The sequence below is a fragment of the Oncorhynchus nerka genome, linkage group LG25, assembly GCF_034236695.1.
Source record: "Oncorhynchus nerka isolate Pitt River linkage group LG25, Oner_Uvic_2.0, whole genome shotgun sequence".
NCBI classification, from domain to species: domain Eukaryota; kingdom Metazoa; phylum Chordata; class Actinopteri; order Salmoniformes; family Salmonidae; genus Oncorhynchus; species Oncorhynchus nerka.
Window position 1 is genome coordinate 22082347 of NC_088420.1, and position 114948 is coordinate 22197294.

Here is a 114948-nt window from a genome sequence, read left to right on the forward strand (position 1 = left end):
ACATTTCTCCAAAAAGTATGATCTTTGTCCCCATGTGCAGTTGCAAACCATAGTCTGTCTTTTTTTATGGCGGTTTTGGAACAGTGGCTTCTTCCTTGCTGAGCGGCCTTTCAGGTTATGTCGATATAGGACTCGTTTTATGGATATAGATACCTTTGTACCTGTTTCCTCCAGCATCTTCACAAGGTCCTTTGCTGTTGTTCTGGGATTGATTTGTACTTTCGCATCAAAGTACGTTCTTCTCTAGGAGACAGAATGCGTCTCCTTCCTGAGCGGTATGATGGGTGTGGTGTTTATTCTTGCATACTACTGTTTGTACAGATGAACGTGGTAGCTTCGGGCGTTTGGAAATTGCTCCCAAGGATGAACCAGACTTGTGAAGGTCTACAATTTTTTTTCTGAGGTCTTGGCTGATTTCTTTTGATTTTCCCATGATGTCAAGCAAAGAGGCACTGAGTTTGAAGGTAGGCCTTGAAATACATCCGCAGGTACACCTCCAATTGACTCAAATGATGTCAATTAGCCTATCAGAAGCTTCTAAAGACATGACATCATTTTCTGGAATTTTCATAGCTGTTTAAAGGCACAGTTAACTTAGTGTATGTAAACTTCTGACCCACTGGAATTGTGATACAGTGAATTATAAGTGAAATAATCCGTCTGTAAACAATTGTTGGAAAAATGAATTGTGTCATGCACAAAGTAGATGCCCTAACCGACTTGCCAAAACTATAGTTTGTTAACAAGAAATTTGTGGAGTGGTTGAAAAATTAGTTTTAATGACTCCGACCTAAGTGTATGTTAACTTCCGACTTCAACTGTATAAAGGGCAGGTAATCAAGGAGGTGATGGAGTCCAAGTGAGTGTCATTATGCTAGATGAGCATAACGCTGGTGACAGGTGTGCGCCATAACGAGCAGCCTGGTGACCTAGAGGCCGGAGAGGGAGCACACGTGACAGCACTTCTTTTAACTTATGGGTTTTTACTTCCCTTTATATAAGTCTGATGACAGTCTTTCAATCAGAATATCTTGACTTTTGTTCCATATTGCTCCACAAAATATAACACATTTTCTATTATAAAACATTCTCCAAATAGATCTAATTTGTGGGGGAAGTATGCTTAACGGCTAATCAGTCTGTCACTGTCTCCAAGGGGAGTTTCCAGCTAACATTATCTCATACAACTAGCCTAAATAAAGATAATGGTAACTTCTCACCCCAATTCGTGTTAGGGTGACTGTACCAACCACAATTGACTTTATGACCTTTATCATTACCTCTATGAAACAGTAACACCATTATTGTGAAACCACTTCCCTAATACACATTCGTCTTCACTAATTATATTTAAATAATACATACTCATTTGGTGGGTGCTTATATTTGTCCTATTTCACACATGTACAAGTGTGTGTTAATACGCATGTGTGAATTGGAAATGTATTTTTTTTGCATATATTTTTTGCATATATTTTACAGGACTCCCTAACAGTATAACAACAAGTCTGAATTTGCCTTGGACTGTGTGTTCCTATCTTCCAATGGTATGTCCTGGCATGAGCAGCTATCTAGTCACATTCCACAAGTGAGGAGACCACAGGTAAGCAGCGAGAGAGAGAGAGAGAGAGAGAGAGAGAGAGAGAGAGAGAGAGAGAGAGAAAGAAAGAAAGAAAGAAAGAAAGCACAGAAGACATCATGAATACACCCCAATACTGCCTTCTGATGTTGCTTATCTACTCGGGTGGACCCAATGCAGGTAGAATGGCTTTTATTTCCTGTGTGACACTTGACACCGTTGTTAGGTTATTTTTGAGGTGTGACAAGTCACACGATGCAGGGGGGTTCGGTGGCCTACCCTTAGCTTGGAACTATCAGACAAGACAGGGGATCTGCCTGAGCTTGTCCTCTGTGTAATGCAATGGCCAACAAACACATAGGACTACATTGCTACAAAGGCCTCCTGTCTTGTTGATGCTGTGTTTTGTTTGATTAGATATATGAGATCTTCTCTATGGAAGCTTTGTGTGAGTGTTATATGGACAGTGTGTGTAAGCCCCTGACTATCTGTTTGGCTTGTTCTTTGACAAAGGAGAAAAGAATGTAGCACGATAATGGGGAAGTTGTTGTTATGATGAAATTATGTCACTTTTATCTGCTGTCCTACTAGAAAGAGGGAAATGCCTGATATTTATAACACAATCTAAATCAATCTGAATGGCAAAGTTGAAATGGATGAGAAAATTAAAAAATGCCTGCCTCTACACAAAGTAAGCCTCAGTTCCATGCATCACTTCCCTGCAGTAGGTCATTTATCTATAGATATTGTTTGTTTTGTCCCTCTCAAACGTTGTTATATTATCAAATCAATCACATTTTTATTTGTCACATGCGCCAAAAACAACAGGTGTGAAATTCTTACTTACGAGATCTTAACCAACGATGCAGAGTTTTTAAAAAGTACGGAAAATGTACAAAAAAAACTCAAGGGAAAAACAGTAACACAATAAAATAACAATAACGAGGCTATATACAACGGGTAGCGGAGGGGTACGGGTTAGTGAATGTAGAGGGGTACGGGTTAGTCAATGTGGAGGGATACGGGTTAGTCAAGGTAATTGAGGCAACATGTACATGTATGTAGGGGTAAAGTGACTATGCATAGATAATAAACAGAGAGTAGCAGCATTGTATGTGAAGAGTGTGAAGGAATGTGAATGTATGTGTGTGTGTGTGTGTGTAGCGTCAATATGCATGTGCGTGTGAGTGTGAGTGTGAGGTTAGTCCAGTGACTGTACATCGAGCCTGTGCAAGCGAGTCAGTGCTAAACATAGTAATAGATAAGAATAAAGTAAGGGGTTCAATGTAAATAGTCTGGGTAGCCATTTGATGAGCTGTTCAGCTGTCCCATTCGTCATAACGAGGAGACCAAGACGCAGCGTGATTGGAATACATTCTTTTATTTAACGAAGAACACTTAAACAACTAACGTGCCGCTATAAACAACTCATGCTGATATGCAACTACACATAGACAATAACCCACAAAACCCAAATGGCAACCTAAATAGGATCCCCAATCAGAGACAACGATAAACAGCTGTCTCAGATTGGGAACCAATTCAGGCCACAATAGACCTACATATACCTAGACATACTAAAACCCCATAGATATACAAAAAACCCTAGACAGGACAAAAACACCTAGACAATACAAAAACTAAACTAACCACCCTTGTCACACCCTGACCTAACCAAAATAATAAAGAAAATAAAGATAACTAAGGTCAGGGCATGACATCAGCAGTCATATGGCTTGGGGGTAGAAGCTGTTAAGAAGTCTTTTAAGCATTGTTTGTGCAGTTATCTGGAAAATGTTTTTGATTACAAAGCAGGTTAACAAAGTTCTCACACCAGACAAGATAAAGCCACTGTATATTAACTTTCCTGTGTCATTTCTGTCAACTTCTCTAGGAGCTCTGAATGGTATTAGCCCGTTCATAAGGCATTACGAAGGCTTGTCTTATGATCGTGAGGCATTAGACAGGAGACACCGGCGCGCCAAACGAGAGACCCAGCCTCAGGACCAGACACTGCAGCTGGACTTCAGAGCTTTTCTCAGGTACTGGACACAAGCCCAGGAGCTTCTGTTTCATTGCCTTTCCGATTGAGTATATAATTGTCAAAACATCTTTCAATGTTTGCTTCACTCTTTGTGCTTTGTGTCACACGATTGTTTACTTTAGGACCTTCCGGTTGCGTTTGAGGCGAGACACGACGGGATTCACAGAGCCTTTTGAAGTCTTCTCTGAAAATATATCAAGTACTGCAGACCTCTCCCATCTATATTCTGGAGAACTTGAAGGTATATGACACTTCAGGGATTCGTGGCTTTATAATCCAACATATTGTAGCCTGCCTCCCCTCAATCTGCCTATCAGTCTCTCTCCCCCCTCCATCTCTCGCTAACTCCCACCTGTCTGTCTCTCACCAGATGAGAAGGGATCTTCCTGTCACGGCTCGGTCATCCAGGGCCAGTTTGAGGGTTCTGTCCTCACAGCCAATGGGACGTATTACATGGAGCCTGTACACAGATACACCAGCCAGCCCACACAACACCACTCCATCATCTACCATGAGGACGACATGGGTAAGAGAGGACTGTTGAACATCTAATGAATGTTCTTCTCAAGTGTATGTTAAAACAGTCAAATGCAGCCGTTTTTATCTCAATATCAAATCATCTCTGTGTAAAAATTAAGTACCTTACTGTGATTGTTTTCAACTAAAGCTGTCAAAAATAGTCTAATGGGAGAAATATGTAACACGAAAACTAGCTGTTATTGGCAGTGAAGTTTGAAACTCTCTTTGTTATCGGTCTATTAACTTATACCGCCTGGTGATGTCGCCAGGCAGGCCAAAACTCCACCCATGCAAAACAAGCTGAAATGTCAGGTGATCTTTCCAAACAGCTCTTACACTAAAATGGCATTATCACAATTTTCACAACTTTCATAGTATTATTCCAACCTCATATGGACATATATAAAACACAGGAAAATCAGTTTGACTGCACTGGGCCTTTAATGGCTATATTGCTTCCCCAAAATGATAATGGTCTATTTCAAACGATTCTCAAAATATCTCTCCTATTCCGTCACATGTGTGTATCCACCCTTCCTCATTTTTGGAATAAAGAAATCAATATTAACCTATAATCAGACTATGAACTCATTTACCAAAGGTTAGGATGACATACAGTGCATTCAGAAAGTTTTCAGACCACTTCACTTTTTCCACATTTTGTTATGTTACAGCCTTATTCTAATATTGCTGAAATGTTTTTTCCCCTCATCAATCTACACACAATACCCAATAATGACAGAGCAAAAACAGTTTTTTAGAAATTGGAAGGGGAACCCATCCCTGAGGACCTGTGTGCTCTGGAGCAGGTTTTCATCAAGGATCTCTCTGTACTTTGCTCTGTTCATCTTTCCCTCGATCCTGACTAGTCTCCCAGTCCCTGCCGCTGATGCTGCCACCACCTCGCTTCACCATAGGGATGGTGCCAGGTTTCCTCCAGGCATGACACTTGGCATTCAGGCCAAAGAGTTCAATCTTGGTTTCATCAGACAAGAGAATCTTGTTTCTCATGTTTTAGGTGCCCTTTTGGCAAACTCCAAGTGGGCTGTCATGTGCCTTTTACTGAGGAGTGGCTTCCGTCTGTCCACTCTACCATAAAGGCCTGATTGGTCGAGTGCTGCAGAGATGGTTGTACTTCTGGAAGGTTCTCCCAACAGAGGAACTCTGGAGCTCGGTCAGCGACCGTCCGGTTGTTGGTCACCTCCCTGACCAAGGCCCTTCTCCCCAGATTGCTCAGTTTGGCTGGGTGGCCAGCTCTGGGAAGAGTCTTGGTGGTTCCAAACTTCTTCCATTTAAGAATGATGGAGGCCACTGTGTTCTTTGGGACCTTCAATGCTGCAGACATTGGTACCCTTCCCCAGATCTGTGCCTCGACACAATCCTGTCTCAGAGCTTTACGGACAATTCCTTCGACCTCATGGCTTGGTTTTTTTCTCTGACATGCACTATCAACTGTGGGACCTTATATAGACAGGTGTGTGCCTTTCCAAATCATGTCCAATCAATTGAATTTACCACAGGTGGACTCCAATCAAGTTGTAGAAACATCTCAAGGATGACCAATGGAAACAGGATGCACCTGAGCTCAATTTAGAGTCTCATAGCAAAGTGTCTGAATAATTTATTTGCAATACATTTTCAAGCATGACTAAAAACCTGTTTTCCTTTTCTTATTGTAGGATATTGTGTGTAGATTGATGAGGGAAAAATGATTGAATCCATTATAGAATAAGGCTGTAACGTAACAAAATGTGGAAAAAGTGAGGGGGGTCTGAATACTTTTTGAATGCACTGTATTTTATGACATCATGTTCAGATGAAATGGACTAATGGTCAATGCCATGGCCTGATGCCTCTCTACTCCTTATCACACAAAACCAGGCCAGATCAGTAGAGAGGATCCTGCTCCAGGGCCAGACTAATGACTGTCAATGGTTCCCTATCTTTCCTTTTAGCCTAACCCAGTCTAAAGCATTAAACCAGTAGGCTGTGAGCCGGGGTTACATGGGTCAGTGATACAGTTGATCCCTGTGCTCTTTAGAGCAGAAAGGGTTAACGGGTTAACCGCAGAGTCCTCTTATGGAGCTCTGGGGGGTGGGAGGAGGTGGAGACTCACTCAGAGCTCCAGCCAAAGAGAAAAAAAAAACCTGAGCTGGTGTGAGGAAGGAGGAGGAGGAGTGTCAGGTGACCTGGCATCCTCCCAGGGCTGTGAACCCTTGGAGCTGGTTCCCATAGCGATATTATATTAGGACCCCATCTGAGAGGTTTGGCCAGGTGGCACTCATTGGAAAGCTGTCATCCTGTGTGTGTGTGTGTGTGTGTGTGTGTGTGTGTGTGTGTGTGTGTGTGTGTGTGTGTGTGTGTGTGTGTGTGTGTGTGTGTGTGTGTGTGTGTGTGTGTGTGTGTGTGTGTGCGCGTGCGCGTGTGTGCGTGTGTGTGTTAGATTAATTCCAGGAAAGAGGTGGAACAATATTACGCACACAAAGCCAAGACCCCTGCTTGTGATGGAGTCTTCTCAAGGTTTTTGTCTCCCCCTCCCCTAAAATTGCCCAAAGACAAACTATAGATTTTAGAGGTTTGCTGATGCTTGCCAATATACAGTATAAGCAGGAAGTTATATGGTATGTGATATTTCATTGAAACACAGTGTAACTGATTGAGACAGATGGAGTGTTATATCAGTAGGGGAGAGTGGGGTAACTTGAGCCAAAGGGTAACTTGAGCCATCTTTGTTTCTAGTAAACCATAGACACAATTAATCATTTGACCAAATATTTAGGAAGAGGTCTTCATTCCATTGAGTCTGAGAAGGAAGAAACCACACGGAGAAAGTGTTAGCAAGTTAGGTAAAATAATTTGATTTTCATCAAGCCAAATGATTTTGTTGTGTAAGAGGTTTCATGATGCTTGTATGTAAAACCAAAGTAGATCATTTTAGTTCTATACATAAGTTGGGGTCTCTATAAGCTTCGATATGAGGTCCAATATAAGGTCCTAAACTAGCATGAAAGTGCACCCATGTACCTTTGTGGACTAATATAGTCAAAATGTTTGCCTTGGGGTAAGTTGAGCCATGGCCATGGGATAAATTGAGCCAAAGGTTGAGCCAATGGCAAGTTGAGCAAATTGAAGTGTTTTCTTCGCAGGCCTAATGCAAGGCATTATCGCTGGGATATGTAACACTAGCGCCTGGCCTAAGTTAAAATTGTTCTAAAAAGGTACAAAGTGTATGTTAGGTGTTTGTGATAAAATATGCTTAAAATTATTAAAAGACAAAAATGTATTGTGATTGTGTTGCATTGTGTTTGGGAACTAAAGGTAGACATGGTTTAAAAAGGTAGTGGTAGTTTTTCATTAAGTACAGACATTTGTAGGCATTTTAACTTACCCTGTCCCGCGGCTCAACTTACCCCACACTTGGGTTAGGTTTAGCCCTTACCCTTTTTTTAAAAAGCGCTGTTTTCAAAACTTTAATGTTTACATGATATTTGATTATTTCCAGGGATACACAACATCCTGAAATATACTGTATGTCAATATCTTTGTTAGAAAGAATACTATATTTCGCTTCACGGAGTGATGCTGAATGTAAAAAATGACTCAACTTACCCCACAACTAGTGAGAGTGGGCCAGAGGTAATGTGGCCATTTTGTACAACAGTAACTGCCTGTGGTTGACATCTGAACTTGAGGTTGGATAAGGATGAAGGTCTCCTGGTCCCCAGACATGGGACGGCCCAGGTTTGTTTGTAAATAGGCCTTTAGAAACACATCCCTCCTGACAGACAGACAAACAGACAAACTGAAGGCCAAGATCATCACAAGCTAATAAAGAAGACACTATGGAGGAAGTTTTACCATCCATCCATGAAGTCATAAAGCATTGAGATTATCTCCAGTGGCTTGGATTAGAGTAGCCTTTTGAAGTGTGTGTGTGTGTGTGTGTGTGTGTGTGTGTGTGTGTGTGTGTGTGTGTGTGTGTGTGTGTGTGTGTGTGTGTGTGTGTGTGTGTGTGTGTGTGTGTGTGTGTGTGTGTGTGTGTGTGTGTGTGTGTGTGTGTGTGTGTGTGTGTGTGTGTGTGTGTGTGTGTGTGAGTGTGTGTGCCTGCCTGAGCGTGCCTGTGTGTATGAGTGCAGTGAGGAGATAGAGAGGTGGGGGCAGGCTAGTACTGACAAGTCCCCATGCTGTATGGAGTGCTGAAAGAGGAGAAGCAGACAACCCAAAGTAAAATAATACCAGAGAAAGGAGTGTCCGAGTGTGCCTGTTTGTGAGCCCTCTGTGGCTACCCCTAGTCATGTGACCTCTTGTTTGAAGTCACACCACCGTGGTGTGAGAGAGGGGTAACTATCGAGCATTTCCCATGCTCTCTGGGGCTCTGTCATCCACCCTGCTGGCGCTCCTTCTGCTCTGAGTGTGATTAGTTAAGAGGTTCACTCAGCCCACACCCTGCAAGCAAGCAGATGACAAAGTCTCTAGTTCTGATTGTAAGTGAATAATCACAGAAAAACAACAGTGAAGAAGAATATGTACTCCAGATGTGTCAAAGCATTTTTGTTTTAAGATCTATTCGAAACATGGGCAGTCCTCACACAGTGCTTTGAACGTTGTTCACCTTGTGTGTTGTAAAGGGACAGTCCTCTAGTTGAATTGCATCCGGACTCAGGCTGAATTCAGTCCCTTCAAGGAACTTCGCATGAAGAATCCGTGTTGGGAAATACCCAGAGACCACATTTCAGGTCTTGAACCCCCCCCAGTGTTATCTCCTGGCCATGCTTAATGACATGATTTGTAGCCCACCATGGAAGGATGTCTCAGGCAGACTACTTTTAGCAAATTACTCTGTGACAATGATAGAACCTTTCCATCAGCACATTCAGGGGATGTGGCCAAGTTCTCCTTTAAAAGTGGTTCCCAAACTTTTTATAGGTCCGTACCCCTTCAAACATTCAACCTCCAGCTGCGTACCCCCTCTAGCACCAGGGTCAGCTGCGTACCCCCTCTAGCACCAGGGTCAGCTGCGTACCCCCTCTAGCACCAGGGTCAAATGTTGTTTTTTGACATCATTGTAAGCCTGCCACACACACTATATGATACATTTATTAGACATAAGAATGAGTGTGAGTTTTTGTCACAACCCGGCTTGTGGGAAGTGACAAAGAGCTCTTATAGGACCAGGTCACAAATAATAATATAATAATAATCAATCATTTTGCTCTTTATTTAGCCATCTTTGTTCATCGAAAATAGTGAATAACTCACCACAGGTTAATGAGAAGGGTGTGCTTGAAAGGATGCACATAACTCTGCAATGTTGGGTTGTATTGGAGAGAGTCTCAGTCTTAAATCATTTTCCACACACAGTCTGTGCCTGTATTTCGTTTTCATGCTAGTAAGGGCCGAGAATCCACTCTCACATGGGTACGTGGTTGCAAAGGACATCAGTGTCTTAACAGCACGATTTGTCAAGGCAAGAAACTCTGAGCGCAGCCCTGTTCTGTTCGATGAGGCTCTCTTGTTCAGATATCGGTAAGTGGACTGGAGGCAGGGCATGAAAGGGATAACATCCAGTTGTTTGTGTTTCCGTTTCAGGAAAGTACCTGAGTAATTGCACACCCAGCTCATTCAGGTGCTTCGCTATATGATATTTGACATTGTCCGTAAACTTGAGTTAATTTGCACACAAAAAATCATACATTGATGGAAAGACCTGTGTGTTGTCCTTGTTAATGCAGATAGGAAAGAGTCCAATCACCCAGATAGGCCAGTCATGTGAGAAACTTGTCATCATGCAAGCGGTCAGACAAATGAAAATTATGGTCAGTAAAGTAAACTTTAAGCTCGTCTCTCAATTTTTAAAAGCGTGTCAATACTTTGCCCCTTGATAACCAGCACACTTCTGTATGTTGTAAAAGCATTACATGGTCGCTGCCCATATCATTGCATAATGCAAAAAATACACAAGATTTCAGGGGCCTCGCTTGAACAAAGTTAACCATTTTCACTGTAGTGTCCAAAACATCTTTCATGCTGTCAGGAATTCCCTTGGCAGCAAGAGCCTCTCGGTGGATGCTGCAGTGTACCCAAGTGGCGTCGGGAGCATCTGCTTGCACGAGCATTACCACTCCACTATGTCTCCCTGTCATGGCTTTTGCGCCGTCAGTACAGATACCAAATACCAACGCATCTTGACCACCAAAGTCCATTTGATGTCACAAAGCTGTCCAGTACTTTAAAAATATCCTCTCATGTTGTCCTGGTTTCCAGTGGTTTACAGAAGAGGATGTCCTCCTTAATTACCCCCCCCCCCCCTCGTAAACGTAACAGACATGTACCAGGAACTGTCCCAGGCCCGCCATGTCTGTTGACTCATCCAGCTGTAACGCATATAATTCACTGGCTTGTATGCGAAGCAGTAATTGTTTCAAAACATCTCCTGCCATGTTACTGATGCGTTGTGAAACAGTGTTGTTTGATGAAGACATTGTCTGTATAGTTTTTTGGGCCTTTTCCTCCAGCATTGTCCCAGCCATATCCGTGGCAGCAGGAAGAATTAAGTCTTACACAATAGTACGGGGCTTGCCTGTCCTAGCCACTCGGTAGCTCACCATATAAGACGCTTCTAGCCCCTTCTTATTAAAGGTACTGTATCTGTTGCTTTTATACATGCTTCATACTCGAAAGTCATCTTTATTCTCGCTCAAAAACCTCCCATGGCTTATTTTTTCAATTGTCATGTTTAATTTCTAAATGTCTGAGCAAGTGTGAAGGTTTCCCACGAGAGAGTAACGGTTAATGTGATTGGATGCTAATTATTTGACTCGGCTACCTGTATTTGACAAATAATCATTTTAAATCACATTTTTATTTGGCGTACCCCCGACGGTATTGTGCATACCCCAGTTTGGGAATACCTGTCCTATAGGATCAAAAAAATATGTCTGGTGACTGAGGGTTCTGGTCTACTCTGTAGCTGTAACGATTGTCCTCCTCCTCTTCTGACGAAGAGGAGTAGTAGGAAGGATCGGAGGACCAATGCACAGCGTGGTTACGTGTTCATATTGCTTACTTTTAATAGAACACTGAAAAGTACAAAATAACAAGAATAAATGAAACAAACGAAACAGTCCCGTGTGGAACAAACACTGACACGGAAAATAATCACCCACAACTCAAAAGTGAAACCAGACTACCTAAGTATGGTTCTCAATCAGGGACAGCGAATGACAGCTGCCTCTGATTGAGAACCATACCAGGCCAAACACAGAAATCCCAAATCATAGAAAAAGGAACATAGACAACCCACCCAACTCATGCCCTGACCATACTAAAACAAAGACATAACAAAAGAACTAAGGTCAGAACGTGACATTAGCTGAGCATAGCACCGTGTTTCAGTTTTATGAAATCATTCTTTAGCCCTGAATTGGTTTGATCTTCAGGTAAACCCACTCAGAGTTTTTTTTCTAGATTTAGAGCCATTATATGTTTAAACTGAAAATTTCACATAAAAAGTGTAGTAGTCAGTTTAAAATCCAGTGCCTTCAGAAAGCATTAAGACCCCTTGACTCATCCAAATTTTGTTTCGTTACAGCCTTATTCTAAAATGGATTAAATAAAATAAAATCCTCTGCAATCTACACACAAAACCCCATAATGATAAACCGAAAAACGATTTTTTGAATTTTTTGCAAATGTATTTTACACAAAAAACAGAAATACCTTTTTTACATAAGCATTCAGATCCTTTAATATGAGAATTGAACGGAAGCCGCTCCTCACTAAAAGGCAAATAACAGTCCACTTGGAGTTTGCCAAAAGGCACCCAAAGAGTCTCAGACCATGAGAAACAAGATTCTCTGGTCTGATGAAACCAAGATTGAACTCTTTCTGTGAGTGCCAAGCGTCACGTCTGGAGGAAACCTGGCACCATCCCTACAGTGAAGCATGGTAATGGCAGCATCATGCTGTGTGAGATGTTTTCAGCTGCAGGGACTGGGTGACTAAACAGGATCGAGTACAGAGAGATCCTTAAAGAAAACCTGTTCCAGAGCACTCAGATCCTCAGACTGGGGTGAAGGTTCACCTTCCAACAGGACAACAACCCTAAGCACGCAGCCAAGACAACACAGGAGTGGCTTCAGGACAAGTCTCCTGATGTCTTTGAGCGGCTCAGCCAGAGCCCGAACTTGAACCTGATTGAACATCTCTGGAGAGACCTGAAAATAGCTGTGCAGCAACGCTCCCCATCCAACCTGACAGATCTTGAGAGGATCTGCAGAGAAGAATGGAAGAAACTCGCCAAATACAGGTGTGCCAAGCTTGTAGCGTCATACCCAAGAAGACTTAAGGCTGTAAATGCTACAAAAGGTAGCTGCTCCAGTTTCAACTTCCACCTGACTGTGCTGCTGCTCCAGTTTCAACTGTTCTGCCTTATTATTATTCGACCATGCTGGTCATTTATGAACATTTGAACATCTTGGCCATGCTCTGTTATAATCTCCACCCGGCACAGCCAGAAGAGGACTGGCCACCCCACATAGCCTGGTTCCTCTCTAGGTTTCTTCCTAGGTTTTGGCCTTTCTAGGGAGTTTTTCCTAGCCACCGTGCTTCTACACCTGCATTGCTTGCTGTTTGGGGTTTTAGGCTGGGTTTATGTACAGCACTTTGAGATATCAGCTGATGTACGAAGGGCTATATAAATACATTTGATTTGATTTGATTTAACAAAGTACTGAGTAAATGGCCTGATACTTATGTAAATGTAATATTTCAGTTTTTTTATTTTTTATAAATTAGCACAAATGTCTAATTACCTGTTTTTGCTTTGTCATTATGGGGTATTGTGTTTAAATTGATGAGGGAAAAAAACAATTGAATCAATTTTAAAATAAGGCTGTACCATAACAACATTTGGAAAAGTTAAGGGGTCTGAATACTTTCCAAAGGTACTGTATGTATGGGGTATTTAAATGAACTCTACTGCAGTCAGACAGATCAGGTTTAGTTATTTAAGTTGGCAAATAACTTAACCCTTGTTTAAGAGTTTGGCTGCACGCTCTAGAAACTCTGCAGCTTATTTTTGTCTTCCCAGGCATGCATACTTAAGAGAGAGCCTAACTACCCCCCCCAAATCTAACACCCCCGCTGCTACCATCTATAGAGCTAAATGGCTGTTTCTCATTGGCCGTAAGTGCCTCAGCAGAATGGTGTGACCCAATCACGTGATGTCTCTCTGAGAGTTTGATCAAGACACGAGCTGCCTAGGTGGCAGCATGACCGCAGGGTTTTCTCTGCCCTCCCCAGTTCAACCATCAGCCCTCCAATCTGGGTTGTCAATTAGTCAAAGAAACACTACCTGATTGATTCAGTAACATGGCATATTTATTCCAGGAAATTACAAGTGAAAGTGATTATTGTTATGTCATGACATTATTATATAATATTTAATTTGACTTCAACAAGCCTAGTCTGAGCCAGAACAGCCCATAGGGCAGGAACCTATCTCCTGATTCTGTAGTGTGGGGCAGCTTGATATACAAGTACAACCCCTGGACAGGACGCTAGTCTATCGCAGGGCCTTAACCCCTATCCATCTCTATAATGCTGGGTGCCAAGAAGAGAAGCATCAGGTAAAAAATGTTTTGTCTTTGATATGACTCAACCCATTCTAATATCAGGGTGGACAATCTAGCTAGAGGCTCTTAAGGATCCGCCCAATTGTTGCTTAGAATTTACCCAAATCTAACTGCCTGTAGCTCAGGCCCTGAAGCCAATATATGTATATTCTTAGTACCATTTGAAAGGAAACACTTTTAAGTTTGTGGAAATGTGAAAGGAATGTTGTATAATATAACCCAATAGATCTGGTAAAAGATAATACAAAGAAAAAAACAACCATTCGTTTGTATTTTTTTTGTACCAATATCTTTGAAATGCAAGAGAAAGGCCATAATGTAATATTCCAGCCCATGTGTAATTTAGAGTTTGGCCACTAGATGGCAGCAGTGTACGTGCAAAGTTTTAGACTGATCCAGTGGACCATTGAATTTCTGTTCAAAATGTTCTATCAATACTGCCCAAATGTGCCTAATTTGTTTATTAATAACTTGTCATGTTCAAAATTATGCACTCTCAAACAATAGCATGGCATTCTTTCACTGTAATGGCTACTGTAAATTGGACAGTGCAGTTAGATTAACAAGATTTCTGCCAATATCAGATATATCTATGTCCTGGGAAATGTTCTTGTTACTTACAACCTCATGCTAATCTCATTAGCCTACATTAGCTCAACTGTCCTGTGGAAGGGACACCGATCCCAAAGAAGCTCTAGCCACAAGGCCACTGAGATGGTTCTATAATATTGAAGCTGATGCCAATGTGTACGCATTGATTTAATTGGAACAGTCAGTTCTCTCAAGCTAAAGTGGTTTTGTTCTCTCTGATGGGTTTAGGTGAGGTCATGGGGGTTTGCTATTGAATAATCCCCAAACTCTCGTTTGGCTGGGGGATGTACTGAGATTTATAGTTGGAGACAGAAGTCATAAAGCATGCATTGTTTTCCAGTGTTAGGCTATGTTATGAAATTACTTCATTGGCCATATGGTTTGATATTAGGTCATGATGGTCTGCACTGCCATTGAGGAATACCTTGTTGATAAGGTCAAGGAATACCTTGTTGATAAGGTCAAGGAATAGCAATGGCATTTTTGGGAATATCCACCAACATCTCCACAGCGTTTATGATGTCTGGTGAGTGGACATAAAGGTCTGTGGGAAGCTACAAGCCACCGTGTGCCACAGTGGATCCTATTGTGTGTAAATATTGTAGGACGATACAGTAGAATCACTTGAATATTTGCTCATGTGAACCTATGTCTATATTATTTTGGTTAATACATACAGTGCATTCTGAAGGTATTCAGATCCCTTGATATTTCCATATTTTGTTAAGTTATAGCTTTATTCTAAAATTGATTAAATTATTTGTTTTCCTCAACAATCTTCACACGATACTTCACACAAATGTATTACAAATAAAAAACAGATACCTTATTTACATAAGTATTCTGACCTTTTGCTATGAGACTCGAAATTGAGCTCAGGTGCATCCTGTTTCCATTGATTCTACAACTTGATTGGAGTCCACATGTGGTAATTTCAATTGATTGGACATGATTTGGAAAGGCACACACTATATGAAGTCCCACAGTTGACAGTACATGTCAGAGCAAAAACCAAGCCATGAGGTCGAAGGAATTGTCCGTAGAGCACTGAGACAGGATTATGTCAAGGAACAGATCTGGGGAAGTGTACCAAAACATTTCTGCAGAATTGAAGGTCCCCAACAGTGGCCTCCATCATTCTTAAATGAATGAAGTTTGGAACCACCAAGACTCTTCCTAGAGCTGGCTTGACCAAACTGAACAATCGGGGGAGAAGGGCCTTGGTCATGGAGGTGACCAACAACCCCCGATGGTCACTCTGACTGAGCTCCAGAGATCCTCTGTGGAGATGGGAGAACCTTCCAGAAGGACAACCATCTCTGCAGCACTCCACCAATTCAGGCCTTTATGGTAGAGTGACCAGACGGAAGACACTCCTCAGTAAAAGGCACATGACAGCCCACTTGGAGTTTGCCAAAAGGCACCTAAAGGAATATTCTCTGGTCTGATGAATCCAAGATTGAACTCTTTGGCCTGAATGCCAAGTATCACTTCTGGAGGAAACCTGGCACCATCCCTACAGTGAATCATGGTGGTGGCAGCATCATACTGTGGGAATGTTTTTCAGTGGCAGGGACTGGGGGACTATTCAGGATCGAGGGAAAGATGAATGGAGCAAGGTACAGAGAGATCCTTAATGAAAACCTGCTCCAGAGTGCTCAGGACCTCAGACTGGTGTGAAGGTTCACCTTCCAACCGGACAACGACCCTAAGCACTGTCATGACGTTGCCCTCTTTGGGTACAGAAAGCCCCATCCCCCTCTCTCTGCCTCCTACAACTAGGCTGCTGTAGTCAGAGAGGTCATAAATTCCTGGAGGAGATGATCTCCTCATGGCCACAGTATAGGGACAGAGTGAATTTTCATAGAGAACAAAGGAATTTCTTCCACCTCACAGAACTTGATGTCCGAACAACATTTATGTTCCGGAGAAGGTATAAAAGATCGGTGAAGAATCCAGCTACGAACTGGTCCATTTGTTACAACTTGGTGAAACTCATGGGAGTCAATAGGACCACATTACCATAATGCTGTTTATATAATAGCCTCAGATATGAGGTTTACATCTAATTGTTGTATAAGATGAATGAGTGAGGATGATACTGTGTGTAAAATTGTGAATATGTGATTGTGGACTGTTTAATGAAGGAAACTCCAATTCCCTTTTGAGTTTAACTAAATCAGAGGACCGCCCATGAGCCCAGTTAGGGTCGGGCATCCTGGGACAGGCCCTTTTCTGCAACTTCCGAATAAAACCCCAACCTTGAGAATTTCTCAACAGACCATGTTTCTCTTCATCACAAGAGGATAAAGGTTGCAGACCAGCTTACCTCGATAACGAGAGGGCCAAGGTTTGAGACCAGATTGCTGAATCTTTTAACCATCCCACGTGGTTAAACTTTTAGACTATCGATACTGACAGAATAAGAACAAGTCTTTGATATTAATTACTAGTCTGCAGCTAGGAATTCGGTATCATTGAACGCGAAGAACGACATCTGCCGAAACATCTATAACGAAATGAATGAATGTCACTCTGAATTATCCAACCACGACAGAGATAAATGATTTAAGACAATTGATGTATGGATGACTCACAGTGAAGACTGGGTTTGTGCAGATAACCAACTATTTACGACGTTTGGAATGAGACTAACGTGAGGTAAAGTAAATAATGCATTAATTCGAAGACTAATTGATCAGATATAAAATATCTGAAAAGTTATATTAGGAAATGTATAACTTTATAATCTGAATATTTTCCTTGGTGCCCTGAATTCCTAGTTAATTACAGTTACATGATTAATCAGTTTAATTGCGTAATACTAATTACAGAGAATCTTTGATAAAAACTAAAAGTCTTAATTTAATGATAGTAAAGACACGACAGCACACAGCCAAGACAACACAGGAGTAGTTTCGGGACAGGTCTCTGAATGTCCTTGAGTGGCCAGCCAGAGCCCGGACTTGAACCGGATCGAACATCTCTGGAGAGTTCTGAAAATAGCTGTGCAGTAATGCTCCCCATCCAACCTGACAGAGCTTGAGAGGATCTGCAGAGAAGAATGGCAGAAACTCCCCAAATACAGGTGTGCCAAGCTTGTAGCGTCATACCCAAGAAGACTCGAGGCTGTAATCACTGCCAAAGCTACTTAAACAAAGTACTGAGTAAAGGGTCTGATACTTATGTAAATGTGATATTAACTTTTTTTATTTGTATAAATTTGCAAAAACTTCTACAAACCTGTTTTTGCTTTGACATTATGGGGTATTGTGTGTAGATTAGTGAGGGGGGGAAACTATTTAATCAATTTTAGAATAAGGCTGTAACGAAACAAAATGTAGAAAATGTTGAGGGATCTGAATACTTTCCGAAAGCACTGTGCTTGCTGACTTATTCCAAATGTAGTTGTGTTACAGCCTGACTCAAAATGGACTACGTAGATTTATTTTCTTACCCATCTACACACAGTACCCCAGAATGACAAAGTGAAAGCATGTTTTTAGAAATGTTAGCTAAAAATTGAAAATGTAATACAGAAATATCAAATTGACAGTAGTATTAACACCCCTGAGTCAATACTTTGTAGAAATACCTTTGGCAGCATTACAGCTGTGAGTCTTCCTGGGAAAGTCTCTAAGAGTTTTCCACACCTGGATTGTGCAACATTTGCCCATTATTCTTTTCAAAATTCTTACAGCTCTGTCAAATTGGTTGTTGATCATTGCTAGACAACCATGTTCACATCTTGGGATAGATTTTCAAGTAGATTTAAGTTCAACCTGTAACTCGGCCACTAAGGAACATTCACTGTCTTCTTGGTAAGCAACTCCAGTGTAGATTTGGCCTTGCACTTTAGGTTATTGTCCTGCTGAAAGATGAATTAATCTCCCAGTGTCTCATGGAAAGCAGACTGAACCAGGCTTTCCTCTAGGATTTGGCCTGTGCTTTGCTCCATTCCATTTTTTTTATCCTGAAAAACTCCCCAGTCCTTAATGATTACAAGCATACCCATAACATGATGTAGCCACAACTATGCTTAAAAATATGGAGAGTGGTACTCAGTAATGTGTTACATTGGATTTTCCCCAAACATAACACTTTGTATTCAGGCCCAAAATGAATTGTTTTGCCACATTTTCTGCAGTATTACTTTAGTGTCTTGTTGCATGTTTTGGAATATTTTTATTCTGTACAGGCTTCCTTCTTTTCACTGTCAATTAGGTTAGTATTGTGGAGTAACTACAATGCTCTTGATCCATCCTCAGTTTTCTCCTATCACAGCCATTAAACTCTGTAACTGTTTTAAAGTCACGATTGGCGTGGCGAAATCCCTGAGTGGTTTCCTTCCTCTTCGGCAACTGCGTGAGGAATGACGTACAGTATATCTTTGTAGTGACTGGGTGTACTGATACACCATCCAAAGTGCAATTAATAACTTCACCATGCTCAAAGGGATATGCAATGTCTGTTTGTTTTTTACCCATCTACCAACAGGGGCCCTTCTTAGCAAAGCATTGGAAATCCTCCCGTGTCTTTGTGGTTGAATCTGTGAATTCGAAATTCACTGTTTAGAGGTATAGAGATGAGGTAGTCATTCAAAAATCATGTTAAACACTACTTTTGCAATTTATGACTTATTAAGCACATTTTTCCTGCTGAACGTATTTAGGCTTGCCATAACAAAGGGGTGGATTACTTATTGACCCAATACATTTCAGCTTTTTATTTTTAATTAATTTGTAAAAAATAATCCCCTTTGACATTATGGAGTATTGTGTGTAGAACAGTGACAAGAAAAGCTGAATTTAATCCATTTTAAATTCAGGCTGTAACAACAAAATTTGAAAAATTTCAAGGGTTGTGAATCATTTCTGAAAAAGCAATGATTTTCTTAAAATGTTATGTATTTTGTGTGTTTTGTTCAGGATTTCGTCCTCAGTCCTCCAAGTTCAAATACCTCATATGATAATCAGTTTTCAAAGTTTTCCTTACCAAAACATCCAATTTGATAAGAGTATGAGATTATTACACCACTGAGGTGCAAAAATACTAAAGCAGATTTACCTAACTCAAAATCAAATCAAATCAAATGTATTTATATAGCCCTTCGTACATCAGCTGATATCTCAAAGTGCTGTACAGAAACCCAGCCTAAAACCCCAAACAGCAAGCAATGCAGGTGTAAAAGCACGGTGGCTAGGAAAAACTCCCTAGAAAGGCCAAAACCTAGCAAGAAACCTAGAGAGGAACCAGGCTATGTGGGGTGGCCAGTCCTCTTCTGGCTGTGCCGGGTAGAGATTATAACAGAACATGGCCAAGATGTTCAAATGTTCATAAATGACCAGCATGGTCGAATAATAATAAGGCAGAACAGTTGAAACTGGAGCAGCTGAAACTGGAGCAGCAGCACACTCAGTGGAGATTGAAGGGATCTACAGAGCTAGCCATCACTGAGACCGGGTGAGGTAGCTCATACGTCTGTAGGTTCACAGTGAAGTAAGGTCCGGTGGAAGTTTGTGTAAAAGGGCTTTAAAAACAAAAATTGTGCAATGCATCAATCGACGAGACCTCATCGAGGGCCAGCCTACTTTCTGATACAGAATGCAGTGATGTGAACTGAACCTGACGCCTCTAATAAAGCATAGTGTGCTATGATAAACTGCGTCCAATGGCTTTAATACATTGTCAGCTGCATTCATATACACTACCGTTCAAAAGTTTGGGGTCACTTAGAAATGTCCTTGTTTTGATAGAAAAGCACATTTTTTTGTTCATTAAATTAACATCACATTGATCAGAAAACAGTGTAGACATTGTTAATGTTGTAAATGACTATTGTTGCTGGAAAAGGCTGATTTTTAATGGAATATAGGCGTACAGAGGCCCATTATCAGCAACCATCACTCCTGTGTTCCAATGGCACGTTGTGTTAGCTGATCCAAGTTTATCATTTTAAAAGGCTAATTGATCATTACAAATCCTTTTGTAATTATGTTAGCACAGCTGAAAACTGTTGTGATGATTAATTAAAGAAGCAATAAAACTGGCCTTCTTTGGACTAGTTGAGTATCTGGAGCATCAGCACTTGTGGGTTCAATGACAGAATCAAAATGGCCAGAAACTCATCAGTCTATTCTTGTTTCGAGAAATGAAGGAATTTCCTTGCGAGAAATTTGAACAGAAACTGAAGATCTCATTCAACGCTGTGTACTACTCCCTTCACAGAACATCGCAAACTGGCTCTAACCAGAATAGAAAGAGGAGTGGGAGGCCCCGGTGCACAACTGAGCAAGAGGACAAGTACAACACACAAAAATAAATAAATAGCATGGTTGGTTAAGAGCCGATAAGACGGCAGCCCTCCCCCCGGCACCATCTTGTTACTGTGTATTTGTGCATGTGTTTGTGTGTTTAGACAGTAGTTAGTATATGTTAACGTACAGTGCCTTTAGAAAGTTTTCATACCCCTTGACTTTTTCACATTTTGTTGTGTTACAGCCTGAATTCAAAATGGATTACATATATTTTTTTCTCACCCATCTAAACACAATACCCCATATTTTCTATAAATTTACATTTTTTTGAAAAGGAAATATAGAAATATATAGAATCACCTTTTTGCAGACCTGGATTGTACAATATTTGCCAATGATTATTTTCAAAATTCTTCAAGCTCTGTCAAATTGGTTGTTGATCGTTGCTAGACAACCATTTTCAAGTCTTGCCATAGATTTTAAAGCCGATTTAATTCAAAACTGTAACTTGTCCACTCAGGAACATTTACTGTCTTCTTGGTATGCAACTAAAGTGTAGATTTGGTCTTGTGGTTTTGGTTATTGTCCTGCTGAAAGGTGCATTCATCTCCCAGTGTCTGGTGGAGAGCAGACTGAACCAGGTTTTCCTCTAGGATTTTGCATGTACCGAGCACCATTCTGTTGATTTTTTATCCTGAAAAACTTCCCAGTCCTTAATGATTTCAAGCACACCCATAACATGATGCAGCCACCACTATGCTTGAAAATACAGTCCCCTCAGAAAGTATTCACACCTCTTGACTTTTTCCACATTTAGTGTTACATCCTGAAATTAAAATAGATTCAATTGAGTATTTTGACCACTTGCTTATACACAATACCCCATAATGTCAAAGTGGAATTATGTTTTTAGAGTTGAATACTTATTGACTCAAGACATTTTAGCTTCTATTTTTTTATATATATAAAAAAAGAATGATAATATACCCCTTTGACATTATGGGATATTGTGTGTAGGCCAGTGACACAAAAATCTAAATTGACTCCCTTTTACATTTCGGGCTGTAACAACAAAATTGGAAAAATTCAAGGGGTTTGAATACTTGCTGAGGACACTATGTGTGTGCTTTTCCAGTGTGTGTTTACATATATGTGTGTGTTTATCCCCATCCAGATGCTACTCCCATGGAAAGCAGACATGACGGGTTCTGTGGTGCAGAACGTCTGCAGCGCCTTGCCCAAAGCCTCAGACCCAATCAGGTAGTTCAGGCCAGACATATCATACACACACACACACACACACACACACACACACACACACACACACACACACACACACACACACACACACACACACACACACACACACACTAAGTACACCTGAAAAGAGACACCTCCCTGTCCTAATTTCTGTTTTTGCTTACCATTTTCTGATCTGTGAAACCATAATTGTAATTGGCTTCCGAACCCTTTGATAACCAGATCTAACCAACAAAACGTTTGACAGAACTCATTAGAAAAAGGTGTGTAATATAAAAGATAAGAGAACATATTTGATTCGTAGTATTGATGTGTTTGTTTTCCCTCTGTAGACGATCTACAGATACAATATCTATTGAAGATCATACAGTGAACAAAAATATAAAATGCAACACGTGAAGTCTTGGTTCCATGTATCATGAGCTGAAATAAAAGATCCCAGAAATGTTCCATTCACACAAAAAGCTTATTTCCCTCAAATGTTGTGCACAAATGTGTTTATATCCCTGTTAGTGAGCATTTCTCCTTTGCCAAGATAATCCATCCACCTGACAGGTGCTGATTAAACATCAACGATCATTACACAGGTGCACCATAAATGGCCACTCTATGTGACGCACTTAGGCGTAGTGGGTGTGGAGTCAGGCACAGAAGGTACAGAACAATGCTCTAATCTCCGGCACAGAGAAAATAGTACAAGCCAATACAGGGCGCACGTAAACGACCGGCCCAAAACCAGGACCAAAACAGTCTGGAGAAAAACCAAAACTGAGATGCACTACCACACACAAACACAGAGGGAAAAATAAGCCCGCACAAAGAACAGGCGGGCCTTACCGGCTTAAAAAGCCCAACTAAAAACCTAAACAAGAAACAGGTGAAACCAATAAGACAAACCAACAGAAAAGGGAAAAGGGATCGGTGGCAGCTGGTAGACCGGTGACGACAACCGCTGAGCGCCGCCCAAACAGGAAGAGGAGCCACCTTCGGTGGAAGTTGTGACACTAAAATGTTCACTTATGTCATACAACACAATGCCACAAATGTCTCAAGTTGAGGGAGTGTGCAATTGGGATGCTGACTGCAGGAATGTCCATCAGAGCTGTTGCCAGAGATTTTAATGTTCATTTTTCTACCATAAGCAACCGAAAACGTTGTTTTAGAGAATTTGGCAGTACGTCCTACCAGCCTCACTATCGCAGACACAGCGTCCATGTACAGCATCCTGTGGGCATGAGGTTTGCTAATGTCAACATTGTGAACAGAGTGCCACAGGGTGACAGTGGGGTTATGGTATGGGCAGGCATAAACTATGACCAACGAACACAATTGCATTTTATCGATGGCAATTTGAATGCACAGAACTACCGTGTCGAGATCCTGAGGTCCGTTGTGAGGCCCATTTCTTTTAAGGTACTGTATACAAATCTCTATTCCCAGTCATGTGAAATCCATAGATTAGGATTAATTTATTTCAATTGACTGATTTCCTCATATGAACTGTAATTCAGTAACATCTTAGAAATTGTTGCATGTTGCGTTTATATTTTTGTTGAGTATATATATTGTTCTTTAGCACCATAATAAGCTACCCTGTAAACTGATTCAATAAACAGCCTGCATGGCTTTGCGTGCCAGCTCCACGTATTTCCTCAATCTATTGTAGGCAGGCAGGCCATTGTCTCTGAGGCGTGAGGCTAATTGGTTTGTGGTCCCTACATCTTGATCAACAATGGATACAGGGACAATTGAACATGTACAGAACATCATGTATAGTTATTTATTTATAGCCACTTGTTTGGAAACATACAGAATTTCCTTTATTTTGAGATTAGCTATAAAATGTATTGAGCAGATGTTTTTGCGTGAGGAACTTTCCATCCTGCCGACCCTGTTCACCCTCCCTCAGACACTTTCCCACAGGTGACTGGCCCTGAGGTCATACTCTGTCTATGTGGTCATGCTAGAAAGGATGAAAATTGGATTTTAACCACAAACCTTAGCTTTACCCAACAGGGTGTGCATTATTGGTGAATAACCACACATTTGTGGTGGTGTGAAAATCAAAAGGCCGTAAAACAAAATAACTCATGTTCTTCCTAAATGGTTTTGACTAGCTTCCTATTTTGTCATTTTGATCATGTCTATCTCTAATGACTACTGTCTCATGTGACATTCACAGGACGTTCCAGTGTTCAGGTCGAAGAGAACATTGGACCAGTCTAAAACCAGCTGTCTACTCCACCTCCATGCTGACCACTTCTACTACAGGAAGTTCAAGAGTGTCGAGGCTGTTGTGGCTCAGGTGACTGGTCGTAAGAAAAAAGCCAAATAGATGGTCTGTATGATATTGGATGCCTTTTAAAATAAATTATCCATGTCTATGGGTATGTAAGGCGCCTTATTTTGCCTGTCCTTTCAGCCCAGTGGCCAAATACTACTTTCTGAAGTTTGTACCCCAAATTTCCATTTATAGAATGGAGAGTTTTATTGTATTTTTGGATTGATACAGTAACCAACCTCCGCCCTTTTCCGCATGCCATTTGTGAGTTCTTTCGATGGGAAGGGTCGGGGCCCGGGGTGTCTGCCAAAAATGACCTGTTCAATGTTTCAGGACCCAGAGAACGTGCAGTACTTTTGAAACCCTAGCATGCTATGTCAGAGATATGGTATGTCAGAGATAATGCATCAGGATATCCCTCAGTTACCTCAGTAATCCTGTCCGCTCTATTTACTAACTTTGTTCTCGGAAATCCCATTCAGAACTGGAGGTACTACTCAATATTGGACACATCTGGACAAAAGTTCACTGACTTGTTTTGCGTAATTTTCTCTTGCCGTTTAGTAATTTGGTTGAACCATTGTCCCTTTCCTAAATTATATATATAAAAAGTAACAAGAGCATAACAATAATGAGGTTATTTACAGGGGTTACCGGTACCGAGTCAGCGTGTGGGGGTACAGATTAGTTGAGGTAGTTTGTACATGTAGGTAAGGGGGATGTGACTATGCATAGATAATATACAGCGAGTAGCAGCAGTGTACAAAACAAATGGGGGGGTTCGGGGAGGGGGGGGGGGGGTAAATGCACCTACACCCAAACAAGGGCACTGCGTTCATCCACCTCTGGCCTGCTCGCCTCCCTACCACTGAGGAAGTACAGTTCCTGCGCAGCCCAGTCAAAACTGTTCGCTGCTCTGGCCCCCCAATGGTGGAACAAACTCCCTCACGACGCCAGGACAGCGGAGTCAATCACCACCTTCCGGAGACACCTGAAACCCCACCTCTTTCAGGAATACCTAGGATAGGATAAAGTAATCCTTCTCACCCCCTCCCCCCTTAAAAGATTTAGATGCACTATTGTAAAGTGGCTGTTCCACTGGATGTCTTAAGGTGAACGCACCAATTTGTAAGTCGCTCTGGATAAGAGCGTCTGCTAAATGACTTAAATGTAATGTAAATGTAAATGTAATAGTCAAGTGGCCATTTTCTTAATTGTTCAGCAGTCTTATGGCTTGCGGGTAGAAGCTGTTAAAGAGCCTTTTGGTCCTAGACTCGGCGCTCTGGTACCGCTTGCCGTGCGGTAGCTGAGAAAACAGTCTATGACTTGGGTGACTGGAGTCTGACAATTTGATGGGCTTTCCTCGGACACCGCCTATTATATAGATACTGGATGGCAGGAAGCTTGACCCCAGTGATGTACTGGGCTGTACACACTACCCTCTGTAGCACCTTACAGTCAGATGCCGAGCAGTTGCCGTACCAGGTGGTGATGCAACAGGTCAGGATGCTCTTGATGGTGGAGCTTCCTTAGCTCAGTGATGAGCCCTGAGCTGTAGTCAATGAACAGCATTCTCACATAGGTGTTCCTTTTGTCCATGTGGGAAAGGGCAGTGTGGAGTGCGATTGAGATTGCGTCATCTGTGGATCTGTTGGGGCGGTATGCGAATTGGAGTAGGTCTAGGGTAACCGGGAGGATGCTGTTAATGTGAGCCATGACCAGCCTTTCAAAGCACTTCATGGCTACCGATCTGCGTGATATGAGGCGGTAATCATTTAGACAGGTTACCTTCGTTTCCTTGGGCACAAGGACTATGGTGGTATGCTTGAAACGTAAGTATTACAGACTCAGAGGTTGAAAATGTCAGTGAAGACACTTGCCAGTTGGTCCGCGCATGCCTTGAGTACACGTCCTGGTAATCCATCTGGCCCTGTGGCTTTGTGAATGTTGACCTGTTTAAAGGTCTTGCTACCGAGAGCGTTATCACACAGTCATCTAGAACAGCTGGTGCTCTCGTATGCTCTCAATGCGATTTGATAGGAGAGATGCCAAATCCAAGCTGGCTTCCCTTGACACTTTTTTTGGTGTCCAGGACCATTCACAGTTGAGAAACACTTTTTATGCCAGCTGATTCATGATTTCGACTAGCTGAGAAATGCTGCCTGCCTGCCTGTCTGTCTACTCCCCACTCCCGATCCCTGTACATTCATTGCTACAGGACAGCTGGAGATTGCATTTGAATATTGAAACAATGTTGCAAATGTCAGAGAGACAGACAGAAAGGTTTATATAAATCACTGTTGTTGAAAACTAAATGTTAGTCTGAAATGTGAGATCATGTCTAAATGCTTTTATAGTGGAGATCAAGCCTGGCTCAGCTGATGAGACAGTGGATTGCGCAGTCAGATGGAGCAGAGTAAATAGGCATTTTAACTTCATAGATTTAGCCGGTAGTAATTTGCGGAATAGACACTGGCTGGAATGCACTTTTAACCAATCAGCATTCAGGATTAGACCCACCCATTGTATAATGAAGCGTTAGGATCTAGGTGCGAGAGGAATAGCCTCGGATTGGAAAGGAGGCAGAGCGTGTTAAGCTTTCCTTAATAAATGGGCCTGCCAGGAGCACGTGGCCAGATATGGGAGAATGATCTGCAACAGACGGTGCATCTCAGTAAAAATATAAATAAAATATAAGTAAAAAATACAGCCAGACTAGCATACTACTGTGCCTTTCTAGACCTTATAAACTGTAGAGTAGACCCACAACTGATCCAAATGGAATAAAACATTCAAATTGCCGTTATTGAAATTATATTTTCACTGCAACCTAGAGTAGAATTTTCTATTCACTTGAAAGCAATAATGCAATTATTCATTGCATTGTGGTGTTGTAGGCTAGTCTAGGTAGGATAATTGTATTGTCCCTAAACAAGATCATTAGGGAAGCTTTTTGAGCTGCATGCCTCATGTTTTCATTGTTCTTTCATGTTCATTATGAACCTGGCCTCTCTGCTGCCTATCAGCTATTTCAATTTGTTCTTGTGGATTCATTTTGAAAATTGATGCAGCTTTGAATGCTTTTATGTGTGGTACAGTATGATTGCTACATTTCCTATTGCAGATCTGGACAAACGATCCACCTACCTTTATTGTCACCATGAATTGTGGATAGAGGGCAGGACAGACAGTTAGACTGGTAGACTATATCGACCTGTGGTATAGTATTGGTTTACTGGTTTATTCAGGTCTCCGTTAGCTTTTGCCGAAGCAGCAGCTATTCTCTGTGAGGTCCACAAGAGACATAAAACATGACAAGTATCAAATCACTGATACACAAGGATAGTCACACAAATTTGAAATGATACACAAAACAACAAAAACAATAATAATAGTACAAACAATACAACAACAAAAAAGTTGTTTGTCTGTGTGTGTGTGTGTGTGTTTGTGGGTGTGTCCCCTCACAGTCCCCGCTGTTCCATTATATGATGTTTAATCTTTTTTCAAAAGGTAATTTTTCTGTTTACTTGAATATTTGGAGATGAAAGGGAGTTCAATGTGATCATGGTTCTGTATAATATTGTGCGTTGCCGTGAACTCGTTTTGGACTTTGAGACTGTGAAGAGACCCCTGCTGGCATGTCTAGTGGGGTATGTATGGGCGTCTGAGCTGAATTTATTTGATTATGCATACAATCTGGAATTTTTATGATAGTAATACTTTTCACTAGAAGAGAAGAGAAGCAGTTAATCTCCTGTCAACCCTCAACCAGGAAAGAATGGCATGTAATTGGTTGATGTTAGTTCTGTATGTGCAGTTAATGGCAAGGTGTGCTGCTCTGTTTTGAGCCAGCTGCAGCTTTGCTAGGTATTTCTTTGCTGCACCTGACCATATTGCTGAACAGTAATCAAGATGGGACAAGACCAGAGCCTGAACAACTAGTACAGTTGATTTGTGTCAAAAAGGCAGAGCATCTTTATATAACAGACATACCCCTCCCCATCTTCACAACAACTTTGTCAATATGACTTGACCATGATAATTAACCATATAACTAGGAGTTTAGCTTCCTCAACTTCCTCAATGGTTCACACCCTGTATAAACTATTTCAGATGAGGTTTATGTCTTAGAGAATGTTTTGAACCAAATACAATGCTTTTAGTTTTAGATGTATTTAAGACCAGTTTATTATTAATCACCCATTTTGATACCGACTAACTCCTTATTTCAGTGAGCTCACTGGCTTTGGGTGCTGACATGTAATGTGGGATCATACGCATACATAGTAATTCTAGCTTTGTGTAAGACCAGTGGCAAATCATTTGTAAAAATTGAGAAGAGTAACGGCTCAAGGCATCTTTTCTAAGGAACACCTGACTGTACATATCTGATGTTAGTATCACTTTTCAGGAGAAGACAGATGCAGACAGTGTCAAAGTAACAAAAGTTTATTACTAGAACAGAGGGCAGGAAAAACTACAGGTCAAGGGAAGGCAGAGGTCCGTAATCCAGATCAGAGTCCATAAGGTACAGAACGGCAGGCAGTCTCAGGGTCAGGGCAGGCAGAGGTCAATAATCCAGGGTGGTGTGACAAGGGTGGAAACCTTGGGCGGGTGAGTGAAATTGAACCTCCTCTCCTTCTTTCACTCCCGTAGTCACCCATCGATCCGAAAGGTCAAAACGATGAGCGAGTCGAGATAAGTCGGTAGTTCCGGGGCTGCAAGCTCGTCCTTTACTTCCTCTGATACTCCGTGCAGGTACATGTCGAACAGCGCATCCATGTTCCAGGTACTCTCAGCTGCCAACGTGCATAAATCCACTGCATAGTCTGCCACACTGCGAGAGTCTTGCCGAAGCTGGAGTAACTTCCGTGCTCTCCTGGACAATGGAGCATCAAAAACCTTCTTCACCTCCACCACGAACTCCTCCAGACTGAAGCATACGGCCGACTGTTGTTCCCATACTGCTGTAGCCATGGTGAGAGGCCTCCCGGACATCAGCGTGATGAGGTACGCTATCTAGCTGTCTGAGGGGAAGGAGGAGCGCTGCAGCTTGATGAGAGAACACTGAGCGAGAAACGCAGACAGGTGCCCGACTCACCCAACAAGTGTCCGACTCTCTTGACGAACAAAACAAACTGGGGATCATGGGGAAGATGGGCAACACCTGGAGAGGGGTGGAGACAAGCACAAAGACAGGTGAAACAGATCAGCGTGTGACTGTTAGAGAAGCTTCCATTGAAGAACACTATCTGCGTTCTATTGGATAATAACTAACCAACCATGTGATGGCATGTGATGTAAAGCCATAGCAAGTGAGTTTCTTCAATAACAATTTAAGATCAATAACATCAAAAAGTTAGAATAGGGGGGCGGAGCTAGCATGTTGGAGTGAACGACTGTGTGTGAGAGGCTCCTGCAACCTTTTCCAAATTAATCTAATTTAACCTACTTTATGGCACTTTTTACAACAAACGTTTCTTTCTAATACAAGATTGTAACTTTTTATGTGAAAAAGCTGAGTAATAAGCGACCAAAGGACAATAAATGCACAGCAGAGGCCTACTCCCCACTAAACAACGAGACAGACATTGCGGAAGGCACAGGCAACAACGTGACACTTACAGAACTTACCCGGGCTTTGGGGGAGCTACATGTTGCTATAGCTGCCAAAACGAGAGGCACAGCGATTCTGGTACGGACAGGAATTCCCTTTCTACATAAAACCACTATTGCGGATAAAGAGGGTCGTTATGTGATCGTAATAGGAGAAATCCACTCTACTTCAGTAACTCTACTAAATATCTATGGGCCAAACATTGATAACCCCTCTTTTTCAAAAGAGTCCTTGCCCTGATTCCAGATATCTCCCATACTGACCTGGTCATTCGAGGGGACCTTAATTGTGTGCTAGACCAATATTTTGATAGATCCTCTACCCGGCAAACCCCTACCTCCTATTCAAGCGAATTCTTGAATATCTACATAAAAAAAATTCTAACTTATTTGATATACATTTACATTTAAGTCATTTAGCAGACGCTCTTATCCAGAGCGACTTACAAATTGGTGCTTTCACCTTATGACATCCAGTGGAACAGCCACTTTACAATAGTGCATCTAGGTCTTTTAAGGGGGGGGGGTGAGAAGGATTACTTTATCCTATCCTAGGTATTCCTTAAAGAGGTGGGGTTTCAGGTGTCTCCGGAAGGTGGTGATTGACTCCGCTGTCCTGGCGTCGTGAGGGAGTTTGTTCCACCATTGGGGGGCCAGAGCAGCGAACAGTTTTGACTGGGCTGAGCGGGAACTGTACTTCCTCAGTGGTAGGGAGGCGAGCAGGCCAGAGGTGGATGAACGCAGTGCCCTTGTTTGGGTGTAGGGCCTGATCAGAGCCTGGAGGTAGTGAGGTGCCGTTCCCCTCACAGCTCCGTAGGCAAGCACCATGGTCTTGTAGCGGATGCGAGCTTCAACTGGAAGCCAGTGGAGAGAGCGGAGGAGCGGGGTGACGTGAGAGAACTTGGGAAGGTTGAACACCAGACGGGCTGCGGCGTTCTGGATGAGTTGTAGGGGTTTAATGGCACAGGCAGGGAGCCCAGCCAACAGCGAGTTGCAGTAATCCAGACGGAAGATGACAAGTGCCTGGATTAGGACCTGCGCCGCTTCCTGTGTGAGGCAGGGCCGTACTCTGCGGATGTTGTAGAGCATGAACCTACAGGAACGGGCCACCGCCTTGATGTTAGTTGAGAACGACAGGGTGTTGTCCAGGATCACGCCAAGGTTCTTAGCGCTCTGGGAGGAGGACACGATGGAGTTGTCAACCGTGATGGTGAGATCATGGAACGGGCAGTCCTTCCCCGGGAGGAAGAGCAGCTCCGTCTTGCCGAGGTTCAGCTTGAGGTGGTGATCCGTCATCCACACTGATATGTCTGCCAGACATGCAGAGATGCGATTCGCCACCTGGTCATCAGAGGGGGAAAGGAGAAGATTAATTGTGTGTCGTCTGCATAGCAATGATAGGAGAGACCATGTGAGGTTATGACAGAGCCAAGTGACTTGGTGTATAGCGAGAATAGGAGAGGGCCTAGAACAGAGCCCTGGGGACACCAGTGGTGAGAGCGCGTGGTGAGGAGACAGATTCTCGCCACGCCACCTGGTAGGAGCGACCTGTCAGGTAGGACGCAATCCAAGCATGGGCCGCGCCGGAGATGCCCAACTCGGAGAGGGTGGAGAGGAGGATCTGATGGTTCACAGTATCGAAGGCAGCCGATAGGTCTAGAAGGATGCGAGCAGAGGAGAGAGAGTTAGCTTTAGCAGTGCGGAGTGCCTCCGTGATACAGAGAAGAGCAGTCTCAGTTGAATGACTAGTCTTGAAACCTGACTGATTTGGATCAAGAAGGTCATTCTGAGAGAGATAGCGGGAGAGCTGGCCAAGGACGGCACGTTCAAGAGTTTTGGAGAGAAAAGAAAGAAGGGATACTGGTCTGTAGTTGTTGACATCGGAGGGATCGAGTGTAGGTTTTTTCAGAAGGGGTGCAACTCTCGCTCTCTTGAAGACGGGAGGGACGTAGCCAGCGGTCAGGGATGAGTTGATGAGCCAGGTGAGGTAAGGGAGAAGGTCACCGGAGATGGTCTGGAGAAGAGAGGGGATAGGGTCAAGCGGGCAGGTTGTTGGGCGGCCGGCCGTCACAAGACGCGAGATGTCATCTGGAGAGAGAGGGGAGAAAGAGGTCAGAGCACAGGGTAGGGCAGTGTGAGCAGAACCAGCGGTGTCGTTTGACTTAGCAAACGAGGATCGGATGTCGTCGACCTTCTTTTCAAAATGGTTGACGAAGTCATCTGCAGAGAGGGAGGAGGGGGAGGAGGATTCAAGAGGGAGGAGAAGGTGGCAAAGAGCTTCCTAGGGTTAGAGGCAGATGCTTGGAATTTAGAGTGGTAGAAAGTGGCTTTAGCAGCAGAGACAGAGGAGGAAAATGTAGAGAGGAGGGAGTGAAAGGATGCCAGGTCCGCAGGGAGGCGAGTTTTCCTCCATTTCCGCTCGGCTGCCCGGAGCCCTGTTCTGTGAGCTCGCAATGAGTCGTCGAGCCACGGAGCGGGAGGGGAGGACCGAGCCGGCCTGGAGGATAGGGGACATAGAGAGTCAAAGGATGCAGAAAGGGAGGAGAGGAGGGTTGAGGAGGCAGAATCAGGAGATAGGTTGGAGAAGGTTTGAGCAGAGGGAAGAGATGATAGGATGGAAGAGGAGAGAGTAGCGGGGGAGAGAGAGCGAAGGTTGGGACGGCGCGATACCATCCGAGTAGGGGCAGTGTGGGAAGTGTTGGATGAGAGCGAGAGGGAAAAGGATACAAGGTAGTGGTCGGAGACTTGGAGGGGAGTTGCAATGAGGTTAGTGGAAGAACAGCATCTAGTAAAGATGAGGTCGAGCGTATTGCCTGCCTTGTGAGTAGGGGGAAGGTGAGAGGGTGAGGTCAAAAGAGGAGAGGAGTGGAAAGAAGGAGGCAGAGAGGAATGAGTCAAAGGTAGACGTGGGGAGGTTAAAGTCGCCCAGAACTGTGAGAGGTGAGCCGTCCTCAGGAAAGGAGCTTATCAAGGCATCAAGCTCATTGATGAACTCTCCGAGGAACCTGGAGGGCGATAAATGATAAGGATGTTAAGCTTGAAAGGGCTGGTAACTGTGACAGCATGGAATTCAAAGGAGGCGATAGACAGATGGGTAAGGGGAGAAAGAGAGAATGACCACTTGGGAGAGATGAGGATCCCGGTGCCACCACCCCGCTGACCAGAAGCTCTCGGGTGTGCGAGAGCACGTGGGCGGACGAAGAGAGAGCAGTAGGAGTAGCGGTGTTGTCTGTGGTGATCCATGTTTCCGTCAGTGCCAAGAAGTCGAGGGACTGGAGGGAGGCATAGGCTGAGATGAACTCTGCCTTGTTGGCCGCAGATCGGCAGTTCCAGAGGCTACCGGAGACCTGGAACTCCACGTGGGTCGTGCGCGCTGGGACCACCAGATTAGGGTGGCCGCGGCCATGCGGTGTGGAGCGTTTGTATGGTCTGTGCAGAGAGGAGAGAACAGGGATAGACAGACACATAGTTGACAGTCTAGAGAAGAGGCTACGCTAATGCAGAGGAGATTGGAATGACAAGTGGACTACACGTCTCGAATGTTCAGAAAGTTAAGCTTACGTAGCAAGAATCTAATTGACTAAAATGATTAAAATGATACAGTACTGCTGAGGTAGGCTAGCTGCGTTGTTGACACTACCCTAATCAAGTCGTTCCGTTGAGTGTGAAGTTTCTACAATGCTGCTATTCGGGGGCTAGCTGGCTAGCTAGCAGTGTTGGTTACGTTACGTTGCGTTAGGAGAACGACAATAGCTGGCTAGCTAACCTAGAAAATCGCTCTAGACTACACAATTATCTTTGAAACAAAGACGGCTATGTAGCTAGCTATGTAGCTAGCTACGATCAAACAAATCACACCGTTGGGACTGTAATGAAATGAAATGAAAATGTGATACTACCTCTGGAGCGAAGCGGAATGCGACCGGAATGCGAAAGTTCTATTCAGTAGACGTTGGCTGGCTGTTGGCTAGCTAGGAGTGTCTCCTACGTTAAGGACGACAAAATAGCTGGCTAGCTAACCTCGGTAAATTAAGATAATCACTCTAAGACTACACACTCTAAACTACACAATTATCTTGGATACGAAGACAGCAAAGACAACTATGTAGGAGGATGGAGGATCGCTAACCCTACGGGTAGGGAATACTCATGTTCACAATGTTTACACTCGAATTGACTACTTTTTGGTGCATGCTAGACTACTCCTGTATACCTGTAATGTGAGGTATCATGATATTATAATCTCGGACCACAATCCACTCACCTTCTCCCTGAGATTGGGTGACATTGTACCAAACAAGAGGGTCTGGAGGTTGAATCCTCAGCTCCTCACAGAACCAACATTCTGTGAACATCTTAAAGACCAAATTACATTTTTCTTTGATACCAACGACAACAGAGACTTCCCCAGCATTATTGTGGGAAACACTGAAGTCTTATCTGAGAGGCTGTATCGTCTCCTTTCAGGCTGCCAGGAGTAGGCAAAACAGATGGATTAGTGAATTTACTGGATCGGGAGAATGCTAGCTATCCATCTATTGTGCAACCATAAAAAAATTAGACTCTAACTTCCTGAATAAGGAAATATCTCTTGATGAAATTTGAGTAACAATTAAATCTCTAAAGACTGGCAAGACCCTGGGCCCAGATGGATACCCTGGTGAATTCTATAAAACATTCAGCAACATGCTCTCTCCCTACCTGCACAAAATGTTGGTTCAGGCCAATGAGGATGGAGCTCTCCCATCTACTTTGGAAGAAGCATTGTTAACGTAATTTAATTATTTCCAATATGTTTTCATTAATTTAATTAACTTAGTCTATTTTATGAGAATTTGTAAGATTCGTATTTGCATAAAATAGACGGAGACCAGTCTTATCAAAAATGGATAATAGTATTTATTCTCGGAGCACGCTGCCATGTAACCACGAACAACTCCTCTTCTCGACTGAGACAAAGCAATTTTAAAAAGTTCATTCAAAGTTCATTCTGACCCACTAGCACACACACAGGACACACAACATAACTGAATTAACTCTTGACCCCTCACCATTATCGATCACCACTTAGCTGACAGTTCTAGTTAACAGAAAACCTAGGAATGCACTCACTGCCTTATCTAAAACACCCCAGAGCTAAGTTTTGTCGGTTCATCCATAGGTTAACGACCCTATCTGCTTACTTAACCCACAACCCATTCCTCCCCAGACTAGTAGGAATGGTATTCATTATGTTTAATTACTCCTTGTCCATGCCACATAATCCCTTCTTATGAACTCATATTGTTAATCGGATATAATAAAACAGAGTATAAGTTTACTTAGTTACAGTTCTATTTAAAATGAGGATATTGTTTAGTCATTTATTCATAAAATTCCTAACAAGCGTTCATTACAGTTATACATAAGAAGGGTAAAGATCCGGAAGAGGTAGGGTCATACAGACCAATATCTCTCCTTAATACAGACCAAACGATTTGAGCAAAACCTCTGGCTAACAGGCTTAGCACTTTAATTGGCAAATTGGTCCATCCGGACCAGACTGGCTTTATCCCTAACAGAAACTCATTCTTCCATCTCAGGCGCCTCTTCAACATTATGTATTCTCAGAGGTTACCCAACGTGGACCTTGCCGCTATATCTCTTGACGCCGAAAAAGCCTTTGACCAAGTTGAGTGGCCAAATCTATTCAAGGTCCTACAGAAATGTAATATTGGGGATGGGTTCATAAATTGGATCCAGCTTTTATATAAGAACCTCTGTGCGAGAATACTCACTAATCAATCAGTGTCTCCCCGATTTAACCTTTACTGAGGGACAAGGCAGGGTTGTGCGCTGTCGCCTATGCTCTTCACCCTAATTATCGAACCTCTCGCTCAGGCGATTAGATGTCATGCAGCAATACACGGCTATAATACTAAAGATACTCTAAATAAGATTTCCCTATATGCAGATGACATCCTCCTCTATGTAACAGAACCCCAGGCTAGTATTCCAGCTATTCTTGATGTGATCAATTTGTTTGGTACCTTCTCGGGATACAGAATAAATTGGAACAAGAGTGAATTAATGCACATACGGTTGCAAAACACCTCCTGGCTAGAACATCTCCCAGTTAAGGTATTTTCAGAAAAATGTACCTACCTAGGAATTGTAGTTACCAAACAATACTCCTTACTATTTAAAGAGAATTTCCCCTTTCTGATGCAAAAACTCAAGGCAAACATACCATTTTGGAGAACTCTCCCAATTTCTCTGCTCGGAAGAATTAATGCCATTAAAATGGTCTTCCTCCCACAACTGCTCTACCTATACCAGAGCATCCCAGTATTCATACCTAAATCCTTTCATAAACAACTGGACTCAATTATCAATCCTTTCATCTGGGATTATAAAACACACAGGATAGGTAAAAACACCTCTGTAAATCCAAGATGGAAGGAGGATTGTCTCTCCCAAATGTTATATTTTATTACTGGGCCGCTAACCTCCGCGCTGTTACGTTTCTGCTGGATGACGCACTTCTGTCATCCAGCTGGCTTAGTATGGAGCGTGAGGAGTGTCACCCTTTCTCTATTGGGGCTGTGATTTTGTCGCCTGTCAATCTGGAGATGTCACTTTATTGTAACAATCCTATTATACATGGCACAGTCCGAACCTGGAAGCAAATTAAAGTCCACTTTGAGCTTAGACCAATGTCCTTCATGCTCCCTGTCGCCAGGAATCCCTCCTTTGCTCCCTCTAACCTTGATAACACCTTTGAGCGATGGGGAGAGTTGGGGATAAGTACCATAGGGGATTTATTCATAGAAGGGACCTTTGCTTCCTTTGATTTGCTGAGGGAAACTTATAATCTTCCCAGAAGTAATTTTTCAGATACCTACAAATTAGAGACTACGTTAGAAAACACCTCCCAACATTTGGGAATGCTAAACCTTCCAAGTTTGACAGATGCATAAAAACATGCCCCACCTCAGACAAACTGATATCACGTCTATATGATGCTTTTCAATCTGTTAGCACACCTTCTACATATGCCATTAAGGCAAAATGGGACGAAGAACTAGGGACTGACATTTCGGTGGCAGACTGGGAAGAGAGCTTGGAGTATATCCACACATACTCCATTAATTCCAGACATAATCTCATACAATTCAAGGTATTACACTATTCCAAAACTAAACTGCATAGGATATTTCCTGATACATCCCCTGTGTGATAAATGTCAGGCTGTGCAGGGTACACTACTCCACTGCTTTGTCCTAATGCTCTAGCTTGCATGGTTATTGGTGTGGAATTTTTGGGATTCTCTCTGAAGTTTTGGAGACTTCAATAGACCCGGACCCGCTTCTGATAATCCTGGGAGTGTCTGAGTCCCTAAACGGATTAACCAACCCCCAAAAACAACTAATCTCTTACAGTCTCATTTCGGCAAAAAAACTAATCTTGTTGTTTTGGAAAAGGAGGGAAGCGCCCTCTACCAAATTATGGCTCAGTGAATTGGCAAACACTGTACACTTAGAAAGAATTAGATATATTCTGAACAATAAATGATCAACATTTGATCAAATCTGGCAGCCTTTCCTCTCCTACTTGGACAAGTCGGCACTATGAATTTGTACTTATTAACGCACTCTCATTTGTAATATCTAAATCTACCTTTGGGCAGCATGTGCGGTTCTGGCGGCTCCGGACTGACGGGCGGCTCTGGCGTCTCCGGACTGACGGGCGGCTCTGGCGTCTCCGGACTGACGGGCGGCTCTGGCTGCTCCGGACAGGAGGGCGGCTCTGGCAGCTCCGGACAGGAGGGAGACTTGGTTCAGGGAGCAGGCACAGGACTCATCAGGCTGGGGAGACATACAGGCGGCCTCCTCTTTGGCCGAGGCACCGGATACACAGCCCGTGGAGGCGCACTGGCGGTCTCAACCGCATAGCCCCCCCCCGTTCTGGCTGGATGCCAGCTTCCACCCAGCAAATGCGGGATGCTGGCACCGAGACACAGTGGCCGAGATTCGGCCGAGTCACAGTACGCATCACCCCATAGCACGGGGCCTGACCTGTCACCTGCTCTCCCCAGTAAGCACGGGGACTGGGCTCAGGTCTCCAACCTGACTCCGCTACACTCCCTGTGTTCCCCCCAAAAACTTTTTTTGGGGCTGCCTCTCGTGCTTCAGTGACCTGGTCTTGTCCTCTACCATTCTCTCCTCCCCGGTCCAACTCCTCCTACAGGTTGACGCACGCTGCTTGGTCTTCTTGTGGTTGGTAATTCTATCACGCTCGCTATTCTCAAACTCCCTGTCATAAATCGATCAAGGCGCAACGTGCATGTAGTTCCACATCTTTTAATGAAAGTGAAACCGAAACATCAAAAAACCAAATAGGTAAACAGAAAAGAACGTGACACAACCGAGGTGCACACAAACACACACGGAAAAATAATTACCCACAAAACACAGGTGGGAAAAGGCTACCTAAGTATGGTTCTCAATCAGAGACAACGACAGACAGCTGTCCCTGATTGAGAACCATACCTGGCCAAAAACAAAGAAATACAAAAACATAGAACAAAGAACCTAGAATGCCCACCCAGCCTCTCTATGGCCAGGGCGTGACAATCTCCACCCCATGGCAAAATGTGTAGAACTGAACAAACTTGCTTTAAAACTGCGAATAAGTATCTCTTCTCCATGGCAAAATGAGTAGAACTGCATGAAATATGTTATAAATTTGCTAAATTCTCTCCCCGCCCCCATGGCAAAATGTGTAGAACTGAGAATGTGCTTTAAAATGGCAACATTTCTTAAATGTAGGTGTTCCAAAAGGTTCACATTAGTGGTTTGTAGGCTATGCCTGGAAGCCTGGAGATGATAAATGTGTTAATGTTCATTAACAGTCAATTACAGCAGTTATTTGCATGACAGTTACTGGCTGACAAAATGTCATGACCATCAGGATGATTTAGATTTAATAAAATATAAATGTCAACAATAGTTCAATGCTGCTATTCAGTCAGATGACTGGATTAAACAGATTATTATGAGACAATTTGGAATTCCATTTGGTATGTACAATATGAGTTAATTAATTTGCTCTTTATGTTAAACTTTCGTAAAAGGCCAGAGTCATCGTATTTGGTGGAGGTTATGCAGTCAGTGCCTGCAGAAAACCACCTGCTCTATGCCAACTTTCAAGCCCTCTCCTCTCTTGACCACACAGCTGCTGTGGCATTACACTGGGAAGGATTAGGAGAGAGCTGTCAGGGTGACATAGGTGCCAAGAAGGTGTGCCAGTTGTAAGCTCTAACTACCCCACATGGCTAAATTAACCCAATGTTGATGGCATATCAACACAGGTTTAAGTGCCATTTGGATGCCTTCTATCTCTTCTGTGCCAGCTACACCCATCGGTATGTAGTAACACCATGGCCATGCCCAGCACTGTTACTATGGCAGCAGGGGCTGCCAAGATGGCTGCAGCCAAGTCTTTGACACCAGTAGTGAGTAGTGTGACTTTGGGCCTCCATGCACATGACACAGGCCCAGTCCCATAGACCTGTAGTGAACTCTGGCATAACTGGTGGACCGATTGGGTCAAAGGCTCATCGTGACCTCCTACCAACCAGCCTGCCTGTCCACCCGCTGCTTGCCTAACTTGCTGGGATGCTGTACACTATACTGTATGAAAAACTACTAGGCCTATGCGTAGTTTATCTTTGGAGTAAACTAGGTTTGCGAAAGTCTGACCACCTCTGCTATGAAGTCACACAGGACCATTCCAGTCCAGAGAAAACAGGACGTCCACTCAGCAGACCTGGGTTCAAATACTATTTCAGGCACTTCAATCACTATTCAATACATTTAAGAACAAGTATTCAGATAACCTTTATATGAAAACAAGTAGTTGAATATTGGAATGTATTTGGGAATGCACTTGGAAAGTATTGGAAAATGCAAAAATACACTGACTCAAATACACTCCCATGCATTTAACCCAGGTATTTGAAAATTGTATTTGAAATAGGTATTGGAAAATACTTGCAAATACAATTTAGTTGACCAAATAACCATTTAAACACTCAAATAAAAGTACTTGTTTTGGCTGTTTTTTTAGAATAATCAATTACACAGAACGTTGTATTTAAATAACAAATACTCAAATACTTTGAACCCACTCAGTAAGTGAATGTGATCTCCCTGCCAGCTTTAATGGCACATGGCAGCCACGCCATCTGCTCCTGTCTTCTCACCTCTCCTGACCTAGCCAGATTCTTTCCACTCGTGACGATTTATGTTTTCCATGGCGTTTGTTGTGGGCACTGGATGTCTTTATTTTTTAAACAAGCATTGTAAATGATGCACTGATGTCATCTGCGTGTAAATATGGCTCTTGTTGTCACTTGTGACCCCATTCTCACAGGACAGAGACAAGGCTGCTGTTTCCTCACTCCGAAGCATAAATATTTATGGAAAGTTCACCCTGTGCGTCGTTGTTGTTTGCAGAAGAAAAGGGATTCTATACTATGTTCTGTAGGAACTTTTTAAAATTATTTTAATTTCACCTTTATTTAACCAGGTAGGCTAGTTGAGAACAAGTTCTCATTTGCAACTGCGACCTGGCCAAGATAAAGCATAGCAGTGTGAACAGACAACACAGAGTTACACATGGAGTAAACAATTAACAAGTCAATAACACAGTAGAAAAAAAGGGAGTCTATATACATTGTGTGCAAAAGGCATGAGGAGGTAGGCGAATAATTACAATTTTGCAGATTAACACTGGAGTGATAAATGATCAGATGGTCATGTACAGGTAGAGATATTGGTGTGCAAAAGAGCAGAAAAGTAAATAAATAAAAACAGTATGGGGATGAGGTAGGTAAAAATGGGTGGGCTATTTACCGATAGACTATGTACAGCTGCAGCGATCGGTTAGCTGCTCAGATAGCAGGTGTTTGAAGTTGGTGAGGGAGATAAAAGTCTCCAACTTCAGCGATTTTTGCAATTCGTTCCAGTCACAGGCAGCAGAGAACTGGAACGAAAGGCGGCCAAATGAGGTGTTGGCTTTAGGGATGATCTGTGAGATACACCTGCTGGTGCGCGTGCTACGGGTGGGTGTTACCATGGTGACCAGTGAACTGAGATAAGGCGGAGCTTTACCTAGCATGGACTTGTAGATGACCTGGAGCCAGTGGGTCTGGCGACGAATATGTAGCGAGGGCCAGCCGACTAGAGCATACAGGTCGCAGTGGTGGGTGGTATAAGGTGCTTTAGTGACAAAAAGGATGGCACTGTGATAAACTGCATCCAGTTTGCTGAGTAGAGTGTTGGAAGCAATTTTGTAGATGACATCGCCGAAGTCGAGGATCGGTAGGATAGTCAGTTTTACTAGGGTAAGTTTGGCGGCGTGAGTGAAGGAGGCTTTGTTGCGGAATAGAAAGCCGATTCTAGATTTGATTTTCGATTGGAGATGTTTACATTTACATTTACATTTAAGTCATTTAGCAGACGCTCTTATCCAGAGCGACTTACAAATTGGTGCTTTCACCTTATGACATCCAGTGGAACAGCCACTTTACAATAGTGCATCTAGGTCTTTTAAGGGGGGAGGGGGAGAAGGATTACTTTATCCTATCCTAGGTATTCCTTAAAGAGGTGGGGTTTCAGGTGTCTCCGGAAGGTGGTGATTGACTCCGCTGTCCTGGCGTCGTGAGGGAGTTTGTTCCACCATTGGGGGGCCAGAGCAGCGAACAGTTTTGACTGGGCTGAGCGGGAACTGTACTTCCTCAGTGGTAGGGAGGCGAGCAGGCCAGAGGTGGATGAACGCAGTGCCCTTGTTTGGGTGTAGGGCCTGATCAGAGCCTGGAGGTAGTGAGGTGCCGTTCCCCTCACAGCTCCGTAGGCAAGCACCATGGTCTTGTAGCGGATGCGAGCTTCAACTGGAAGCCAGTGGAGAGAGCGGAGGAGCGGGGTGACGTGAGAGAACTTGGGAAGGTTGAACACCAGACGGGCTGCGGCGTTCTGGATGAGTTGTAGGGGTTTAATGGCACAGGCAGGGAGCCCAGCCAACAGCGAGTTGCAGTAATCCAGACGGGAGATGACAAGTGCCTGGATTAGGACCTGCGCCGCTTCCTGTGTGAGGCAGGGTCGTACTCTGCGGATGTTGTAGAGCATGAACCTACAGGAACGGGCCACCGCCTTGATGTTATTTGAGAACGACAGGGTGTTGTCCAGGATCACGCCAAGGTTCTTAGCGCTCTGGGACGAGGACACAATGAGTTGTCAACCGTGATGGCGAGATCATGGAACGGGCAGTCCTTCCCGGGAGGAAGAGCAGCTCCGTCTTGCCGAGGTTCAGCTTGAGGTGATGATCCGTCATCCACACTGATATGTCTGCCAGACATGCAGAGATGCGATTCGCCACCTGGTCGTCAGAAGGGGAAAGGAGAAGATTAATTGTGTGTCGTCTGCATAGCAATGATAGGAGAGACCATGTGAGGTTATGACAGAGCCAAGTGACTTGGTGTATAGCGAGAATAGGAGAGGGCCTAGAACAGAGCCCTGGGGACACCAGTGGTGAGAGCACGTGGTGAGGAGACGGATTCTCGCCACGCCACCTGGTAGGAGCGACCTGTCAGGTAGGACGCAATCCAAGCGTGGGCCGCGCCGGAGATGCCCAACTCGGAGAGGGTGGAGAGGAGGATCTGATGGTTCACAGTATCGAAGGCAGCCGATAGGTCTAGAAGGATGAGAGCAGAGGAGAGAGAGTTAGCTTTAGCAGTGCGGAGCGCCTCCGTGATACAGAGAAGAGCAGTCTCAGTTGAATGACTAGTCTTGAAACCTGACTGATTTGGATCAAGAAGGTCATTCTGAGAGAGATAGCGGGAGAGCTGGCCAAGGACGGCACGTTCAAGAGTTTTGGAGAGAAAAGAAAGAAGGGATACTGGTCTGTAGTTGTTGACATCGGAGGGATCGAGTGTAGGTTTTTTCAGAAGGGGTGCAACTCTCGCTCTCTTGAAGACGGGAGGGACGTAGCCAGCGGTCAGGGATGAGTTGATGAGCGAGGTGAGGTAAGGGAGAAGGTCACCGGAGATGGTCTGGAGAAGAGAGGAGGGGATAGGGTCAAGCGGGCAGGTTGTTGGGCGGCCGGCCGTCACAAGACGCGAGATGTCATCTGGAGAGAGAGGGGAGAAAGAGGTCAGAGCACAGGGTAGGGCAGTGTGAGCAGAACCAGCGGTGTCGTTTGACTTAGCAAACGAGGATCGGATGTCGTCGACCTTCTTTTCAAAATGGTTGACGAAGTCATCTGCAGAGAGGGAGGAGGGGGAGGGGGAGGAGGATTCAAGAGGGAGGAGAAGGTGGCAAAGAGCTTCCTAGGGTTAGAGGCAGATGCTTGGAATTTAGAGTGGTAGAAAGTGGCTTTAGCAGCAGAGACAGAGGAGGAAAATGTAGAGAGGAGGGAGTGAAAGGATGCCAGGTCTGCAGGGAGGCGAGTTTTCCTCCATTTCCGCTCGGCTGCCCGGAGCCCTGTTCTGTGAGCTCGCAATGAGTCGTCGAGCCACGGAGCGGGAGGGAGGACCGAGCCGGCCTGGAGGATAGGGGACATAGAGAGTCAAAGGATGCAGAAAGGGAGGAGAGGAGGGTTGAGGAGGCAGAATCAGGAGATAGGTTGGAGAAGGTTTGAGCAGAGGGAAGAGATGATAGGATGGAAGAGGAGAGAGTAGCGGGGGAGAGAGAGCGAAGGTTGGGACGGCCCGATACCATCCGAGTAGGGGCAGTGTGGGAAGTGTTGGATGAGAGCGAGAGGAAAAGGATACAAGGTAGTGGTCGGAGACTTGGAGGGGAGTTGCAATGAGGTTAGTGGAGGAACAGCATCTAGTAAAGATGAGGTCGAGCGTATTGCCTGCCTTGTGAGTAGGGGGAAGGTGAGAGGGTGAGGTCAAAAGAGGAGAGGAGTGGAAAGAAGGAGGCAGAGAGGAATGAGTCAAAGGTAGACGTGGGGAGGTTAAAGTCGCCCAGAACTGTGAGAGGTGAGCCGTCCTCAGGAAAGGAGCTTATCAAGGCATCAAGCTCATTGATGAACTCTCCGAGGGAACCTGGAGGGCGATAAATGATAAGGATGTTAAGCTTGAAAGGGCTGGTAACTGTGACAGCATGGAATTCAAAGGAGGCGATAGACAGATGGGTAAGGGGAGAAAGAGAGAATGACCACTTGGGAGAGATGAGGATCCCGGTGCCACCACCCCGCTGACCAGAAGCTCTCGGGGTGTGCGAGAGCACGTGGGCGGACGAAGAGAGAGCAGTAGGAGTAGCGGTGTTGTCTGTGGTGATCCATGTTTCCGTCAGAGCCAAGAAGTCGAGGGACTGGAGGGAGACATAGGCTGAGATGAACTCTGCCTTGTTGGCCGCAGATCGGCAGTTCCAGAGGCTACCGGAGACCTGGAACTCCACGTGGGTCGTGCGCGCTGGGACCACCAGATTAGGGTGGCTGCGGCCATGCGGTGTGGAGCGTTTGTATGGTCTGTGCAGAGAGGAGAGAACAGGGATAGACAGACACATAGTTGACAGGCTAGAGAAGAGGCTACGCTAATGCAGAGGAGATTGGAATGACAAGTGGACTACACGTCTCGAATGTTCAGAAAGTTAAGCAATTATCTTTGATACAACGACGACTATGTAGCTAGCTAAGAGGAAATTGCTAAGATTAGACAAATCAGACCGCAGACCGTTGTACTATAATGAAATGTAATGAAGTGTAATGAAAAAGTTATACAACCTGCAGACCGAAGCGCGGATGCGACCAGATCGCTCCAACCCGGAAGCTACCATGTTTGATATGAGTCTGGAAGGAGAGTTTACAGTCTAGCCAGACACCTACTTATAGATGTCCACATATAATGAAATGTAATGAAGTGTAATGAAAAAGTTATACAACCTGCAGACCGAAGCGCGGATGCGACCAGATCGCTCCAACCCGGAAGCTACCATGTTTGATATGAGTCTGGAAGGAGAGTTTACAGTCTAGCCAGACACCTACTTATAGATGTCCACATATTCAAGGTCAGAACCATCCAGGGTGGTGATGCTAGTCAGGCGTGCGGGTGCAGGCAGCGAACGGTTGAAAAGCATGAATTTGGTTTTACTAGCGTTTAAGAGCAGTTGGAGGCCACGGAAGGAGTGTTGTATGGCATTGAAGCTCGTTTGGAGGTTAGATAGCACAGTGTCCAAGGACGGGCCGGAAGTATATAGAATGGTGTCGTCTGCGTAGAGGTGGATCAGGGAATCGCCCGCAGCAAGAGCAACATCATTGATATATACAGAGAAAAGAGTAGGCCCGAGAATTGAACCCTGTGGCACCCCCATAGAGACTGCCAGAGGACCGGACAGCATGCCCTCCGATTTGACACACTGAACTCTGTCTGCAAAGTAGTTGGTGAACCAGGCAAGGCAGTCATCAGAAAAACCGAGGCTACTGAGTCTGCCGATAAGAATATGGTGATTGACAGAGTCTAAAGCCTTGGCAAGGTCGATGAAGACGGCTGCACAGTACTGTCTTTTATCGATGGCGGTTATGATATCGTTTAGTACCTTGAGCGTGGCTGAGGTGCACCCGTGACCGGCTCGGAAACCAGATTGCACAGCGGAGAAGGTACGTGGGATTCGAGATGGTCAGTGACCTGTTTGTTGACTTGGCCTTCGAAGACCTTAGATAGGCAAGGCAGGGCAGGATGGATATAGGTCTGTAACAGTTTGGGTCCAGGGTGTCTCCCCCTTTGAAGAGGGGGATGACTGCGGCAGCTTTCCAATCCTTGGGGATCTCAGACGATATGAAAGAGAGGTTGAACAGGCTGGTAATAGGGGTTGCGACAATGGCGGTGGATAGTTTCAGAAATAGAGGGTCCAGATTGTCGAGCCCAGCTGATTTGTACGGGTCCAGGTTTTGCAGCTCTTTCAGAACATCTGCTATCTGGATTTGGGTAAATGAGAACCTGGAGAGGCTTGGGCGAGTAGCTGCGGGGGGGGGGGGGGGGGAGCTGTTGGCCGAGGTTGGAGTAGCCAGGCGGAAGGCATGGCCAGCCATTGAGAAATGCTTGTTGAAGTTTTCGATAATCATGGATTTATCGGTGGTGACCGTGTTACCTAGCTTCAGTGCAGTGGGCAGCTGGGAGGAGGTGCTCTTGTTCTCCATGGACTTCACAGTGTCCCAGAACTTTTTGGAGTTGGAGCTACAGGATGCAAATTTCTGCCTGAAGAAGCTGGCCTTAGCTTTCCTGACTGACTGCGTGTATTGGTTCCTGACTTCCCTGAACTGGTTAGCAAGTGACTGGTTTGCATGTGTAAGGTATGCAGGGTACAATGTCACCAGTCTCCCACCCATGCTGAAAATACAGTGGATTAAATAGCTTTGTGGAGTAGATTATGAATTGTATTAATGCCATATTCACTGTTCTGCAATGACTCTCCATAAGCAGCGAAGTAGAATGTCCTCTATAGAGAAGCAGTGTATATAACACTGTGAGCTGTTTTATGAGAATCTTCTCCATCTTTTGTCTCTGTGTCCTCCTGTCCTAGGTTGCCTCCTACGTGAGAGCGGTGAATGATATTTATGACAAGGCCGACTTTGACGGTCTCAAGCTAATCAACTTCAAAGTGAAATCACTCAGTGTAAGAACTCCACTCATTCACAATGGCTGCAATGTTCTGTGTTTCAAGGCTTATCCACTTTAGATGTGCTGATACTACAGTATGATTACTCCTAAATTAATGAAGCTAAACTAGCAACTTGATATGTGCAATTGACAAACTAGTTATGTTTTCCCTTTCTTTCTCTCCTTCTTGGACTCAAAGGCTCCTTTATGAGTGATTTTGGGAAGAGCTATTATAGAAATATCCTCAGGTGCTGCCAATGTGTCTCCTATAGGTCATGAGAGAGGAGGATGAGACCAACCCCCTGAATCGGCCCTTCCTCGGCCCAGAAAAGCTGCTCAGTCTGTTCTCTGAGAGTAACTGGGGAAACTACTGTCTGTCCTACCTGTTGACCAACAGGGACTACAGTGGAGTGTTGGGGCTGGCATGGGAGGGCAAGACAGGTGAGAGGCAGGGTCTGGAAAGCAATAGAGACACACACATGGACACAAGCATAAAAACAGCCCTGCTGCCCTCCTAAACACTACCGCATTACACACATACAAACCCACACATTCCTGAATTTTGACTGCTCCTCAATCACAGCCGCATCTCCAATTAAAGTTGCATGTCCAATGTCTTCTCTAGAAGCCAAAACCTCATCTGACCTTTCCACATCTGATATGCGTCTTATTTGACCTAATTTAACCTGTTTATTGTTGTATGTGTGGAAGGGGGGACCTGTTCCCACAGGGGGTGGAGCACCTTGGGTGTTTCCATCACATCGTTAGCTGGGCCGCCTTTGATTGGCTGATCAGAGGGGCGTGAGAGAGAGACTTTCATGCATCCTATGCGACCTCCTCTCTCCCCCTCCCCCTTTATGGTGCTACAAACCCTGTGGAACCCGCTGAACCCTGAAGGGAGGGAGGGCACTATGAGCAAAGCAAAACACACAACCCAAGACACACACACACACATACACACATACACACACACACACACACACACACACACACACACACACACACACACACACACACACACACACACACACACACACACACACACACACACACACACACACACACACACACACACACTGCCTTGCATCAGACTGAAATCAGACTCATATCACTGTAGAAGGACTGTGTCCACAAGACACAGAACTCTGTGGCCTTTTGCAAACAGTAATTGTAGTTGCCTTCTCAAAACATAAATACATCAATCAAAACTATATTATACGGTAAAAAATGTGCTTGCAATAAGATTAACACAACCATACTTATCTCCAAGCAGACAAAACAGAAAGTGAGTCTGTCTTTTAAAAATCCCAGTAGATACATTTTGATCATCATGATTTAGTGACTGCAAGTAATTTTCTTTGCAGTCACTAAATCATCACATCAAATCAAATTGTATTAGTCACATGTGCCGAATACAATAAGAATAAGAAATAAAAGTAACACGTAATTAACGAGCAGCAGTAAAATAACAATAGCGAGACTATATACAAGGGGGTACCGGTACAGAGTCAATGTGCGGGGGCACCGGTTAGTCGAGGTAATATGTACATGTAGGTAGAGTTAGAGAAGCGGTCACTTTGTGGGGATCAAATCAGCGGAAATTTCAAGTGCGCCACGTATAGTTTTTGATAAAACTCAAACTTTCATTAAAATACACATACAAGGTACTGAATTAAAGCTACACTCGTTGTGAATCTAGCTACCGAGTCAGATTTGTAAAATGCTTTTCGGCGAAAGCATGAGAAGCTATTATCTGATAGCATGTACCCCCAAAATACTGCAACGTCACCTAACGACAGATTTTGCGATAGCCGGGGCTACCCAAAACGCAGAAATAAAATATAAAACATTCATTACCTTTGACGAGCTTCTTTCTTGGCACTCCTAGATGTCCCATAAACATAATTTTGGGTCTTTTTTCGATTAAATCGGTCCATATATAGCCTAGATATCGATCTATGAAGACTGTGTGAACAACGAAAAAAATAGCGTTTTCTAACGTAACGTCATTTTTTTAAATTAAAAAAGTCGACGATAAACTTTCACAAAACACTTCGAAATACTTTTGTAATGCAACTTTAGGTATTAGTAAACGTTAATAAGCGATCAAATTGATTACGAGGCGAAGTATATTCTATAGCTGTCCGTCTGGAAATAATGTCCGGGTAAATCTCAACCAAAATATCCGGTCGGATACCTGAAGAAATGGGCTGTCTCTTCTTCGTTTGACCAAGAAAAAAACCCTAGGCAAATGACAAGACTGTTGACATCGTGTGGAAGCTGTAGGTGTTGCAACCTCGGCCTCATTTAATCTGGGTCACCTTTAACAATTGGTTGAAGTCGTGCATGGATATATTTTTCCATTTTCAGTGATCAGATTTTCCTGCACTTTTCGATGAAACGCACGTTCTGTTATAGTCACAGCCGTGATTTAACCAGTTTTAGAAACGTCTGTGTGTTTTCTATCCACACATACTAATCATATGCATATACTATATTCCTGGCATGAGTAGCAGGGCGCTGAAATGTTGCGCGATTTTTAACAAAAAGCTGCGAAAATTCGCAGCTTCCTAAAGAGGTTTTAAAGATGATAACAACAGGTAGCAGCGGGGTGCAAATAGTCTGAGTAGCCATTTGATTAGATGTTCAGGAGTCTTATGGCTTGGGGGTAGAAGCTGTTTAGAAGCCTCCGGTACCGCTAGCCGTGCGGTAGCAGAGAGAACAGTCTATAATTAGGGTGGCTGGAGTCTTTGACAATTTTTAGGGCCTTCCTCTGACACCGCCTGGTACAGAGGTCCTGGGTGGCAGGAAGCTTTGCCCCAGTGATGTAATGGGCTGTACGCACTACCCACTGTAGCGCCTTGCAGTTGGAGGCCGAGCAGTTGCCATACCAGACAGTGATGCAACCAGTCAAGATGCTCTCGATGGTGCAGCTGTAGAACTTTTTGAGGATCTGTGGACCCATGCCAAATCTTTTCAGTCTCCTGAGGGGGAATAGGTTTTGTCGTGCCCTCTTCATGACTGTCTTGGTGTGATTGGACCATGTTAGTTTGTTGGTGATGTGGATACCAAGAAACTTGAAGCTCTCAACCTGCTCCACTACAGCCCCGTCGATGAGAATGGGGGCATGCCTGGTCCTCTTTTTCCTGTAGTCCACAATCATCTCCTTTGTCTTGATCATGTTGAACAAGAGGTTGTTGTTCCGGAACCACCTGGCCTGGTCTCTGACCTCCTTCCTATAGGCTGTTTCTTCGTTGTCGGTGATCAGGCCTACCACTGTTGTGTCATCGGTAAACTTAATGATGGTGTTGGAGTTGTGCCCTGGCCGTGCAGTCATGAGTGAACAGGGAGTACAGGAGGGGACAGAGCACACACCCCTGAGGAGCCCCTGTGTTGAGGATCAGTGTGGCAGGTGTGTTGTTACCTACCCTTACTACCTGGGGGCGGCCCGTCAGGAAGTCCAGGATCCAGTTGCAGAGGGAAGTGTTTAGTCAAAAATCAAATCAAATCAAATTTATTTATATAGCCCTTCGTACATCAGCTGATATCTCAAAGTGCTGTACAGAAACCCAGCCTAAAACCCCAAACAGCAAGCAATGCAGGTGTAGAAGCACGGTGGCTAGGAAAAACTCCCTAGAAAGGCTAAAACCTAGGAAGAAACCTAGAGAGGAACCAGGCTATAGGGGGTGGCCAGTCCTCTTCTGGCTGTGCCGGGTGGAGATTATAACAGAACATGGCCAAGATGTTCAAATGTTCATAAATGACCAGCATGGTCAAATAATAATAATCATAGGCAGAACAGTTGAAACTGGAGCAGCAGCACGGCCAGGTGGACTGGGGACAGCAAGGAGTCATCATGTCAGGTAGTCCTGAGGCATGGTCCTAGGGCTCAGGTCCTCCGAAAGAGAGAAAGAAAGAGAGAAAGAGAGAATTAGAGAGAGCATACTTAAATTCACACAGGACACCGGATAGGACAGGAGAAGTACTCCAGATGTAACAAACTGACCCTAGCCCCCCGACACAAACTACTGCAGCATAAATACTGGAGGCTGAGACAGGAGGGGTCAGGAGACACTGTGGCCCCATCCGATGATACCCCCGGACAGGGCCAAACAGGAAGGATATAACCCCACCCACTTTGCCAAAGCGCAGCCCCCACACCACTAGAGGGATATCTTCAACCACCAACTTACCATCCTGAGACAAGGCCGAGTATTGCCCACAAAGATCTCCGCCACGGCACAACCTGTTTGCCTGTTTGGTGGTTCGTCGGAGGGCATAGTTGTATTTCTTATAAGCTTCCGGGTTAGAGTCCCGCTCCTTGAAAGCGGCAGCTCTATCCTTCAGCTCAGTGTGGATGTTGCTTGTAATCCATCGCTTCTGGTTGGGGTATGTTCGTACGGTTACTGTGGGGACGGCGTCATCGATGCACTTATTGATGAAGCCAATAACTGATGTGGTGTACTCCTCAATGTCATTGGAGGAATCCCAGAACATATTCCAGTATGTGCTAGCAAAACAGTCCTGTAGCTTAGCATCTGCTTCATCTGACCACTTTTTTATTGATCGAGTCACTGCTTCCTTCTTTAATTTTTGCTTGTAAGCAGGAATCAGGAGGATAGAATTATGGTCAGATTTTCCAAATGGAGGGCGAGGGAGAGCTTTGCATGCGTCTCTGTGTGTGGAGTAAAGGGTTTTTTCCCCTCTGGTTGCACATTTAACATGCTGATAAAAAATTTGGTAAGACCGATTTAAGTTTCCCTGCATTAAAGTCCCCGGCCACTAGGAGTGTTGCCTTTATGTGAGTGTTTTCCTGTTTGCTTATGGCGGAATACATTGAGTGTTGTCTGAGTGCCAGCATCAGTCTGTGGTGGTATGTAGACAGCTACAAAAAATACAGATGAAAACTCTCTTGGTAGATAGATGGGTCTACAGCTTATCATGAGATACTCTACCTTGAGACTTCCTTCGATATCGTGCACCAGCTATTATTTACAAATATACATTGTTGACCGCCACTTGTCTTACGAGACGCCGCTGTTCTATTCTGCCGATACAGCGTATAACCAGCCAGCTGTATGTTGAAAATGTCGTCGTTCAGCCACGACTAGGTGAAGCATAAGATATTACAGTCTTGAATGTACCGTTGGTAGTTAAATCTTGCGCGTAGGTCATTGATTTAATTTTCCAAAAATTGCACGTTTGCTAGCAGAATGGAAGGCAGTAGGAGTTTATTCGATCTCCTACGAATTCTCAGAAGGCAGCCCGCCCTCCGAACCCTTTTTCTCCGCCTTTCTCCGCCTTCTCTTTGCGCAAATTATATGATGATCAAAATTGGAAGTACAACTGCAGAATTATGGGCAATTACTATACTTTTGTGCACCAAACAATTTCATACAATTTCAGAGTGATGGCTGGAACTGGGACCTTTCTGTTGCATTTCAAAGATGGTGGTAGAAAAAAACTGGTTGTTTTTTTCTTTGTATTTTCTTCTACCAGATCTATTGTGTTATATTATCCTACATTCAATTCACATTTACACGAACTTCAAAGTGTTTCCTTTCAAATGGTACCAAGAATATGCATGTCCTTGCTTCAGGGCTTGAGCTACAGGCAGTTCGATTTGGGTATGTCATTTTAGGCGAAAATTGAAAAAAGGGGGCTATCCCTAAGAATTAAAAACCCTTCTTTAACCTGTCTCCTCCGATTCACCCACACTTATTGAAGTGGATTTAACAGGTGACATCAATAAGGGATCATAGTTTTCACCTGGATTCACCTGGTCAGTCCATGTCATGGAAAGAGCAGGTGTTCCTAATGTTTTATACACTCAGTGTATATGACTATAATGGTAATGTAGTAGTAGTGTAGTAGTAGTAGTAGTAGTAGTGGGAGTTGTATTACTAGAAGTGGTTATATTGCCTGGGGAACAATAGAATTGGACATAAGTGTTGTCCTTTGCTCAATATAACCACCTCTAGCAAATATCATTTGCCTGTGGCAATAGTGGCTGTGCCCCTTTGCAAATATATCTAGTGCCTACTGTGAAGTTAGATAAAGGTTACATTTAAAAAATTAAAAAATTAAAAAAATAAAGCCAAGGTAAACTCCCAACTCCTATAGCCCATGTCAGTTCCATGACCAAAGCCTTTCTACGATCCACATACTGAAACAAAACGGGCCTCTCTGAAATGAGTGGTGGGCTAGCTGAAAGATGATGTCACAGTACTGCATTCTGTGAGGAAAAGGCCAGCTGTTTGTAATTGGTGGCCGGTGGGATCGCATGCAGTGCAGGAGCATTATATAAGCCAACAAGTTAAGGCAAGTCACCGATACACAGACCCATCTGGCCGTGAGGCTTTTATCTGCCACAGTGAGAACTTAGCCTGCCTTCTGGCCTGTCAAATCAAATCAAATGAATGTTTATTTGTCACGTGCGCTGACTACAACAGGTGTAGGCAGACCGTACAGTGAAATACTTACTTACAGGCTCTAACCAAGAGTGCAAAAAGGTATTAAGTGAACAACAGGTCAGTAAAGAAATAAAAACAACAATAAAAAGACAGTGAAAAACAGTAGCGAGGCTATAAAAGTAGCGAGGCTACATACAGACACCAGTTAGTCAGGCTGATTGAGGTAGTACGTACATGTAGATATGGTTAAAGTGACTATGCATATATGATGAACAGAGAGTAGCAGTAGCGTAAAGAGGGGTTGGCGGGTGGTGAGTGGTGGGTGGCGGGACTCAATGCAGATAGCCTGGTTAGCCAATGTGCGAGAGCACTGGTTGGTCGGGTCAATTGAGGTAGTATGTACATATGTACATGAATGTATAGTTAAAGTGACTGTGCATATATGATAAACATCCATACTGTCCATACTTTCATTGATTTTTATGGGGCTGGGGACAACCTCAATAAAACATAAATACGGGCCTGTGGTGTTAAAGAGAAAGGTCAAGGTCACATATGCAACCTATACTGTAAGCAATATAGTGAAGGGTGGACAGCCATAGCACAGCTATTACAGTAGAAATGGCACATTAGTAACAACTAACACGTTCATGACTTTAAGCAACCCAGTGCAGCTGAGGTTTCTCACGCTTTATTTCTACTGCGCTGAACATGTTGTCTACTGTACACATTCTGCCAAGGAAATTGCCCTTTCACCTAAATGATAGTATCAAGTCTAGACCCTATTCATACCTTATCTTTACTCTCCTTACTTTTCCCTTATATTTCAGGGAACTGGGGAGGGATTTGTTCGCGACACACTCTCATGCGGGATGGTAGCAACGCCAGTCTGAACACGGGCCTGATCACGCTGCAGAACTACGGCCAGTACCTGCCCCCCCAACACGTTCAGCTCACCCTGGCTCATGAACTGGGCCACAGCCTGGGCGCCCCTGTGAGTTCTGGACAGTATCAACCTTGGCTATCCTTAATGTTTTACCCCCATTGGAGTCCTAGCACTTTCCTTTACTTGTTATTTTACTGATATTTGGTGTTATTTTACTGATACATGTCATTTCATCACATTACCTTTTTTGTTGTACCGGTCATGATGCAGCTCTCTGCATTAATTCGTTGCAGGATTTGAACCCCTGTGTTCAAAGGCATTCTTATGTTTTGGAATTCAGACAGTATGTGAAATAGCTGTTTTCACATGTTGAGCTTAAGTTTTCACATGTGAGGAGAATAATATGTTTTCATGTTTTTGCAGTTTTACATGTTAAGATTTTCATATCTGAGAATCAGATTGGAATTGTAGGTTCACATGTGAAAATCAATCACATGTGAAAATATAATTTGCAGGTTCACATGTAAGAAACCTCCACATGTGAAAATCTCACTTTCACATGTGGAATTGCATGTTTTTCATGTATGAAACTGCAGATTAGATTTTTACATGTGAAATTCAAATCTGCAGTTTCACATGAAAGAAAACTCCACATTTACGCCAATGTTTGTAAACAAAGTAAATGTATACAAACATTGTATAGCCTTAAACCATGGTTAAAACTATAATTTTTATATCATGGATGACATCGTCTCCTTGCATCCATAGTGTAGTCTATTGATTTGAGATTGGTTGCATTTCTCCAGCCTCATCCCTCATTTCAGTGCTAGAGGCGTCACTACAGACGCCCTGGTTCGAATCCAGGTTGTATCATAACTAGCTGTGATTTTACAATGCAAGCGCAAATTAATTGTAAATGGATACCCAAAAAGAGTTTTCAGTGCTTTTTAAAAATGTTTATGATAGTATAATTAAATAAAACGCCTCCTTCTTTCCTGCAATTTTCCCTATCTTTGGTTATGTAACCCTGGCCTTTTTTTTCATTTGCAAGTTTTAGTGTATTCATTCCAGCAACATAGCACCCTATATCCTACTGCTGGTTTTCTTCTGAAGCTTAGCAGGGTAGGTCCTGGTCAGTCCCTGGATGGGAGAGCAGACATTTGTGAAAATAAACGTGAAGGAAAAACACGTCAAAAGTTAACGTGAAATTTCACACTTGTCCAAAAACCACGTTTTTTTTTTTTTTGTAAGGAAGACCTTCCTGCCCTGGCCTTTGGTAAAACGGGATTTGTTGTGAGTGTGTATATGTAGTATGATCCACTTCACTGCTGCCGATGTTATAAAAGTTGGTCTTTATTGACTAATGTATAGTTTTGAGCGATTAACCAAAATATGGGCATTTGTTTTGTTTTTAAACAACTAATTTACCTATGTAATTGACCTTATTATTATTTATTTTAATTATTTTAATTTAATTTAGTTCGTTTAAAAAAAATGTGAGCTCTATGCGCACATTGTGCAGTTTCTGTGGAGATAAATTAGCTCAAGCCCATACTGTGAAATGTAAAAGGGAGTTGTAATTGTCACTAACGTCGTAATGAGCGGACCAAGGCGCAGCGTGAGTATAGTTCCACATATTTTTCATCTCCATAAAACAAAACAATAAAGAAACAACGAACCGTGAAATCATGCCGTGTGCACACAGGCAACTACACATAAACAATATCCCACCCAACACAGGTGGGGAAATGGCTACCTAAATATGATCCCTAATCAGAGGCAACGATAAACAGCTGCCTCTAATTGGGAACCATATTAGCACCAACATAGAAATATACATACTAGAACACCCCCTAGTCACGCCCTGACCTACTACACCATAGAGAACCAAGGGCTCTCTATGGTCAGGGCGTGACAGTCATTTCCAAAAGGCCAATATTCTACATAGTTTAGAGCAGAAAACGTGGTAATTAATTACAATGACCATAATCCATTGCAAACCTACTTGTCCAGTCTGTGTGTTTCTTTTAACCTGCTACATAAAAGATACAGAAGGATGAGAGATGTAGAGGGATAGATGGACAGTGAGCAGTAGCTTCCCAAGGTACTGTATCTCTGCCTAAAAATAAATGACCTAAGTGATTGATGGTTGGTATTCAGCAGTCAAAAAACTTAGCCTTATTTGCTACTAAAATTGTGATTTTGTCAGACAGAATAAGCCGCAGACAGAATATACACAACAACTTAATACAAAAATGAAAGTAAAGTCATGTGAATAAATGATGGTTAACAAGTGATAAGCAGTAATGTTCAGTCACTACCATCATGGGACTTTTATTCATTGTTTTATTCTGTGTTGTTACAGCATTCAACCCACAGAATGCATAGTGCATTCAATGTATAAAAAAAACAAGAATCTAAACCGAAATCCGTGATTGATTTTTATTAATCGAACCTAACCGAACCAATCTCTAAAAGCACTAATCGCTCAGCATTACTAATGATTAGTGCATTTGGAAAGTATTTGTGTTACGTTATAGCCTAATTCTAAAATAGACTTAATAATAATTTCCCTCATCAATCTACACACAATACCCCACAATGACAAAGCTAAACCAGATTTTTTTTACATTTTTGCATGTCAGAACAAAAACCAAGCTATGAGGTCGAAGGAAATGTCGTAGAGCTCCGAGACAGGATTGTGTCAAGGCACAGATCTGGGGAACACAGTGGCTCCATCCTTCTAAAATGGAAGAAGTTTGGAACCAACAAGACTCTTCCCAGCCAATCTGAGCTATTGGGGGAGAAGGACCTTGGTCAGGGAGGTGACCAAAAACCAGATGGTCCAGAGTTCCTCTGTGGAGATGGGAGAACCTTCCAGAAGGACAACCATCTCTGCAGCACTCCACCAATCAGGCCTTTATGGTATAGTGCCCAGACGGAAGCCACTCCTTGGAGCCCGCTTGGAGTTTGCCAAAAGGCACCTAAAGAACTTGCCGACCATGAGAAACAAGATTCTCTGGTTGGATGAAACCAATATTGGACTTTTTAGCCTGAATGTCAAACGTCACGTCTGGAGGAAACCTGGCACCATCCCTACGGGGAAGGATGGTGGTGACAGCATCATGCTGTGGGGATGTTTTTCAGAGGCAGGGACTGGGAGACTAGTCAGGATCGAGGGAAAGATGAAATGATAGGCTACCTGCCACCCATTATTGGTACCCCTTACAGAAATCCCCCACACACCGACTTTCCCTCCATAACCACCAGCAGCACCATCTACGACCTTTCTCCCACTGCCTCAAATGCCAACATTCCACCCCCCTCCCTATACCCTGCTCCCACAGAGATGTTATTCACACTTCCATAGGCAGCAATGGATTCTTCCCAGGCGTTCCTGCACAGATTAGTTCTGCTACAGCATGTCGGTCTGTGGCCCTTTTATAAATCCAGCAGGTTCTTGGCTGAACGGTGCAGTACCCCGGGTCCACTGACAGGCATGCATCATTGTTTCCAGATGGAGGATGTGATAGGACACAGAGAGATCAGAGGGCCTGCTTCACCTGAGATGTATGATGAGGGGGAAGGGGGAGGTAAGGGGTCTGAGGGGAGAGAGGGGGCCAGGCCTTTGGCCTACTTTGGTAATGATAATCTCTCCCATAGTCCCATAGTGTCTGGAAACCCTCTTGCTATCCTTAATGTGACAGCATGGCCCTCCGAGAGATAGAGGAAAGAGAGAGGGAAGAGTGAGAGAAGAACCTAACAAAGGGGCCTCAGTCATTTGTCTACACATAGTTTATTTGCCCCTTAAACTGTTCTAAGTGATTACAATCCCAGTCCATATTAACATCTCAACAGCAGATTTAAACACATGAACGATCGGACCTCATCATTTGTTCTGGTAATCAGAGAAAGTTGGTATTGGAGAGATTCAGAGAAGGCTCAGGGCTGTATCTATATGTGCTGTCCTGGGTGTGTTGTTTGTTATGAGAACATTGTATTCCTCTTCCAGAACCATGGCCAACAGTGAGACAGCACTTTTGTCTCTCTCTTAAAATGACCTTCATTTAAGTTAACAAGCGTTTGTATCCAGCAATAAAGAGAGTCATTTTTAGTCTTAAGGCTGTGATCGAATCCCCGAGCTGACAAGGTAAAAATCTGTCTTTCTGCCCCTAAACAAGGCAGTTAACCCACTGTTCCTAGGCCGTCATTGTAAATAATAATTTGTTCTTAACTGACTTGCCAGGTTAAATAAGGATATATCTTGGGGGCTCCCGAGTGGCGCAGCTGTCAAAGGCACTGCATCTCAGTGCTAGAGGCATCACTACAGACCCTGGTTCGATATCAGGCTGTATCACAACCGGCCATAGTGTGGTGCACAATTGGCCCAGCGTCATCCAGGTTAGGGTTTGGCCACGGTAGGCCAAACCCTCATTGTAAATAATAATTTGTTCTTAATATTTTACAATTGTAACGATATTCGTCTTCCTCTGACGAGGAGTATGAAGGATCGGACCAATACGCAGCGTGGTACGTGTCCATGTAGATAATTCATTAACATTGAACACCAAAAACAAAATAACAAGGAGAACGAACGAAAACGAAACAGTTCTGTCTGGTGAAGACACAGAGACAGAAAACAAACACCCACGAAACACAAGTGGGAAAAGGCTACCTAAGTATGATTCTCAATCAGAGACAACTAACAACACCTACCTCTGATTGAGAACCATACCAGGCCAAACGCAAACACAACATAGAAAACGGAACATAGACAACCCCCCAAAAAAAAGGTGCGGACGCAAAACCTAAACCTATAGGGGAGGGTCTGAGTGGGTGTCTGTCCGCGGTGGAGGCTCTGGCGCGGGACGTGGACCCCACTCCACCATAGTCCTTCTCCGCCTCTTTACCCGCCTCCGTGGCCTCTAACGCGGCGACCCTCGCCGCCAACCTCGGACTGGGGACCCAAGCCACGGTTCCCGAATGGACGGGAGATTCCGGCAGCACCGGACAGGCGGGAGACTCCGGCAGCTCCAGAGGGAAGGGGGATTCTGGCAGTTCCTGGCTGACGGACGGCTCTGGCAGCCCCTGGCTGACGGACGGCTCTGGCAGCTCCTGGCTGACTGACGGCTCTGGCAGCTCCTGGCTGACTGACGGCTCTGGCAGCTCCTGGCTGACTGACGGCTCTGGCAGCTTCTGGCTGACTGACGGCTCTGGCAGCTCAGGACAGATGGGCGACTCTGGCAGCTCAGGACAGACGGGCAACTCTGGCAGCTCAGGACAGACGGGAGACTCTGACAGCTCAGGACAGACGGGAGACTCTGGCAGTGCTGGGCAGGAGGAAGGCTCTGGCAGCGCTGGACAGGCAGGAGCATCTGTAGGGAGGAGATGGAGAGACAGCCTGGTGCGGGGGGCTGCCACCGGAGGGCTGGTGCGTGGAGGTGGCACCAGATAGACCGGACCGTGAAGGCGCACTGAAGGTCTCGAGCACCGAGCCTGCCCAGCCCTACCTGGCTGAATGCTCCCCGTAGCCAGGCCAGTGCGGCGAGGTGGAATAGCCCGCACTGGGCTGTGCTGGCGAACTGGGGACACAGTGCGCACCGGGGGCACAGTGCGCACTGGGGGCACAGTGCGCCTCGCGGCATAACACGGTGCCTGCCCGGTCCCTCACTCTCCACGGTAAGCACGGGGAGTTGGCGCAGGTTTCCTACCTGACTTCGCCATACTCCTCGTGTGCCGCCCCCCAATACATTTTTGGGGCTGCCTCTCGGGCTTCCAGCCGCGCTGCCGTGCTGCCTCCTCATACCGCCGCCTCTCAGCTTTCCCTGCCTTCAGCTCTGCCTTGGGGCGTCGATATTCCCCAGCCTGTGCTCAGGGTCCCTTGCCGTCCAGAATCTCCTCCCATGACCAGGAGTCCTGAGATCGCTGCTGCTGCCCGTTACCACGCTGCTTGGTCATTTGGCGGTGGGTGTTTCTGTAATGATATTCATCTTCCTCTGACGAGGAGTATGAAGGATCGGACCAATATGCAGCGTGGTACGTGTCCATGTAGATAATTTACTAACATTGAACACCAAAAACAAAATAACAAGGAGAACGAACGAAAACGAAACAGTTCTGTCTGGTGAAGACACAGAGACAGAAAACAAACACCCACGAAACACAAGTGGGAAAAGGCTACCTAAGTATGATTCTCAATCAGAGACAACTAACGACACCTGCCTCTGATTGAGAACCATACCAGGCCAAACGCAAACACAACATAGAAAACGGAACATAGACAACCCACCCAACTCACGCCCTGACCATACTAAAAAAAAGACATAATAAAAGAACTAACGTCAGAACGTGACAACAATGAGTTCAGTAGTTGTTTTCTCAGAATCACCCCATACAAATCCCTCCAATAGTTTTACTTTGAATGAAAAAGGATGTTCACTAATAACTTTCATCTGGTGAAAATGATTGAATTTGACATAAATATGTTTAAAAATGAGGGCCCCAATGTCATTCTACTGTGAAGTAGAACCTTTATGTTCTGTGTTGTATTTGCTTCTCAGCATGATGAAGGTTTGGATTGTGGGAACCTGGGTTCTTCTGGAGGGAAAGGCAGGTTCTTGATGTTCCCTCACGCTACCAATGAGGTCCGGGAGAACAACGATAAGTTCTCTCCCTGCAGCATCAAGCATATCAGCCGAGTCCTGAAAGTCAAGAAGGATGACTGCTTTGTGGGTGAGGCTCTACATGTAGGTCTAAACAAACCAGACCTCCTCTGTGGAAAAGAGGACATCAATAGCATGTAGTGTTCTGTTTCTCTACAGTGCCTTCAGAAAGTATTCATACCCATTTACTTTTTCCACATTTTGTTGTGTGAAAGCCTGAATTTAATTTATTAAATGTAGATTTTTGTGTCACTTCCCTACACACAATACCTGATAATGTCAAAGTGGAATTATGTTTTTCAAAATGTTTACAAATGAATTAAAAATGAAAAGCTTAAGTCAAAAGTATTCAACCACTTTGTTATGGCATGCCTAAATAAGTTCAGGAGTAAAAATCACATAATCACATAGTAAATTGCATGTACTCACTCCGTCCGCAATAATAGTGTTAAACGTGATTTTTGAATAACTACCTCATCTCTTTACCCCACACATACAATTATCTTTAAGGTCCCTCAGTCGAGCAATGCATTTTTCAACACAGATTCAACCACAAAGACCAGGGAGGTTTTCCAATGCCTAACAAAGAAGGACCCCTATTGGTAGATGGGTAAACATAAAAAGCAGACATTTATTATCCCTTTGAGCATGGTTATTATAATTACACGTTGAATGGTGTATCAATACACCCAGTCACTGCAAAGATACAGGCGTTGTTCCTAACTCAGTTGCCGGAGAGGAAGGAAACGGCTCAGGGATTTCACCATGAGGCCAATGGTGACTTTAAAACAGTTACAGAGTTTAATGGCTGTGATAGGACAAAACTGAGGATGGATCAACAACATTGTAGTTACTCCACAATACTAACCTAACTAATAGAGTGAAAAGAAGGAAGCCTGTACAGAATAAAAGTATTCCAAAACATGCATCCTGTTTGCAACAAGGCAACAAGTATCTGCTTCTCACCAGACAATGGAAGATGAATTCCCCTTTCAGCAGGACAATAACATTAAACACAAGGCCAAATCTACACTGAAGTTGCTTACCAAGAAGACAAAGAATGGCCGAGTTACAGTTTTGACTTAAATCTACTTGAAAATCTATGGCAAGACCTGAAAATGGTTGTCTAGCAATGATCAACAACCAATTTGACAGAGCTTGAAGAATTTTGAAAATAATTATGGGTGAATGTTGCACAATCCAGGTGTGGAAAGCTCCTAGAGACACAGAAAGACTCACAGCTGTAATCGCTGCCAAAGGTGCTACTACAAAGTATTGACTCAAAGAAATATCAAATTACATAAGTATTCACACCTTTATTTCATTTTCAATAAATTTGCAAAAATGTATAAAAATGTGTTTTACATTGTCATTATGGGATATTGTGTGTAGAGTTAAATGGTCAAATGGTATGAATACTTTCTGAAGGCACTGTATCTCTCTCTGGGTATCTCTCTCTCTCTCTCTCTCTGGATCTGATTTATTCCAATCATTTATGAAGATACCACAGGACATTTTGCAAATGAGAACTTGTTCTCAACTAGCCTACCTGGTTAAATAAAGGTTAAATAAAAAAATAAAAAAAATAAAAAACATCTACATGAGTCAGCAGTGTTGAGATGAGCTAATGTGTGTGGCTATATGTGTTCTGTCCTGTCAGTCAGTGATCAGCCCATCTGTGGGAATCAGATCGTGGAGGAGGGGGAGGAGTGTGACGTGGGCCACAACGAGACAGACCTCTGCTGCCACAGCGCCAAGGAATCTGTGGGCATCCAGTGTCGCCTGAAACCTGGCAAGAAGTGCAGGTAACTTTGGTTCCAAAGTTTCGCAATTAAAATCAGTAGTAGGATTAAAATTGTCCCTTTGCAATTTGCTGATTCTAGATCTGTTTCTATGCGTAATTTCTATATAAAGTTACATAATATCACCCATGGAACATTTTCGTCAAATCAAATCAAATGTATTTATATAGCCCTTCGTACATCAGCTGATATCTCAAAGTGTTGTACAGAAACCCAGCCTAAAACCCCAAACAGCAAGCAATGCAGTTGTTGAAGCACGTTGGCTAGGAAAAACTCCCTAGAAAGGCCAAAACCTAGGAAGAAACCTAGAGAGGAACCAGGCTATGAGGGGTGGCCAGTCCTCTTCTGGCTGTGCTGGGTGGAGATTATAACAGAACATGGCCAAGATGTTCAAATGTTCATAAATGACCAGCATGGTCAAATAATAGGTCTGGGACAGGTAGCATGTCCGGTGAACAGGTCAGGATTCCATAGCCGCAGGCAGAACAGTTGAAACTGGACCAGCAACACGGCCAGGTGGACTGGGGACAGCAAGGAGTCATCATGCCAGGTAGTCCTGAGGCATGGTCCTAGGGCTCAGGTTCTCCGAGAGAGAGAGAGAAAGAAAGAAAGAGAGAATTAGAGAGAGCATACTTAAATTCACACAGGCCACCGGATAAGACAGGAGAAGTACTCCAGATATAACAAACTGACCCTAGCCCCCGACACATAAACTACTGCAGTATAAATACTGGAGGCTGAGACAGGAGGGTTCAGGAGACACTGTGGCCCCATCCGATGATACCCCCGGACAGGGCCAAACAGGAAGGACATAAACCCACCCACTTTGCCAAAGCACAGACCCCACACCACTAGAGGGATATCTTCAACCACCAACTTACCATCCTGAGACAAGGCCGAGTATAGCCCACAAAGATCTCCGCCACGGCACAACCCAAGGGGTTGGGGGTCAAAGCAGAGTTGTGGTTGTGGCTGTGAGGATAATTGCCTCTATCTTACCATTCAAAAACAAAACAGTAAATCACAATACACCCAGTAATTGTCTCTCTTTGTATATCTGTCCGTCCGCCCACCTGCCTGTCTGTCTCTCTGTCTATCTGTCTGTTTGTCTTTCTGTCTGTCCCCTCAGTCCCAGTCAGGGTCTGTGCTGTGGGCCAGCGTGTGTCTTGAAACCGTCAGGGGTCAGCTGTGAGGAGGAGTCAGACTGTCAGCTGGAGAGTATTTGCTCTGGTCTCTCCCCCATCTGCCCCGAGCCTGTGGCCAAGGCCAACATGACCATATGCAGTCTGGGCACCCGGGTGTGTCTCAACGGGGTGAGCACCGTAGGAGGGCCAGTTGATGACTCAACATTTTCACCCATTGCACCCACTGTCTCATTGCGACAACATTCCAAAGTCAACAGTATCCACTTTCACAGGATCTGTTGTCCTTGGTGTCCAACTTGAGTACATTTACTCAATGTTTTCACCCATTCAGATGATAAATGGGGTTCTGAGTTTGGAAAGTTGTTCTGAATGTGAATATTGCTCAACTTTTTCAATGCAAATTACATACGTATGGCTCTCTATGGGGGCATAAATCCTGAAATATAAGATTTGGACCAAAACACATTTCTGAGGCTGCCTGGAGCAAGGAACAAGTTAACTGAATACAGATGTTTAGGATTTGTGGAAATGAGCAGGCCTGTCCTGCATTTTTGTCTGTGAGACTTCACTGGTGGCCATAATGTACTAGAGCTCATCCAGGCTAGAGCTCATCCATTCTCTTTATGTCTTCTCCCCTCTCTCCTCTATTTCACCATCCCTCTTTCTCTCTCTCTCTATCCTTCCTCTCCTCTTCCCCTATCCTTTTCCCTTTCTCCATCTCTCTATCTCTCTCTCTCCCTCCTTCACTCTCCCCTATCTTTTTCTCTCCATTTCTCCCTCTATTTCTCAGAACTGTGCTAAATCACTGTGTGTGAGGTACGGCCTGGAGCAGTGTGACTGTCTGGGAGAGTCCAAAAACGAAAAGTGCCACATGTGCTGTCAACAGCCGGGTAAGCACTGTCATGACGTTGGCCTGGGGGTAGATTTATGACAGTCAAAAATACCTCTTCCCCCCTTTTTCCTCTCTCTACCCTACTGATGTGAAATTTGAAAACCCCTTGGTTAACATACAGATTCTGGGAACATCAGAAGGTGGGGGGAAATGAACTATATTCTGGTAATCTGACCAATTGAACATATGCGGTGGTACTTAATGAATATGATGTCAGTTCGGTTGTCATCTGGGACAATTATCATCAATGATAGGATGCTATAAACTCTACAGTGGAAAGTCTACACATCAGAGTTATCGGATTCACATGGAATTGTTGTTCAATTTAAATGTTTGAATATAAAATTATTGGTGAAGAGATGAAACGTAATTTTAGCTTCCAAATGAGAGATTTGGGTTTTCATAAGGTTAGGGCTCTGCTCAATCAGTGGCCCGTCCCTGTGAAGAGTCATGGGTTATAAAATGTTTCAGACACACCCTTCTCCCTCCACTATATAAAGCCTTGACAAAAATGTAACCTCCTGTTCCGAGGACGTGAGAACGACGGTCTGATGTCAGAATGGTTCAGATAAAAACTGCAGAACGAAGCCAACATCAGCGTGATCTTTGGTTGCGAATGGTATGCACTTTGAACTCTTATTCACTACAGAAGTGATACCTCCTAGCCGTTGAGTTAGCAACAGCAGCTGCAAACGAGGTTTAGGAAGGAACAGACAGAGTATCCCGTCTATCACACAACTACGTTACTACAACGTATCCAATTGACCATCAGAGACATTCTTCAAAGGACAAAGGACTCGGTTTGGCAACACGGCCTTCCATCTACCACCAACCTACCGAAGCGCAGCTCAGAGTAAATATTTATTGCATTTTCCTTTTCCAAATGGGCGGTAATTTAGAATGCATAAAATACTGTATTTACGATAGCACAGCTTCTTCCTTTGGTCCTCAGTCTTCCCGCTCTTTCACTCAAACCCAGCCCTTTCCTTTTGTGTAACCAGCTGTCATATCTGTTCCGCCCGCTAGGGACGTTTTCCTTTCTGACGTAATTTGTAATCAAGGTATGATTCATTCTGTGTATATGTAATTATGTGTGATTAGTTAGGTATTTAGTAAATAAATAATGAAACCCAATTTTGCATTGCTGATTCAACTTGTTAGCCAGGGTTCGTGAAGATCAAAATGAGACTGAATTAAGGTGATGATTAATATTGACTGCTATTGATGTAAAATATTACTAAGTCTTTAAGAGTTTATTCGGAAGATAACAGCTCTATAAATATTATTTTGTGATGCCCCGACTCTCTAGTTACTTACATTTACATGATTAGCTCAATCAGGTAATATTAATTATGGAGAAATTATTTTATAGAATAGCATGTCATATCACTTAATCCGGCATAGCCAAAGACACGACAGCACAATCCCTCTTCTCCTCCCTCACCCTCGTTTCCTCTGGTGTGCTTAGATCTGGAGAATGGGGCGGCAGGGTAGCCTAGTGGTTAGAGTGTTCGACTAGGTTGCAAGTTCAAATCCCCGAGCTGACAAGGTACAAATCTGTCGTTCTGCCGTGGGTTAACAGGCAGTTTAACCCACTGCTCCTAGGCCCTCATTGAAAATAAGAATTTGTTCTTAACTGACTTGCCTAGTTAAATAAAGGTAAAATAAAAAATGTGTTTATGATTGGGGCAAAAACATTTGCTTTGAGGTTCCCATCATAATACATCCTTCTGTTCGATCATCTGACGTGCTGTGTAAAAGTTCAAATGTGGGCATGTGCTTTCCACTCAGTAAACTCAATCATTTCATCTATAACAAAATGTTCACGGTATTTCTTCACCTCAGACAAGCCTGCAACCTGCGCCAGCACCACATCCTCTGTCTTGACCAGGCATTTCCAGGGAAAGCGTGTAGCCTTGGTTGCCGGGGCACCGTGTTCAGCCAAGCAGGGCTACTGCGACATGTTCCAGGTGTGTCGCATCCTGGACGCTGACGGGCCCATCGCCAGGCTGAAGAACTCCTTTCTCCACCTGGTAGACCTGGATGAGTTTGATGACCTGGCTGAGTGGATAAAGGTTTGTTATATGTTTGTTGTGCTTTAGGGGGTCGTCTATCTATCTAAAAACATTTCCACTGCATTTTAACCCTACCACGAAAGGACCAGCTGATATCCTGCCAGTGATTCTCTCGTTAACACAGGTGTGAGTGTTGACGAGGACAAGGCTGGAGATCCCTCTGTCACGCTGATTGAGTTTGAATAACAGACTGGACGCTTCAAAAGGAGGGTGGTGCTTAGAAGCATTGTTCTTCCTCTGTCAATCATGGTTACCTGCAAGGAAACACATGCTGTCATCATTGCTTTGCACAAAAAGGGCTTCACAGGCAAGGATATTGCTGCCAGTAAGATTGCACCTAAATCAACCATTTATCGGATCATCAAGAACTTCAAGGAGAGCGTTTCAATTGTTGTGAAGAAGGCTTCAGGGCGCCCAAGAAAGTCTAGCAAGCGCCAGGACCGTCTCCTAAAGTTGATTCAGCTGCGGGATCGGGGCACCACCAGTACAGAGCTTGCTCAGGAATGGCAGCAGGCAGGTGAGAGTGCATCTGCACGCACAGTGAGGCGAAGACGTTTGGAGGATAGCCTGGTGTCAAGAAGGGCAGCAAAGAAGTCACTTCTCTCCAGGAAAAACATCAGGGACAGACTGATATTCTGCAAAAGGTACAGGGATTGGACTGCTGAGGACTGCGGTAAAGTCATTTTCTCTGATGAATCCCCTTTCCGATTGTTTGGGGCATCCGGGATTAAGCTTGACCGGAGAAGACAAGGTGAGCGCTACCATTAGTCCTGTGTCATGCCAACAGTAAAGCATCTTGAGACCATTCATGTGTGGGGTTGCTTCTCAGCCAAGGGAGTGGGCTCACTGACATTTTTGCCTAAGAACACAGCCATGAATAAAGAATGGTACCAACACATCCTCCGAGAGCAACTTCTCCCAACCATCCAGGAACAGTTTGGTGACTAACAATTGCCATAATTGCCAAAAGGCAAAAGTGATAACTAAGTGGCTCGGGGAAGAAAACATCGATATTTTGGGTCCATGACCAGGAAACACCCCAGACCTTAATCCCATTGAGAACAAGTGGTCAATCCTCAAGAGGCAGGTGGACAAACAGAAACCCATAAATTCTGATAAACTTTAAGCATTTATTATGCAAGAATGGGCTGCCATCAGTCAGGATGTGGCCCAGAAGTTAATTGACAGCATGCCAGGGATTGCAGAGATCTTGAAAAAGAAGGGTCAACACTGCAAATATTGACTCTGCATCAACTTGATGTAATTGTCAATAAAAGCCTTTGATAATTATGAAATGCTTGTAATTATACTTCAGCATTCCATAGTAACATCTGACAACAACAAAAAATACACTGGAGCAGCAAACTTGGTGGAATCTAATACTTGCGTCATTCTCAAAACATTCTCAAAACATGGCCACGACAATAGAAAGCTTCCTCTGTTGATGTTCTTCGTTCAGATGTTCCAGCCTCAGTTGGCTTTGAGCTTTGGTCTCGCTAGAAAGCGCAGCGAATCAGGAATGCCCACAGGGATTTAAAAGATCTGTTCAGGTGCGTCATGTTGAGTTAGTGAGATGGTGACACCTACTAGTGCTTAGATTTACCGCTCACACAATTGGTTTGGGAGCCATGCCAGTTAATGGTTATTAGGCTGTGAAATGGCAATAGTAGTGTTTCCATACCACAGATGAATCGGCTACTGCATACCCATTGGTTCCATCCAAATGAGTGTGACACATAACGAATTCTAGCTGACTAACATCCTGTAACAAATGGGTTCTTGAAGAACAGAACACGTCAAGTCAATGTGAATTAAAGTAAATTGCAGTGGTGTTTTGACTATTTAACAGCTGACAATAGCAGATTGGAACTAAAGTGGGTGAGTGTTTGACTTGTTGTGCTCTTGTCTTCTGCAGACTCACTGGTGGGCCATTCTCTTGGTCATCATGACTCTGTCTGCCGTGATGGTCAGCACCGTGTGCCTGTGTGGACGTACCCTGGACATGGGTGACCCAGAGTAACCACTGTAGCTCCAACAGTGGCAGTTGGTGCCATTCAAGATTTGGGAGAGCGACAATTTTTTTATGAGCATGGCCTTATTTCGATTACAGCATATTGGATGACTGTCATTCATATTCCCTTCACCCAGCTCAATGTAAAATCGATAGGCTTAGGCTACTATATGATACTCGAATTGGCCCTATACCCATCATGAGGTTGCTACAACCTAGCCTAAAAATGAACGTTTATAACGTAGGTGCACAGGTCTAGAGACAAATTGGAGTAATCACATTCACATTCAATTCTGCCTTGCACACTCTTGCCTGTATCTATCTGATCTGGGGTGTAATCATTAGCCCAAGCAGTTAGAAGACGTTCAGTTTTGCAACTAAACCTATAGTTTCTATTGGACAAATTCAGGTATGTCCCTCCCCATTTAGTTCTGTTTGCTTCCGTTTAAGAAAGGTTTTTGAAACAGAACCGGCGGAATGAAAACTCCCCTGATCACCTGCACACATAGTTCACTTTCATAGCAGCCACATACAGCATCATCACTTTCCTCGTTCTATAATTCATTCTCGCATCTACGCGCTCTCCTTCTCTCACCTTTTTCCTTCACTTGTGGACTTCAGTTTATAACTCAACAGCTGTCCGTGACTAGGCACAAAAACCTCTCCAAGCCAAACCTTCATACCAAAACCACTAACCGCTACACAGCCTACATCGTTGTCACCATATTAACGCTATAGTCATTAAACTATAACTAACGAGTTAGTAAACCCACAATCCAAGCCATGTGTACAATTACACAGTACAGTGTACAGCAAGCAGTTTAGCAGTTACCACAGCGGGCCCAGGTAGCAATACATTTATAAAACCGAAAGCTTACCTTGACTTTGAAGAGTTGCAGTGTTGGAAAGCCTTAGCCAGCAAGCTAACATAAATAGCATTCCTCTCTGTTTCAGTCAGGTTGTTGAGTAGGCTAAATTAGCTGCATTAGTTAAGTAAGTGAAAGGGGTAAATTAAGAATTTAAAAAATACAACAAAATATATCTCTCTGCTGCTTCTTCTTAATTTTTTAAGAAATGTATTTCTTCAAAACAGTTAAACTATTGTCTTTCTCTTTAAGTCATCTTCTCACCACACTAGCTTGTGCTTTCAGTAATAGATTAATTCTCTGATCATTTGATTGGATGGACAAGATGTTAGTTCATACTGCAAGAACTCTGATAGGTTGGAGGATGTCAGAGGTGGGATCAATACACTATCATTCAAGTCTCAATTCGAGTCCCAAGTTGAACTGGTTGAGTCTCGAGTCAAGTCCAAGTCGTGCATTCTAAAGCAAGTCAGGTCGAGTAGAGTCACCCGTTTTTTCAAGTCAAGTCTCAAGTCAGTAAATAAATAGTCTATACATGCAATGACTTGTTCAACTTTTTCTGTTTAATGAGGCTACCAGACTGCACTTTTCATTATTTTGTCTACAACATATTTTGATACATTTCAAGCAATTTTGACATACCAAAAGACAAGTAATTTCACATAAGTATTCAGACCCTTTATTCAGTACTTTGTTGAAGCACCTTTGGCAGCGATTACAGCATAGAGTATTCTTGGGTATGACGCTACAAGCTACTTGTATTTGGGGAGTTTCTCCCATTCTTCTCTGCAGATCCTCTCAAGCTTGGATGGTTGGATGGGAGCATTGCTGCACAGCTATTTTCAGGTCTCTTCAGAGATGTTCGATCGGGTTCAAGTCTGGGCTCTGGCGGGCCACTCAAGGACATTGAGAGACTTGTTCCGAAGCCAGCCCTGCGCTGTCGTGGCTGTGTGCTTAGGGTCGTTATCCTATTTTAAGGGGACCTCGAGTCTAAGGTCCTGAGCTCTCTGGAGCAGATTTTCATCAAGGATCTCTCTGTACTTTACTCCGTTCATCTTTCCCTCAATCCTGACTAGTCTCCCAGTCCCTGCCGCTGAAAACCATCCCAACAGCATGATGCTGCCACCACCATGCTTCACCGTAGGGATGGTGTCAGGTTTCCTCTGGATATGATGCTTGGCACTCAGGCCAAAGAGATAAATCTTGGTTACATCAGACCAGAGAATCTTGTTTCTCATGGTCGGAGAGTGTTTACGTGCCTTTTGGCAAACTCCCAGGGGGCGGTGATGTGCATTTTACTGAGGAGTGGCTTCCGTCTGGCCACTATACCATAAAGGCCTGATTGGTGGAGTGCTGCAGAGATGGCTGTCCTTTTGGAAGGTTCTCCCATCTCCTCAGAGGAACGCTGGAGCTCTGTCAGAGTGACCATCAGGTTCTTGGTCAACTCCCTGACCAAGGCACTTCTCCCTTGATTGCTCAGTTTGGCCTGGCGGCCAGCTCTAGGAAAAGTCTTGTTGGTTCCAAATTTTTTCCATTTAAGAAAGATGGAGGCCACTGGGTTCTTGGGGACCTTCATGCTGCAGACATTTTTTGGTACCCTTCCCCAGATCTGTGCCTCAGCACAATCCTGTCTCGGAGCTCTACCGACAATTCCTTCGACCTCATGGCTTGGTTTTTGCTCTGACATGCACTGTCAACTGTGGGAGTAGTACAGAGCGTTGTACGAGATCTTCAGTTTCTTGGCAATTTCTCACATGGAATGGCCTTCATTTCTCAGAACAAGAATAGAGTGATGAGTTTCAGAAGAAAGTTCTTTGTTTCTGGCCATTTTGAGCCTGTATTCGAACCCAAAAATGCTGATGCTTCAGATACTCAACTAGTCTAAAGAAGGCCAGTTTTATTGTTTCTATAATCAGCTCCACAATTTTCAGCTGTGCTAACATAATTACAAAAGGGTTTTCTAATGATCAATTAGGCTTTTAAAATGATAAACTTGGATTAGATAACACAACGCGCCATTGGAACACAGGAGTGAGGTTGCTGATATTGGGCCTCTGTACGCCTATGTAGATATTTCATTAAAAAATCAGCTGTTTCCAGCAATAATAGTCATTTACAACATTAACAAGTATTCCTGATCAATTTGATGTTATTTTAATGGGGAAAAATAGCTTTTCTTTCAAAAACAAGGACATTTCTAAGTTGAACGGTTGTGTATATACAGTTCAAGTCTGACGTTTACATGCACTTAGGTTGGGGTCATTAAAACATGTTTTTCAACCACTCCACAGATTTCTTGTTAACAAACTATAGTTTTGGGATGTTGGTTAGAACATGTACTTACATCTAAGTAATTTTTCCAACAATTGTTTACAGACAGATTATTTCACTTATAATTCACTGTATCACAATTCTAGTGGGTCAGAAGTTTACATACACTAAGTTGACTGTGCCTTTCAACAGCTTGGAAATTATGTCATGGCTTTAGAAGCTTCTGATAGGCTAATTGACATAATTTGAGTCAATTGGAGGTGTACCTGTGGATGTATTTCAAGGCCTACCTTCAAACTCAGTGCCTCTTTGCTTGACACCATGGGAAAATCAAAATAAATCAGCAAAGACCTCAGAAGAAAAATTGTAGACCTCTGCAAGTCTGGTTCATCCTTGGGAGCAATTTCTAAACACTATAAGGTACCACATTCATCTGTATAAACAATAGTATGCAAGTATAAACACCATGGGACCACGTAGCCGTCATACCGCTCAGGAACGAGACACGTTCTGTCTCCTAGAGATTAACGTACTTTGGAGTGAAAAGTGCAAATCAATCCCAGAACAACAGCAAAGGACATTGTGAAGATGCTGGAGGAAACAGGTACAAAAGTATCTATATCCACAGTAAAACAAGTCCTATATTGACATAACCCGAAAGGCCGCTCAGCAAGGAAGAAGCCACTGCTCCAAAACCGCCATAAAAAAGCCAGTCTACGGTTTGCAACTGCACATGGGGACAAAGATTGTACTTTTTGGTGAAATGTCCTCTGGTCTGATGAAACAAAAATAGAACTGTTTGGCCATAATGACCATCGTTATGTTTGGAGGAAAAGGGCATGCATGCTAAAGAACACCATCCCAACTGTGAAGCACGGTGGTGGCAGCATTATGTTTGGGGGTGCTTTGCTGCAGGAGGGACTGGTGCACTTCACAAAATAGATGTCATCATGAGGCAGGAACATTATGTGTATATATTGAAGCAACATCTTAAGACGCCTGTCAGGAACTTCCAAATGGCCAATGACCCCAATGATACTTCCAAAATTGTGGCAAAATGGTTTAAGGACAACAAAGTCAAGGTATTGGAGTGGCCATCACAATGCTTTGACTCCAATCCCATAGAAATTTTGTGTGCAGAAAAACTGAAAAGGGAGGCCTACAATCCTGACTCTGTCAGGAGGAATGGGCTAAAATTCACCCAACTTATTGTGGGAAGCTTGTGGAAGGCTACCCGTAACATTTCACCCAAGTTAAACAATTGAAAGGCAAAGCTACCAAATTTTAATTGAGTGTATGTAAACTTCTGACCCACTGGGAATGTTAAGAAAAACATAAAAGCTGAAATAAATAATTCTCTCTACAATTATTCTGACATTTCACATTCTTAAAATAAAGTGGTGATCCAAACTGACCTAAAACTTTTTTTACTTGGATTAAATGTCAGGAATTGTAAAAAAAAAAAAACAGTTTAAATGTATTTGGTTAAGGTGTATGTAAACTTGCGACTGTATATCGTTTATTTCCTGATCTTACTTGGTTCCAAGTGTGTTGGCCAATCAATCCATAATCTTAATTCCAATCCGCAGATGTTCCCAGACTAACCTATCTATCAAGGCGAGACCCAAATGCAGACACAGGATGCAGATGGTTGGAGTTTTACACAATGTTTATTGATCCAAAGGGGTAGGCAAGAGAATGGTCGTGGACAGGCAAAAAGGTCCAAACCAGATCAAAATCCAGGTGGCAGACAGGCTCGTGGTCAAGGCAGGCAGAATGGTCAGGCAGGTGGGTAGAAATTCCAGAAACAGGCAAGGGTCAACACTGTGAGGACTAGAAAAAGGAAAATGCAAATAGCAGGAGAAAGAGAAAACCGCTAGTTGACTTGGAAACATACAAGATGAACTGACACAGAGAGACAGAAAATACAGGGATAAATACACCGGGGAAAATAAGTGACACCTGGAGGGGGTGGAGACAATCACAAGGACAGGTGAAACAGATCAGTGCGTGACACCATCTTTCCCAGTACAATACCATTTTACTATTTCCTTTTGCGATACATCCTTCTATTTTACTGTGATGTCTTATGAGGGTCTTGAGCCTCTATTTTGACCATTTCTACCAAGATTGCTCTAAAAATAAACACTTTACCTAAGAGTATAATAATATTTCTCATTGATTGATCATGGTTTTTCAGATCTCCTAACAGATTTGTATATCCATCTGTACACAGATATTATGACTTTATGACAACCACTTCTGGACCTGACTCCAAAAGCAAACCACAGAAGGACAGTACCAAAATAGATGATCTATTGATTGGCAGAGTCTGCACAAGGCTGACTGTTCAATGCCCCATATATTGAGCTTTCTTTTTGTGCTAAGAATGTTATATAATAGTATCAATTGAGAAGCATGGATTGATGCGTCAGTTGTTTTATATAGCAGTTCATAAACCCAATTCTATGGTACTGGGACATAAAACATTTTATTTTATGCGGCATAGTTGTCAAACCTCTCAACCTTAAGTTAAACATATACATTTTACGATTTAGAGTTTAGTGACATTATTTGCTGTAATATTTGTTCTGCCTCTTCTGGAGGATGAAATTGGAATTTTAACCAACTCTGTATAGCTTCGTTTAAAAAGGAGGGTAATTTAAACAGGGTTCCATAGTCAATCCACCGGAAATGGTTGGTTTTAATCTGTATATCGTCAAAAGCCCCCTTTTGAACATTGGAAAGGCTGTGTTTCTATTGTTGAACATTCCAGTAAAAAGATGTGATTACCCCTTTTAACATTTTAGCAGACGTTCTTAACCAGAATGACTTACAAGAGCAATTAGGGTTAAGTGCCTTGGTCAAGGGCACATTAGCAGATTTTTCACCTAGTTGGCTTGGGGGATTTTGAGACCTTCGGTTACTGGCCCAATGCTCTTAACTACTAGGCTACCTGCCACCCCTTACTTGGATAAGATTAAGGAGCGGGAAGTCACTGGAAGCTTTGTTATATGTTCTGAAATTGAAGGTAGATTGTGTATTATTGAATGATATTGTCTGTTTATCTCTGCTTGGATGTGTGAATGGGTTTCTACTTTATAGCATTTCTAAGGAGGATCCTGGAAAAATGTTCATGTTTACAACTATCTTTCCATTAAAGCACTCATTCCACTTCAAAATAGCAGTTCCAATTTATTCAAATATGTATATAGTCACATACAGTATTTACAGGTATAAACAGAGTGCAGATATACTTTCAGAGGTAAAAGAGGGTAAAAAAAAAATATATAGTAATATTCTGTACCATAGAAGTATATGCCAACATGGTATTTACACATGGTGCACTTAGCAAGTAACTGCCTTAGTAACCTCCTCCCTGTTTTCAGTGCAAAAGTGTTTCATCTCCCCCTTTATACAGGCTCAATAGAACAGGCAGAAATTAAATGAGTCACAATGATTTACAATACCGATCTCAAAATATATCATATTTGTTATAATTAGCCTACTCAGTGCTGTTGAAAATAGTCTGACATTTAGATATGATCACAATAACATTGTTTCTAATATCCTCATTACCTGCCAATTATTACCTGTAACTTAAACTATGATGCAAAGTAAACTGTGCAGTCTACTGAGGAAGGCTGTCATGTTTCTATTGTTGATGTCGACTCACTTTACAAGAACCCCTCATTGACTTATTTCAGAGAAGCTACCTGTTCACAGTTATAAAATGGCATCCACAGCTAAATGAACATTATTTGGGTTATAGTTCAGCAGCAACCATGGACATGTCAGTTAAATACATCACATAAGCACTTGCAATGAAACCGAGGTAAGGGTTCTGTATAAATCGATGTAATTATTATTTTTGTTTTAAAAGGTATAATATTGTATAACATTGTAATAACGGTTATCCCACTGATATATAGTGTAAAGGCTTGTATAAAAACAGCAGTCAATGCATTATTGCTCAAGAGCTTGACTATAATCACAAAGTTATCGGGAATAATTTGCATTTCGGACCTCACAATATTACTGTCTCAAAGACCATGTAAAATATACAACTAACTATGAAAAAAACATACAGTATCAACAAATACATGCAGTAGGTTAAGACAAGTTCATTGACAATAAGTTATTTTAAGGCACACTGAGTCCGATCCTACAATCACATAGTATTGAGGACGACAAAGGTGAATGCTCTGTCAGTTTAAGCATAACATGAGGTTTTAACTGCAAGGTACCTCGAGGCCTCTTCTCATTCTGTCTATGGGTCGCTGTCAGTCAGAGGCACCAACGACTTTGTATAAGAACCATCTCTTTGGGGTTGCCAGAAAATCAGCAAAGACGATGGCATTCACTATCCTTTAGCACCACATCGTAGTTGATGTGGCACAAAAGCAGTGCTTAAAAAATAAATAAATACAAATATTCACACATTTGTAATAACACATTTCTGTACACTATATACAAGGTGGAAATGTATTTGTATAGTTTGAACGACAAAATCCTTTACAGCTGCATAAATTATTTTTCGAAGTGCTTCGGCAGTGGAAGGAGGGCAATTGTCTGTTGCTCCATACATTCAATATTAGCGGTTCCTGAGGTTAACTCTGTAAAACAAACAGGATTTTTGTCAATGGATCCCTGACTGGCAATAAAGCTGTTAAAAAAATAAATAAAAAATGTATCACCTTTTTTATGTTTGTTTTTTTCCATTAATTTTGCATTTTACAAATGTCACTTCCTGTTGTAAACTGAGGGCATGAGGACCTTTAATGCAGAACAACATCCTGGAAAAGGGTCAAACAAGAATAGAATATTAAAGGTCAAGTCAACTACAACATTTTACACGAAAATTCCACACAAAAACTATTAGCCCATTGTTGGTATAGTGCCAAAATGTTTTAAATGTCAGCAATCAAATTCAAGATATATAATACTTCCAAATTACAGAAATACAGCCGGTATAATGCATTTTGCATCATATGCATCACACAGAATACATCATACAGTCCATTTCTGCAGATTTTTCAAAACGTTCATATTTCTGATGATTTTATGGATGACAATTGTCTTAATTTCATGATTTTAAAAGAAATTAGGCCTCTCAAAACTCACCTTTTCTGTGTCTCCCCGACTCTGATGCGTATTTTGTGAACCTCCACTTCAGAATCCGCAGAGTCACCTGACCACCAAGATGACACCATTTTGAGCATGGACGAGGCTGACCAGTTAGTAGACTCCTGCCACTTGAACTTTACCATCAGGAGGTCACCTATGTCTTTCTCCGCTACCAACAGGAAGGAATGGGTCTTATTGGTCGTTATCTTCTCCTTTCTGCCAATGAGAAAGTGCATAGATGCTCAACAGGTTAATGTCACCTCACTTCACAAGAACAACTAATTTACCATGGGAACATCTGGGAATGTCAGTGATGGCTGTGAACATAAAGGGTATAGTTACATTACTGGTCCACGTTCAAAAACCAGAGTTGAGATTCTCAATTGAAGGAGAAAGTTTCCTTCCCTAACATTATCATTATAGATAGTAATATCAACCTTGATCTGGGGCCCTACAATAAGAGTTATGTTGTTGGTGACCTTCTGAAGGGATTCTTTCTAGCTGTGATGTTTGGGGGCCTCTGTTTTAACAGTAATGAATGGGCCTTTGTCAGGCTGACAGCTACAATGTTAGTCGTAAAGACAGATAAGCGACTAGCTGCAAAGTTACTGCAACTTCTGTTATATTGTTGTACTGACTTCACCACCCTATTGTTCACAAGCCCTGCCATCTTCAAATAAGTTACAAGTAGACAATTACATGTCTGCCTTAGCCAATGATACATCAGTACCCAAATTGACAACAGAGTCATTGTGTGGAAAGTGATTGCGAGAGTTGTTATATACACTGAGTATACAGAACATTAAGGACACCTGCCCTTTCCATGACATAGACTGACCAGGTGAATCCAGGTGAAAACTGTGATCCCTTATTGATGTCACTTGTTAAATCCACCTCAAATCAGTGTAGATGAAGGGGAGGTGACAGGTTAAAGAATGATTGTTAAGCCTTGAGACATGGATTTTGTGTATGTGCCATTGAATGGGCAAGACAAAAGATGTAAGTGTCTTTGAACGGGGTATGGTAGTGGGTGCAAGGTTTGTGTCAAGAACTGCAATGCTGCTGGGTCTCACGCTCAACAGTTTCCCTTGTGTAATCAACCCTAATTGAGGCTGTTCTGAGGGCAAAGGGGGGGGCTACAACACAATATTGGGAAGGTATCCTTAATATTTTGTGCACTAAGTGTATGTATAATATGTCACCAATTTTATAGTGACACAGAAAAATATTTAGATGTGATTCTCACCAAAGAGACCATATTTTGAAATAGTCTCCAGGGTGCTTTGAAGATTGCAGCCTGGCTGGAAACTGCCTCCATTGGGGTATATGTCCACATGACCCACAGGCTGCTGGATGCCGTTGCTGAAGCCCAGAGAGCCCCGTGTGAAGGTGTGAAGAACATCCACAAAGTGAGCATCATCTGGGGACAGGCGGTGGTGAGCATGCTCTCCCTCAAAGTCTGGCCCAGCTGGGTCAAGACCTGTAAAGAGAAGGGGGCCAATCAGTGAGTAGTGGAACAAGCCAAAGCCCTATGAAGGAAAGTTCTTGCAGGCCAAAGAAGCAACTAATGATTAGCAACAGTGCTATTATCTGGTCTTTGTTTCTCTATAAGACATTATATTTACCAGTTATTCTGCCCACTTTATTAGAGGCATGACTCCCAGCGAATCCTGCCACATGAGCACCCAGACTGTAGCCAATGAGGTGGAGGTTATCAAGAGGGATATTGGTTGCCTCCTATAAAACACAATGGAGTAAAGTGTCAAGTTCATTGCCATAGAAACTAGGAGTGTGAACATTTAAAAGTTAAAAGAAAGTTGGGATCCTTAATGTTAAGAAAAATCCCTAACTCACAATTTAAATCACAGTGTAGTTATCACAAAACATTATCTTCCGTGTTGTAGCCTAACTAGACTATACAGCTTTAAAAGGCCTGGGGGAAAGTTGCCGAATTGAAATAAACCAGACAGGAAGAGGCGAACTTTAGGCTACTTAGGTGAATTTGCGAGGCATGTAAGACAATTAAGACATTGCGAGATTCAGATTAGTAAGACATATGGCCACGGTTCTGCCTGCCTGCTCTTTCTCTTTGCTAATGACAAGAGTGTGTGTTCAGTCTTCGGTCTGTTGTATGTATAATATCTAGGCTTAGGCTATTCATGGGACTGATGTCGCCAGGATACAGAGCTATCTTCGGGCCAGTCTTGTGAGCATGGGGTAAGCTCCTCTTCATTGCTGAGCGGGTGCGGGTGTTTTTGTCTCATAATAGGAAATTACAATAGGCTACTGGTATAGCCTGTATCGATTACACTTTTCAGATATAATGGTGTGTGTGGCCCCTTGAAATCGCTTCGGCTATGCCATGTTCGTTTATGTTAGGGTAGGCCAAACCACAGCTTTTTAAACGCCAACACGAAACCTTCTCTGGAAGGCATCTCTGTAAGTGGCGTGCAATGTTCCCTCAAAAATCAATTAAAGCACTGAGCAAATTTCAGGTCTGCTGAGCGCAAACTTGAACATTCTGAAAATTCTGTGCAACTTCCAGTGTGCATTTACTGTGAAAATTGAAGCTATATCCTCTTTAAATTACAGATTTTAACAGTGACCATCTAGGCTACTGTGGCTATTTGCTCCTAATGTAGGCCTACCAGGGTGGCCTACCATCAACAACAATTGAAAAAATGCATCACATAACATTTTAACATGGAAATAGCTGTTATATCATTTAGCCTACAGTAACAGCCAATGTGTGGTGTTCAATATATGCCTACATTCCATGAGACAAAAAAAAGGGCTTGACATTAATCTGTTTATCCACTTGGCCTTCAGACCAGGAGGTGACATGTTGAAATCTCACAGTATCAACTTTGCTGTAGCTTTCTTTTATGTCTGCTATGTCACTGCAGACACAGTCATCTGAGCCATCCAATTGGCCAGAGGTAGACCTATAGTGCACTTGATTTGCTCTGTAGGCCCCCTGAGAAGGCAGAGTTTGTACCTTCAGACACACATGGAAACAGTTTGCCTACCCAGCGAGCAGGGCAGCTGAATCCGGTGTACCTACCGCCAACAGCACGAGGCAAATCCAAATCAAATAGGGACACAAGTAGAGGTCGACCGATATTGATTTTTCAATGCGGATGCCAATACCGATTAATCGGACGATTTGTATTTATTTATTTGTAATAATGACAATTACAACAATATTAAATGAACACTTATTTTAACATAATATAATATATCAATAAAATCAATTTAGCCTCAAGTAAATAATGAAACATGTTCAATTTGGTTTAAATAATGCAAAAACAAAACAAGTTTTGTAGAAGAAAGTAAAAGTGCAATATGTGCTATGTAAGAAAGCTAACGTTTCAGTTCCTTGCTCAGAACATGAGAACATATGAAAGCTGGTGGTTCCTTTTAACATGAGTCTTCAATATTCCCAGGTAAGAAGTTTTAGGTTGTAGTTATTATAGGAATTATAGGACTATTTCCCTCTATACCATTTGTATTTCATTAGCCTTTGACTATTGGATGTTATTATAGGCACTTTAGTATTGCCAGTGTAAGAGTATAGCTTCTGTTCCTCTCCTCGCTCCTCCCTGGGCTCGAACCAGCAACACAATGCTGGTTAGTTAGCGCACGCTAACTAGCTAGCCATTTCACTTCGGTTACACGAGACTCATCTCGGGAGTTGATAGGCTTAAAGTCATAAACAGCGCAATGCTTGACGCATAACGAAGAGCTGCTGTCAAAACGCACGAAAGTGCTGTTTGAATGAATGTTTACCCGCCTGCTTCTGCCTACCACCGCTCAGTCAGATACTTGTATGCTTGTATGCTCAGTCAGATTATATGCAACGCAGGACACGCTAGATAATATCTAGTAATATCATCAACCATGTGTAGTTAACTAGTGATTATGATTGATTGTTTTTTATAAGATAAATGTAATGCTAGCTAACAACTTACCTTGCCTTACTGAATTCACGTAACAGGCAGTCTTCTTGTGGAGTGCAATGAGAGAGAGGCAGGTCGTTATTGCGTTGGACTAGTTAACTGTAAGGTTGCAAGATTGGATCCCCCGAGCTGACAAGGTGAAAATCTGTCATTCTGCCCCTGAACAAGGCAGTTAACCCACCTTTCCTAGGCCGTCATTGAAAATAAGAACGTGTTCTTAACTGACTTGCCTAGTTAAATAAAGGGGGGGGGGGTCGGCAAATCGGCCCTAATTAATTGGACATTCTGATGAATCGGTCGACCTCTAGCTAGACACAGGGCGATCGACTGGTTGGTGACTACTGCTCTAGAAAGTTGAGTGAAGTTCAATCTCGTGTTTCTCTCTGATTTTTCTGCATGGCAGTCCCGTTGCAGTCTCGGGGCTACTACGCACGCACAGTTTAGAGGCAACATTGTTGGCATGTATTCATGGATGCCAAGGGAAGCCAGGCTTCCCCCTCCAAAAATGTTTTGACCAAGAAAAAAAATAAAAACCAAATGATTTATTTTGTCTCTCTGTGTTACATAAATGTCTTTCAATTTGCAAGTATCTCACCAGAGAAAGCATCTGAGCAAACTAAACAGCGCCCTTCTATCTCAGTATGTGTAGCCTGATGCTGTCTGGTCAGAAAGAGTATGACAATGTTGCTGCCTATACCATTGAATGAAAGAGAAGCCAGCAAGTATTTGGCCTCCCTTCATAAAAAAATATATATAAAATAATAGCCAATCAGCATTGAGCTAAACTAAGTGAGCTCAGCTGTGAATGGTCCTGGCGCACCAAAAAAGTGTAAAGGGAAGCCAGTTTGGATTTGGCTTCAGACCAATCCCATCACAGGCCAAACGTCATTATTGACAGAAAAAAACTTGAATTTTTGCATCTCGTTGTGTTGTTGTCCTCCGGTGACTAGCTAAAATCGTCCCTTTCCTAAATTTGCAATAGATCAGACAGGGATTTGGACTTGTGGTTTTACTTAATTGGCCAATGATTATTACTGTGATTGTGATCCGACCATAAATTCATACATTGTGAAAGGGAGGAAGTTGTAGTATGCTGATGTTAACTAGCTGGCCTGGCGTATTGTTGCTCATGAAAGGAAGATAGGCTAACGATCAAGTATTTTAGCCAGGTAACTGAGGACAACAAAAACTAAAAGTATGTACTGTAAGACAGAGTCATAGACCGTTTAGGCAACATGAAAGAGAGGATGGCATTGGCGTTTCTCTACAAGTAGGGTGAGTCAACATGTTTTTTTACACTTGCACGCTCATTACATCAGTGCCATGGACAGCCTCATATTAAGCTTACGTTGATTGAACTAAATCGTTTTTGGTATCTTTTAGTTGTCACTCTACTAGACTAATAAGCATAGGTGATTATATGATATTGAAGTGGTTGTGGAATAGCGGTAACGCTCCATGGTTCTAAATTAATAGCTGTTAATTAGTCCGAAAATGTCAGAAACATTACCTTGCTTGACCATACTGTAGGTCATGTAACTGTTTGTTACATTTACATGTATTTAAAAAAAAAAAAAATGTTTACCTTTATTTAACATGCAATATGTTTTGTGGACTTCACCGGACAGATGTTGCTCTCCGGTTCGGTATGAAACAGATGTGTGGTTGAATTTATTCTGCCACTATGTCTTATTGTCTCGGCCTTGGCCTATATATCACGATGTCAAGGCATATGAACTAACGGGTTATAGAGCATACAACGCAATTATCACAACACATAGGTTGTAATATGGGTTTTTGGAGGGGGGGGGGGGCTTGGCTTCCCCAGTGATTTTACCCATACACCGCTACTGCTGTAAAGTATTGCCGCTTCTGAAGTGGGACTAACTTCCATCACTACGCAACAAAAACTGTCAATCCTAGCCTGCCTCCTGGGCGCAGATCACTCTTTCCTAAAAAAAAAAGTACTTTATAGTTAATTAAATATCGCAACTTACATTTAGTAGAAAGAAACTACATCTAGCTTCCCTAAAGGGTTGCCGTAGATAGAAATTCATTGCCCAGCCCTAGCGGTCATACAGTGCCTTACAAATGTATTCATCCCCTTTGGCGTTTTTCCTATTTTGTTGCATTACAACCTGTAATTTAAATAGATTTTTAATTGGATTTCATGTAATGGACATCGAAATTGATGACGTGAAATGAAAGTTGGTGACGTGAAGTAAAAAAACTAAAAAAAACAACAACTGAAAAATGGTGCGTGCATATGTATTCACCCCCTTTGCTATGAAGACCCTAAATAAGATCTGGTGCAACCAATTACCTTCAGAAGTCACATATCTCAGTATATATACACCTGTTCTGAAAGGAGTCTGCAACACCATTAAGTGAGGGGCACCACCAAGCAAGCGGCACCATGAATACCAAGGAGCTCTCCAAACAGGTCAGGGACAAAGTTGTGGAGAAGTACAGTTAGGTTCTAAAAAAATATCTGAAACGTTGAACATCCCACGGAGCACCATTTAATTCATTATTTTCTTAAATTGAAAGAATATGGCACCACAACAAACCTGCCAAGAGAGGGCCGCCCACCAAAACTCATGGACCAGGCAAGGAGGGCATTAATCAGAGAGGCAACAAAGAGACCAAAGATAACCTTGAAGGAGCTGCAAAGCACCACAGCGGAAATTGGAGTATCTGTCCATAGGACCACTTTAAGCCGTACACTCCACAGAGCTGGCCAAAACATATGGAAGAAGGTACTCTGGTCAGATGAGACTAAAATTGAGCTTTTTGGCCATCAAGGAAAATGCTATGTCTAGCGCAAACCCAACACCTCTCATCACCCTGAGAACGCCATCCCCACAGTGAAGCATGGTGGTGGCAGCATCATGCTGTAGGGATGTTTTTCCATCGGCAGGGACTGGGAAACTGGTCAGAATTGAAGGAATGATGGATGGCGCTAAATACAGGGAAATTATTAAGGGAAACCTGTTTCAGTCTTCCAGAGATTTGAGACTGGAACGGAGGTTTACCTTCCAGCAGGACAATGACCCTAAGCATAATGCTAAAGCAACACTTGAGTGGTTTAAGGGGAACATTTAAATGTCTTGGAATGGCCTAGTCAAAGCCCAGACCTCAATAAAATTGATAATCTATGGTGTGACTTAAAGATTGCTGTACACCAGCAGAGCCCATCCAACTTGAAGGAGCTGGAGTAGTTTAGCCTTGAAGAATGGGCAAAAATGACAGTGGCTAGATGTGCCAAGCTTATAGAGACATACCCCAAGAGACTTGCAGCTGTATTTGCTGCAAAAGGTGGCTCTACAAAGTACTGACTTTGGGGGGGGGGGGGGTTGAAAAGTTATGTTATGCTCAAGTTTTCTGTGTTTTTTTGGTATTATTTCTTGTTTGTTTCAAAAGAAAAAAAAATTGCATCTTCAAAGTGGTAGGCATGTTATGTAAATCAAATGATACAAACCACCCCAAAATATATTTTAATTCCAGGTTGTAAAGGCAACAAAATAGGAAAAATGCCAAGGGGGTTGAATACTTTCGCAAGCCACTGTATATACTTAATTGGACCATTATTCTGCATTGTGAATTAACATGGAATTGAATGTTTAAATTTTTTTGTTTTAAATGGAAAACTGATACAAAAAAATTGCAGTATAAGCGTAAGAAAATGTTTCCATTTGTCACATCCCTAATAGAAACAATTTACAGTAAATCTTTGTACTTTGTTACCTATGTTTATAACATGTTATTTATACTTTCTCTGAAAAACAGTGCAGTGACTTGGAAGTTGAGTCACCGTACAAACCTCCAGCCAGTCAATGAAGTGAGCGATCTCTTGTCCCACCATCTTGGTGTCCTGGGCGGCTACAAGATAGTGGTTCTGGGCTGTGTACAGCCAGTCCACCACGATCACATTGGCATCCTGCTCTCTCTCATACAGCGCTGACACCAGTTTGGCCACCCAGCTCTCAAACAAGCCACTCACCTGTTGCAGCGGAGAGAAAGCACAAATGTTTTTTGTTAGTGACGGGGAATCCAAGCCCTTGAGCAATAGTTGTGAAGGACTTCATGTCACAGACATGCTGCTACAGGTTGGAAGGGCTTACTGTCCAGCCATGGATCACAAGGAAAGTTTTAGAGGTGCTGTTGAAAGTGCATTCTTTGAGAGACTCTGGGTTGCTGGGGATGATGTAACAGATGTCATCTTCTGGCATCAAAGGCTTCCGGAGGGAGAATTTGGTGTAGGCATGAGGAGTGGCATCGTTCTTTTGAAACAAGTCCTTGAAGTTGTCCATTAAATTATCTAAGAGAGGAATGTGAATACAACACATTGGCTTTAGAAATATTTGTATATTAATTGGACCATAAACCAGACAGGCAGAATGCAAGACAATGGAAAGTAGCTGTAGGCCTAAAGATTATAAAATGTTTTGATCCAGGCTGCTATTGCTAATCTTAAATCACACTGGTGGGGGTTGGGATGCCTGACTGCACAGGCCCCTCAGTACCAGGGGGGCTACTAGGGTTCAGTTGGTCAGACAGACCCCATAGAAACCACAGCTTTTCCCAGCTTTGTTCCTCTAGCTCTGACAAATCGCACAGGGTATAAAAGTAGCTGCATTCACAGTGGGTCAACGGACTCCTTGGCCAAGGCTATAGGTAAGCACTAAGCTACTGCACTGCAATGAATGGAGGTTGCATTCCATGACGGTTAAAGCAGACACAAATATATTATATTTTGAATAATAAATAGACCATAGACTTTGTATTCATATGCAATCTGACTACATCTATGTCTTACTTCAAAATTGCAGAAGACCTACATCAAGTTTTGTATAAAACTTTTGAGTTTCTGTAGCCTATCTATACTGAACAAAAATATAAATGCAACATGCAATAATTGCAACGATTTCAGTGAGTTACAGTTCATTTAAGGAAATCCGTCAATTGAAATACATTCATTATTAGGCCCTAATCTATGGATTTCACATGACTGGCAGGGGCACAGCCATGGGTGGGCATAGGCCCACCCACTGGGGAGCCAGACCCAGCCAATCAGAATTAGTTTTTTCCCACAAAAGGGCTTTATAGACAGAAACACTCATCAACTGTCAGAGTGGCTAGTCTCAGACGATCCTGCAGGTGAAGAAGCCGGATGTGGAGGTCCTGGGCTGGTGTGGTTAGACGTGGTGTTCAGTTGTGAGGCCAGTTGGACTTACTGACAAATTCTCCGAAACAACGTTGGAGGCGGCTTATGGTAGAAAAATGTACATTTAACTCAACAGCTCTGGTGGACATTCCTGCAGTCAGCATGCCAATTGCACTTTCCCTCAAAACTTGAGACATCTGTGGCATTGTGTTGTGTGACAAAACTGCATATTTTAGAGTGGCCTTTTGTCCCCAGCACAAGGTTCACCTGTGTAACGATCATGCTGTTTAATCAGTTTATTGATATGCCACACCTGTCAGGTGGATGGATTATATTGGCAAAGGAGAAAATGGTCACTAACAGGTATTTAAATAAATTTTTGCACAAAATGAGAGAAATAATATTCTTGCATATGGAACATTTCTGGGATATTTTATTTCAGCTCATGAAACATGGGACCAACACATGTTGCATTTTTGTTTTTGTTCATTATCTTTTGTCTACTTTTATGTCCAATATACATCAACATTATGATTTTTTTCAATCCCTAATTATAGTAACCCTACTCAAATTGTGCATGAATGAATGGGCGTTCAGTCGAATACTTGAGGTCATATCCTATACTAACAATTTAGTCTACGTCATCACAAAATCCCAGAAATTTGATACAGCCTCATCATTTAAGTGACAGTATCTAAAGGCTGTCAATTACATTTATAATAATCTGAAAAGTTCGATTCTTCAGATAATGTCATTTTAGCGGCACAAATGCAATGTTTTCTAATCAGATCACAAAACGGAGAATAGTAATTCTCAACAGTAGTTTCACGGATTAGCTACTCACCAAGGGTATGAACGGAGTGGTCCTCTTCCAAAGACGAGACAGACAATACTGAATTTAACACAAGAAAGTAAAGACATTGCACTTGCAACCCTTTCATTTCTTTTCAACCTAATCATTCTTATTTGGGGAAATGTCAAGTTTGCAATCACAGACCCTAAAAAAATGTATCGAATGTAAACCGTGACAATTTTCCACCGGTTAGAAGAGATCCCGTGCGTTATGTAGCGCGTAGTATTGCTATCTGAACTACCTTGAAGTGCCCGGTTCCTAAATAGGACCTCTCCCTCTGTCGCAAACCTATTGGTTGCTTTTACCCCGGGCGGGGAATTAGGGTATAATGTAAGACATTGATAAATGGCAATGAAGTTAATAATTTTATTCAAGCGATTGTTATTTACTATGTGAAATAGCACAGGCAAATGTTAAATCAGATCTGAGTAGACTGAATTTGCTGTTGCCCATAGCTATAAATGGCCTTGCTCTTGACTTCATGAGGGAAGTTTCATGCCTGAAAATAAATTGTTCATTTAACGCTTCATCATACAACTTTCTGGGAATGGTGCAGGATAGTTGCTTGGTTTAGGAAACACTCGCATTTAAGGAACTTGACCAAACAAAATAAAATTCGTATTTCATTGCTTTGACAGAACCTTTCCTAAAAGTTCTAAAAGTTTGATTTGTGTAATGTTCTCTCAAATCAAATCAAATGTATTTATATAGTCCTTCGTACATCAGCTGATATCTCAAAGTGCTGTACAGAAACCCAGCTTAAAACCCCAAACAGCAAGCAATGCAGGTGTAGAAGCACGGTGACTAGGAAAAACTCCCTAGAAAGGCCAAAACCTAGCAAGAAACCTAGAGAGGAACCAGGCTATGAGGGATGGTCAGTCCTCTTCTGGCTGTGCCGGGTGGAGATTATAACAGAACATGGCCAAGATGTTCAAATGTTCATAAATGACCAGAATGCTCAAATAATAATAATCACAGTAGTTGTCGAGGGTGCAGCAAGTCAGCACCTCAGGAGTAAATGTCAGTTGGCTTTTCATAGCGATCATTAAGAGTATCTCTACCACTCCTGCTGTCTCTAGAGAGTTGAAAACATCAGGACTGGGACAGGTAATTCTCTAATTGATTTGACATTGGGAATGTTCTCAAATAGTTCAGAGAACATTACGAAACATTCTGTGGGAATTTCAGTACTTCAGCATAACATTTCCTCATGGTTCTTGAAGAAAAGGACTAGGCTTTTGGTGGACTAACTTCTGCTGCCACCATGGCGCATCGGTCAAAATGCAAATAAGGAGATTGCGGGTGGGGGTGGGGTTGGATGGTTTTATACAGCCGGTGGGTTAGAAGTTGTGGCTTGTAAGGCCTTGGAGATAGATTGGATGTGGTGGTCTGGAAGGGAAATACAAAAGGGAAACATTAGGAACACAACAAAATGGTGCAGACATGACAAAGTAGTGCCAGGTGACTATGGGGAAAAAGGCTTAACATAACATCTATAAAGGAGACTGCCAGGAATAACATAAAGGAGCAATAGCATGGATATAAAGGACATGCTATGAGTTTAGGCCTCATAATACAGTTCACTTACATTTCTCCTACAATAAAATAACATAGGGGAACTTACTTCATCATATCATGCACACTGGACAGGTGAAGGATAGGGCAACACCAAGCATAATCTGAACTGGTAGGTAGGAGGGAGCATGCAGTTTATATCGGGGAACAGTGAAAAGGGTAGAGTAGAGGTGATTAAGGGAGCGGAAACAGATGTGGAGGGAAGGGATGTGGTCTAGGGTAATTGTAAACAAATTGAAGCCCGTAGGAGTGGCATGACCCTTTACAACATTTCTATTTAAAAAGTCCTGTTCTCAAATTGTTCCGAGAATGTTAAGAAAAGTTTCCATAAAAACCACAACAACACCTTTAGTAACGCTCAGAGAATATTCTAAGAATGTTATTTAAAATCATAAACTGGGCTGAAAGCCGTGGTATATCAGACCGTATACCACGGGTATGACAAAACATTTATTTTTACTCCTCCAATTACGTAAGTAACTAGTTTGTGGTATATTGCCAATATACCACGGCTAAGGGCTGTATCCAGGCTCTCCTCGTTGCGTCGTGCTAAGAATAGCCCTTAGCTATATGTTTTTCCCTTTACAACATATCACAGTGCAGAGGATTTTATGGCGTTTTTCCATGCAAGGGGAACCTCAGCCCACATTAGGTCTGCTTGAGGGGACTGTTTCCTCTAGCAGGCTAGCAGGTATGTGTTAAGTGAGCTATGTGGGGTTTAGGTGCACAACTAAAGTGGAACATCATGTTATGAGAAGCAATGTGCGAAACCTGTGATGTCATCAACATTACTGTCTTTAGTTCCAGAAGACTGCTCTGAGTGGAGGAGGCCAGATGGGCCAGTATAAATCATAGTCCAATCCTAACCAACCACACCTCTACCCCCTTTCCCCCAGCCTCTTACCCTAGCCACCATTCACCATGTTATACATCCATAGCCCCTTGACTTACGTAAAAATTGTGGTCTAGTAATGATGCAAGATCGCTTCAACAACATTTCTCCCCTGCTTTCTAACAAAACAGCATTTGAGCTTATCCAAACTTGCTTTCTGTTGCAAAGCCAATTTCAATTGGATGTTTAGTTTGATCATTTGCTTAGGTACATTCAGAGATGTAGCCTAACTATCATGTGATCTCTGTGGGAGATTAATAACAAATGAACAAATGCATGCTTTTAGTTAGTTGGTGTTTGACTCTTTATGCTGGGATACCCACTGGTTGTACTATGGGAGGAATAGGTCTACAACCAATCAGCATGACATATGCCTAGTTTGATTTTAACCCGCTTCCTCACTTAAGACCGTTGATCTTCTCAACATTTGACATACTGTATCAGTCAGTAGGGATCTGGAGTCCGTGTGAATTGTGATTGGTCAGCCTCAGAGGTCTGTTGGACCAGTCCTGTGTTTCCAGCAGTGCACAAGTGTGTACGTAGGACTAAGAATAATGTCACCTGCTAGGGTCACATGCTTTCCTTCAAGAATGTGCACATGGCAAGTGTGTCTAGCCTCTATGGTGGACCATTGTTGTTAAGCGCCAAGGGAAAGTCCAGAGGGGACGCCCTGACAAACCTATCACAGGCCCCTGGTCGCTCAGAATGAGAAACAACGTTGGGCTCTGATGCTGGTATTTGTCGCTGTTGTTATGGAACAAGTGGGACAAAGGGGGGAAAATCCCCACAGCAGTTGTCTTATTGTACTGTTGCCAGATTCAACACACACATCCCCTGCTGCTCCCCCCAGAAAAAGCAGCTCTTGTAGCGTTCCAGTTGTCATCCAATCTAATGTTGCTTTTCTAGGAACTTGACCGAGTTTCCCTGTAAAGCAGGAACAGCAGAATTAGAAAAACAGATGCAATCACTCCCCATTGCTACGGTGCTGCAATTCTGGAGGGAAGCTGATTCGATTTTGGAGGGAAGCATCTCATTCAGTGTTATGGTGACGTAGTTTGTTTTGATGAGATAATGTTGGCAAGCTGTACTGTAGAGATCTGCAAGAGCCAGTAAATTGGTGTGATTTGGAAGCCAACTGCTGTCCAAAGTTTTGTAAGTGATAAATTGTTCTGGACTGCTTTATTCAGGGTTCTTTTTAAGAATGACATGTGTGGTTCTAATGGCTTCAGGAAGTTCTTACCATGTATAAAGATATCCTAGTTTATTTATCATGGTTGTGATGTATAGTGTGTTGTGTAGCTAAATGAGCCAGAAGTGGATATTTTCCCATTAGGAACATCTGTAAAATTATTCAGAACTATTACATCTTCACTGCAAACATTTGTCTCACATTGTTTGCTTTTTTTGGGAGCTTTTCATAAAAAATGACAATAACATCTTAGAGAGGCATTCTGGGGACAATAAGTTCAGTGAAAAGTAAGGTTTTAACCACATCTTTGTAGGGGTTTACAGTCGTACACAAACACAAAAACACAATAAGGAAATATTTCAATGACCTCAAGGGAGGGAAGAGGTTTCCTAACCCTATCTCTGTCCAGTACCTACTTAGACCCATCACCCCTGAGGGAACACAGGCAGACCGGATTGCTTAAACACATCAGTGTCATTCCTCAATCCGACTGTCATTTACCAGATAACAGATGGTTTCCATGTTTTCCCACATACTTTCAAGATATATCTTCTTATTCCATGAAAAATGTGTATTAATGACTGATTTAAAGCAAAATGTTAACAATGTGTCATCTATCTCATGTTGTTTTGTACAGTACTCAGAGTAGTGAGTCATGGGAAAACATCTATCCTATCATGTTTCCTTATTTTTTGGATGGTCCAAATTCCAATATTTACCCAATAACCTCACTGTTTTCATGGAATTCTACCATGTATTTCCAACTCAGGAATTTGGGGTCCAAAACTATTTCTCTGTTGTATTGCCACTATGTGTTGCGTAACTTGTTTTGGTATTTTAGGGTACTGATGATAGGCTCTAATGTGGATGTTGTGCTACTAGCACATGTCAGACGTAAGGTTTAATGAGCCGCAGGTGTCAGATTAGGCACAATGAGTCCACTGTGTGTTAAGCACAGGAGTAATAACACTACTATTACAACAGTAGCCATCCACATCAAATTATATTAGTGTTATTTCTCTTATGCTTGTTTGCAAATATTGATAAAACCTGTGAATGACAACTGTCTCTATATTGATGGCACTAGGTTCAGCATGTGATTGTATCAAGAGATTAAGAATGCTTTTTTGGTCAATTGTACTCAAGGTCCAACCGAAATTTGAGTTCCGCTTTTAACACAACCCCTCCTAAAGACACACATACTGTACTTATAAAGTTTTGGAGCGGTGTGTGGGGCTGCCACACTGGGCCCAGGGGGGCTGTTGTTGTTTGGGTTAAGTGCCTTGCTCAAGGGCACAATGGCAGCTGGTTTGATACCAGATTCCAGTTGCCAGCTCACTTCCCGCCAGATTTTTCCCATCAGACCCGGGATTCGAACTGGCAACCCTCCGGCTGCTGGTTCGCCTCGAACCACCAGACTACCTGCCGACTATATGCTTATATTGTCAGTCTTGTAAATTATGTATTGCCAACAATTATACACTATTGAGTGATGTTGACAGAGATTTTAATAATGTCCTAAGAATAGCTACATATTGTATCTAGTTACATGTTATAGGGTTAGAACAAGATTTAAGGAATTCAAGAACACAATATGTAGATCAGGGGAGTAGTAAATCCAATAATACCCAGATGTATAATGTACTCACTTTATTAAAGTATCATGATTTTCCTTCATACAGTGCACTGCATTTCAGTTCATAAAAGTAAATGTACTCATCAGCTGGCATGGAGACCAATTTGATCAGTCTGTCCAAAGCCACACGTGTAAAATCAGAAAGATGAATCTATAAAAACAAAGACAGCAATGGAAACTTGCCCAAATATATTACAGCTTAATATACAAATATATACAGGTACATTCAATAAATAGAATATGAAACATTATTGGGATGCATTATGGCTATTATGTAGGGCTGTCCACCAATGTTTGCAAAGGCTCACAGATATGTTCTGTATTTAGTGTAGCATTTTGTTTGACCTTTCAAAAGGGCATGATTGACCAATAGGGTTAAGGTAATTGTTTCCACATAACTTTTGACCTATAAAGGAAGTTATAAAAGTTTTCAGGAAATGCTAACTTCTGCTTGTGACCTCTATCTTCTCAAGTCAAGCGGCCAATTAAATATTAATCTAAACACAACAATCCAGTTTGACTAGTTGTTGAATGATCAAATTGACTGACGTGGATTAACGCCCTTAAAGTGACCCCTGCCAAACACAATAACCAAATGCACACAAAGAACAAGCAGGGAATTAATCTACAACAACTCATATATACTGTATAACACTGATTGAAAAGCCATGTACACAGATCACTGTAATATTCAACTCAGGAGACAGTGTCACCATCTTTGGTCCCTGTGGTGGTGGCAGTTAGTTGTTTAGGCACGATGGCATTAGTGACATGACTATTATAGTGTGCATACCGAATGTGTCAAAAAGCTTTCTTAAAAGCAGAAGCTATGTTAATCTCTTTGAATCAAAAGTTTGAATCGGAACTACCCAGTATAGGGTTAGAAATACATTGATGTGATTTGTATACATGGACACAGATGAAGGATTACAAAGATAATGTAGCAACTTTAGACAAAGTCAAAAGCATGAAAAAGCTGATTTTAGAATGACATTTGTAACACTCTCCATGATGGCGGTTAATAGAAGAAAAAGCCCATAAACTGACTCCCAGCACAGTGGATAAAGTGATATAGATTGTGCTTGGGGGTGGAGATGACATGACAGAATGGAAGGCAGAAAACGGTACATGTCAGAGGCTAACATCTCTTATCTTCTCTCCAGCACGTTCTCCCTGGCTTCATCCAGCTTTGGCTGTGGGCTGCAGTGCAGACTGTATTCAAGTGCTGCTTCATGCATTGTTCTTCTTGAAGAGGCTTCCCTGCATCTTGAGCCTGTGCATCCTAAAGATAAGAGAGAAGAGAAAAAAAAGTTCAAAAGAAAACGAGGAAGGAAGTTCTGAATCCTATCTTTGGATATGATAGATTTTTATGCATTCAAAGTTTCACAAAGTTTCCAAAATGTTCTAGATTTCTTACGTTTTCTCTTTCCGGCTCATGTTGTCCTCTTTTGATTTGACAAAGACTGCGTCGTCTTTTCCTCTGACGAGGTAGGCAAACTCTCCATCTTTAGCGCTGAAGATCACCCTGGAGTCAGACAGTAAAGACTATCAGTGAAGCCTTCTGAAACATGTATCATACAACTTCAAAGACTGGCAATGTGAAAGATGATGTGCAGTGTCAAAGATATTCATATATGGTCCACAGTACTGCTGGGTTTTGATTGATCCATCTCATCAATTGGAATATTCAGTTCATCATTATCATCATAACTTACTTGGACTGAGTCTCCCCGGCCTTGACACGCATTTTGCGGATGTGGAAGTTGCTGTTACCCCACCAGTCAGACCAGCTGAAGTAAGCGTCTTTCTCCCAACGCAGCTTGACCATAAGCAGCTCCCCGATGTCCACGTCGGTGGTCAGCAGGAAGGACACGGTGCGATTAGTGTTCAGGAACGGCCTGAGAGGTCACACACAGGTCAAAGGTTAGGGGGTCAGTTCACCTTCTGTACTGTATACAGTACCCAGCTGAGGAGAGGCGACGAGGTGATATCTCTGGGGTTAATTATGTCAGTGTATAATATTTGTACGTTTGGATATGTTTAGAAATGATATCAAGCATTTCTAGACAACTAAGTATATAAAAAATAAATAATAATGATTTTAATATTTTCTTTAATATCAGACTATACGTACATGATGTAGGGAATGTCTGTCTTCTCATCATGGGTTCCGTACAGAGAGATTTTCATGGGCTGCTCAGTGTAGTCCAGTTTCTCGCTGCTGAAGAAATGCACCTTCACTTGGTAATGGAAAACTGTGGAAAGAATGACGGAGACCTTAATTTAGAACCACGCCACACAGACGTCTGAAACCCTGAGTATGTTTGCCTATGCAAATACCTGCAGTGTGCCCAGTTGAGACACATTCTCCAACTGTTTGAAGTGTTTGTGGCATGTGGACATTATCCCATCACTGATGCCCACAGTTAAAGCTAAAGATCCTTATTCTGCTCCCACAGAACTGTAGTACCTCCATGATTATGACCTGTCTTTACATACCCATATTATAGATCTGCTTACTGCCATGACTAAGGGTGACTAAGGGAAGGAAAATTTTTAACTTCAGATTACACATTAACGAATAGAATTGGCATGTAAAGTATCCTCTAACTTTACACTGTAAGCAATCACGTGCAGTGGTGTCAAGTTACCAAACTACAGCCACTACTGAAATACTAATAGACTCACTCTAATGTGACTTTCATGGCTTGCACCATAAACCTTGTTTTATCCCCCCTGCTTGTTTTGGTTTGACCTTGATGCCACTAACGTATCAGATGTGTTAGACTGTGCCAATCCTACAATAGTGGGGTGAGGGGGGTTAAAAATTGACGCAGGCTGGGCATATGTTATGGAATCTTTTATGGATAGGGAGTCAGGAGGAACTGATAAAGGAGGGACTTGTGTAGACTTCGGAAGTCACACTGTTTGAACAGGGTTATCTAGTACTGGTACAGTATGTGCACTGGGGCCCCGTTGTACTAATGTAACATACATGGCCTGGTAAAGAGACTCTGTGTTCAGTTAAAGCTCTCAAGGCCAGCTTGAGCTAAGCCTAGCTCTATGCCACCACTACAGTAACTACATTTAGCCTTCTGGACCAATGCATTGAGGATTTGGTAACAAATGTACATCAAGTCTTAACTTATGAAAATCTATTTTAGTGCCAGGGAATAAACCTTCTGTTGTGAGAAAGATTAATCCAATTGTTCCTTTGTGCATGAGTGCTCTCTCATCCTAAAACAATTCCCCTACATCTCTCTCGCTCTTACGTTTGAAGGGCATCGTCTCACGGGTCTTGAGGTACATCTTGGTGCTCCGGGGCAGGCGGACCTTGTTGACGCCGTAGCCCACCTTGTTGCAACGGTTCTTGCGGCAGTTGAGACACATTCCCTTCATGAAGGCCTCCTTGGAGCTGCAGCGGTAGGCCATGGTCTGATGCTCTGCTGCGTTCACCAGCGAGTCGATGAACAGGTGGATGGAGCGCTCGTGGGAACACTTCACAATCTGGTCCATATCTACACAGGACCCACATAAAACAAGACCATTAGGACCATGATGACTAAATCACTGGCTGATTCTCATATATTCACCGGACTAACCGTGCAACCATGTCTGGGACATTTGCTTATTCAGACTTAAAGCTAAAGAAAAGTCAAGACATTGAAAGTGACACTTTTAATGGAGTCAAAGTACCTGATGCAGATATTCAAACTTAAAGAAACACGCCTCATGAAGATTTACTACACTGTAATAACAGAGTGTGATTTTATTACATTGCAGTGTTAAGTTATGGTACGTACTATGGATGCCTGTGGTGGCAATCATCATCATGGTGTTCTGCAGGTCACAGCCTGGCTGGAAGGTTCCTCCGTTGGGGTAGATGTCCACATGGCCCACCGGTCTCTGGATGCCGATGCTGCGGTCTGGGGAGCCCCGGGTGTTGGTGTGCAGGACGTCCACGAAGAGAGCATCATCAGGGGACAGGGTGGTCTGGTTGTCAGCGTGCTCAAAGGTCGGGCCGGCTGGGTCCAAACCTGGGAGACGGATGGAAGGAGAGAGAAGAGGGAAGTAGAGAGAGAGAGAGGGAGAGAACAGTCACAGTCCATCTGTAATACTGTGCATGAGAACATGCAGGCAAAAGCCTCAGTGTGCTTCCAGGACTGAAGTAAAGCCACAATGTACTCAATGGATGTGATTATGGTGTTTAATGGTATGCTGCCTCCAGGGCCTGATCTGGTTTAGGGATAAATATTTGAATATTCTAAGCAGGTCAAAGAGATTTCATAGTTGAGTAAACTTTATGGAGACAAACTCAGGGACTATTGAGGCTAAATTCATTGGGGTAGAACTTGCATATGTAGGCCTGTGCATGTATGTTTGCATCCATGGTACATGTAGTGACAGACTGATAGACAAACAATAAAACCTCTTCAGCAGAGAAGGACTGTCTGCTCACCTGTGATCCTGCTGACTTTGTGGTTGGTGAGGAAACCGGCGATGCCGGCTACATGAGCCCCCAGACTGTATCCCAGCAGATGTATCCTCTCCCAGGGGTAGTCCAGTGTTTTCTGACAAGGGGGGAAAGCAAAAATGGTTTATTCCTAATTCCTAGGCTGTCAAGTGTGACTGTGTAAAGACTTAGCTGTGAAACTTCTTATGCCATGGTTATGCGATGCTAACACCCTTTCAAGTATATTCTGTGACGTCAGTTATACTGTCTGCTTTCACATGTAACCATTTCAGGCAGTTTATCATACCAATGTGTCCTCCCTTGCCCTAAAGCATTTTTCTAGCAGACAATATGCTTCACATGTGCCGCTTCTATCAATAATGTGCTGTGTAATGATGCGGATCAACAACATGGCAGTAAAAAGCCTTTATGAGGCATACTAAATCAGAACCAGCAGGAAAACACATCCACAACTCTGACTTCTAAAACATTGTATCACCAATAATATACAGTATACTGAACAAAAACATAAACGCAACACGCATTCATTTCACAGATTTGACTGAGTTACAGTTCATATAAGGAAATCAGTCATTTGAAATACATTTATTATGGCCTAATCTATGGATTTCACATCACTGGGAATACAGATATGCATCTATCGGTCACAGATATCTTTTTTTTTTTAATTGCCTCACAATGGGCCTTAGGATCTCGTCACAGTATCTTTGTGCATTTAAATCGCCATCGATAAAATGTAATTGTGTTCATTGTCCGTAGCTTATGCCTGCCTATACTACAAACCCACCGCCACCATGGGGCACTCTGTTCACAACGTTGTCATCAGTAAACCACTCGCCCAGATGACGCCATACATGTGGTCTGCGGTTGTGAGGCCAGTTGGGCGTACTGCCAAATTCTCTAAAACGACGATGGAGGTGGCTTACGGTAGAGAAATTAACATGACATTTTCTGGCAACAGCACTGGTGGACATTCCTTTAGTCAGCATGCCAATTCCGCGTGACAAAACGGCACATTTTAGAGTGGAATTGTATTGTCCCCAGCACAAGGTGCACCTGTGTAAGGACCATGCTGTTTCTTGATATGCCAAACCTGTCAGGGGGATGGATTAATTTGGCAAAGGAGAAATGCTCACTAACATGGATGTAAACTAATTTGTGCACAACATTTTGGAGAAATAAGCTTTTTGTGACTATGGAACATTTCTGGGATATTTTATTTAAGCTCATGACACATGGGATAAACACTTTACATGTTGCACTTATATTTTTGTTCAGTGTATTTTTAATAACTAGATCGATTCCAAACTTCAGATACAACTTTTGTTCAACTCACCCATTTACACTACTGCCTGAAAGTCTGATCTCAAGTTAGAAATCAGGCCATTCTGTGAAGCTTATATTTAAGCAATAAGGGCCTAAGGGGGTGTTGTATATAGCCAATATACAACGGCTAAGGGCAATCCTTAGCACGAGTGCCTGGATACAGCCCTTAGCCGTGATATATTACCAATGCCTCATTACCAATGTCAGGTGCGTTATTGCTGTTTTAAACTGGTTACCAATGTAATTAGAGCTTTAAAAAATGTTTTTGTCATAACCCTGGTATACGGTCTGATATACCACGGCTTTCGGCCAATCAGCATTCAGGCTCGAACCACCCAGTTAATATTATATTATTTTCTGTGTACACAGTGACCTTGAGATCACTTACCTGCAGCCAGTTAACAAACTTGGCTACGTCTCTGCCCACCAGCTTGGTGTAAGCGGCGGAGGTAGGGTAGTGCTGCTGGGCCCGGGTCAGCCAGTCCACCACGATAACGTTGGCCTTGGGCTCCCTCTCATACAGCGCTGTCACCAGCTTAGGGACCCAGCTCTCAAATAGCCCTGTGACCTGGAAGACACAGTTCTAGGGTCAGTGGCTGGCGTGAAGCCCTGTCCCCCATTGTCTGCGCACTGCACTGATTGAAGACAAGCCAAGTGTCAGCACTTTAACACATGAATGAGCACTGGAGCGTTATAACTAGGGACAGCGGGAGGCTTCTCATCATGCATCTAGTTATCATTGCTGAATGTATTTTTAGGGACAATTATTGTTGAGTTATTTCGCTCATAATATAAACAATACAGCTTATTCAAACGATGGTAAACAATTTATGCTTTAGTGATAATCAATCATAATAGAATGTCAAAGCTTTTTACCGTCCATCCATGAATAACCACGAACGTCTGAGTCTCAGGGTTGAATTCACACTCTGGGATGGTTAAGGGCTGGCCAGGAACAATGTAGCACAGGTCATCATCTGGTACCTCAGCGGTTCTCAGGGAGAACTTGGATACAATGTCAGTGAGGTCCTCAAGCCATTCAGTAGAGTTGTTGTTACCTGCATAGAGTGATGATTTTGACATGTTTTTGTCATTTAGCAGGCACTCTTATCTAGAGCAATTTACAGGACAAATTAGTGTTAAGTGCCTTGCTCAACGGCACATCGACAGATTTGTCAACTAGTCGGCTCAGGGATTCAAACCAGTGACCTTTTGGTTACTTGCCTAATGCTCTTAACCGCTACACTAACTGCTGCCTGCTTTACTACTAGTGCATAATCTTGCATGTTAGAGCTTTAAACAAAAATCCTGTTCGAATAGCATACAGGTTACTATTATGCACAATGCAGGGGAGTCAATACTATTGTTTACATTTTCAACCAGATACATATTGAAACTCATTCTAGATGTCATATTAGTGAAGAGTTTGTCATAATCATGATTGCACAAGGCAGTCACTAGAAATTCAAACCCTTTACCACCACCAAAAATGTACTTCTGATTTGCATGACAAACCAAATCCAGCATCTACAATTTCTTTACAAGGAAACAAATTCCAGTATTTTTTATTGGATCTTTCAAGTGGTGGCAATTCAGCTTTTTATATTCACACACTGACTATCTTGGAAGAAAATAATTACAAAAACACAATCTGCAGAATGTATCAGTTTATCAATTGGTATAATCAATTAACAGCATGATAAAATAAATCATTAAACTTTTTAACAGTCAAGTGTCGCCCCCTTTTGCCACTTGCATTTCTACCAACCAAACATTCATTCATGATTCCACATTTTCTAGTAATGCTATTTCACACAAAACAAATCACAAATAAGCCTATTGACCACATTAAATATCGAATATAATGTTAATAATAATTGTAATATATATATATATGTGTGTGTTATTATGCAAGAATGTGTAAAACAAATGAAAAATAGTTATTTTGCATTAAAAAAATGCTAACATATTTTAGTTCTCAAAGTATTGTTGTAATTGCACTTGAATGTGCAAATAATTATTTTCTTCCTCATTTTCTTTCGGATCCAATTTTTGTTGTTGTTGCAATGGTTGGAAAGAGCTCCCACTGCGCACCCTAAACAAAAGATACCTGAGGGGTGGGGTAGGTGGGTCTGACAACTTCATAAACTATTTTCTGGGTTACTATGGGTCAGTTGGAGATGGCTGCACCAATTATGCTCCTTCCAGGTGGCTTGAGTGTTTATTTTATGGGAGAAATTCAACTAGGAGCGGACTGGGACCAGAAATCAGCCCTGGCATTTCTAAACACACCAGACCATTATTTTTCTTGAGGCCCCCACACTGGACCAAATTTTCCTTGAGGAACCCATTATTATCAAAATAATTATACTTTTGTGAAAAAGAAAAGAAAAAATTGACAGGCCCAGTGGACAAAAAACTTGACCAACCCATCTGGCATTTGCCCGTAATGCCAGATGGCTAGTCAGCCCCCAGGAAAATAATGTATTCATTTAACCTCTCTCTAACAAAGCCAAAGTCAGCTCTACAAACAGGAGACATATCCCTTACTTACCAAAAAGTGTTTGTTCTGGTGTACTTGAAAAAGATGCACAGATATTTGCAAGAATTATCCAAACGGTGACCAAATAGGTATTTTCTTTTCCCATATTATTGTTGATCTAGAGGTTTCTCTGACAAGTCCCGAATGAAAAGTTCCTTGAAAATTGGTTTAGGAGTAGTAGATCCAATTGTATAAGTCAGTAGGATCACAGCTCCGGTTAAAAACTGTGGTCTGACTGTGATCAGAGAGTTAATAATTTTCTTACGAAGTCTGCCACAATTGCCGCCCCAAGTTGTCTTTATGAGAGGCTCATTTGAATAAACAAACTCCATTGGTCTGAAATGAGTGGGCTGGTTCCAAATGCAAAATTGCAACAAAAATCGTTGGCAACTCTGTGCCTTCACCAATGCGCATTAAATGTGGAAATGTTATATTTCTGTTCTATAGCTTTCACTTGTAATCCTTCATTTCAGAATAATATCTTGTCATGATTAAAATATGTTCACCAAATTGATTTACTTGCTATTTCTTTAGAGATTCAATGATTTAGCCTAATTCCTTTTAAAACTTTTTTTCAATATATATTTTCGTAAAATAAAAAAAATAAAAAACTTTTATTCATCAGAAATGGGCTTCTATAGGTGTGTGAGCTATGCAGTCTCTACAATCTCATGCTCCAGTTTTGTGCTCTTCTGTGAATCAGGCCTACCAGACACAATGCAACAAACTGGAGAAGAACCAGTGAGTGACATCGTTTTAAGTAACAATGCGTTTTTCCCCGCAATATTTATGAATCGTAATATATGTATGTCCAACTATATCTCGATCTATCTCTATATAGCGAAAAGTTATACGTTTTGTGTGTAGGATTCTGCTAAATGCAGAGACACTATTGGTCCTGAATAAAATGTGTCAATATCATTTGAAATGTACTTGCATAATGTCATATTTGTTATAAAATATATCGTACAAAACACCCCCCCCCCAACTAAACCGTTAGGCCTAATAAGCTATACTTTAAACGCGAAAATATGTTGCAATGATCCTTCAGGGATTACAGAATTGATGTGTGTCATAAAAGTATACCTCAGCCATCCCCAGGGACAACAATACACTCTTGTCACTTGCCTTTACTGAGAACGTCGTGGTGGACACCTTCCTGTGAAGGAGAAGGGCAATGGGTGTGTTGTGCAAGCAAGCCCCTTCTCTCATTGGTTGATCAGCTGAATTTGGAAACAATGACAAATCTCGATTGACTCACAAATGATACAAGACTGTCTCAGTGTCTTGTGAGTGTGCCTGCATACCAGATCTATGTGGAAATTCTGACGGACATATTTCAATGCAGAATCAACCTTGTTTTCATGTAATTTCAATGAAATCATTTCAATGAAATAATGAAATAACTTGAACCAACATGGAACCAACATGGAATAGACATTGAATTGATTGAACATACTATTCAAATAGTATGTTGGCAGCTGAACAGTTTTAAGGTTCTATTAACTTCAACTTTTTTTGCATGTAAAATAAATTGTGAGATTGAAATTACACTGTGGGAGAGGCAGTGGTGTGGGTGGGAAATTTGTGTGACCAGTATGACTGGTGTTATGAACAGAGAGTATATAACTCATGTCTGGACAGAGACTGATGCATGCCAATTGTCTTCTCCTCCACATTTGTCTGGTACATCAGGCAAAACATATTAACCTGAGGGTCAACTTGACATAACTTGATGAGAGAACAATAACATGTACTGTTTGATCGTATATAAATGTCATATTATTGATCTATAGCCTGTCCACTGAATAGAGAACATGTCAAACCTGGATCTCACTCTGGAGGAATATTGTTTCACTAAATCTTAGAATTTGTAGGGAAAAAATGCCATAAAATAGATTAAACCCGCAGTCAGAGTAGTATGTATGAACATGTACAGTACTATTTATCAGGGAGGCTTTGTGCTTTGCCCTCGCTACAAAAGTACCCACATATGAATCTAAGTTGACCTTTAAGGAGGATAGAGCAAGGGAGCCCCAGACCCAAAAATAAATGCATTTTCAACTTACTGTTGAGCTATAAAAGCAGAATACAAAAGGTGCAATTTGGTTGTGCATAAGCACACATCTGTTGTTCTCTTGTTATGGCAGTTATTGACAGTCACTCAATTGGCCCATGTCAGCAAAACATTTCTAGATTGGTAAATTCGTTTAGCCAGCTATCTAAACTTGAAGTAATCATGGTCAAATTACCTACCAGGCACACAGGGCACTTACCCAGGGGCAAGGTAAAAAATGTGCCGATGTGCACTTGAGCAAGGCATTTAATCCTAATTGCTCCAGGGTTGCTGTTGATAATAGCACACCCTGGTCGTGACCCCACTGTTCGAGGAATAAAGGACATGGCATAATTCATGAGAAAATGTGTAGAATTGAAGGAAATTATCTTTAAAACTACAAAAATTTCTCTCCACCCTATGACAAAATGTGTAGAATTGCTGGAAATTAGCGATAAAACTGAATTTGTTGCTCTGCCCCATGACAAAATGAGTAGAATTGCATAAAATATTTAATAAAATTGCTAAATCTTCTCTCCACCCCATGACAAAATCTGTAGAATTGCAGCAAACCTGTTTTAAAACTTTTCTTCTCTCTGCTTTTAAAAGTGGGGCCATTAAAATGTTTTGCCCAATGAGGTGCTTAGGGCCCAAAAAAGGCTAGGACTGGCCCTGTATACAGATCACCTTATGTAACCAGTAAAACTGAGATTTGTGGAGAAATATCAACTCTGTACTTAGGAATGCATATTATATTTAGATGTGGCATTTTCCGAGTGCAAATACAGCATTGCTGGCCAAATATAAACCACGGATAAACTACAATTTTTCTGGTAATCATTCAATAAGCTTTCTCATTACAAATATAGCACACTGTTTCTTTGAATTTTCTCTGGTTATGTGCATGACTAACTAAGGTAATTGATGCTTAGGGCTACCAATGTGCCCAACCCAGTGTTTTAGATGGGAGTGATGCCTAGCCTTGATCTGTGATGTCTAACCCACTGAAGACACATGTAATTAAGAAGAAGGATGCCTATTGGCTGTGCTCCCCCTATATCTCCCTAATCTCAGACAGACTATCCACTGTGGTTGTCATCTTTGCCCAAGGGGAAGCATATTGATAGAAGATAAGGCAGAAATATAAGCATGACTGTGCAATAGACAATACACCTCTGGGGTTTCCTGACAACACTGAGGATAAGTCTACTTGTGTCTTCATTGGTATGATTAACATGGAGACCCACATTTCCCAACAACCACTTCAGAGAGGATAAATAATGGCAGTCGCACCATGTGAAGACAGCTGGAAAGAGGAAGAGATATTTATTTATTTTCTCTTTTGTACTTGAACTATTTGCACATCGCTACAACACTGTATATAGACAGACATAATATGCCATTTGAAATGTCTTTATTCTTTTGGACCTTGTGTGAGTGTAATGCTTTTACACCTGCATTGTTTGCTGTTTGGGGTTTTAGGCTGGGTTTCTGTACAGCACTTTGAGATATCAGCTGATGTACGAAGGGCTATATAAATAAATAAAATTTAAAAAATTAAAATTAAAATTAAAAAAATATATATATATTTACTGTTCGCGTTTTATTGTTTATTTCACTTTTGTTTATCCATGCCAATAAATGTAAACATATGTTTTCCATGTCAATAAAGCCCCTTAAATTGAATTGAATTGACAGAGACACAGAGAGAGTGTGAGAGAGAGAACAGACAGACAGGAAGGCAGACAGTGACATACAGGCAAGCAAACAGACAGACAGAGAGAACCAAGCAGCCAGCCAGCCAGCCAGATATAGAGCTAAGCAGTCAGACAATACAGTGCCAGATAGCTGGGGGCGTATTGGAGTCTGTACAGGTCTAATATCACAATTTGGTGTCATGCAGTCCTTTGTCTCTTATTAGCTTGGCTTTGACCGTGAGTTCTGCTGAGGAAATTAAAAACTCATTGTGAGTTCACAGCATCTGGACAAAACAGATTAATTTCCTGTCCGTTTGTGTCCAAAAAGCCGGACATCCAGAATAGAGCAAATAGTTCTCTTTGCATGCATGAAAACAGCATGCGTGACCTACAACAACAAACCATTCTGTGACATTATTCTGTATAGTTTGACTGCAGCCATGGCCATGCTAGAAACTCCAGTCTAAAAAGCCTGCAGCTCTGTCTAGGAGGTCAACGAGCTATGTCAGCATTAATTACTAACATTTACATTAGTAATAAATACTTAATTATAAACATTTATAGGTAGTGAATGCTGCTCCATCTGGCCTCCTCTCTCTCTCTCTGCACCACATAAATGCACATAGGTCCTCCAGCTGAGTTTGCAGTCAGTCCATTGTTTAAAAGAACTGTTCAACCCTCTTCAAAAGAGCCAAATGCATCAAACACCCCACTGCCAAGGTGTCCAGCATCCTCATGCTAAACCCCCATCTGATTACTCACAGATTGGATACGCTGTGGGAAAACTGTAAACAAGTCCAAATGTGTCTTAATTACTTAGCACGACGTAACACAAATACGTTTCAGGAGGAAGCCAGCAGGAAGGTGTGTACAGCGCTGAATGGCTGCAGGACTTTGCTTTCCACATGAAGGGACTGTACTCTATCTCTTCTTTGCTTTAGCTGTGGGCCAAGCTGTACGTCCATGCTCTTTGGTCTTATGATGTGTACTAAGTCAACTGTCTGTGATGTACTGCAGTGGATTCAGCATTTTTCCACACTACACTCTTAGGAAAAAGAGTTCCTAAAGAGTTCTTCGGCTGTCCCCATAGTAGAACCCTTTTTGGATCCAGGTAGAAAGATGTTGGGTTCCATGTAGAACCCGCTACGTTAAACAGCCTACATTAAACCTGCCACCTCACCCCAGCCCCCGACCCGTATATCCATCTGCCAGGGACCCCTGCCTGCCAGTCCTAGTATGGCACAACACCAACACATGTTGGCCCTCTGCCCTGGACCTTGACCTTGAACGAGGGAGGGAGGGAAGGTAGAGAAGAGAGACTCTTACAGTAGAAATCCCTGCACAAAACAGTGAGGTTTGATTGCTGAGTGAAAATGGTCACATAACATAATTGTTTTGCAGATGTGTCCTGCATGCTGATTTCTTTATCTGAAAGTGGGTTTGTAGTATTTCCAGCCGCTCTCCGTATCACCATGACCAAGACACAATAGGAAAAGATTGAGGTGCTGCTAAGGCCTTGAGACCAGCCCAGCTAAGTTGGATTGTAAAAAAACACGAGTCACCATTTAAACCAGGGGTGTCGAACTCATTCCATGTAGGGCCCAGTGTCTGCACGTTTTTTTTCCCTTCTTTCAATTAAGACCTAGAGTTCCTTACTAATTAGTGGCCTTATTTCACGTTTTGTTCTATGAGATAATATCAGTCAGTTAACATGACCTTTATGAATTGTGAAGCCTTTATATGGAGAAACATTGGAGCGAGAATTAAAGTGTGTGTGTGTGTGTGTGTGTGTGTGTGTGTGTGTGTGTGTGTGTGTGTGTGTGTGTGTGTGTGTGTGTGTGTGTGTGTGTGTGTGTGTGTGTGTGTATATATATGTGTGTATATGTCTCTAAATGTATGGTTTCCCCTTTATAGTGTAGGAAGAGTAGGTAAAGTGCAGGGACATTGAGCCTTGCAGGGGGGAACCAGTTCGGCCTCTAATAAGAACCAGACTGTTCTGTAAGTCCACTCCGCCTCATCCTCATTCCACTTACACAATGTAAACCAGTGGTGTGTTCAGTCCACAGTGAACTGAATGAACAGTCCTTAGGAGTTAGTTATGACTGGTGAGACAACTGCAGTACAGCTGCAGTTATATAGGTGAAACCTTATTCTACAATCTACATGCCGATGTCCGCTACCTCCCCCACTCAGTTTCCGTCTTGGTATATAACCCCCCCCCCCCGACATGCACACACACACAAGCACGCACGCACCCACACACATGCATACAAATGCACACACATTCTTAGAAAGGGGAAACGTATGTGCTGAATGCCACATCTGTTTTGCCACATGTGTTCCCTCTGTGTAGGAGACATGCCTTCGTAACTGGTATAAAACAAAGAGGGACTTCATGAGGGCAAAGGTATTCCATGCCCTTTTACTAAACCTCATCTCAATTTTACAGATCCCAGGGCAGTGTTTCCCACATTCCCACACGTCTCAGTGCTCAGGTCCTATACAACTCCACTTGTATAGGACCACTCCACTGTCTGTTTTAAACTGTCACCGGAAGTCATAAGCATTACTGTAAAACTAGCACCTATGCTGCTCAAGTCAGTTTCGGCGTGAAAGTGCTAATGTATTAATTTGCCCTAATTTAATTAGTGTGTGTGTATGTGCGTGCGTGCGTGTGTGCGTGCGTGCGTGCGTGCGTGCGTGCGTGCGTGCGTGAGTGTGTAAGAGGAATTGCTGTCAGTCAGCTATGTGGGAATGGAGAGTGACCCACCAGGATAATGTTGTGTACACCCAGGAAGCTGACTGGCCATGGAATCCATCTCAGGCAGCTCCAGCCAGCAGACTCCATGCACAGCAGCCAGTCAGCCAGCCTCCACTGTGAAACAGCCTTTCACAACTCATCACATCTATCCATCCACCCAGGCCCAGGGGACAGAGGCATGCCAACCCTGCACTCAGCTAACCCATTTCACAATGGGGCAATTCCATGCCAGGATGGCCCAAAGTTATTTCATATCATATACATGATGTTGTGGATTTTCCTGAAATGAATTCAGGAAATGAATTCCCCTTTGGGGGAAGGATGGTTGGCATACCTTTTGAAATCTGTATCCAAAAGAATTATTGAGAAATAACTAGTTCAAGTTGTAACATTTAGTTTTTGCCTAAACACTGACTACAACGATGAGTCTGTAGATGCTACAAAGGTTCTGAAATATGACTGTTTAGATTTAAGAATACAAGTTATTTATATTAATTTGGGGATAGTAAAAAGTATAAACATAAATATCTCATAAGTACTCTTTTAGTTATTCTTTTTGAGACATTTTGTTTTAAACAATGTACTATATAAGTATATCAAATTTCCAGAGCGGGCTGTTTGCTATTTTTGAAGTTAAGAGCACCACCAACACATGGATTCAAAGGGAACTCCATCTGCTGGTGATTTGCTGAATGTGCAATTCACATTCACAAGAACAGTGATTGATTAAGGGTCTATAATGTAAACTTCTATGTATAAAATGGGTCGTATCTTACTAAGTACCAGAAAGATCATTCTGGAAATTTGAGGTGTTTTAAGAGTATATTGTTCCAAACAATATGTCTGAAAATAAACTAAATCAAAAAGGGTACCTTTGAGATATTTAAGTTAATATGACAGGATTTTATTTTATACCCCTTTTTCGTGATATCCAATTGGTAGTTACAGTCTTGTCCCATCGCTATAACTCCCGTGCGGACTCGGGAGAGACGAAGGTCGAGAGCCATGCATCCTCTGAAACACGACCCCGCCAAGTCACACTGCTTCTTGACATACTGCTGGCTTAACCCAGAAGCCAGCCACACTGATGTGTCGGAGGAAACACCATACAGCTGGCAACCAAAGCCAGCGTGCATGCGCCCAGCCGCCACAAGGATTCGCTAGAATGCGATGGGACAAGGACATCCGGCCGGCCAAACCCTCCCCTAAACTGGACGATCGATGGTCTTAATCTAAACACTACTCATATTTCAAATCAAATCAAATGTATTTGTCACATGCACCAAATACAACAGGTGTAGACTATACTGTTAAAATGGTACTTACATGCCCTTTCACAATAATGCAGAGGTAAAAAGTACAAAAAAAGAGCAAAAAAGGAAATAGTATCACAATAAAATGACAATAACGAGAAAATACACATTGGAGTACCGGTACCGAGTGAATGTGCAGAGGTACGAGGTAGTTGAAGTAATGCAGGTAAGGATAAAAGTCACTAGGCGATCAGGATTGATAATAAACAGAGTAGCAGCAGCATAGGTGAAGTGTGAAAGTGTGTCTATGTGTGAGTATGTGTGTGTGTATGTAGCGTCAATATGTGTGTGTGTGTGTGTGTGTGTGTAGCGTCAATATGCGTGTGTGTGTGTGTTGGAGTGTTTGTGTAGTATGTGTGAGTATGTGGGTAGAGTCCAGTAAGTTGATGATGCAAGACAGTCAGTGCAAATAAAAAGGGGGTCAATGCAAATAGTCAGGGTAGCCATATGATTAACTGTTCAGCAGTCTCATGAGTTGGGGGTAGAAGCTGTTCAGGAGCCTTTTGGTCCCAGACTTGAACAGTCTATGACTTGGGTGGCTGGAGACCCTCTGTAGCGCCTTACGTTTGGATGCCAAGCAGTTGCCATACCAAGCAGTGATGCAGCCAGTCAAGATGCTCTTAATGGTGCAGCTGAGGGCCCATGACAAACCTTTTCAGCCTCCTGAAGTGGATTAGAAGTTGTTGTGCCCTCTTTATGACTGTGTTGGTGTGTTTAGACCATGATAGGTCCTTAGTGATGTGGACACGAGGAACTTGAAGCTCTCGACCCACTCCACTCGCGTCGATGAATAGGGGCGTGCTTGGCCCTCCGTTTTCTGTAGTCCACGATCATCTCCTTTGTCTTGCTGACATTGAGGGAAAGGTTGTTGTCCTGGCACCACACTGCCAGGTCTCTGACCTCCCTATAGGATGTCACATTGTTGTTGGTGATCAGGCCTACCAAAGTCGTCTCGTTGGCAAACTTTATGATGGTGTTGGAGTTGTGAGCGGCCACGCAATCATGGGTGAACAGGGAGTACAGGATGGGACTAAGCATGCACCCCAGAGGGGCCCCCGTGTTGAGGGTCAGCGGATGTGTTGTTGCCTACCCTCACCACCTGGGAAGGCCCGTCAGGAAGTGCAGGAACCAGTTGCAGAGGATGGTGTTCAGTCCCAAGGTCCTTAGCTTAGTGATGGATGTGGAGGGCACTATGGTGTTGAACGATGAGCTGTATCAATGAACAGCGTTCTCACCTTTTCTCCAGGTGGGAAAGGGCAGTGTGGAGTGCAATAGAGATTGCACCATCTGTGGATTTGTTGGTGCGGTATGCAAATTGGAGTGGGTCCAGGGTATCTAGGATGATGGTGTTGATGTGAGCCATGACCAGCCTTTCAAAGCATTTCATGGCTACAGATGTGAGTGCTACGGGGCAATAGTCTTTTAGACAGGTTACCATGGCATTAGGGACTATGGTGGTCTTCTTGAAACATTTAGGTATTACAGACTAGGTCAGGTAGAAGTTGAAAATGTCATTGAAGACACTTACCAACTGGTCAGCACATGCTCTGAGTATGCGTCCTGGTAATCTGTCTGGCCCTGCAACCTTGTGAATGTTTACCTGTTTAAAGGTCTTACTGACGTCGGCTACGGAGAGTGTGATCACACAGTCGTCCGGAACAGCTGGTGCTCTCATGCATGGTTCAGTGTTGCTAGCCTTGAAGGGAGCATAGCAGGCTTTTAGCTCATCTGGTAGGCTCACATCACTGGGCAGCTTGTGGCTGGGTTTCCCTTTTGTAATCCTTGAAATCCTTGATAGTTTGTAAGCCCTGCCACATCTGACGAGTGTCAGAGCCGGTGTAGTAGGATTTGATCTTAGTCCTGTATTGACGCTTGCCTATTTGATGGTTCGTCGTAGAGCGTAGTGGGATTTCTTATATTTTATAAGCATCCGGATTAGGATCCCACTCCTTGAAAGTGGCAGCTCTATCCTTTAACTAGCCTTTAGCTCCTGTAATCCATGGCTTCTGGTTGGGACATATACGTACAGTCACTGTGGGGATGAATTCGATGCACTATTAATGAAGCCAGTTACTGGTGTGGTAAACTCATTAATGCCTTCGGATGAATCAGATGGAACATATTCCAGTCTGTGCTAGCGAAACAGTGCTGTAGCTTAGTATCCACTTCATCGGATCACTTCCATATTGAGCGTGTCACTGATATTTCATGTTTGAGTTTTTGCTTGTAAGCAGGAATCAGGAGGATAGAGTTATGGCCAGATATGTGTGTGGAGTAAAGGTGATCTATAGTTTTTTTGCCTCTAGTTGTACAGATGATATGCTGGTAGAAATGAGGTGAGATGGATTTCAGTTTTCCTGCATTAAAATCACCGGCCACTAGGAGCGCCACCTCTGGGTGAGCATTTTCTGGTTTTCTTATGGCCCTATACAGCTCATTGAGTGAGGTCTTACTGCCAGCATTAGTTTGTGGTGGTAAGTAGATAGCTACGAAAATATAGATTAAAAACTCTCTTGGTAAATAGTATGGCCTACAGCTTAACATGAGGTATTCTAACTCAGGTGAGTTTGCCTGACTCTGCTGTTTTGTCCTGACGATGTATAACAAAAACAGCTATATTTTCCATGTCCTTGTTCATCCACAATTTGGAGAAACATAGGATATTACAGTTCTTTAGATCACGTTGATAGTATAGTCTCGAACGGAGCTCATCAAATGTATTCTCCAGTGATTGCACGTTCGCCAATAGAACTGAGGTTTGAGGCGGTTTATCCACTCGCTGCAGAACACATGGTATGGTTTTAGAAGACACCAAAACTGGCTTTATAGCATCTACAGACACATCATTGTAGTGAACTGGGTAAGGCCAAAATGTAACAAATTTCACAACTTTAATTAGTTATTTCTCCATAATTATTTAGAGTCAGATGTCAAATGCATGCCAAACATCCATTCCCCAAAGGACCTTTTTATGGATTTCATTTCAGGAAGATCCAAAACATCATAAAAATATTTTGGCCATCCTGGCATAGAACTGCCCAATGCTACCCCATTTCACATACTTAAATATTCCAGTGCGCGTGCGTGTGTGGTTACATATATATATATATATATATATATATATATACACACACATACACAGTATGTGCGCATGTGGGTGTCTTTGCAATTGTGCGTTGGAGCGAACCTGTGTGCAGACATGTTATGTGTTTACTACCCACTGGGCACAGACATCAGTTCAATGTTTAGTTTGATTTACATTGTGTCCCCAAAAAATGTCACTTAGTCATTGGATTAGGTTAAAAGTTAGGTGAAAAAAAATACGAATTGCCCTTGTGTTGATTCTTTTTTGATTCAACCACTTTTTGCCCAGTGGGTACATGTTTGTGTTTGTGAGTACACTGTACACTCTTAGGAAAAAGGGTTCCAAAAGGGTTTATATACGTTTATTTATTTTTATTGAACCTTTATCTGACTAGGTATGTCAGTTAAGAACAAATTCTTATTTACAATGATGGCCTAGTTTTTCGTCTTTCCCCATAGGATAACCCTTTCTGGTTCCATGGGTAAAATCCTTTCGGGTTCCATGGAGAACCCTCTGTGACAAGAGTTCTACATGGAACCCAAAAGGGTTCTGCTTGAAACCATAAGGGTTCTACCTGGAACCAAAAAGGGTTCTTCAAAGGGTTTGCCTATGGGGACAGCCGAAGAACCCTTTTAGGTTCTTTTTTTAAGAGAGTACATATGTATGTGAATATATATGTATGTGTTTGTTGGGGCTTCTTTTATTGTTCTTGGCGATCAGCCTTGTTGATCAATTCCATCACCACTCTTTCATTCCCCTTCCTCTTGTTGTACCACAGAGACAGTCTCCTTTATGGTCCTGAATGCTGCCTCCCCAGGGCTCCAGTTATGTAGCTGAGCTTGAATTACATGAAGTGATAATAAAGATGTTGTCACAGCTTTACTTTCTTTCTTCTGTCAAGGGAGGGTCCTGACCTATCTACAGAGTGAGGCCTTTGGTTGGCCCCTCTCCTCTTCAACTCCTTCACCTCCTGCTTCTCATCCTCTGGCTTGTGGATGCTGTTCATGTGCCCCGTAACCGCGGCAATACAGATGTGTCTCGCACCTCAGTTTGGACCAATCATTATTAAGGCTAGGACTTGTTCATGACTTGACCAGGAAGAAATCTGGGTCTCAATTGTAGTATAACACTATAGTTTCCACTAGTTACCACAGCCACAAAGGCTAATTGCCTATATTGTAAAAATGTAAGGTTACGGTTAGGCACAACGTTAGCACTGTGGTTAATGTTAGGTTTAAGTTGAAAATCTAATTTTAAGAAGAGAAATTGTAGAAATAGTTGGCTTAACACTACATCATACGGAAAACACATGGATACTGTTACAAACAAACACGTCACAACTCCACTTTCTGTTTTCCAGAACCCCCCATGTTTTGCTGTTGTATCCATGAATCTGACACACTACTGCGATCAGGTGGGGCTCAGGTACCTGCGGCATCATAATATTATGAACTATGTAAAATGTCAATGAACCACCAAAATTAGTATTATGAATTATGAATTAGCATTATGAACAAGAAAGATGTAAATAGTATCAATAATAAATGGATGGCAAAAAATATGATTATGAACGCTATCGTGGATGTTGTCCTACTTTCTTTTATACCTTAGAGAGGGGGGGGGATGGAGGGAGGATAGTTCTGGGAAGAGCCTTGTGACTCAGACATCTGGTGTGGTGGTTGTTTTGGAAAGATGGAGCTAGACGAAGCATGTCAGGAGAGCGGTGCATCTCAGAGTGCAGCGTCCTCAGACTGCCTACATGTGCAGGTCCTGATGTTGGCCTAGTTAGACCTGCGTGTGTATAAGCTCAGGTCCAAAACACTCATCAACAGAAACAACAAGCAAAACCATTTCCAAAGCCATTTAATGTGGATGAGTGATGTGATGTTGCTGTGTGGGTGGGTGACACAGAACTGCATTATGTGTACAGACTGGAGCCTCTGACTTGGGCTGGTTGTCTGTCACCAGGTCTACATGCGTGCTTCCACTCTGTACCATTAGGTTGTATTGGAGTGGTTGTGTTGACTTTAGACCAGATGCCCTCCATCTGGAGAGCCTTTTGGGATGATAGTTGCTCAGGGATGAGGTAAAGGAACCATACAATAGCTATAGTCTTACTGCACACATGGATGTAGAGGGTCCAAGATGCTGGTCATGGCTGGTGTTTTAGCAGGTTCAGACATGGAAAGGGAGGAGATGGGTAGAGGATAGATGCAAATGGAAAATGCACGGCTGACAGGTACATGTGTTATGTTTGAGGGGCTTTACAGCTGCTGTTTGACCACGGTGTGTGTGCAGGGGATGGCTACAGGAATTTGTATTGAATACTGTACTTTGCTAATGGTTTTGCACACGGAGCCATCAGAGCTCAGACGAGTTAATGACTCAGTAAAAGAAAAATCCACATATGTTAAAGGTTCTGAGGCAACTGAAGTAATGAGTTCTAAGGAAAGTGCATCTTATTGGGTCATTTTGTTTGTAGGTGAGTCTGTTTTAAGTTTAGTTTCTGACCCTTAACCACAGTAAAGAGAGACAAATGTGAAAGTTCACTCATGGAACTGAAGAGATAAGCTAAAGGTTTTGATATCATGCCTAGATTTACATTTAGTCATTTAGCAGATGTTTTATTTAAATTTGTACTTAACCTTTATTTAGTCATTTAGCAGATACGCTTATTCAGAGTCACATTCCTTAGTTGAATGGTTCCTGCTGTGTAGTAAGCCTATCATACCAAGGCTAACAGGTCATTTGAATAGTTCTAAACTCTTGGAGAATTGGGAAATGTACCATTGTAAAATAACTACACTTTTCAATCTCTTATGAGCAGTACTATTGCACTCTCTGCTGGTTTAGGTAGGTGGTTGGACTATCCACAAGATCAGGGGGTGTATTAATTAGTGCACACTTAGCAAACCGTAGCAAAATGTTTTGCACAGATAAGTTTGGGTAGTCCTTCTCTATTTCGGCCCATTTGCTTCCTTTTTGTGTCTAGTGAATAAGACTTAATTGCTTTCCAATAGCCTATCACCAAAATTGTTTTTGCTGTCTCACAATGTAGTTTAGTTTGCAAGACGGGTCTTCTGTTCAGAAATTATCATTAGTAATAAACTTACATAGGTAGCCATAATTTGTCACCATTTGTCACCATTTTTGTCACCAGTTTAAACACATTGGGAATGGGACACTAATGCTGAGATGTGAAGTGTTTGGAATTTAAGACACTGTTCCTCTGAATATAAACCACTAGAGGGTACCACAGTATTATAAATCACAAGATATACTTGTACTCTTAACATTGAGTTCCTGTCTAAGTCAGTGTAACAAACTCCAAAGATGTCCCCAGCAGAGAGAGGTACTAACACTCACAACCCATTGTGGCTACAGACTATGGTGAATTAGGACGACGTTGCTGCTAGAAACTGATCTATATTCATTTTTAATAGTTTTTTATCAATGGTTCAGGTTTGGATTTGTGACGGGTAAGCTGATCCTAGATCTGTACGTAAGGGCAAGGTCTGGTTAAAGTAATAGACTTGGCCATAGGGGCCAGAGAGGAAAGCACATAGACACCGATGGATTACAGAATTACAATAAGTATTGCTGTTCATGGATTTTAAAATCCAAATGATGACAAAAGAGAATGTGACTAATGTTGATTAAGGACCTGGTTGTCAATTCTGTACAATACCAAAGCCAGGTAATGGCTTATGAGTGCTGAGGTTCAGATGACTGTGCTCTATGTTATGTATCCCTCTGAGACTCCCCACATCACCATAACATACTGACCCTTATCCTACTGTAGCACTATATCCTCTCACTCCTGGACCTGTGTGTTTTCTCTTC

At 42.7% G+C, this 114948-nt stretch overlaps 3 protein-coding genes across 3 annotated transcripts; 1 reads left to right on the plus strand and 2 right to left on the minus strand.

Moving 5' to 3' along the window:
* Nucleotides 1–1595: 1595 nt before the first annotated feature.
* si:ch1073-396h14.1 (disintegrin and metalloproteinase domain-containing protein 10) lies at nt 1596–69723 on the plus strand. Its single transcript, XM_029633894.2, has 15 exons — nt 1596–1759; nt 3474–3621; nt 3746–3864; nt 3994–4149; nt 21800–21885; nt 24068–24190; nt 46354–46446; nt 46703–46871; nt 53674–53837; nt 60290–60461; nt 62052–62196; nt 63323–63506; nt 64129–64228; nt 66076–66305; nt 68221–69723. The coding sequence occupies exons 1-15, from the start codon at nt 1699–1701 to the stop codon at nt 68323–68325; spliced, it is 2055 nt and encodes a 684-aa protein (XP_029489754.1). The 5' UTR covers nt 1596–1698; the 3' UTR covers nt 68326–69723.
* A 6964-nt stretch (nt 69724–76687) lies between these two features.
* On the minus strand, nt 76688–86800 carry LOC115109211 (lipoprotein lipase-like). Its single transcript, XM_029633895.2, has 6 exons — nt 86551–86800; nt 84664–84860; nt 84363–84542; nt 78206–78317; nt 77827–78060; nt 76688–76796 (listed from the first exon to the last, which is right to left on the minus strand). Exons 1-6 carry the CDS (start codon nt 86645–86647, stop codon nt 76783–76785), a joined length of 834 nt encoding a protein of 277 aa, XP_029489755.1. The 5' UTR covers nt 86648–86800; the 3' UTR covers nt 76688–76782.
* A 5050-nt stretch (nt 86801–91850) lies between these two features.
* On the minus strand, nt 91851–100471 carry LOC115109213 (lipoprotein lipase-like). The gene is made up of 10 exons (XM_029633896.1): nt 100206–100471; nt 98528–98709; nt 98040–98219; nt 96311–96422; nt 95655–95888; nt 95124–95369; nt 93986–94106; nt 93567–93749; nt 93269–93376; nt 91851–93133 (listed from the first exon to the last, which is right to left on the minus strand). The coding sequence occupies exons 1-10, from the start codon at nt 100297–100299 to the stop codon at nt 93082–93084; spliced, it is 1512 nt and encodes a 503-aa protein (XP_029489756.1). The 5' UTR covers nt 100300–100471; the 3' UTR covers nt 91851–93081.
* Nucleotides 100472–114948: the final 14477 nt, after the last annotated feature.

What these genes read in the sequence shown, in the direction of transcription:
- si:ch1073-396h14.1 (XM_029633894.2), top strand. Translation starts at nt 1,699, where the DNA reads ATGAATACACCCCAATACTGCCTTCTGATGTTGCTTATCTACTCGGGT. An exon ending in CTCGGGTGGACCCAATGCAG is followed by an intron (nt 1,760 to 3,473) that starts GTAGAATGGCTT and finishes CAACTTCTCTAG; the next exon opens with GAGCTCTGAATGGTATTAGC. An exon ending in GCCACAGCCTGGGCGCCCCT is followed by an intron (nt 53,838 to 60,289) that starts GTGAGTTCTGGA and finishes TTTGCTTCTCAG; the next exon opens with CATGATGAAGGTTTGGATTG.
- LOC115109211 (XM_029633895.2), bottom strand. Translation starts at nt 86,647, where the DNA reads ATGAAAGGGTTGCAAGTGCAATGTCTTTACTTTCTTGTGTTAAATTCA. An exon ending in TTGTGATCCATGGCTGGACA is followed by an intron (nt 84,543 to 84,663) that starts GTAAGCCCTTCC and finishes CCGCTGCAACAG; the next exon opens with GTGAGTGGCTTGTTTGAGAG. An exon ending in TAAAGTGGGCAGAATAACTG is followed by an intron (nt 78,061 to 78,205) that starts GTAAATATAATG and finishes TTCTCTTTACAG; the next exon opens with GTCTTGACCCAGCTGGGCCA.
- LOC115109213 (XM_029633896.1), bottom strand. Translation starts at nt 100,299, where the DNA reads ATGGGAAAAGAAAATACCTATTTGGTCACCGTTTGGATAATTCTTGCA. An exon ending in TGGTTATTCATGGATGGACG is followed by an intron (nt 98,220 to 98,527) that starts GTAAAAAGCTTT and finishes TGTGTCTTCCAG; the next exon opens with GTCACAGGGCTATTTGAGAG. An exon ending in AGTTTGTTAACTGGCTGCAG is followed by an intron (nt 96,423 to 98,039) that starts GTAAGTGATCTC and finishes CCCCCTTGTCAG; the next exon opens with AAAACACTGGACTACCCCTG.